Source organism: Oryx dammah, unplaced genomic scaffold (assembly GCF_014754425.2).
Source record: "Oryx dammah isolate SB20612 unplaced genomic scaffold, SCBI_Odam_1.1 HiC_scaffold_2, whole genome shotgun sequence".
Classification (NCBI taxonomy): domain Eukaryota; kingdom Metazoa; phylum Chordata; class Mammalia; order Artiodactyla; family Bovidae; genus Oryx; species Oryx dammah.
Genome location: NW_024070186.1, coordinates 120685182 through 120829360, shown reverse-complemented (window position 1 = coordinate 120829360; position 144179 = coordinate 120685182).

Sequence of the window (144179 nt, the reverse complement as noted above, 5' to 3'; positions counted from 1 at the left end):
ACCTACAAAGAGTTAACAGAAATTCTGTAGAACAGCCACTCTGCATCACATGTTTTTAATTTTAGGAATATCCGTAACCATTTAGGTCAATTTCAAATTATGGCAAAAGAGAATCCAAATGCATGACTGCTAGACTGAACTCTAATGATTAAATTTTGAAGACTTTTTTTGTTATTTTTATGCTTTAAAACAACTGTTTAGTATAAGTATTCCAGTGATTCTTTCTTTTGCAATTTGAATAAAGATCATCATATGATTTAGAAACAAAGGCAAATTAATAATATTTCCATTTTCTCTGATAAGTGGTGTGAGCATAAAACACAAAGCATACAGATACATTATACTTTCATAAGGAACTTTTTATAGGTATGAAACTTTATCCAAATGTCTAACCCAACAAAATTGATGTCATAATAGGCTTTCCTCTAATATTTTTGAAATTACATGTTGCAAGGTATTTTTCTATCCAACATAGCCCAGTTTTAAAAAGTAAAATACCCATTGAAAAAACAAATGAACAAAGGAAAAGTAAGACAATTGGGTCTACAAATCATGAATGACTATGGAGTATGAAGACAAGAGTGGCTCCAGTAATGACTGTCAAATTGAAGACTGAGTAAAAGATTGGGCACTTTAAAGAATGAAATAGTTCAAGGCAAAAGGAGAAAATGGTTCAGAATTATCTACAAGTTTAAGATGGGTGTAGGAATTATAATCATATAAGGGTGTCATTATTCCCCTTACCTAGCCTTATTTTAGATGTCATTTTTCTCCTCACAGCACTAAGGATATAGTATATTCTCAACAAATGTTGACCAAATTGGATTTAATTAAAAACAGGCAGTTTTACAAATGTCACTAGGAATGAAATCTTCAAGTGGAAAAGTAAGTCTGCAATTTGCAAAAGATTTCAATCTATGGGTCATTATTGTTTGAATTTCTCTTATCACAAACTTGGCTTGTATTTCACTCAAAGGGTGTGAAGCTGAAGAAAATTCACAAAGGGAACTTGGACAAGATAATTCTTCAATACCTAAAAATGCTTGATATGTCATTTATCTACCCAAGTTGCATTTCAGTAGAAATACTAACATTAAAATCATAAACTGCTCTAGATCAATATTGTTCACCCCCAAATTTAAAAGTAAACCAAATCACTAAATTATTACTTAAAATTGAAATCTTATTCAATTCAGTTCAGTTCAGTTACTCAGTCGTGTCCAGCTCTTTGCAACCCCATGAATCACAGCATGCCAGGCCTCACTGTCCATCACCATCTCCCAGAGTTCACTCAAACTCACGTCCATCGAGTCGGTGATGCCATCTAGCCATCTCATCCTCTGTTGTCCCCTTTTCCTCCTGCCCCCAATCCCTCCCAGCATCAGAGTCTTTTCCAATGAGTCAACTCTTCACATGAGGTGGCCAAAGTATTGGAGTTTCAGCTTTAGCATCAGTCCTTCCAAAGAACACTCAGCACTGATCTCCTTTAGAATGGACTGGTTGGATCTCCTTGCAGTCCAAGGGACTAGCAAGAGTCTTCTCCAACACCACAGTTCAAAAGCATCAATTCTTTGGCATGCAGCTTTCTTCACAGTCCAACTCTTGCATCCATACATGACTTGACTAGATGGACCTTTGTTGGCAAAGTAATGTCTCTGCTTTTGAATATGCTATCTAGGTTGGTCGTAACTTTTCTTCCAAGGAGTAAGCGTCTTTTAATTTCATGGCTGCAGTCACCATCTGCAGTGATTTTGGAGCCCAAAAAGATAAAGTCTGACACACTATTTCCACTGTTTTCCCATCTATTTCCCATGAAGTGATGGAACCGGATGCCGTGATCTTCATTTTCTGAATGTTGAGTTTTAAGCCAACTTTTTCACTCCTCTCTTTCACTTTCATCAAGGGGCTTTTTAGTTCCTCTTCACTTTCTGCCATAATGGTGGTGTCATCTGCGTATCTGAGGTTATTGATATTTCTCCTGGCAATCTTGATTCCAGCTTGTGCTTCTTCCAGTCCAGCATTTCTCACGATGTACTCTGCATATAAATTAAATAAGCAGGGTGACAGTATACAGCCTTGACGTACTCCTTTTCCTATTTGGAACCAATCTGTTGTTCCATGTCCAGTTCTAACTGTTGCTTCCTAACCTGCATACAGGTTTCTCAAATCTTATTATGATTTATTAAATAATGTTCATATAACCTATCTTGTTAACATCCTTTCCAAAATACTATCTTTAAAGAACCAACAAGTCTGCATACAGTCTCTTCTCTCTTTAGGTAAATTTTGAACGTATATAACCAGAAGGGTTGTGAATTCATCATATAAGAAGTTACTGCTTATAGGATGCAGTGTATATGACAATTTCAAGGGAGACCATGCCCTACTACATGTATCTGTGGAAACAGATAACAGGACTTTGTGATAGAAATTTTACTTTTGGCTATTAACTAGTTAAATATAATTTTCTAATACTAATGTTAAAATATTAAGCTTTAAGAGTCATGATTTTAGTTTGAGTCATTTTGTCTAAGCTTCAGTGTAATTCCATGGCTGAATTTATTCCAAATGATATAATGTAGCACAGAACTATACCCTAAATATGCTAGGGAATTAAATAGATTTCTTGACTATTACGTTTACTTTGTAAATTTAAAAAAAAAAAACTTTTGTGCAAATTAGCAGAATGTTTGTCGAAAGAGCCAACACTAGGGCTGGATAACTAAGAATAGTATCCTAGACTTTTCTTTTATAGAAGATTCATGGGGCATTAGAAATTCAAAATATTTAGTTTGTAATTGATTCTATAGGAGACAGAAAGCAAGTTTAGAGTCCTAACTAAATTTTAGAAGTAGCTTATATCTTTAAATGATCATGCTTTCTCATTAAAAAAAAAGCTGATTAATGTATTATTAGAAATTTAAAATATTCATATCCAGAGCTTATTTAAATATATATGCCAAATTTAAATTACCTTATGACATGAATATTATTATTTTATTAAAATATAAATTATACAAAACACTTCAGAGTAAAACCCTGTTCCATATACTCTTTTCACTTAAAAAATATGTATCCATAGAAAATTAATTCAGCTAATTCTGTATGATAAATTATTAACTGATTTTTTATATTAAAATTTAAAATTAACCACAATATTCAAGATATTTGAGGTTATAATCACTAAGATACTCCTTTTCCTACATTATTACTTTACTTTACATTAATAGAACACTGTAACTCCCAAGTGACTTTCATACCTGTAGCCCATTTGAAGATAAACACTGAGTTTATTCCTTCTTATTATTTCTATTGCCGAGTCCATAACCTGGCAAATTATTCAGAAAATAATTATTGGATTCATGTAAAAGAAAAAATGTGAAAACAACCAGCAATTTTTTGGCATAATATCTTGTGAGAAGGGAATTATTGGGTTGGCCAAAAAGTTCATTTGGATTTTCCTAAAACATCATCTTATGGAAAACCCAAAAGAACTTTTTTGGCCTATCCCATACTTGAATTCCTGTTTTACAGAAGGGAAATGGAGATACTGAGAAGCTGACTGATCTATCAAGTGTTTTAGTTTGAGGATGTAAATTGATTCCTTTCCAAAGTTCTATTGTCCAGTGAAAAAGATATCTGGTGATCTATTTGCATAAAAAACAAGGAGGAGTCTTGGAAGGAAGCTATCCTAGGGAAATGGAGAATACATTTCCATAAGTTGTGTACAAGAAAAATACTACCACCAACAACCACATAGCAATAGTGTATAAATCTTTATTATATACCAGGCACAAGAATAATTAAGAATTTCTCTTCATTCATTATGTACTTGGCACAAAATGATTTCTAAAGTGTATCCCCATCTGTCAGCTAGATCCCTACTGTACTTTGGGATGAAGTTAAAGAGGTGTTTAGGACTAAAATCTGCCTTTCATTTCTGCCTCTACTAAAAGAATTTCAATTCTCTAAGATTTTCTCTCTCAATTTGGAGTTCAAATAGGTCTACTAGGCTGAAGTAACATATGTAGATAATAGATGTGATCAAAATAACTTGAAGGAATATAATGTGACATAAAGTCTTAACATTGTTGAGTTAAAATCCATTCTCCAATAGAGGATAAGGAAGAAAAGAAGTTTTGAAAAATTACCATTAAATCTTACAAGTAAAATGAGAGATATTTTTGATGAAGTCTCCAGAAATGATCATGTTTTTACTTACGGTAAAAATCTATAAATTCTTATTTTATTATAATACACTATTTTATGACAAGAACTGAATAGTACACACTACACAAATAAATATGTATATAGATAGATAGATAGATTTATATATATATATATATAGATGTAGAGATACAGATTTTCAAAAATGTTGATTGCTATCCAAGAGCTTTAATATTATAATAATTAGAAAATTTTTATTGTACTTGGTAACTTTATGACATTAGCCACTTCCAAAGTGGACCTTCTCAATGGCACTAGTAGTAAAAAAAAAAAGAAAAAAACCCCACCTGCCAATGCAAGAGACATAAGAGACAGGGTTTCAATCACTGGGTCAGGAAGATCTCCTGGAGGAGGGCATGCAATCCACACCAGTATTCTTGCCTGGAGAATCCCATGGACAGAGGAACCTGGCAGGCTACAGTCTATGGTGTCACACAGAGTCACGACTAAAGCAACTTAGTTCAACACGGCACAATGTGGCTGATAAAATGAGGGGCACTATTAGATAATGACAAATTTTGCTGGAAGACTCCAGGACCAAAAGAGTATTTTGTGGGGAAAAAAAAAAACCTTGTTTGATCTCTGTAGGGCAGAGAGTTTTATGGAGGTGAACTGGCACTCTTTTTCTTCAAAGTGGGAAACTCTCAGTTGGATTCCCGTTAGTTTTTATCTTCTTCAATATAAAATCTATGGTGTAGCCAAATGACAATGATGTTTTCTTTATAGTTCAGTGCCAAAATAATGACATGCGTATTTACAAACTAAGATTAATCAGCTAATTAAATGACACAAAGAAAGCTTATAATTTGAGAACAAAAAGACACTACAGGTGATGTAACACTATAAAGTGATGGTCACAATAATTAAATCATTTGTGCTGTGTTCATCTTCAATGAAAGAATGCATAATCCTCTCTCCCAACTCATATAACATTGCATGGAACACTTAAGCCGGCTATGGATTGGTGGTAACACTGAACTCCTACAGTGAGGAATAATTAAACTTTAGTAAATCACTCTAAAAGCTTATAAAAGCAAACACCAAAGGCTTACAACTTAGGACTGTGAACTACAAAAAGAGGGAAGTTGCTGGGGTTGATTTAAGAGCTGCTGTTGTTCAATTAGAACACTTATGATGGAAATTTTATCTACTTTCTTAGTCAGTATTATTTTATCATGTAATTCCTTTAATCATTTTCAATTAATGTAAGTGTGTGGTGCTCCTCAAAGCAAACTTACTCACATAGGTTAATGCCTTTTTTAATGTGCACTAAAAACCTAAAAGCTTGCCTAAAATACACCTTAAAATACCCAGAAAGTATGTTACTGGCACGTCCAGAACTTTCTCAAAGTCTTCATTCTTACTTCAGTATCTTCTGAGACATGTCTTTCCCCACCTAAAATCCTAAACAAATTTTAGGAAATGAAATTACAGAGCAGGAGGCTATGGGGTATTATATTCAGCTCAATCTGATCATTGACTTGAATATTCTTTGCTTGTTTTCAGCTTTGTAAGAATCATTTGTTAAGTAAATTGAGAGTATTTATTTTTGGTAGCGAAACCTAGTTGAGGGGAACTGGAAAATTAATCATTTACATCTTAAAAGGTATTATTTCACAATTGTCAATTTCAATAAAAAGGAAAATGAAAATAAGAAAGCAAAAGATAGATTAAATTTTGCTTTACATTAGTTACTAGCAGGAGAGTGGGATGAACAGATGCTGAAGGATCTCCTCAGTGGTGAAGCAGATGCAGCTGAAATGGTACTTCACTCATCAGCGTAACATATTCAAGTAGCTTTTCAGGTTAGTGTCAGAGCTTCAATGTGAGTGGCACATGGAGGCATGACTATCATCGATACTCACTACCTGTGTTAGAAATCAAAAGATTAACTCCGAAGAGCAAATCATCCATCATAAACTTTTGTATAGGTCAATTGAGCCTTGGTTTGGGGTCATGTCCTTATGTCTTCCTGAATTACAATGCTCAACAACTGAATATAACATTAAAACATCTCACAGCAGAAGACAGTTTTGTAACTCTAAGAAATTTAGTATACCATGAGATTATGCCATTGCCTTAGAGGCAAAATCGGCTGTAGTCAATTAGGTGTTAAAGAGCATTTTCTATCATCTGATGACTGGATTAAGTGTTACACAAGAAAGAAGGATTTTGGATGAAAATCTGCCATATACCTATTATAATGTGTCCACATCCTCACATTCCAAAGACCCTACAGAAAGCCAGGAAAATATAGCTATTGGAAAGGTGATAGAAATTAAAATTAAAAATACATTAAACCAGTTTCCAAAACTCTGAAATCTTTTTGGATCTATTTTTTTTTTAAGTGTAATGTCACATTTTTTCATGAGTAAAAATAAAAACAAAATATAATCAAAATCTGTACATTGCATGTCATGAAGAGAACTACCACAATAACAACAAATAGTGATACCTCTGAACCTCAAAATATTGTGTATTCAAACATTAATGGGCAAACATTTAAAGAATATAAAATCCATTCCACCTTGGTGATGCAGAAGCACAGATCCCTAACCCTCTCTCTGCTCCTCCCTGCTAGAAGCAAAGTGATGAAGGTTTAACAATAAGGATAAATAAATACACACACCTAAAACTATTTTCTTTAGCAATAGCCTTTCTTGCCTTATCTAACCTCCTTCCTCCACATACAGTCCATTTTTGTTAAACAGAAATTGTGATGAAACATAAAGTGTGATATTAGAGATCCAAAACACATTTTTAAATGACAATCGATGCTCCCTGGAGAAGTGATAATTGATGATTCCTGAGTGGGGCAAGGATCCTAAAAGCATATGACTTAACTGAGTATAGAATGTAAGGGGAGAGCAAATCAGAAAGACTGAGGACCAGAGAAATGATTTTAGACTGGGAGTGAGAGAAAGAAAGGAGGCATGAGGTGGTTGGTGAACTTGGGACAAAAATCCGTGATCCTGAGAGACCCTATTAAGTTTTGATATTGACACTATTTCCAGTAACCAACCTAGATGTTCATTGACAGATGAATGGATAAAGAAGCTGTGATACATATACACAATGGAATATTACTCAGCCATAAAAAGGAATGAATTTGAGTCCGTTCTAGTGATGTGGATGAACCTATGCCTGTTATACAGAGTGAAGTAAGCCAGAAAGAGAAAAACAAATATTGTATATTAACACATATAAATATGGAATCTAGAGAAATGATACTGATGAATCTATTTGTGGGGCAGCAATTAAAAGACGCTTACTCCTTGGAAGAAAAGTTATGACCAACCTAGATAGCATATTCAAAAGCAGAGACATTACTTTGCAAAGGTCCATCTAGTCAAGGCTATGGTTTTTCCAGTAGTCATGTATAGATGTTAGAGTTGGACTGTGAAGAAAGTTGAGCACCGAAGAATTGGTGCTTTTGAACTGTGGTGTTGGAGAAGACTCTTGAGAGTCCCTTGGACTGCAAGGAGATCCAGCCAGTCCATTCTAAAGGAGATCAGTCCTGGGTATTCTTTGGAAGGAATGATGCTAAAGCTGAAACTCCAGTGATTTGGCCACCTCATGAAGAGTTGACTCATTGGAGAAGACTCTGATGCTGGGAGGGATTGGGGGCAGGAGGAGAAGGGGACGACAGAGGATGAGATCTGGATGGCATCACTGACTCCATGGACGTGAGTTTGAGTGAACTCGGGAGTTGGCGACGGACAAGGAGGCCTGGCGTGCTGCGATTCATGGGGTCGCAAAGAGTCGGACACGACTGAGCGACTGAACTGAACTGAACTGAACTGAATAGAGATGCAGACATAGAGAACAACCGTGTGGACACAACAGGGAAAGGAGAGGGAGGGACGAATTGGGAGAGTAGCATGGAAATATATATATTGCCATACGTAAAATAGATAACCATTGGGAATTTGCTGTGTCAGACAATAGGAGCTCAACCCAGTGCTCTGTGACAACCTAGACCGGTGGAAGGGAGGTTCAAGAGAGAGGGAACATATATATACCTATGGCTAACTCACCCTGTTGTATGGCAGAAACAAACACAACAATGTAAAACAATTATCCAGTTAAAAATGAAAAAAAATTGCTCTTGCAACTCTTGCTATTGCATTAAGGTATCATCATTTGCTAATGCATCATAGTGTTAAATCTGTTATTAGGGTGCTGAGTAGAGTCCCTTGTGGTGTGAGGAGACCATAAGCAAGAATGATACCCAGTTTAGTTACTCAAACATCTAGATGACGCTTCCGTGTTCCTTCTCTTCCCTGACAGAAAGTGGTCTTTCTCTCTTCCTCCTCTTTCTGTCAAAGCTGCTCTAAAAAATAGACCTGATATTGAGCTGCTATAATAAATTAGATATTAGACATAGTGTGTTCCTTTAAGGTAGAGTCATCTAAAATGTTACCTGAATCATGAAATAAGAGGTAATTCTACCCATCTAACATGATTCTAGGTATCAGTGAGACAAGCAACTCTTTGGATAGAATCACCCATTTAGGGTCAGAGATTAGCAAACTATTCTAAATCTTTCTATTTATTAGAAAATTATTTTTGACAGCTTTTTTATTCAGCTTATACTAACTCATTATAATCTATCAGTAGCTTGATGATGACGGGTGGAACAGTTGACACTGTTTGGGGAAAAGGGTTTGGACTTCCATAGTGTTCCAGGATCTGAGAATTCTGTGTGTTATTTATCAGAATCCACGCCAAGAGGCAATCCCCATTAGTGGGGGTAGATTTTCTGTAGAATCACCAGTCCCCCGGCAACCTTCTAACACACTTCAAGCCCATAAAATGCCCTTCCCAACAAGGCAAGTTATGTTGGAATATTGAAATTCAAATCCCCAACTCACCCTCAACCACATATCTCAATGGCTCAAGTCTATGTGGTCCTGACTATTTTGAAAGGAAAGTCTAGTTTTTTAATCACCCCTTGGGAAATTCTTACCTTTTAGAAGAGAAAATAACAACTAGCAATTCTCTTTGAGACAGATGACTATTTCCTAAATGAATCATTAAGAGTTCACTGTAAAAAACCTTAGGTTTGCATTAATTTTCTGTCTGATTTTGAAATAGAAAGAAGGTAAAAGTATATTTAATTTTCATAATCCAAATGTTCATGTTCCAAATATGCCCAAGAAAATGGAACTTTTAACCATTGGAGCACCACCAAGATTCTTCCAATTTTTATCTGTAAATTAATTAAATCCAAAAGAAACTTCTAATTATATTTTGATAAAGTAAAATCTTATTATTAAAAGTGTATCAATGGGGTGAAACAAACAGCAAAAATGACATTAGGAATAGAATGACTTTTAGTTAAACAGATGACAAAAGTATTTACAAACACCACTTAAGGTGATTATTTTTGAAAGAGTCAAGTAAATTATTTTGATCATCCATCATATGTTTTTGAAAAACCTTAATCTTGATTTTTCAGATCTTTAATTGTCTCCATTATGAGAACACCTAGGCTCACCTGCATACCTAATTTTTGTGAGGATGGTAATTGTTATTAAATTTTTACTAAAAACCAGACATCAGAAATAGTCAACTAAATGAAATGATCAGTACTTAAATTTCTGAAACTCTGTAGAGCTTCTTGAGAAAAATAAATCAAAATTGGAACTGGATCAAAGACTGGTGAATAAAATGAAAGCCCTAATGGAGTTCTGAGATCACAAAGAACTAGAAAACTCTTGAATTGTATAACTTAGAATAATCCACCAGAAGTTATACATAAATTTTGAAGGAGTCTGGCTATAAAAGATACAATATAATGTGAAATTTTTTTTTTTAAATCACTAATTATATTGATTGATTTTGTAAATATTCTAATATTTTAGACTAGTAGTTAATTTTAACAGCTGCTATTCCTCATGTTTCAAAAGTGAAAGTGCTAGTTGGTTAGTCATGTCTGATTCTATGCGACCCCATAGACTGTAGCCTGCCAGGCTCCTCTGTCCATGCAATTCTCCAGGCAAGAATACTAGAGTGGGGTGCCATTCCCTTCTCTAGGGGATCCTTTCAACACAGGGATAGAACTCAGATCTCCTGAATTGCAGACAGACTTTCTAACGTCTCTATTTTAGGAGATATCTAATAGTTAATAAGAATTACATATTGCATCATGTCTTTAAAGTAGCCCTTGAAAAAATAATGTGTGCTATTAACTCACCAAATTCCTGTTAACTTTTGTTGAGACTTTTGAAACAACCCTATCATTTATGTACACTTATGATTGCTGAGTTAATATAGAGACATATGTTGTGATAACTCATGTCATATATTTAGCTAAAATTACCTAGGATTTATTTTATTCCCAAGACATGTGTATATTGAATATTATAATTGTGCATTAAAGCATCTTGTCATTCAGTTTTATTATGACTCCTTCAATTAACACTGTGCTATGTGTATCTTTTATAATTCCTATTTCTAACATTTGAGATAGTTTCACATTGAACAAATTGTAATAATCATTGCCAAAAGACAATTACAGGAATAACTTCTTCTTGGTTGTCTTCTTCAGAACCATGGAGCATCAGGGATAATTCAAGACAATCCTAATAAGGGTGAATTTTTGCCTCTTAGCTTAACATATTTGATATTCTTGGATTTTTTTCTGAATGTGTAGCGTTTCCTTTTCTAAGCGGGGAAAAACATGTTCGTAGCACTATTTGAAAATTATATTGGATTTATTTTGGCTTTTATATTTAGAAGGATATTCTTTTTTTATTTATTTTAATTGATTAATGATTGGTTTACAATATTGGTTGGATTTCTCATACATCAACATGAATTAACCATAGGTGTGAATTTGTCCCCTCCCTCTTGAGTCTCCCTCCCCCCTGTGAAGTAGAATTTAGCCTCAATTCATTGTCAGACTAATCCTGAAAAATCATGTAATTACATGATTTCAGTCTGAGTTTTCTCTTAATGGCTGAAACAAAGAATATGTATGTATATATATGTATATATATATATATGTGTGTACATATATACACACATATGGTTGTATGTATATAGATATAAAGAGAGAATTAATTTCTCACAGACTTTGAAAATTATGTGCAAGATATTTCCATCACAGAAAATGTTGACACCTTTATACACTAAAATTAAACTCTGACTTAATATTTACTTCAGAAGCTCAAGAATAAAAATACATCATGTATATAAATTTCATGGTTCTTTAAAATACACTTATTCTAAAAACATGATAAGAGTCAGTTTCCTTTTCATTAGAAACTCAGTGTTTTCAAGGACATTGGGCTGAAACATGAGGTTGATTATGTCAAGTATATATTCAAATCAAAGGAAAGCTTTCTTTTAACAGAAACTGACAGCACCAAATGTCTGTGATTTGCATTCTATATTTATTTTAATTACTTTAAATGAGCTTATCAAAAAATGCTTTATAAGATCGAAACTTAAAATTTCAAAATCAGAGAGGCTGGTGCAGTCCACCCACTGTCATTCTGAAACTAAGAAACATTAAATGTCTTCCACAAGGTCACACAGAAAGAATGGAAATGCTGAGAACAAAAACTAAGTTTTCTGGTTTATAATCAGCTGTCTTTTTTTTTTACCACATAAATTATCATATTAACATTTTTCCTGATGAGACAACTAATAATAAGCAATGTGGTACAAATGTAGTACACATCATAGCATCAGAACTGAAGTTAATTAGCACACTGTGGTGAGGGGTTTCAAGAGGTAGAGAAAATCTGAGTGTTCTCTCGAATCCAAAGGCAAGAGAGATTTAACTTTGAGATAAAGAAAATAGGGAAGATTCATGCTCAAATGTTTGCTTTTTTAAAAGGAAAAGAATTAGGGCTGGCTCTAGGCAATATTCTAAAGTATAATTCACCACTTAAGATCATTTCTTATCTCACGTAATTTGTTCTCACATTCTGTGATCTCTCTTATCAACACTTTTGCCAGCATCTTCTTTTAATGTCTCCTTGCCCCTCTTTATTAAACCTCCCATTTTTCAGAGTGGGAATTTTTTTTTTCATAAAAATCAACATTTATTTCATAAAAAGTCAACATAGTTATGATATGACTGGTATCACTAGTTATAGTAATACCAACTTCTCCTAAAACTTTTGGGACTTTTTTGTCCCAATGAATCTCTATATTATGGTTTCTAAAGCAGTACTGGAGACAAAGAATAGGACATAATTCCTTTACTCAAATCATAATACCTGGTGTGTAAATACATGTAAATGTGTATAAAATGTATCCAAGGCAAATAGAAAAATATGAAGATGATAAGTCCTCTTCCTGAAGATAAACATATTGGTTACAAATATTTAAAGAACTATTTATAATATATGATTGCCATGAAGAATAAACTTCTAAGTATATTACTCTTTTTCTCATTCATTCATTTAGAAAATGTTTATGGAGTACTCAAAATGGCAGAAACTCAGCTAAATGCTCAAACAAATAGACGTCTGAGAGGAAGACTGAGAGACTAACTTAAATGATTAACATTAAATCAAAATAATTATATATTTTAAATACAAAATTAAACTGTGTTCATATATGTATCTGGTGTCTACTGATTTTTCTTCTCTAATGTCCTATGGTCATATTTATATAAATAAAAATATAAACCATATTTCACATATTGTCTCTATCATGACTTTAAGGACTTTTAATTTTTCAAATATTCTCCAAAAATAATTGATTAAAACTTTTGTGTTGAAACTCATTAGGAAATATTTGATTCAAATGTGTGGGTTGGGGGACTCTTTAGTCACCTAAGGCCCTGCTCTTTAAAGTGTGGTTTTTCAACCAGTAACAACATCATCTGGGAACTTATTAGAAATTCAGAAATCCATCCTAGACTTAGTGAATCAGAAACAAGATTTTATCCAAATTCCCCAGGTGACTAGTATCACATTTAAGTTGGAGAAGCACTCACTGATCTAAGACCAGATCTGGAATGGCCATGACTAGTTTTATCCCGTATTTGCAAACATTTCCATGCAAGGTGCAAAACACACAAAATCAAGATTTATACATTATTTATAACTTTATTAAAGAGTTATACTTTATTTTAATGTTAATAAAAATGTACCCTGAATTTCTACTAATTCAGTATAGTACATCCACAAATACTAAGACAGCATTTCAAGGGGCATGCAGGATATTCTGGGAATTTAGAATTTATGACAGCCATCCATATATGACTCAACACATTCATAAATTTCCACATTTATCTTTGAATTCAAGACAACTGACCAGCCATTAAATTTACCACTTGTAGGTTTCAATTTCAAAAGTAAACCCTGATCTAGCCTAGATATATTCCTCAGAATTTCCTTACAAATATCCCTTATCATTTTTTTCTTTTTTTCTTATTTCAATGAAGGTCAATGTATCATTTCTACACCTACTCCTATGTTTTTGGTATAATTTTGTTTTTTAATCACCATGAACTCAAAGAGAACAAAGAAAGTTTTGGTAATGTTCTTCCCACTCATCTTCTCTATAAGATCTGAGTTTAAATATATAGATTCCTATATGCACTTCCCCAGATCACTTTTTGCCCCATCTAAACTACTGAATATGACTTTTCAGGGAAAGACCTTTCTTTCATTCCCCAACCTTCTATCCTCTTTCCATGTTGATCTTTTACTTTATTGCTGGCCAGGAAAAAAAAATGTAATAATATTGCTCTTTTCTGGCCACACTTAAGCCAGCAGTCACTAATCCTTGGAGGAAGAGGATGAGGTCATAGCATTAACACAATAAATGATCTTAATGAAGAACATTCAAACCAGCATGTAATTCTGTCATTTCTGCTTTTCTTAGACAGCATCCTTCTCCATCTGTTCTGAGTTTAGAGACAAAATGTGCTCTAGATAAATTTAGAATCTGTGGGAATGGATGTGTAGGAGTTCAAAGACCAGCCTCCTGGATAGGTTGTCAGAAACTAGGAAATATGAAAAGCTCCTTCTTTTACACACCATAAGGGAAAACAAAGCAGAATCAAAAACTCTCATCTCCGGGAACCCCGTATGTGGCATCACAGAGTATATCACTCCAGAAGTCCCTCTTCTTATCTTCTCTGAATCTAAGAGTGAGCCCACAAGTTTTACATCTTATTTTACTTCTTCTCAAGAGCTTAGGTCTCTCATTTCCCATAAAACATAACTGGGGAAATAGTTGCACTTTCCAAAGCACTCTTTCCATCACATTCCAACTCTTAATTGCTATTCCCAAAGACACAGACTTTTTTCAAATTAATGATTTTGCTATAAGTCTCTATAGGGAAATAGGAAATTCCAAATAAAAAAACATAAGAATGCTGCACATTTTTTTGTGGTTCCTGGTCTATAACTTCCTATTGTTGTTGTTGCTATTGTTGTTCAGTTGCTATGTCTGACTCTGAAACCCCATGGACTACAGCACATCAGGCTTCCTTGTCCTTCACTATCTTCCAGAGTTTGCTCAAATTCATGTCCATTGAGTTGATGATGTCATCTAACTAGCTCATCCTCTGCCACCCTCTTCTTTTGCCTTCAGTCTTTCCTAGCATTGGGTTCTTTTCCAATGAGTCACCACTTTGCAGTAGTTGGTCAAAGTACTGGAACTTCAGCTTCAGCATTAGTCCCTCCAATGAATATTCAGGGTTGATTTCTTATAGGATTGACTGGTTTGATCTCCTTGCAGTCCAAGGGGCTCTCAAGAGTCTTCTCCAACACCACAGTTCAAAAGCATCAATTCTTCAGCACTCAGCCTTCCTTATGATCCAACTCTCACATCTGTACATGACTACTGGAAAAACCATAGCTTTGATTATATGGACCTTTGTCGGCAAAGTGCTATCTTTGCTTTTTAATGCACTCTCCAGGTTTATCACAGCTTTCCTACCAAAGAGCAAGCATCTTTCAATTCCATGGCTGCAGTTACCATCCGCAGTGATTTTGGAGCCCAAGAAAAGAAAATCTGTCACTACTTCCACTTTTTTCCCCTTCTATTTGCCATGAAGGATGGGACCAAATGCCATGATCTGAGTTGTTTAAAGGTTAAGTATAAATTTGGCTCAGAGGGTAAAGCGTCTGCCTATAATGCAGGAGACCCAGGTTCGATCCCTGGGTCAGGAAGATACCCTGGAGAAGGAAATGGCACCCCACTCCTGTATTCTTGCCTGGAAAATCCCATGGACTGAGGATCCTGGTAGGCTACAGCCCATGGGGTCACAAAGAATCAGACACGACTGAGCGACTTCACTTTCTTTCACTTTTCCTAAACAGAAAATAAAGTCCTGCAGTATTTTACCCACCACTTTTATTCTCCTAATGTAGATCCTTGATAAAAGTTCCATTTCCTTGGGTGTTTACTCCATATTACGTATATTACACATCTATAGTACACTCTACCCATTCTAAGAATGCCATCGAAACAGGAAAATTATCTTTATATTATTTCCAATAAATAATCATTTGTGTTCTCTATAAACTAATTAGATTGAGTTTGTTAATCTCTGTCTTCACTGCTGTTTTTGTCTGTCTACCAATCATGTCAAAGATGCATGAAATATGCTAAACAAGGCAGTCATTACAATTGCACCATGAGTTTTGAAGGATTTTTGTGGTAAATCCTCCTTGAATAAAGTTGAAAATATTAGGAAAATGCTAACAGATTAGAGTAAAAAATATAACCAATTTTTTTACATCATTAAGTCTTAAACAGTCAACAAAGCATATTTAGTATTCACCATACACAAGACATTGCATATGTAGTGCAGGGATTTCAAAACAAATAAGACTGAGTTCTATGAAATATAATATGAAAAAAAGAAATAAGGCATATATCAATTTTGATAGAAGATGTCATTTGATAAAAGTACTAACAGGGTGTGACAAAAAAAAGACAAATGGAGGCCAAGGGCAGAGATCACTTCTAGCCAGATGGATTAAAAATGTCCCCAAAAGACACAGTGAAGTCTTGAAGGATGAGTAAAATTATGACAGAGAAAGAGAGAGAGAATATATTTTATGAGTGACAAGTCAATAAAACATTGGCTTGTTCATGAAAAGAGAAGTTATATAGTGTTCATAGTATGTCTGGGTGATGATTACATTTCAAGTAAAGGGATCACCATGGGCTTGACTGTGTCCCTCTAAAATTCTGTGAAGTCCAAACCCCAATACCTCAGAGTGTGACTATGTGCTCTTGGAGATAAGACCTTAAAACAATAAGTTAAAACCAGCCCATTTAGACTTGATTTTAAGATCTAACTCAACCTTGCTGTGCTGTGCTGTGCTTAGTCACTCAGTTGTGTCCGACACTTTTTGACCCCATGGACTATAGCCTGCCAAGTTCCTCTGTACATGGAATCTTCCAGGCAAGAATACTGGAGTGGTTGCCACTTCCTACTCCAGGAGATCTTCTCTACCCAGGAACTGAACCCCCATCTCTCATGTCTTAATAAGTAAATGAAATACAAGCAGACAGAAGAGACTAGGGGTGCATGAGCACAGAGAAAAGGCTGAGTGAGGAAGTAAGAAGAAGGCACCATCCTCAAGCCAAGGAAGGGGCCTCAGGAGAAAACAAACTTGCTGACATCTTATCTTGGACTTCCAGCTTCTAAAACTGGAAAAAATAAATTTCTGTTGTTTAATCCACACAATCTGGGGAATTTTGTTATGGCAGCCCTAGAAGACTAATGTAGGAATGTAATAGAAAAATTAAAAAATGATGCTTGTTTACCTTTGATTCACCTTTGAAAACCATCACATATGTATATACTTTCTTTTAATGCATTTGCCATTACTGTGTGTCTCAGCTGGTTATTACCATGAAAACCCCCAACACTGGCTCCTTGTCCTATCTGTAATTCACCACTCAATTTTCACCAAAAACAACACTCCAAATATTAAAACCATCTAAACCAAGCATCATTCCAACCTCATCAGATCTCCCATAAAAAGAGAAAAATAAATACCATGTAGTAACACATATAAAAGAATCTGCCTGCAGTGTGGGAGACCTGGGTTTTATCCCTGGGTTGGGAAGACTACCTGGAGAAGGGAATGGCTATCCGCTCCAGTGTTCTTGCCTGGAGAATTCCATGGACAGAGGAGCCTGACAAGCTACAGTCCATGGGTCGCAAAGAGTTGAACATGATGGAGCAACTTTCACTTTCATGGAATCTAGGAGGATACTGTAGATGTGAGAGTTGGATCATAAATAAGGCAGAACAAGAAGAACTGATGCTTCTGAACTGTGGTGTTGGAGAAGACTCTTGAGAGTCCCTTGGAGTGCAAGAAGATCAAATCAGTCAACACTAAAGGAAATCAACCCTGAATGTGCATTGGAAAGACTGGTGCTGAAGCTGAAGTCCCAAGCCAACTCATTAGAAAAGACTCTGATGCTAGGAAAGAAAGAAGGCAGGAGAAGAAGGGGATGACAGAGGACGAGATGGTTAGATGGCAGCACCAACTTAATGGACATGAGTTTGAGCAAGCTCCGGGAGTTGGTGATGGACAGGGAAGCCTGGTGTGCTGCAGTCCATGGGGTCGCAAAGAGTCAGACACAGCAACAAGAAAGATGGTACTGAAGAATTTGTCCACAGAGCAGCAATGGAGACACAGACATAGAGAACAGATTTATGGACAAGGGTGGGGAAGAAGAGGGAGAATGGGAGATAAACGGAGAGAGTAGCATGAATGTATATACATTTAATGTTTGTAAATAGATAGCCAGTGGGAATTTGCTGCATGATTCAGGAAACTCAAACTGGTGCTCTGTAATGATCTAGAGGGGTGGGAATGGGCAGAAGGTGGGAGGGAGACTCCAGAGGGAGGGGATACATGTACACCTATGGTTGATTCATGTTGATGTATGATAGAAATCAAACCAATATTGTAAAACAATCATTAAAAAATCTTCTAGTTCAAGAAAAGCTCACAATTATTTATATATACATATATGAAAATAAGAATAGACAATATATTTATAGAATTATAACACAATGCTTAATCCTGGAAGGGAAGTATGAGGTCATAAGAATTCTTTATAATGTAGTTGTTTGAAGGAGATTTATTAATAGCTTTGTTCTTGTTCTAGCTCCCCTACCTGCTATAGCAGTTAACGTTTCTAAAGAATGATCTGTACCTTTAGCATACCTGGGGATAAGTGAGCAGCAGGGTATTCATCTATTAATACTATTCTTCTGTTGGCTTGAATTTATGTGCCATCTATTAAGAGCACATCATGCTAAAATACAAAGAGTAGAGCATCCATGACTTATACAATTTAGTTTAGCCTTGGTTTCCAAAAACTCATCTGCTAATTTAATGTTCTTCTAACCTTCCAGTAGTTCTAATTTGCAAAAGCAATAACTGTATCAGAATTGCTATGCTGACAAGTATTCTTTATAAGAAATTTTTCTTTAATGGTGAGTGTCTCCTTTCCCTGTAAAAGACTCCAAGTCACTTACTAAAGCTAGACCTCCTGTTTTGGTTTCATCTCCCATAGTAGCTTGGTATTCTACAAAGAGTGCATATTGTATAAATATGAAAAATTTATATAACACTATAGCCAGAAAGTATCAGAGATGTTCATTAGACCATTATAAAAGCAAATGAAGAAGGAATAATTTAAAAAGGTCAAACCTGGATCAATGATGAGAATGTGTCGGGGGATGTTTCAAGCACACTTATAAACTGATGAGACTTAAACTCCTTATGATTCTAATAAAACAGCAAAGGAACTATTTCAAGCTGTTGGATACCAAGATGAGTGATGTTTTAAATTAAATATTGATTCTATCATATCATCTTATCATATCATTCTTATATGTTATAGAATATAGAAAAGTTTAAACAGTAAATATTTTTAAATGTAGATATATAAGACTGAAGACAAAGAACACTTGGAGCACTGAATTGATAAAAGAACATTTTTATACTTCATATTATTCAATTTTCTTTCTTTTTACTGTGCAATGATTTGGTGAAATCCATAAATTTTGCCTTTTATAGAGAAGAAACTGACAGATATATTTGGCTGCAGAAATGTTTCTGAACTAGTTCCAAAAGAGATACAGAAAAGAAAGATTTGGCTTATATATATGTATTTATCCTTACAGGGGTTTCAGAAACCAAATTTCTTGGCAAAGTTAAGTTTTCAAGTTAGAATTTTAAAATATCCCTCATGATGCATGAATCTTCTTTTTACTAACAATATAGATATCTACTGTATTTAAGTACAGAGTATTTACATTCTTACAGAAAAAAATAAAAAATGTAGACACAAATTTTAAGCAATAAGTCTCATTAAGTCATATTTTGGCAAATGCTGTTATCATCATCAACAAACGTTTTTCAAAGAGTCACTATAAGTGAAGTTAAGTATAAGTTTCTGGGTATATGAAGGCATCAGATTTAATATTTTAGAATAAGACACATGAAGGAATTCCCTGTCAATCCAGTGGTTAGGACTCAGATTTCACTGCTGAGGGCGCAGGTTCTATCCTGGTCAGGGAACTAGGATCCCCCAAGCCTCACAGCACAGCCAAAACAGAAGAGGAAAAAAAATTGATAAAATAAGACATATGTCCCCTATTTGCAGACAAGAGAATAATTAATTCTATCTAATTTGGGTACCAATGAATTTATTAAAGACTGTTTAAAACCTCACAGTACTGCAGGAAGACTAATAGGAGAAATTTCAGAAATAATTTCCCAAACATCATTGCATAAACGGCCTGCTAAGAGAGAGAGTGCTGCTGCAGAGCATAGAGGTACCCAGCTCCTGCCTCCACCCATGCCAGCAGCAAGAAACAAGTCTCACTAATGCCCCATGAAGCTCAACTTCAATTCCAACTCTTGTATGCTTATGTCTATTTTGTGAGACCTTAAGTTATGCATCTTTCATTTTATGTTATTATCTTGGGAAGGGTAATTAACTGTGAGAATATGAGGAACAATCAAAATATGAAAAAAAAAATGATTCAATAAATTCTGAGTAGCCATAAATGGCAAGTGTCTACTTCTGTACAACCAACTTCCATTTCATCAGCATTGCTAGATTTTCTAAATATTTTCACTATGGTTTTATATATACATACACATATATGTATGTATACACACATACCTATCTAAAATTCTATAATAATTATCCACTCTGGTTTTAAGAAAATATGGGGATTTTGAAACAGTTTCAAAAACTGAGGTACTAGGGAATGGTAGTAGAAGCCCTCATTTAGGAAAGGTCATAATGTACTTTTTCTATTGTTAACTCTAGCTACAGTACATTTTACAACCTTCCTCTCACCAACCAGTCTTAATAGTGATTCCAAATATCTTAAGCTAAATAAGAGAATCATTTACTGAGTATTTTTTTAAGTAATCACTTGTATAATTTCCAATCCAGTAATAAAATATCTATGTAAAAATGGCCAGTATTTGCTTTCTTACGAGGAAAGTGGCCATAATCTTTTCTTATACATTTAAAAATGCCTTTACCACCCACTTCTCTTGTCTGCTTGTAATGATATTTACTCTGAGTCAGCTGAGATACAAATATTAATTGATTTCAGTGGAGGAATCATTTGGAACGTACTAGGAAACAAGATATGCTGGGAAATGAAAGACAAATTTCAACTCTTCTCCCTCTGAGTCATTCTGGATGTTGCTCTCTTAACAAAACTGGTAGAGAATTGTGGGAAAGTTTAAAACATAACCACCTGCGGAAGTAGAGGATCAGCATCCAGGAAATGCTCCCTAACTGCTTCTCCCTTAACTTTTCTCCTACTCAGTCCAGTTCAGAAAATGTTTATTGCCAGCTTTTTCCTGTCAGTTGTTTGCTGGTGGTTGTGATGAGGAACCTCAGATCACTGCTCAAAAGCCATTTATGGAGGTAGAGTAAATATTTCCAAAACAGACGCTATTAGCCATGAGAGGATATATAAGCACAGAAGTCCACTTACTGAAGAAGGAAGCAATCTTCCGCCTTCATGGAGGAGAGGGTGCCTCAGCAATGGCTTAAAGGTTGAGTAAGAGCTCAACAATTCAGAAACACATATTATATCAGGAAAATGTAATCTGCTAATGTATTGTCCCTTCTAGGTAATAAAACATAGAGAGCTTAGTAAAACAGCCTGTCAACTACTGTCAACTATATAAATGCAAATCATTTCACATAGATTTTAGCATTTTCAGCTCCTTTCCAAACACATCACATAGACTGAGATATTAGTTGAGAAGCAGAAGCGTAATTCTCTTAAACTACCATCAATGGGGAAAAAAGTAGTTCTGATTTTATCATTGATTAATAATGTGGTGGTGGTGTTTTAGTTCCTAAGTCAGGTTCAACTCTTGCGACCCCATGGATGGTAGCCAGCCAGGCTCCTCTATCCACAGGATTGCTCAGGCAAGGATACTGAATGAGCTGCCATTTCCTTCTCCAGGGGATCTTCCTGACCCAGGGATCTTCTAGACCCCAGTTGCCTGCATTGCAGGCAGTATCCTGCATCGCAGGTGGATTCTTTACCAATGAGCTACCAGAGAAGCCCATTTAATGTGGAAGAGAGTAAAATTCACATCGAAGAGATAACCACTCAGGGAAGAGTGATTTCCTAGTGGTAAGTGGATAATAAGTGGATATTAAAAGTATATATCTCTTTATGCATTTTTATGATAATATATTTTCTATATTTAATGTGATTAAAGTATAGGATTGAGTACAACTCTGACTTGAAGGAGGCTCAGCCATGAGGGTATAAAAAGGGAAAGGTGAGAATTATTTCAAGGGAACAGTAAAAGAAATATAGCACAGAAATCCCGAGACAGCAGGAAAAGTAAAACTACCAGATTTTTTCATTAAGGGAATGAGAAATATAGATCGTTTCTGGATGCAAAATCACAAGGTAAGCATACAGGGAAAAACACTTAGTTGCTAGGATAAGAGCAAAGTTGGGATTCCCTGGTGTCTCAGTGGTAAATAATCTGCCTGCCAATGCAGGAGACATGGGTTTGAGCCCTGGGGTCAGGAAGATCCCCTGGAAAAGGGAAGGGCTACCCACTCCAGTAGTTTTGCCTGGGAAACCCCATGGACCAGGGAACCTGGCGGACGCAGTCCATGGGGTCACAAAAGAATCATCATGACTGAGCAAATAACAAGTTCTTACTTTTTTTAAAACTAAGTTGTCTCATCACTCTGAAATTTCTAGCGTTCTGTGGTCATCCTTCCTTTTACTACCCAAACTGACTATTTCAGACCCTTATCACACATGAAGTCATGTAATCCTCAAAAAATATTTTTTTAGGATTTTCTTGAGTTGCTTTTTGTTACTTGCCGCATCCAGTCCGGCCATATGTCATCCAGGGGATCCTATACTGTACAGGCCACAGGGCAGTACACACAAAGACCAGATGCTGGGCCACACTGGGAATAAACGCACACAATGGCTCTGCATCTCCCTTCTGGAACCTCCTCTGCCTGCTCCACTGTGACTCCGTGTGTGTGTTGCCATGCAGCATCCCCGCACCTTTGGGTTTCTCTGGCCTACTCCCCTGCCAGACGTGGACATTCTACCTCCCCTCGATCGTCTGGGTTCCACTAACCATTGTTGCGATCTTTAAAAATCTTGAATTTCATAGTATCCAGAGATCCCTCCTCCCTCCCTCCCCCACCACCCCACACACCCTCACACAACACAAATACACAAAACTTAAAGCTCCATATTGATAGCATGTCCAACCCCCAATGTTCCTGTTAATTTTTTGTTTGCTTTCCAAATAAGATTATGAAAATAACATTACAAATAAGCAAACAAAAATTACAAATAAGCAAACTAAACAATTACAACATTATCCATAATAATGTAATAAAGAATTCATGGCAGACATCGTTCCCAGGAAAGTACCTGGGCAACTCCAAAGCTACAAATTCAAGGGTTAGAATTATGTGCTATGAGTCTGTCACGATTCCATAAGGTGCCAACAATATTTATTTATCCAGAATACTAAGCACACTGTCATGTCCAGGTTGACATGTCAGATGATGAAACTGAGTTTCTGGGAGAAACCCAGCAATCCTGGCTAATCTCACCTTACCTTGGAGAAAACTCCAATTGGAGAAACAAGGGCATGTGCATACCAGCAGCCCCAATTGTCTGGGTGCGCTTAACCATGAGTTTAGACTTCTGAAAAAATAAATATTAGGTGAACTCTGCCAGCTTTTCTCCTTGAACTGAAGAAGACAAAGTCAAGGACATAGCCATAGTTGAGCTGGAGTGGCACAGCTGTGAGGGTGTGAATATTACGTTTGCATCTCCAGCTTGCCTGTGGCTAAGGTCAGATTTGGAGGATGCCTGCCAAGTAGTCTGTGGCTCTAGATTCCAAACTCAATAGGAGTAGATATCCTTAATTGATGCTTGATAAGACTGCACTGGAATAATTTATCAGTGTATAAAATACATAATGTACATTCATATGCTGTTCCTAAAATATTTACTGCCTCCATCAGATTTAACTAAAGAAATGCAAGTTGAAGGAATAAATGCCTATGAAAGAGGGAAAACTAAAACGATGGGTAATGATGATCCTGGGATGCTTTCCAGTCGCAAATGGACACCCTTATCGGCCACCCTCACTGTGAAGGGGTCTGCTGCCCCCTGCTGGAAGCATCCAACAGCTGCACTTGCTCCAGAAATTGCTCTTCAATCATATCACCAAGGACAGTAACAGAAAACATTTATTGAGTGCTTGCCCCATAAATCAACTTGGTATATGAAAGTGATAATAAGACGTCACTTCCTTCATGAGCATGACTAAATCTTGCTTATGACCCCTGCAGATGTGGCTTCAGTTCTCCCTGGGCTTTTCTTTGATCACAGTACATGTAATAACACACTCAAGCCAATGGAATAATATGATTAGATATTTAAAAAGAACTCTGTTGGCCTCTGGCCTATCTTAAATATGTGTCCACATGTTCACTTACTCTCAAAACTTGCAATCATATACAGAATCTCTACTTTATCAAAGGAGAAATTCTTACATTTTTTCCTTTAAATATCATATCATTTTTCTTCTTCCCATACCAATGCTTCAATAATTATTTTCTTCCATACAGAAAAGCCTTCAGGGTCCTATGGAGACCTCTTTCTTAACCAATCATATAATTACATCCTTATAATACTGCCTATAATAATTGAAACATTGTAGCCTGATTCCTTCCATATCTCTATGTATATATGTTTTATGTATAGATTAATTATTCACACAGATTAGAAGCCAATAATAAAACTTTTTTCCAAAACAAAATAATCTTATGAAGCCATCAAAATCAATTCATCGAATTTCATATATGTATGATATACTATATTATATGGGCCAGATTAGGTAAATGTCACAATTTGAAACACAAGTTAATAAACATTCAGTGACCATGAACAGTTTCTAAAGCTTCTGAATAAGTAACATATCGTAATTAAGGCTGGTAGTCATTTGGGTGTCTTCCACTTGTCATCAGGAAGTGAGGTGTATCCTCAGGAAGATAATTAAAAGGAAATTGTAACACAAATTTCTAGGACAGTAATAAACACAGATAATGAATATCCAAGACAAATTGGTGCTTTGCAATTAATTTTGTTTTCCAAATAGAGATTGTGTATCACTGAAAGCGGGTTGAAGAGTGAAATTTTTAAGATGGAACCGATATCTGGTAATTCACAGCAGATGGGAAAAACATGACCTTCTCAGTTTTAAGATTTTCAAAGATTAATATCACATGGGGAACAGTTGATTAAAAACACAATGGTTTCAAATTTGAGAGGCCTGCCTGAGATAAATATGTGTGTGTTTATACTCAGCTGTGTCCGCCTCTTTGTGACCCTATGGACTGTAGCCCGCCAGACTCCTCGGAATTTCCAGGCAAGAGTACTGGAGTGGGTTGTCATTTCCTTCTACAAAAATAAATGTAGACAATCTTAATAAAACTGTGCTCCAACTTACAGAAAATTTATGAGAGTAATGTTTTAACTATTCCTTGGTCAGAACAAACTATTACTATTTTCTGTAAGTAACATTGCCTATTGGTGACCTTGAACTTGACTTCATTATTTTCACATTGGAACATATCAAATTTCATAGTCCGCCAGGATTCAAAACAGACAAGGATTGAACCCTGGGAGATCGAAATTCAAAATTAAAAGATATCTAAAATTACTCTGACAGTCCCATCCAGGAGGCATGTGTTCTCCCTGTGAGATTTTCAGTTCTGCTATTATCTTAAGAAAGAACTATTACAACTGTAATCAAATCTTGATGTAAATAAGCATAGGTCATTTATAGGCTTTATACTGGCATAATTTGGCTGTTAAAATTGGCCCATGTATGCTGATACAAATAATTCTTAGAGAATCTAAGGTTAAATTCCGTGAAGGAAGTTCTTTTTATTCATGATGGTGGTGGTGGTGGTTTAGTCACTAAGTCATGTCCGATTCTTGCGACCCCATGGACTGTAGCCCGTCAGATTCCTCTGCCCATGGGATTCGCCAGGCAAGAATACTGGAGTGGGTTGCCATTTCCTTCTCCAATTTATAATGGTAGTATGTTATTGTTTTTCTTCTGAGACCGTGAACTCAAGGACTATGATCTCAATATCTGGGAAATATTTAGAAAAGTTTTTTCATTTTTGACAAATCTTTTAAACTTTTAATAAACTAGGTTATGGCAATTAAGGATGGTTTTAAAACAGCTAATAGGAAATGGAGGTTTAATATATGCAGCATAGATAAATAAAGAAAAATGTATTTGGTGTCTCTATTTGGAAAAATACATAACTCTTTTCTTCAACTATTTAAAGTAAAAATAGAAATGCTATGAGAGAGTACATTTCTCCACTAAGTCAGTATTATTTATTTTTAAACTCAGGCTTTATTTGACTATTCCATGAAGTTAAATGATGAAACCTCTTTATAAAAAGAAGTTATATATCTAGCACATTATGCACATTATTAATGAGAAAGGAATGTCTGTGTTCATAGTTAAGTATCATTGTTAAAGAAAAACAGTAAGCAGAAGACTCAAATTAATACACAGTGTCTCATTTTCCAATTTGAAGTATTTTTAATAGGCTGAGATTAGCTATGACTGTAACCACATATGCCAGCTTATTTGGTAAAGATGACCACAAATTGTGGCTGAATGAAAACTGTATAATTGTATTCTCCTTATATTTGAAAATTGATTGAATTTTGGCTAATATGACCTTTTATGAAACAATCTCAAATATTTGCTGCTTCTATTGCTTACTCCTCACACTAAGTTAAGTGTGGGTTTCTTAAATATCCAGAAAACTTGACCCCTACTAAAATTTGACTATATTTCTTATCTGTGCATGTTGCATAAATGCAGTACAAGTCTAATTGTTTTAGAAAATTTAGAAATATTTCAAACATACGAAGAATTTAAACAATAAGTCTCCCTTATCATCAAGAGTTAATGTGTGCTTCTATTTTGTCATTCTTTGCTTTAGATCACTTTTCTTTTTTTTTTTTTTTTTTTTGGTTAAAGAAAGTAAAATTTTACCAATGTGGTTAAAGTGAAAGTGAAGTCACTCAGTCGTGTCCGACTCTTCGCGACCCCATGGACTGTAGCCCAGGCAAGAATACTGGAGTGGGTTGCCATTTCCTTCTCCAGGGGATGTTCCCAACCCAGGGATCGAACCCAGGTCTCCCACATTGTGGGCAGACGCTTTACCATCTGACCCACCAGTGGTTAAAAGTCATACCTAATACACCCATTACTGTCACCCTCTCTGTAAAAAGACCCAATCCCTTGAAGTTATGTGTAATCTACTGGTCTTTTTATCAACTTCCTGTATATATGTATGTGTATATCTGTGGTTATAACAGCATGCAATATTAATTACATATTTTATATTATAACAATTCACATGAATAACACCTTACTATACATGTCACTTTTTTGCTTTCAATATTTCTATATTTCCAACTTGATATATGAAGGCCACATATTACAAGTTTCATTATATTCTATTTAATGTAAGTGCCATAATTTTTTTATTTCCTAAAAATGATTTCACAACATGATCTTGTTGTAGCCTCTTACACGTCTCTCAATCTTATCTGCTTTACTTTCTGCATCTTGAGATAGTGTTAATTAATTTCTCTTTCTTGAAACACTTTTAATTTTCTGTATACCACTAGCTCCTGGGTTTCACCAGTCCCCACTGCTTTTTGTCTTAGCGCAAAGCGTTCTCCTGAACTTCAAACCTATAACTCAACGTCCCACCTAGCTAACCCAATGAAAGTCCATGTTTATCTTGCTGAAGACTGGATGTTCCTTGTCCAGACTCGACCCTTGTGTTGTGTTACTTGTGCCATGAACCTTGACTCTTCCAGCATCCCTACAACTATTCTATCACGAAATCTGTGTAATTACTTCCTATGTAAAACTTTCTATACAAAATCACTTTTTCAGCCTTTAGTCATCAAACTTTATCACCTATTTTCCACAATGAATTCGAAATGATCTTTCCAGATATCAATATGCAATTGCCTTGCCTAACTTAAGTGTTTCCATGTGACTCTTTGAATCAAGTAATCAAATCTTAACATAACTCACCAGGCCTACTAGCACTTCAATTTCTTTACATATCTCATATTCATATTGACACAGTTCTTCTCCCTCCATCAAAATATTTAAAGAGGAAGAAAGTTGAAAATCGTAATTAATTCTATTTCTCTTGATCTCTTAAATGTCTTTATTGAGGCCTTGGCATTCTATCACGCATACAATAAAAAGAAAAAAATCTTAAAATGAGATAACCAAGTTGGATCTCATAATCATTTAAAATAATAATGAAAGAAGATACTGAGAAATTTAAGTAAATATAGCTTTTATTTTTAAATTACAGAGTAAAAATCTTACTTAGAAACAAAATGGACAGGAAACACAGTAGTTTCTTAAAACTTGTAAAGCATCACATGATTAACATCTTTATGTATAACTTGTATTTACAAAAATCCTGCTTATTAAGTAGGTTCCTATTATATACCTAAGAGGAACAGTGATTTTATATCACTAGAGAAAGAATTAGTGAACTGGCAGATAAAACTAAGAAAAAATATAGAGAAAAGAAGCCAAAAGAAAAAAAAAAAAAGAAAGAATGAGTGAAAGAGCTAGTGAGACACTTGGAAGATAGAATTCCAAAGTACATTTTATTGATGTTCTAGAAGAAGAATAAAGAAAAGTATGTAGAAGATAATACTTAGAGAGTTTTCAAGAATTAAAAAAAAAAAATTTAGCTTGCAAAAGAACAAGTCCTAGGCAGAAAAATAAAAACAAATCCATATTACATGAATGTAGTTGAAATGCAGGATCAAAGATACAAGAAAACCTTACAATCTATGTGCGGAGAAGAGAGAAATCACCAAAACAGAAACAGCAGCAACAGACAGAAATCACCAAAACAGAAACAACAGACAACTGGTAAAGACTCTGCCTGCAATGCCAGTGATGTGGGTTCAGTCCCTGGGTCCAGAAGATCCCCTGGAGAAGGAACTGGCAACCCACTCCAGTATTCTTACCTGGAGAATTCCTTGGACAGAGGAGCCTGGCGGGCTACAGTCCATGGGGTTGCAAAGAGTCAGACACAACTGAGTGACTAACACACACACACACAGAAGATAATGAAATAATACCTTCAAAGTCTATAGGAAAAATAATTCAGCAAAATAGTCTATATTAGCTTAAATATGATTAAAGAATAATGGAAAGAATGTAAATATTAACGAAGTTTAAATGCACTAATCTCTATTAAAGGAACTATGAAGTGAACTGAAGTGAACGGAAGTGAAGTCGCTCAGTTGTGTACAACTCTTTACAACCCTGTGGACTTTAGCCTACCAGGCTCCCCTGTCCGTGGGATTTTACAAGCAAGAGTACTGGAGTGGGTTGCCATTTCCTTCTCCAGAGGATCTTCCCAACCCAGGTCTCCCGCATTGTAGGCAGATGCTTTACTGTCATCATGGATTAATTTCCTGAAGAAAACAGTGATAGTTAAGAAATGATGATGATAAAGAAACGAATAAAATTTGTGTACACCTAAATAAGCATTGACAATAAAAATAATAACAATAATTTAAAATGGTAATGATAATAACAATACTAATGATGATTTGGAGAAGGAAATGGCAACCCACTCCAGTGTTCTTGCCTAGAGAATCCCAGGGACAGGGGAGCCTGGTGGGCTGCCATCTCTGGGGTCACACAGAGTCGGACACGACTGAAGCAACTTAGCAGCAATGATGATTTACCTAGCTAATTAAATATCAAGGTGAAAGAAAAATATTGAAAATGATAAGGAATATGAAATAATAATAAAATATGAAAGCATCACAAGAGAGGGTTTTAAAACACTTGGGGAGGAATATAAAGACTGATAAATTTGACCTTATTTAAATTTAAAATTGCTCCAAACTCAACTCATCTATAAACAAATATATATATTAAGCACAACAGATATAGTTTTGACATCATTTAAATGACATTGCTCAATAGATATTAAGCAGCATGAAATTTTACTTAGATGAATTTAAAATAAATCACAATTTTCTGAAATACGATTAGAACACTGTCTTGTTCATTGCAGCTAGTAAATATTTTTTAAGTGAATGAATATTTCAGAATGCCTGAAACAATTCATTTAATAGCAAAAGTAATGAATAAAAAACATATCTTAAAATATTGATAATATTATCATTTAATTTTTTGTTTTGTCCTTAATCCTTTTACTAACATTAAATATAAATTATATTACTTTTTGGCACTTACATTTTATACCAAATTTGTACATGCCATATTTTTTATTAAAAACTGAGATATCAGCCCTGGGTGTTCTTTGGAAGGAATGATGCTAAAGCTGAAACTCCAATACTTTGGCCACCTCATGCGAAGAGTTGACTCATTGGCAAAGACTCTGATGCTGGGAGGGATTGGGGGCAGGAGGAGAAGGGGACGACAGAGGATGAGATGGCCGGATGGCATCACCGACTCGAAGGACATGAGTGTGAGTGAACTCTGGGAGTTGGTGATGGACAGGGAGGCCTGGCGTGCTGCGGTTCATGGGGTCGCAAAGAGTCGGACACGACTGAGCAACTGAACTGAACTGAAATATCTAAGGTTCACATTAAGGAACTCTAGCTATTTTCAATTCCAGTGATAATTTCCGGCACTGGTTAAAACCAAAAATATTAATAAAAGAGATTCTGGTGATATTAGAGTAATGAATTATATTATGATTTTTAAAAGCAGTAGAATAAATCTGATGATACAATTGAAAAATTTCAGGACACAAAGCATACTAAAATGAAAAATGTGTGAATAAAATAAACAACAATATTATTAGTCATTGATGCTCAGTTTTCTAATAATGCTAAGCTAGATACCAAGTAATGAAACTTTACCTTTTTGGGAATCTAATAACTCTTACTGATCAAAGGCACAGATTTTTAAATGAGCTCCATCATTTTTTATTGGCATGATGAATTATGAAATAACTTTATTATAATAAGTTATTCTACCTCATCAGCATTTCTATCTTGAAGATAAAATTAAATATCTGCTTCTAGTGTAGAGACATGGATTTATCAATCCTTTGCTTTTCAAATTAGTAAAGTTTTCTCTAAGTTAAATTTATTACTATATTTTTCATTTATTTCTTAATTTTTTATTTTTAAAGAGAAAATATGAATAAAATACTGTTAAAATGTTTGTGAATTACTAAATCCTATAAAATAACATGGGAATTGACTTGATAAGGATGCATTCTTTCTTGTTCCTGTTTTATGGGCTGGAAAATGTTAGATATCCCTCCAGAAATCATATATACCTCACTAAATATTTTATTTAAAACTTTATAGTTTAAAAACTTGAATGATTTTGAAAACTTTGTTTGAACTTAGTAACAATTTCTTTGCTGAAAAACAGTCTCTCCTATAATGCTGAATTCTTTAAATGTATAGCTGTTCCTAAATTGTATCGGGGCTTCCCAGGTGGGCTAGTGGTAAAGAACCTGCCTGCCAGTGCAGGAGGCACTACAGATGGGGGTTCGAACCTGGCTCAGGAGGACCCTCTGTAGGAGGAGATGGCAATCCACTCCAGTATTCTTTCCTGGAGAATTCCATGGTCAGAGGAGACTGGCGGGTTACAATCCATAGAGTCGCAGAGTTGGACACCACTGAAGCGATTTCAGTTCAGTTCACTCTCTCAGTCGTGTCCGACTCTTTGCGACCCCATGAATCGCAGCACGCCAGGCCTCCCTGTCCATCACCAACTCCCGGAGTTCACCAAACTCACGTCCATCGAGTCGGTGAAACCATCCAGCCATCTCATCCTCTGTCACCCCTTCTCCTCCTGCCCCCAATCCCTCCCAGCATCAGAATCTTTTCCAATGAGTCAACTCCGCATGAGGTGGCCAAAGTATTGGAGTTTCAGCCTCAGCATCATTTCTTCCAAAGAACACCCAGGACTGATCTCCTTTAGAATGGACTGCTTGGATCTCCTTGCAGTCCAAGGGACTCTCAGGAGTCTTCTCCAACACCACAGTTCAAAACCATCAATTCTTTGGTGCTCAGCCTTCTTCACAGTCCAACTCTCACATCCATACATGACCACAGAAAAAACCATAGCCTTGACTAGACAGACCTTTGTTGGCAAAGTAATGTCTCTGCTTTTGAATATGCTATCTAGGTTGGTCATAACTTTTCTTCCAAGGAGTAAGCGTCTTTTAATTTCATGGCTGCAGTCACCATCTGCAGTGATTTTGGAGCCCCCCCAAAATAAAGTCTGACACTGTTTCCACTGTTTCCCCATCTATTTCCCATGAAGTGATGGGACCAGATGCCATGATCTTCATTTTCTGAATGTTGAGCTTTAGGCCAACTTTTTTCACTCTCCTCTTTCACTTTCATCAGGAGGCTTTTTAGTTCCTCTTCACTTTCTGCCATAAGGGTGGTGTCATCTGCATATCTGAGGTTATTGAGATTTCTCCTGGCAATCTTGATTCCAGCTTGTGCTTCTTCCAGCCCAGCGTTTCTCATGATATGCTTTGCATAGAATTTAAATTCAGTTCAGTTCAGTCGTTCAGCCATGTCCGACTGAATTAACATGCATGCAAATTGTATCAGAACTGGATTTCTGGCAAAACTAAGAAGTGTCTCTATAGATTTATTTTCACTTTTCAAAGAAAATGCAAACTGTTAGTCACTCACAAAGCAAATTATGTTAAAATGTATAACTATCAAAAAATATGGATGCAAATTCATCTGAACTGGCATTCAAATCATATTAGCAGCAGTGCTTGATTCCTTTTATTGCTTTGGTTATTGTTTTATTGGTCTAAAAAACTATTTATTAATATGTCAAAACTTATGGAGTCTTAAAACCTCAAATAACTTTAAATCTTTTTAAATAGGCAGAAAGTTATGACCAGCCTAGACAGCATATTAAAAAGCAAAGACATTACTTGGCCAACAAAGGTCTGTCTGGTCAAGGCTATGGTTTTTCCAGTGGTCATGTATGGATGTGAGAGTTGGACTATAAAGAAAGCTGAGTGCTGACGAATGGATGCTTTTGAACTGTGGTGTTGGAGACGACTCTTGAGAGTCCCTTGGCCTGCAAGGAGATCCAACCAGTCCATCCTAAAGGAGATAAGTCCTGGGTGTTCATTGGAAGGACTGATGTTGAAGCTGAAACTCCAATACTTTGGCCACCTGATGTAAAGAGTTGACTCATTGGAAAAGACCCTTATGCTGGGAAAGATTGAGGGCATTAAGAGAAGGAGACGACAGAGGATGAGATTGTTGGATGGCATCACCGACTCAATGGACATGGGTTTGGATGGACTCTGGGAGTTGGTGATGGACAGAGAGGCCTGGTGTGCTGCAGTTCATGGGGTTGCAAAGAGTTGGACACGACTGAGCGACTGAATTGAACTGAACATAACTGAAATAGGTAGATTCTTTACTGTCTGAACCACTAGGCAAGACCAAAATTAACCTTAACGGTCAAAATCAGTTTTAAGTAAGTGATGCTTATTTTTTCCTTAATTGTTAACTCAATAACCAGAAAGTTAATAAAAGAAAAATTACTTACTAAATGAAATTTCTCTGATCTCTTTTAGCAAACATTTACAAAGAAAATGTGGCTGAAGCTTTCAGTGTATTAGCTGATTAAGTCGGTGTCTTGGCTTCCTCTATTAAGGCTTAAGCTTCTTTCATAAAAACCATGTTTTATCTCATGAAAGATGAGTCAAATAAACTTTCTGAAGTTGATAGTATCAGAAACTTCACATAGAGAAGCCAAAACGTTAAAGGAAATCAAAAAACATCAGTTCAACTGTATTTATCTAAGACATATAAGAATATTTTACAGTCATATATCACAGATTAAATCAGGATGATACTTTGCCAATTATCTCTTAATTTTAAGTGTCTTTAAGCAGAAGAACCAATTTTTATTTGAAATCTCAATCTATAAAGTAGTTACAAGTTCTGGAGCCCAATTGTGTCATCCCATTTCATCCTTCACCCCTCCCGAAAGAACTGCCAAATTCTATGGCTTTCATGAATGCAGTTTGAAAACCATAGAATCCCATCATTTTATGAAGACATTAAAGGCACAGAATTAAATAATAGTAGGCTTAAGACTTGTACACCATCCTAAAACTTCATTCTCATTATTTCCAGTCATGAGACTGCCTCAGCTCAAGGAAGAAGTACATACAATATAAATGGCTGTAAGTATGGGCTTCAGAGGGGCTTCCCAATGGCTCAGCAGTAAAGAATCCACCTGCAATCCAGAAGCTGCAGGATGCATAGATTCGATCCCTGAGTCGGGAAGATCCTCTGGAGGAGGGCATGGCAACCCACTCCAGTGTTCTTGCCTGGAGAATTTCATGGACAGAGGAGCCTGGTGGGCTAAACCCGTAGGGTTGCAAAGAGTCTGACATGACTGAAGTGACTTAACATGCATTCACATATGTGTTTCAGAATTGAACAAATCTTAGTTCTCGTTCTACCACTAATATTGTTAAAAGCAAGTTCTTAAACACTCTGTTTATCTTCTCCATTTTGATGAGAATTAAATGAGATGGCTTATATGAAGGACTCACCACAGTAATTCTGCATACCAAATACAATAAATATTATCTCTTACAACCATTAATTAAAAGTTTAATACACTGTACATAGGTGCTCATAATTTTAAAAGTTACACAAATATTTAAACAATTAAAAGGAAATAAGCCAGTGTATTATATAGACTAAATCAAAATGAAATGACTTCCTTACTCAAAAAAAAAAAAAAAATCTAAGTAATGGAAGGCTTCCTAAGTTGTGCAATGGTAAGGGATCTGCCTGCCAGTGCAGGAGACACAAGAGGCGCGAGTTCAATCCCAGGGTCAGTAAGATCTCTGGGAGTAGGAAATAGCAATCTATTCCAATATTCTTGCCTGGAAAACTCTAGGGACAGAGGAACCTGGCAGGCTACAGTCCATGAGGTTCCAAAGAGTTGAACACGTTTGAAGTGACTGAGCAAGCGCCCACGCTAGTAGAAACACAGAGCAAAAGAAGACAACTAGAATTTACAAGTATTTAAACAAATCAGGGCTCTTGATAATTTAAGGGCAAAATACACATCTTGGTCAGATCTAGGGCTCTCACCCTCTGGTATTCCTGTAAGTCTTATCCAGCTTCACCAAAGTTCATTCCTAACATTCATTTTGTTAAAGCCATGTGTTAAAGCCATCTTGCCTTATTTCTTTACAGTTACCAATGATCAGGAGAGGGAGAAATGTCTACCTGATGTGGTTCTATTTCAGGGATGAGGCTGTTCTTTTTGCTGAAACCGTTCTTGACCCATTGCTCAAATGGTAATCCTGGTCTAAGGATAGCATACACTATGGTGTTGACAATTCTGCAAACAGGGGTAGGGGGTTGCTCATGTTGGTAAAAAGTGATCTTGGAAAGGAGACCAGGAAGGCCTGACCTCTCAAAGTCATTTTCTCAGTTCCTTTATCCAGATCCAGGTGTGATAGACATATCCTGCTAGATATCACAGCAATCCTCCAACGTGAAGGAGCCTCAGATATCACAACTTTAAGAGATGACTGCGGCGGCTGCTGCTGCTAAGTCGCTTCAGTCATGTCCGACTCTGTGCAACCACATAGACGGCAGTCCACCAGGCTCCGCCATCCCTGGGATTCTCCAGGCAAGAACACTGGAGTGGGTTGCCATTTCCTTTCAGAGATGACTAAATCACTACAAAATTCACAAACACTGCTATTTTCCAGGGCGTAAAACAAACTCAAGAGAGCTGAAGAATAATGTTAGGTATCTGCTCCTTCACAAACCCTAACCCACTGTTCAGCTCATTTTCTCTCTAGTTAAACACTATAGTTAGCAAACTGGTTTGGTTTTGTTTTACATTTGTGGTTACAGATGTTTAATGTTTCACAGCCTTTTCCTACCAGTGCACTTTGGAGGGGACCCTAGAGTTGAGGGGCCCTAGAGTTGAGGGATCCCAGCCAAAGCCCATTCAGGTAAATGAAGGGTCCTCATCACAGACCTGCCCCCTGCCCATCTCCCATATCTAAGAAGTGCCTGCCACAACTGCTGTGATGGGATCTTCTCACTCTTACAGAACCAAAAGCACTTGGCACCTTCTTACTAAAGCACTTCCAGCATCAGGCTGCTCATATACCTACATATCCATGTATAAAAATGGACATGTACAGATATAGGGAAATATAAGGAAGGAATAATTATGATGGAATGTTGTTAATGATTCCAAAAGGAATTGATCATTAACCTGAGTTTTGATAACTTAGCATGGTATCATCAAGTAAATGATGAAATTATCATGCAAATTATCATGCAAATAAAATAAAATAATTATTTTATTTTTTGGAAAGCAACAAAGGTTGTTAACTATTGCAGAAAATCATAACAAACTGTAATGCTACCCAGGGTATTTGAATCATTAATAACAAACAACAAAAACCTGTGCATGTTTCACTTCTGGTATAAACATCTGACTACTTCTCTACATCTTCTACTGAAGTCTTGCTAAGACATTTAAATATTGAAACATTTATTACTTTATAACAAGTTAATAAAATTATTATAAATTAATCTTACTGATTAGATGGTCCTAAAGACATGATATTATATAATTTTGGTACATAAAATATTGGAATAAAATAATGGTATTTTATGAAATTAGGTAGGTGGATTGTATTATCTATGAATTTTATTTCAGGATAGTAAAAGGGAGTGATGTTTGCTCTTGTAAAAGAATCTGATAAAGCTGAGAACTATTTTTCCAAAGCAAACTAGATACAATTACTGCTACACAAACCTGATTGTAAAAGTGATAAAGGTTTTGTATTAGTTTTCTAGGGTTGCTGTAAAAAAAGGCCCCACAAACTACTACTTACACAAAAGAAATTTATTCTCACACTTCTGGAGGTTAAAAGTCCTATTTCTATTCCCACCCAGACTAACACAGAAGGCTAGGCAGCAGAGAAGTCAGTGAGTGTCATACCACAAGAACAGTGCCGTTAAGACACTACTTTAAGTATCCTGAGCCCTAGAGGCATACTTCCTGACCCACTGCTGACACCGTATCAGCACTGGCCTGTGCCATCTTCATTCCTGTGTTGTGCCTCTGCCGTGGCCACAGTGAGTGATCCTCAGCCGTCAGGACATCTTTATTTTATTCACTCCAAATGCAAAGTCTCAGTGGAAGCATCCAGTTAACCAGTGCCAGCAGGTGGAGAGAGGAAATGCCCAACCCCTTTTGCTGTGAATAGAGGAAAGTCAGGCTCAGCATCCCACCAAAGATTGCACACAGGACATTCCCTCAAATTATCAGGGAATTCAAGTAATCAGCAGAATAAATGCCAATGTCAACTACCATGACATTCAGAGCACCTGCTTAAGTTTTTTCATACTTGTTCTATATGCATATATATGGGGCTTCCCTGGTAGCACTGATGGTAAAGAATCTACCTGCAATGTTGGAGACACAGGTTCAATCCCTGGGTCAGAAAGATCTCCTGGAAAAGGAATGGTAACCCATTCCATGCCACACACATTTACAGTTCAGTTCAGTCACTCAGTCGTGTCCAACTCTTTGGGACCCCATGAATCGCAGCACGCCAGGCCTCCCTGTCCATCACCAACTCCCGGAGTTCACTCAGACTCACGTCCATCGAGTCAGTGACGCCATCCAGCCATCTCATCCTCTGTCGTCCCCTTCTCCTCCTGCCCCCAATCCCTCCCAGCATCAGAGTCTTTTCCAATGAGTCAACTCTTCGCATGAGGTGGCCAAAGTACTGGAGTTTCAGCTTTAGTATCATTCCTTCCAAAGAAATCCCAGGGCTGATCTCCTTCAGAATGGACTGGTTGGATCTCCTTGCAGTCCAAGGGACTCTCAAGAGTCTTCTCCAACACCACAATTCAAAAGCATCAATTCTTCAGCGCTCAGCTTTCTTCACAGTCCAACTCTCACATCCATACATGACCACAGGAAAAACCATAGCCTTGACTAGACAGATCTTAGTCGGCAAAGTAATGTCTCTGCTTTTGAATATACTATCTAGGTTGGTCATAACTGTTCTTCCAAGGAGTAAGCATCTTTTAATTTCATGGCTGTAGTCACCATCTGCAGTGATTTTGGAGCCCAGAAAAATAAAGTCTGACACTGTTTGCACTGTTTCCCCATCTATTTCCCATGAAGTGATGGGACCGGATGATGATCTTCGTTTTCTGAATGTTGAGCTTTAAGCCAACTTTTTCACTCTCCTCTTTCACTTTCATCAGGAGGTTTTTTAGTTCCTTTTCACTTTCTGCCATAAGGGTGGTGTCATCTGCATATCTGAGGTTATTGAGATTTCTCCTGGCAATCTTGATTCCAGCTTGTGTTTCTTCCAGTCCAGTGTTTCTCATGATGTACTCTGCATAGAAGTTAAATAAGCAGGGTGACAATATACAGCCTTGACCTACTCCTTTTCCTATTTGGAACCAGTCTGTTGTTCCATGTCCAGCTCTAACTGTTGCATCCTGACCTGCATACAGATTTCTCAAGAGGCAGGTCAGGTGGTGTGGTATTCCCATCTCTTTCAGAATTTTCCACCGTTTATTGTGATCCACACAGTCAAAGGCTTTGGCATGGTCAATAAAGCAGAAATAGATGTTTTTCTGGAACTCTCTTGCTTTCTCCATGATCCAGCAGATGTTGGCAATTTGATCTCTGGTTCCTCTGCCTTTTCTAAAACCAGCTTGAACATCCGGGAGTTCACAGTTCACATATTGCTGAAGCCTGGCTTGGAGAATTTTGAGCATTACTTTACTAGCATGTGAGATGAGTGTAATTGTGCGATAGTCTGAGCATTCTTTGGCATTGCCTTTCTTTGGGATTGGAACGAAAACTGACCTTTTCCAGTCCTGTGGCCACTGCTGAGGCCAAACTTGCTGGCATATTGAGTGCAGCACTTTCACAGCATCATCTTTCAGGATTTGAAATGGCTCAACTGGAATTCTATCACCTCCACTAGCTTTGTTCGTAGTGATGCCTTCTAAGGCCCACTTGACTTCACATTCCAGGAGGTCTGGCTCTAGATGAGTGATCACACCATCGTGAATATCTTGGTCATGAATATCTTTTTTGTACAGTTCTGTGTATTTTTGCCACCTCTTCATAATATCTTCTGCTTTTGTTAGGTCCAGACCATTTCTGTCCTTTATCAAGCCCATCTTTGCATGAAATGTTCCCTTGGTATCTCTAATTTTCTTGAAGAGATCTCTAGTCTTTCCCATTCTGTTGTTTTCCTCTATTTCTTTGCATTGATCGCTGAAGAAGGCTTTCTTATCTCTTCTTGCTATTCTTTGGAACTCTGTATTCAGATGCTTATATCTTTCCTTTTCTCCTTTGTTTTTGCCTCTCTTCTTTTCACAGCTATCTGTAAGGTCTCCCCAGACAGCCATTTTGCTTTTTTGCGTTTCTTTTCCATGGGGATGGTCTTCATCCCTGTCTCCTGTACAATGTCACTAACCTCATTCCATAGTTCATCAAGCACTCTATCTATCAGATCTAGGCCCTTAAATCTATTTCTCACTTCCACTGTATAATCATAAGGGATTTGGTTGAGGTCATACCTGAATGGTCTAGCGGTTTTCCCTACTTTCTTCAATTTGAGTCTGAATTTAGCAATAAGGAGTTCATGATCTGAGCCACAGTCAGCTCCTGGTCTTGTTTTTGTTGACTATATAGAGCTTCTCCATCTTTGGCTGCAAAGAATATAATCAATCTGATTTCGGTGTTGACCATCTGGTGATGTCCATGTGTAGAGTCTTCTTTTGTGTTGTTTGAAGAGGGTGTTTGCTATGACCAGTGCATTTTCTTGGCAAAACTCTATTAGTTGTTGCCCTGTTTCATTCAGCATTCCAAGGCCAAATTTGCCTGTTACTCCAGGTGTTTCTTGACTTCCTACTTTTGCATTCCAGTCCCCTATAATGAAAAGGACATCTTTTTTGGGTGTTAGTTCTAAAAGGTCTTGTAGGTCTTCATAGAACCGTTCAAATTCAGCTTCTTCAGCATTACTCGTTGGGGCATAGACTTGGATTACCATGATATTGAATGGTTTGCCTTGGAAACGAACAGAGATCATTCTGTCGTTTTTGAGATTGCATCCAAGTACTGCATTTCGGACTCTTGTTGACCATGATGGCTACTCCATTTCTTTTGAGGGATTCCTGCCCACAGTAGTAGATATAATGGTCATCTGAGTTAAATTCACCCATTCCAGTCCATTTTAGTTCGCTGATTCCTAGAATGTCAACGTTCACCCTTGCCATCTCTTGTTTGACCACTTCCAATTTGCCTTGATTCATGGACCTGACATTCCAGGTTCCTATGCAATATTGCTCTTACAGCATCGGATCTTGCTTCTATCACCAGTCACATCCACAGCTGGGTATTGTTTTTGCTTTGGCTCCGTCCCTTCATTCTTTCCCAAGTTATTTCTCCACTGATCTCCAGTAGCATATTGGGCACCTACTGACCTGGGGAGTTCCTCTTTCAGTATCCTATCATTTGGCTTTTCATACTGTTCATGGGGTTCTTAAGGCAAGAATACTGAAGTGGTTTGCCATTCCCTTCTCCAGTGGACCACATTCTGTCAGACCTCTCCACCATGACCCGCCCATCTTGGGTTGCCCCACGGGCATGGCTTAGTTTCATTGAGTTAGACAAGGCTGTGGTCCTAGTGTGATTAGATTGACTAGTTTTCTGTGAGTATGGTTTCAGTGTGTCTGCCCTCTGATGCCCTCTTGCAACACCTACCATATTATTTGGGTTTCTCTTACCTTGGGCATGGGGTATCTCTTCACAGCTGCTCCAGCAAAGCACAGCTGCTGCTCCTTACCTTGGACGAGGGGTATCTCCTCACTGCCACCCTTCCTGACCTTCAACATGGGATAGCTCCTCTAGGCCCTCCCACTGCTCCTTGGATGTCAGGTTGCTCCTCCCGGCCACCACCCCTGGCCTCGGGCGTGGGGTGACACACACTTACAGTATGTTTCAAATATGTGTTTAAAATATCTAGGTCACCAAGAAGCATCTGAAAGAATTCTTACACCAGCTTTGTTAAAAATAACATTTTAAGAACTAAAACTTAGTCTACCTCTGCTTCCCTTGTCTATTTTGACTTATATTCTATCTGGAAGACCATATATATTCTAAGGAAGTCATCATGAGTTTTATTTCCTACTAATTGAACTATATTGTGACTCTAGCATAAGCCCTTTTTCCTATTCTTTTGGAAAGACTAACAATGAAAAAATTTTTCCAATACTCAAGAGAAATCAGTTATGAACAAGTTTAAAAGAGAAAAGCAAGTAACCAAAGTCCTAGCAAAAATAATCAGTGTCACCAGTGGATAATATTGACACTTGTTATTTATAGGAGGTTGAATATTACAACAAAATGGAAAGTGACTCTGGGAAAATTCCAAGATTTAAAATAGTTTCTTCAATAAATGTCATAATAAACAAGGCAGGAAAAGTCAGATGTTTTTCATTCTCATACTCCTTTCAGATTGCTAAGAGAAAAGTGACCTTCTCTATTGCTAAATTCAGGAAGTTATCTATCTGTAATAATATTGATGCTTCAAAAATGTTAAGAACTAAAAACAGAATTTCGTGAAAAGTCAAGAAATACACCCTTCAAAATAATATGTTCTACCAATTAGCTTAAAATATTTTACATTGTTATAGTTTAATGCCTCCCAAGGTAAAAACAGAGGAGATATTTCCTTCTCTATGAAGAAATAATAATTGTGGAGCATTCTCTATGTGCCAGGAACCATGGGCGATGTCTGCATCTATGCTATTTCATGGAATCAGCATAAGCCTATGGTCCAAGTATGACAACTGATTAATTTTCTCCTAATCTTGTGTCATATTCTCCATCTCTTTCCTCTCCCAAGAAATTTATGTGTTGAAGAAAGAGGAATGTGCCCTTTGAAATTGCCCATAGTCTGATTTCGTTGACTGCATCAAATTTGCCTCAATTTTTATTTTCTTTATTTTTATGAGACTACTTAAAAGGTAATGTAATCGTCTTTCACCCTGAGACACATAATATCTAGTTTTCTCTCTTTGTGTGATGTTAGCAGCTGTTCAGACATATTTGATTCTCCTTGTGCCAGTTTTTAACATAATGGATTAGTTCACTGACATGGTCTAATTGTGTGCTATTAGTTAATATTTTAGTACCATTATAAACCCACAGATCTAAATATATTTGAAGTGATGCAGTCTTTTGTGGTTATAATTCTTTTTGATGATCTAATTGTCTGATTTTCAGTCAGTGAGAGCCTTTTCACATGATCGTTTTGAACAGTCCCTTGATATTTGGTGTGATGTATTACCATCTCATCTTCCATGTATCCTGCCCAGCCCGAAAATCAGCACTTTCTCTAAAGGAACGCTGGTTCCCCTTATTGAGATACTGTACGTAGGCTCAACATGGCCACTTGAGGGCATTGCTTTTTATGAATTGCAAAACAGCCAAAGCTTCTTTGATCAGGAATTTGACAAAGTGGAAAACGTTTGCTTGTCATCGACACTGTTGGATTATCAATCAAAGCTATTTTCAAATGGTTTCCTTGTTAGTTTGTTAGACAATACAAGACTAAGTAAGGAATGCAATAAAAAATCTTAGAAGCACTGTCAGCCAAGAAAGTGACCACTCCCATAGTCTTTTTTTCCTTCATATTTTATATCAGCTTCTAAATGTATATGAAAACAGGTATTTGAAAGCTTTGGAATAATTACACACCTTTTTCAAGTACTATTTACCTGCTGTATCTACATAGTGCTTTACTGGCATTCTGCCTCCCCTTCCAGTGCTTTTTGTCACAGGGCTGTGATGCCTACTGATGGCAAAAGAGATTTGCTTCAAACACATTCTACACTGGGTGAGAAGTCAGTCCTATAGCAGAAAAGCTTTCTTCTCAAGAAATAAAGCTTTTACATTGGAATTTCTCTTTTCAGATTTAACAAGAGGGGCTACTTCACACTTGATGTGTCGACTACTTTGATAGCAACATTGCCACAAAGTGTATTCTATTGCTAACATGGGATACATTTCTAAAATCTTTATGCAATTAAAATATTTCAGATCTTGTTTTTTTTTTTTTTTTTAAAAAAGACTTGGAATCTGAGGAGTGACTGCTACTGCTAAGTCACTTCAGTCGTGTCCGACTCTGTGCGACCCCAGAGATGGCAGCCCACCAGGCTCCCCCGTCCCTGGGATTCTCCAGGCAAGAACACTGGAGTGGGTTGCCATTTCCTTCTCCAATGCATGAAAGTGAAATGTGAAAGTGAAGTCACTCAGTCGTGTCCAACTGTTTGAAACCCCATGGACTGCAGCCTACCAGGCTCTCCCGTTCATGGGATTTTCCAGGCAAGAGTACTGGAGTGGGGTGCCATTGCCTAAAGCAATTAGAAAATTATGTTTTTAAAAACTTTAACAAAAATAAAACAATGACCATAGCACACTAAAAAAAGGAAACATCAGCATATCCTAAAGTAGCCAGTTCAATTCCTTTGAGGAATAGATGAGTTATAAATAAATAAGCACATTAATAAAAGATGTACTTTATAATAATGGAATTCTTATTTACTGAATACTTAAATTTTTCCACTTTTCATGAGATTTTTAGAGCATTTCTTGCTTTGTTGCTGATGGTAGAAATATTAAGAAGTATGTAATTATTTGTGTGTATGACAGAAAGTCAAGAGAGTGAAGTTGGAAAAGAGAGATACGGAGAAATCTGCCCACATTCTCAATGCTTTCCTAATACAATGATTTGAGATTTTTTTTTTTCCTAATACCCAACTCCAGCATTCAACCATCATCTCTAGAGGTAAATAATAATTGGAGTGCTTCAAAGGGCAAAAGCTCTGAGCAATCTTCATGGAAGCCAGTCAGATAGACATTATTACATACAGACTTTCAAAATTGCATTTCCATTCACATCACCCACAAGGACTTCATACCAACATGCTCCAAGCACTTGGGAACTTTGGCCTGACTCTGTCACTCTCTCCTACATGTTGTCCTGCTTCTCTCCTAATAGCTGTATGAGTGCAGTTCTAAGGAGCATGTTCATACATTTTTCAGCATCTTTCATTCTCTCGGGATTGTATCACTAGAAAATCCTGTAATTTTACTCATTCTTCAGCTTTGTTGGTTTTCTTAATTCCTGATTCTATTTTTCTCTTTTTGACTGCAACTACTTTCACTTTTCACTTGCATGCATTGGAGAAGGAAATGGCAACCCACTCCAGTGTTCTTGCCTGGAGAATCCCAGGGACGGAGGAGCCTGCTGGGCTGCCGTCTATGGGGTCGCACAGAGTCAGACACTACTGAAGCGACTTAGCAGCAGCAGCAGCGACTCATGCCTGTAAACTTGTTTGCTCTGCAATAAATACTTTCATAGTTGAGTAAAAGATACACCGAAGGGAAATTAGAATATACTATAATAAACCTGAAAAGTGAAGTCATTCAGTCATGTCCGACTCTTTGTGACCCCATGGACTGTAGCCTGCCAGGCTCCTCTTCCATGAAATTTTCCAGGCAAGAATACTGCAGTGGTTGCCATTCGCTGCTGCTGCTGCTGATGGGATTTTCCAGGCAAGAGTACTGGAGTGGGTTGTCATTGCCTTCTCCCTTACTTCTCCAGTAAACCTGAAAAGCTGAGGGAAATTCACTGTTAATGAGAAGTGTTATTGTAATTAAACACCAAGTTATTTTGATGGTTCAGAGTATATAGGACATTAAGATTCTTAATGAGAAGCCAGGAATTCTGACTCCTAATTAAATGTTTTTTACTGCCACAATTCTGTCTTTCTTAAGGTTCTAAAGGATTTAAATAGATGTCTTCTAAACTTGTCACTCTTAACGACATAAGATGTCTCCAAATGTTAAAAAAGAAAATGAGGGCAATAAGTTGGGAGAGATTAATGTAGTCAGTTTGCTACATTGTTGGGTTTTGTTAACTTTAATTCCATAACAATAAAATTTCTTAATGTTATTGTCACAAGTAATTTTTTTCTTTTCCATAATAATGTATTTTCCTTTATTTTGTCACATGAGGTTTTTGTTCCATGACCCACAAATTATTGTTATACATATGGAAGGTATTACTAGTTTTCTGAAATGCAAATAAAAAATGAAGATTATGAAGTCAAGATATACTTGCTTTCAGAAGTTTCATAACACTTCTTAAATATTTCTTCAAACTTTTCTCTAACTTAGTAGGAAAACAAACTCTTTGTCCTACTCTACTTTCCGGTCAGATTCTTTCTCTCACTTTCAAAGTGAAACAAAGCGTTAATTGCTCAGTCCTGTTGGACTCTTTGGGATCCCATGGACTGTAGCCCACCAGGCTCCTCTGTCTATGGAATTCTCCAGGCAAGAATATTAGAGTGGAATGTCATTTCCCTCTCTAGGGGATGTTCCTGACCCAGGGATTGAACCCAGGTCTCCTGCATTGCAGACAGATTCTTTACCAACTGAGCCAGCAGGGAAGCCTCCCTCATTTAATATAATGTAATTAGGCAGTATTATGATATATAGTGTTGTAGTTTTCTTTCTTGAGTCCAGCTAATATTTGGTTCTCTTTGAGATTTTGTAGTTGTTTCAAAGGGGGTAGTCGTGATTATAATATAGTTTGAACCAGTATTCTAAAAAGAACTTTTTTGTTTTTTTTTAAACTTGGTGAATGCTTATCCTCTACAGAGTCACTTATAAATGAGAATTTATTTAAAAACAAAAAGGAATAACTTAGCTTGAACTGTATTATCAATATTTTAGCAAAGAATTTATAAATTGAAGGTTGATTTGATGAGCTGGAATAAATTTTGAATTATAGTTCATCAAAATTGATGAAATTGTGATTCTCAATTTAATTTCTACTTTACAATGCTTTGATTTACTGAGACATGTGAGTTCCACTTTTGGAGATGAAGAGTGAGGATAAGGATGTGGGCTTACATGGTTGATTTCATAAGTTCACCATAAATACTTCATAAGAACATTGCAATGTCCATTATTTGAGTGATAATAGTCCCTTTTAAATGCACAGACTTAAATGAATGAGTTGATCTTATTTGGATTGCTTTAGAGAGTTAAACTAGGATTTAGTTCTACTCTAATCACAGAGGCTAAGGATGTAAGTGGGCTTGAGGAGACAAAAGAAAATTCAGCGTGAGCGGATAGGTCTAGATAGGGTTGGAGAAAATCAGCAAAACACCAAATGTTAGCGTGTTGAAATGCTGGTTGAGATTGAAGGTGGGTCAGTGAAAATGGAAAAAAGAAAAAAGTAGAAATGAGGGACAAATTCAGAAAGAGGTAGAAGAAAGATAATAAGGAAATATTTTAACTCAAGATCTTGAAAGCAATCAATGTGGCAATGAATGGCCTAGACAGATTCTAACTGAGGCTGGAGAGAGGACTTGCTGTGGGACGAATCTGCATTTTTGGTTGAAAGAAGAATAAGCAGATAAAACAGAATTGCATCTTCATTACTTTCATAATATCTCACTGTTTGACTTCTCTTTTAACTGACTGTTCACACTGCTTCCTTGAAGATTTTTTTAGCCACAGTTTAACTCTCAACAGTACATAATTTCTAACACTTTTTAAAGGGACCATAATTGAAGAACATGTTCAAGGAGGGCTATTCTGTCTATACTATGATCTGCTCCACACCTACATCCCACATGGTTCAGCCAAGTTTTTGTGCCAACTTTTAAGATAAGATATCAAAATTGAACTTGTTCCTTTCAAGTCCAGTGAAAGTGAAATTGCTCAGTCATATCTGACTCTCTGTGACCCCATGGACTGTAGCCTACCAGGTTCCACCATCCATGGGATTTGCCAGGCAAGAATACTGGAGTAGGTTGCCATTTCCTTCTCCGGGAGATCTTCCCAACCCAGGGATTGAACCCAGGTCACTCACATTGTAGGCAGATGCTTTACCATCTGAGCCACCAGGGAAGCCCCTTCAAGTCCAGGCTAAGATCCAAATTTCCCACTGCATCCTCAACTTTCCAGTGTTGGGAAGAAAAGAGCAAAAGAGAACAATTTCATCTGCTCAGCCTCTGTACCCTGCTTCTTAAACTCTAGCACCCTCCATTTGTCTCAGGATGGAACTAGCTGCTTTCCACCTTTTTATTTGTTCATAGGTAGCATTTTGGAGAGAATATGCAATACTTGAAAAATATATGAAAATTAATTATCCTATATATTAGAAGGATACCACCCTTATGGCAGAAAACAAGAACTAAAGAGCCTCTCGATGAAAGTGAAAAAAGAGAGTGAAAAAGCTGCCTTAAAGTTCAACATTCAGAAAATTAAGATCATGGCATCTAGTCCCATCACTTCATGGTAAATAGATGGGGAAACAATGGAAACAGTGACAGACTTTATTTTGGGGGGCTCCAAAATCACTGCAGATGGTGACTGCAGCCATGAAATTGAAAGATGCTTGCTCCTTGAAAGAAAAGCTATGACCAACCTAGACAGCGTATTAAAAAGCAGAGACGTCACTTTCCCAACAAAGGTCCATCTCCTCAAAGCTTTGGTTTTTCCAGTAGTCACATATGGATGTGCAAGTTGGACTATAAAGAAAGCTGAGCACTGAAGAATTGATGCTTTTGAACTGTGATGTTGGAAAAGACTCTGAGGAAAGACTGAAGACAGGAGTAGAAAGGGATGATAGAGGATGAGATGATTGGATGGCATCACCAACTCAATGGACATGAGTTTGAGCAAGCTCCAGGAGTTGGTGATGGACAGGGAAGCCTGGTGTGCTGCAGTCCATGGGGCCGCAAAGAGTCGGACAGTGACTGAACTGACTGACTGATATTAAAAGATGAACCACCAAACCTATCATCCCATCTCCAAAAAAATTGATATTTTTCTATCAATCAATCAAGATTGTTGATTCTAGATTTAGTTCCATCTCTCACAAAATAGAATATATCTTAAGATAGACAGCATTCATTTTGTTTTTTGCTCTCATAAGCTTTCAGCCTTTCATTTTAAAAATACACAATGCCATCATCTTAGTTCTGATGTGAGAGAAAAAAATCTAACATTGCTATAACTGATGATAAACCTGCCAAGTATCACTTTTAGGTGTTTTCATATTGAGGTTATTTCTGCCTGTCTCATGGGTATATTTTCATTGCAACCTAAGTGTCATGAACATTTTTGTTTTTTGTTAAAATATTTTTAAATATCTGTATGACTGTAAATAGCAACCATTTTTACCCTTTGAAAATAAATTTTTATAAAAAATACAATTGTTTAGTTAAAAGTCATATTTTTCTCACTTATAAAGGCAAATCTCACCTATGTCTAATTTTTATGCAACCATTCTTAATGCATATTGACAACTCTGAGTTTGAGAAATAGGTAGTCTCACTTGAGCACTGTTTTCTATAAAAGCATAATGTCTTCAAACACATTTACCAAATTTTCCTGGCTATCACCTGTCGTCTCTATGGGGAATCAGAAAATTCTCAGGAAGGTAAGGATAATACTCTTTTTTTTTTTTTTATTATTCCCTCATTCACTTATTCAATCACCTCTTTGCTTTTTTTAAATTAATTTAATTGGAGGCTAATTACTTTATAATATTGTGGTGGTTTTTGCCATACATTGACATTCTAACATTGGTTTTTGTGGACTTCCAATAAAGATTTAACTTTGCTTTGAGGATCTTATCTGTTTCAAAAGCAGAAGTTATGGATTAAACATTTTAAAGTGTGTGTGTGCACATACATGTGTGTTTTAGAACAAAGTACGTCACCATGAGTTTGAACAAACTCAGAGAGATAGTGAAGGAAGGGAAGCTGGCATGCTGCAGTCCAAGGAGTTGGACACAGCTGAGTGACAAACAACAATGTCATCGTGGGGAAGAAAAAGACAGAAAGGCAAAGCCAGAGGATAGCGAAGTAGGTAAATGGTCTCGAGGCAGGAGGAGACAGCGAGAGGTTCTCTTCTGAGTGGCCCTCTCCAAATATATTTTAAAAATATTGCAAGTACTCTCCAAAATGCTACCTATGGATAAATAAAAAGGTTGAAAAACAGCTCATTCCATCCTGAGATAAACTGAGGGCGCTAGAGTTTAAGAAGCAGCCTACAGTTCAAGGTGCTGGTCAGATATCCCTTCACTTAGTCCTCATAACAACTATGTGAGGCCATTACTTTTTATGCACATTTTTAGAAGAGAGAACAGTACACACAGCTGATAATTAACTTGCCTATGTTCTCAGGTTTAGTAAGTATAGGGATGGACTGAACACAGCAGTGTGGTGCCAGGGCCCAGCCTCTGCTCCCCTACACCATGGAGCCTTCCATGTTTGGTATTTTCTTGGTAAAAAGAAAACCCAAAAAAGGAAATCACAGAATGTTTGACATTAAATGACAATGAAAATAACAAACTTGAAGTTTTACTTAAAGCAAACTTGAACAGAACTAAAATTGTACTTAAAAATAAGTGGTATTCAGGGTATTAAAATGCAAGAAATGTTTGAAATAAAAGGACATATAATAGATTATAAATCAATAATGGAATAAATTCCATTTATTAGAGTAGAGAGGAGGAAATAATAAAAATAAAAGCAGAAATTATTGAGTGAGGAGTTAAGATCAGAGAATCTCAACAACACAGTTGAAGAAAAACTTTTTTATTTATTTTAATCGGAGGCTAATTACTTTACAATATTGTGGTGGTTATTGCCTTATACTAACATGAAACAGCCGTGGGTGTACATGTGCCGCCCCCCATCCTGAACTCCCCTCCCACCTCCCTCTCCACCCCATCCCTCTGGATTGTCCCAGAGCACTGGCTTTGAGTGCCCTGTTTCATGCATCAGACTTGCACTGGTCATCTATTTCACAATGGCAAATGGTTTTTAAAGAAGCTAATAATAGAATTAACTAATCTCTAAAAACCAAACAAGATTTTTTTAATTAATTAAAAAGACAAGAGACTCAACAGTACAATAAAAAAGGGACAGAGTTAAAAAATAAATATTTTAATCTTTTATGTAGTTAAAGTTTTATATCAATAAATTCAAACAATTATTTCAATAGAAAATTTTCTAAAAAAACAAATTGCTACCATTGACCCAAGGTAAAATTTTAAAAATAAAAAGAGCAAAAGAGAAATTTAATTGTTAGCTAAAAGCCATCTGTCTCCAAAGTCATGACAGTTTACTTTCTTACTGTAAAAAGCTTTTAATGAGCAAAAACTCACTATTTACACTGTGGAAGATCTTCTGGGGTGGCCACACATTTAAGGCAGAAAAAAGTGTGGAGACTGCAAAAACAGACCTCACTCATACTCTCACTTCCCTCCAGCTCTTCCAGTACCATAGTATTAAATATTCTCTCAGTTCAGTTCAGTCACTCAGTCGTGTCTGACTCTGTGACACCATGGACGGCAGCATGCCAGGTCTCCCGGTCCTTCACCAACTCCTGGGGTTTATTCAAACTCATGTCCATTGTGTCAATGATGCCATCCAACCATCTCATCCTCTGTCGTCCCCTTCTCCTGCCCTCAATCTTTCCCAGCATCAGGGTCTTTTCCAATGAGTCAGTTCTTTGCATCAGGTGGCCAAAGTGTTGGAGTTTCAGCTTCGGCATCAGTCCTTCCAATGAATGTTCTCTACATAGTGTTAAATGTTATTATTGAATTTCCCCATTCACTTATTAAAAGCTATAAAATAAATGCACCATCATGGTAAGGATTTTTTCACATTTTTCCTTATAAAAACATTTTAGACCAAAAGAGTAACAGAATCATTTTTGAAGGATTTTTAGTGTTATTATTTAAAAACATACATATATTTAACTTTTATTTACCTTGGCTTATTATTATAAATAAAATATATTTATTTATTTGTTATACTTTCAAATTAGCATGTCTATTAATTATATTTCTATGAATATGTAATTAAATAAATGTCTCAATGTATATAATGAATTGGAAGAAATACATAAGTCGGGATAAGGATGAAAAAGGAGCAAAGATGTTTCTTTTTTATTGTATAACAATATCATAAGGAACAGAATTTGCCTAGTTGCAGTAGGGAGAGCAAGAAAAGAATGAATGGTAGAAATGTGCTGATACAACTGATAAAATTATACAATGGATTCTCTGTGGTGAGATATGAAAGAAGAAAAGGGAGAAGTCAAAACATCCATTGTAGAGGAAGGAGCAGAGAATACGAAATAATAAACTGATTTTCCTAGTTTAGACATGTTGAGCCTGAAATGACACCTAGACTTCTTTAACTATCCATTTGGTTGAATACAATGGATATAAGACATTAGAACTCAGAGTATGAGCTAAATGTAGTCTCAACAATTATCCTTATAAAGTTGACCATCTACTTAAAAGTTATGTGTGAAAGGGCAAAGACAAAGAGCAGGGAGCCAATTTTGACCAGTAGAATATACATTAGTCATATAGTATCTAGACTATCCAGAATCATTGAAACATGCACACACACACGTCCACTACTTCTCCAGTTTTTCCTTACTTCATCAGGCACCTATTTAAAGAAGAGACCAGGTCAACAGAACCAGGAGATATTTGTGATGAAGTATATTTAAGCCCCAGAGATTCCAACTGTCTATCATGCTATTCCAGCTCAAAAGAGTGTGCATATGGCTTGAAGTATCTTTCATGGATCAATAAGATGGAATTCTTTACAAGATTCTTTATAGGCAGTGGCTTCATTGGTACTGTCCTTTAAGTGAAAAAAAAATTTTATTTGGAACTAGTATCCATTTAAATGGAAAAGTAAAATATTACTAACCCAGAATCTTACCAATACAGCCACGGGCTATGAGTTACTCTTCATTTTCTGTCTTTCTTGCTTATGTCTTATAATACAGTTTTCTCCAAAATGAAAAAAAGTAATCTTAAAAACTATACTACCAGCTTAAAATGATATATATTTATTCATTCCCTCAGGACTTTTGGAAAACTGTAAAGAAATTAAGATTAAATATAAGAAGTAGTTCATTTTAATTTTATGCTTTATTAAGTATTTACATATTAATTTGAATTTCTCATAATACTTTGATACAAGCATACAATTTACCTCTCATTTTCACTTTAGAACAGAGCTATGACAGTTGACCATAATAATGACTAATATGCCATAAAACGAGTCCTAGACTTAACCTCGCCGTTAACTAGACACACACTATTGAAGTTACCCCAAGTTCAATTTGCAATTTCATGTCTAATTTCCTTTCCTCGTGCTTTTCCATTGTTTCCTGACAGTCTCTTTCAATGTGTTTTTAAAATTCGTCTTTTAACTTTATGTCAGGAATATTTACTTTTTTTGTGCCTAATTCTCTGAGTTTTGATACATGGATATAATTGTGAGATGAACATTGAAGTCAAGATCTAGAACAGGCCTATCACTCCCAATTTTTTTTTCCCATGTTCTGTATTAATTTCCTAGGGATTTCAAATGACCATAAATTACAAAAAATTGCCATAAATTTGGTACCTTAGAAAACAGAAATTTCTTCTCCTACAGTCCTGGAGGCTAGAAGTCCAAAACAAAGTGTCAATAAAACTGGTTCTTCTGAAGAAATTGTTTCATGCTTCTCTACTAGCCTCTGTTTGCAATCCCTGGCACTCTAGCTTGTGGGTACATCACTATAATCTTTACCTTTATCTTCACATGTGATTCTCCCTGTGCATCTGTGTATTGAAAATGTCTCACTCTTTCATAAAGACACCAGTCATTGGAGTTAGGACCTACTGTAACCCAGAATGATCAAATCTGAAATAGATTACATCTGCAAAGACTGTGCTTCCAAACAAGGTCCCCTTCATAGACATCAGGGGGTAGAACTTGAACACATTTTGTTGGGAGAACACAGTTCAACCAACAGTAGTCTTCTTTCTGGTCCCCCCAAATTCTTTTCTTTCTCACATGCAAAATGCATTCACCCACTCCTAACATTCCCCCAAATCTAACATTCTAGCATCAACTCTAAATCCAAAATCTCATCTAAATATGATAAACTCAGTATGTCCCAAGTCTCATCTTCTAACTCATCTAAATCAAGTATAGATGAGACTCTGCATGTGGTCCAACCTGGGGCAAACTTCTCTCCGGGGCAAACTTCTCATCTTTAACAATATGGATAGGCTGAGAATTTTCCAAATCATCAATTGCTGGTTCCTTTTAGTTTAACAGTTCCTTCCTTACTTTACCTCCATTTCTCTTTAATTCTACCATAAGCAGCAAGGAAAAGTTGGGCCATGCCTTCGACCCTTTGCTTAGGTATCCTCTTACCTAAGTATCCAAATTCATCACTTTACAAATTCTAATTCTCAGTCAAAGTCAGAACACAATTTAGCTAAGTATTCTGTCACTTAAAAACAAAAATCATCTTTTTTCCCCCAAGTCTAATAACACATTTCTCATTTCCATCTGAGAAATTCACCAAAAGCACTTATAACATTAATATGTTTTCAATAACCTAGTATATGGTAAGCTGTTACAGCAGCCCTAGGAAATGAATTACTCACCCTTTTGAAATCCATTCTTCTCTCCAGCCCTTGCCAACCCAACCACAAATCTGATTTCTTCACAATAGTTTTGTCTCTTTCCCAAATGTCACACATAGAAGCCTATAGTATGTAGCCTTTTGAGTATTGTTGCTTTCACTACACAAAAACCTGTACCCAAATATCCCTCAACTGGTGAATATATAAACAATCTCTGATACATCTATACATTTGAATGCTAATAAGAAGGAATGAACTACTGATACACATAACAACATGAATGAATGAATCTTAAACGCATTGTCCAACCTGTGATTTCCTTTTTTTTTTTTTGCCACACCACAAGGCTTATGAGATCTTAGTTCCTCAACCAGGAATGATTGAACCTTAGCCCTCAGCTGGGAAAGACTGAAGGAAGGAGGAGAAAGGGACGACAGAGGATGAGAGGGTTAGATCGCATCACTGACTCTATGGCAGTGAGTTTGAGCAAGCTCTGGAGTTGGCGATGGACAAGAAAGCCTGGGGTGCTGCACTCTATGGTGTCGCAAAGAGTCAGACACGACTGAGTGACTGAACTGAACTGAGCCTTCAGCAGTGAAAGCCCAGAGTCCTACCCACTGGATTGCCAGAGAATTCCCAATGTCCAATCTGTTTCCAATGAATGATTTTTCAAGAAATGCAATATATGGACATTCTAATTTATACTGTTATATTTGATATCATTTCAGAATTTTTTGGTTTTCCCTAGTTTCAGTAATTATTTTATGAGAAATTTCAGAATATTATTTTATTTATTTAAATTTACCAACTCATTTCTACTATTCTGGATAAAAATAATAGAAATAAGAAATTAAGAAGTGTTCTCTTAGCTGAAATGAAAGATTATAGTGTGATGAAAATCCTCCATCAAATATTATTTTTCTTTTTGAAATTATATTACTAACAGCTAAACTTATTATTCATTCAACTGTATGTCTATGTTTATAGTTCATATTATCTATCTGCTGTCATATTGCTTTCCAAAAGATAGTGTTAACTATAATAGCATTACCATTATAAATTATAATCATTAATTGCAAACTGGACTTGTATTGGTAATAGGTTTCTTTTAAGAAAAGATTTCATGTAATTTAGTGAGATTAAAATTGTAATTAAACTCATTATTTAATTACTAAAGAGAATGAATATTTCCCATCTGTTTCTTTACTTCTTCTTCTACAAATCTTTTTTAGTGCAGAGCAGCAGCAGCATAAAAATTGGAAGTACATAAATAAACAAAACTGATTTGTTTTGTGTTTTCTTCTGTGTGTATTTCTTTTTACAACTTTGGCTCCCTCATTTATCAGAATCTTGCCTTTTTTCTTATAAACCTTATTTAGCTCTTTATTTGTTGGAGCCACTTAGCCATTATGTGTAAAAGGAATTGCAACTTTTTCTAAGCTATTAGAGTACTTCCATTTTTAGTGTTATATATGAATGTATATGTTTATGTCCATCATTTTTTTCTTGCCATTTCTACTTTCTTCAAATAAACAAAGATATTCATCAACTGGTGAAATAAAATGTTCTGTTCGACTTTTTATAGTTTTAAGATATCACATTTGTTCAACATATCTGGAATTTACTTCACTATACACTGTAAGAGATGTAGTAAAATAGTTTATGATAAACACTTCCATAACTGTTAAACATTTGTTCATGATCCTTTAATGTCACCTTGTTTTGAAGAGCTTGCTTTATAATGTTTTAGGTTAGTTTCTGTAGAAATCAGTGTTTCTTCATTTTTCTTTATTTGTTTATTCTATTTGTTTTTTTAATATAAATTTATTTATCTTCATTGAGGTTAATTCCTTTACAATATTGTATTGGTTTTGCCATACATCAACATGAATCCACCACAGGTATACACCTGTTTATTCTATTTGATCTTATTTGTTTTTATCATTACATAGTGTGGTATGAATCAGCACAAACAATTAAACCAGTGTCTTTGGAAATAATATATGTATTTAGCTTGGGTAACTGTTGATCTTTTTTCCTTAATTTTCTAACTTTCTTAGGCAAAGACAAAATAATTGTGTTGAGAATATCACTGCATATTTGTAGGTAGATAATGTGCTCTTGATGAAAGTGAAAGTGGAGAGTGAAAAAGTTGGCTTAAAGCTCAATATTCAGAAAACGAAGATCAGGGCATCTGGTCCCATCACTTCATGGGAAATAGATGGGGAAACAGTGGAAACAGTGTCAGACTTTATTTTTCTGGGCTCCAAAATCACTGCAGATGGTGATTGCAGTCATGAAATTAAAAGACGCTTACTCCTTAGAAGGAAAGTTATGACCAACCTAGATAGCATATTCAAAAGCAGAGACATTACTTTGCGGACTAAGGTCCGTCTAGTCAAGGCTGTGGTTTTTCCTATGGTCATGTATGGATGTGAGAGTTGGACTGTGAAGAAGGCTGAGTGCCGAAGAATTGATGGTTTTGAACTGTGGTGTTGGAAAAGACTCTTGAGAGTCCCTTGGACTGCAAGGAGATCCAACCAGTCCATTCTGAAGGAGATAAGCCCTGCGATTTCTTTGGAAGGAATGATGCTGAAGCTGAAACTCCAGTACTTTGGCCACCTCATGCGAAGAGTTGACTCATTGGCAAAGACTCTGATGCTGGGAGGGATTGGGGGCAGGAGGAGAAGGGGATGACAGAGGATGAGATGGCTGGATGGCATCACTGACTCGATGGATGTGAGTCTGAGTGAACTCTGGGAGTTGGTGATGGACAGGGAGGCCTGGCGTGCTGCGATTCATGGGGTCGCAAAGAGTTGGACACGACTGAGTAACTGAACTGAACTGAACTGAACTGAATGTGCTTCCCTAGTGGCTCAGGCAGTAAAAAATCCACCTGCAGTGCAGGAGATCCTGCTTCTATTCCTAGGCCAGGAAGATCCCCTGGAGAAGGGAATGGCTACCCACTCCAGTATGCTTTCCTGGAAAATTTCTTGAACAGAGGAACCTGGCAGGCTACAGTCCATAGCATCACAAAGAATCAGACATGAATGAATGACTTTCACTTTCAATACATAGAGAAATTAATTCTTAGTCACTTTGACAGAAACAAGTTTAATAGCCTTAATTAACCAACATGTTAATACATACAAGATTTTAGAAACTAATATTAAAATCAAGTAATCTAAACAAAGAAGAATGAACAGCTTCTCCCTCCCTGCCATTCACGCTTAGGGATTTGAGTTTAAGGCCTGACTGCCCAAAGGTCTACATACAGACCTTTCTTTTGTTCCTTCTACTACTCTTATTTAGGGGAACTCAAATTTCAGTGTGGTTTAGGATCATCAGAAGAGCTTGTTAAACGTGAATATCTGGCCCATCACAGACTTACCGAAATAGAATCTTAACAGATGGAGTCCTGTCATCTGTATTTTAACAAGTTTTCCCAAGCGATTCAGGCACATCCCAGGTCTGATTCTGATCTAGCTAATTATTTTAGGGCATTTCTGCAATTTTCCTCCCTTTTCCTTTTCTCCTGTATTACTTATATGTTATGGCTTTGGAAGGAAGATAGATTGTTGCATACATGACATCAGGTAATTTATGATTTTCAAAAAAAAAAATGCTGTCTTTGTTCCTAAAAGTATTAAACAATGAGAAAATATCCAGAGGTGCTCTTTACTATGGGTGCCACAAAAATGTAAGATGCCAAAATCCTCCTATATTGTTGAGCACTAATAAGAAAGGGCTCCTGTGGGCTATTCAAATACAGGTTGAGGTGTACTTTTACAATGACTTTGGGACCTTGGGGCTCTCTCCTATGAAAGTACCTGCTCTCATGAAAACATTTCTCTGAAAAAGATTTATGTTTATATTTTCTGCTTTCCCAGCACTTTCAGAGTCTACTTTTAAAGGATCACAGACCTTTTAAATGTATTTATTTATATTATATATACACAGAGAGATATGGGTATAGATATGGATATACATGCATACATATATATACATACATATATATGATTTAGGATTGTCTGGTAATTCTTAAAAGACAGAATCAAATTCTTACTTCACTTTATTTCTCAGCTCCTAGCACATTTTTCCTCCAAAACAAGGTGATCATCTTTGCCTTAATACTTTACCTCATTTGGATGGAATGGGACTAATTCTAGATTCTATGTGGTTGTTTCTGTGAGGACAGAGCTCACGTTTTGATCATCAGGATCATCTATAGTAAGCAGCCTTCTGTGATGGGCAATTGTATTAGCATGGTAAGTATAAAGAATAATTTGCTGATATATGGGTAATTTGAATATTTGTGGAAATAGGTTCAAGATGAGACAATTCCCATGTAATAATTGCAACATTAAGCATATTTTAAATTTAGAGATTTTTATGTCTATAATACATGAAATTAATAAAGTCACAATGTATTAAAACATTGATACCTTGTTCTGAGTTTATTTCATATATTCAGTTCAGTTCAGTTGCTCAGTCATGTCCGACTCTTTGCGATCCCATGAACCACAGCACGCCAGGCCACCCTGTCCATGACCAACTCCTGGAGTCCACCCAAACCCATGTCCATTGAGTCAGTGATGCCATACCACCATCTCATCCTCCGTGGTCCCCTTCTCTTCCTGCCCTAAATCTTTCCCAGCATCAGGGTCTTTTCAAATGAGTCATATATTTCATATATTAACTCATTTCATATATTTCATATATTCACATATATTGCATACATTCATATATTTCATATATTATATATTTTCATATATTAACTCACTTATTTTTCACAATAACTTTATTAAGGATCATTATCATATCCATTTTACAGATAAAGAAAGGAAATTACCAAAATTCATGTAATGTGCCCTAAGTTACATAGCTGGTAAGAAGTAGTTTCTGTATTCAACACGTCTAAACAAAACTTATATGTTATGAATGTTGACATTAATTTTGAGAGTATTATGGAAATGCAAGATGGAACTATCTATACAGTGTGGCTCAGGAGAACCATCAATATTCCTCTTTGAAGAGTAATGTTTCTTTAGTGGGGGTGTTAATGAATTGATGAGTGTCAGGCTAGTGAGTGACATGCTGAGGTTACTTGGTAGGGAAAGCCAAAAGAATAGAAAAGAAATAATTGGGATCTTTTACATGATGACATAAAAGAAATACTGGGTAATATTTTTCACCCTCTCATTTTTTTTTCTCTTAGAAAGTTTCATTGAGGAAAAAGGAAAGGAAAGAAATGATTGAAGAACAAGTGAAAAGTTAGAAAAATAATAGAAAGTTAGATTCTTCCAAAGATAATGGGCTGAATAAAAAATTCCAGCAACAAGTGGCTTGTGACTTTTAAAAGTATGAAAATTAAATATGCCATTTTTCTGTTTTACATTTGATCTGTTATTTTGCCTCTCTATATAACTTTTAAGTTTTTAGTAAAGACTCGACCCTGATGCTTGGATAGATTGAAGGCAGGAGGTGAAGGGAACAACAGAGGATAAGATGGTTGGTATCACCGACTTGATGGACATGGGTTTGGACATGGGACATGGACTCGGGAGTTGATGATGGACAAGGAGGCCTACTGTGCTACAGTCCATGGGGTTGCAAAGAGTTAGACATGACTGAGTGACTGAACTGGACTGATTATGCTTATAAATATTTGAATTTTTTAAAATGAGAAAATGGTAGTATGACAAAACAGAATGATACAGTATAAAGCAGAGGTTATTTGTGTGGAGACAGGTGATAGAATGAGGTTGATAACTAATTATCTGAACCAGGACAAAGTCTTCAGGGCCGGCATAGCCTCAAAAAAAGTGACCAAGTTACTACACTTTTATGTGCATTCATTTTCTTACTTGCACATAAATTACGTAGCAAACTTTACCAGTTTGTTTTACAGAGTAGATTAAAATTTTTTAATTAATTACTTTGTTTTCTAGAACAGTTTTATAATCAAGAAAAATTTATCAGAAAGAACAGAGAATTTCAAAGGAACATACAGCATTCCCACCAGCAATAAATGAGAGCAATTGTTGCTCTAGATTCTTGTCAGCATTTGGTGGTGTTGGTGTTTGGGATTTTTGCCACTCTAATAGGTAGTTTCAGTATCACATTGTTGCTTTTCTTAATGAAAGTGAAAGTGGAGAGTGAAAACGTTTGGCCTAAAGCTCAACATTCAGAAAACGAAGATCATGGCATCCGGTCCCATCACTTCATCAGAAATAGATGGAGAAACAGTGGAAACAGTGTCAGACTTTATTTTGGGGGGCTCCAAAATCACTGCAGATGGTGATTTCAGCCATGAAATTAAAAGATGCTTACTCCTTGGAAGAAAAGTTATGACTAACCTAGATAGCATATTCAAAAGCAGAGACACTACTTTGCCGACTAAGATCTGTCTAGTCAAGGCTATGGTTTTTCCAGTGGTCATGTATGGATGTGAGAGTTGGACTGTGAAGAAAGCTGAGCACCGAAGAATTGATGCTTTTGAATTGTGGTGTTGGAGAAGACTCTTGAGAGTCCCTTGGACTGCAAGGAGATCCAACCAGTCCATTCTGAAGGAGATCAGCCCTGGGATTTCTTTGGAAGGAATGATGCTAAAGCTGAAGCTCCAGTACTTTGGCCACCTCATGTGAAAAGTTGACTCATTGGAAAAGACTCTGATGCTGGGATGGATTGGGGGCAGGAGGAGAAGGGGACGACAGAGGATGAGATGGCTGGATGGCATCACTGACTCGATGGACGTGAGTCTGAGTGAACTCCGGGAGTTGGTGATGGACAGGGAGGCCTGGCGTGCTGCGATTCATGGGATCGCAAAGAGTCAGACACGACTCAGCGACTGAACTGAACTGACTGAATAACATATGATGTGGGCTATCTTTACATTTGCTCATCTTCCATCTATATATCTTCTCTGGCAAAGATTCAGATCTGTTGTCAATTTTAAATTGGGTTACTTATTTTCTTATTGTTCAGTTTTAAGAGTTCTTTGTATATTCTTGTCCTTCATCAAATATGTCTTTTGCAAGTATTTTCTCCCAGTCTGTGGCTTATCTTTTCATTCTCTGAGCAGTAACTTTTACAGATCAGAAGATTTTAATTTTGATGAAGTACATCCTTCAGTTTTTTCTTTCATAGACTGTGCTTTAAGTATATCTAAAAACTCATTGCCAAACTCAATACCACCTAGATTATTCCCTAAGTTATTGTCTGTAAGCTATGTAGTTTAGCGTTTTATGCTTAAGTCTATGATCCATTTTGAGTTAGTTTTTGTGAAGGGTTTGTATTTAGATTTATTTTTTATATAAGGGCATCTACTTCTTCTAACAGCATTTATTGAAACTATCCTTTCTCCATTGCATCACCTTTGCTTTTTTGTCAAAGATTAGTTGACTGTCTTCTTGTATGTCTATATCTGGAAGCTCTGTTCTCCTCTATTAATCCTTTTGTTTATTCTTTCAACAAGACCACGGTCTTAGTTGCAGTAGTTTATAGAAAATCGTGATAATAAGTAGTGGTGTCAATCCTCTGATATTTTTCTTCAATACGCTGTTGGCTAAAATTTATCTTTAGTATTTAATTTTGTGAAAATCAATAAAGGAAAACCTCATTTGAAATGAAATCAGGAAAGCCCTGAAGGGAAAGCACTCTCTTTCTCTCTCTCTCTCTCTCTCTCTCTCACACACACACACACACACACACACAGACACACACACACACACCATTCACTGCAGCTTATTTTACAATTCTGGGGAGGAAGAAGCTTACTATACTACCCTAGCAGGAGGAAGGAAGATTTTTCTCTTTACCCATCAACAGCCCAGCTAATTAGAAATTGCCAAAAGTGCCAAAGAGAAACTCTCACTTTCCTGCAATGGACTTTCCTTCAAAGTAGCCCTCCCAGCTCCTTCCTCATTCCTCTCCTGTGTTTTGCAGGTCAGTGACCTGCCATGTCCAAGTAATTCCTCTGCCATTCCCAAATAAACACATTTGCTTGTAAAAATAACTTTAATTATAAGGTCAGCTGTAAGACCCATTTCCTTATTTCCCTATTTCTAAGGCATAATGTTTTACCACTGGGGAAAATCCAAGAATTTTATAAGGCTTCAGTTATCCAAAACAAGAATCAGTCAGTGCCAATCACATCTTGGAAAGAAAATGGAACAATCTGGGCAGATTTGGCAGGCCAGTTGCTGCTCTGTTGTGGCTTTTGTTGCCGCAAGCTAAGTAGCTTCAGTCATGTCCAGCTCTTTGTGACCTTCTGGATTGTAGCCTGCCAGGCTCCAGTGTCCAGGGGATACTCCAGGCAAGAATACTGCAGTGGGTTGCCATGCCCTGCACCAGGGGATCTTCCTGACCCAGGGATTGAACCTGTGTCTCTTATGTCTCCTGCACCAGCAGGCAGGTTCTTTACCACTAGCACTACCTGGGAAGCCTGTTGATTCAATTCGACAGTCTCTATTGTCTACTATTGTGACATGCCTCCTTGTACTCAATCCGTGTGCCTGGTGAATTTCCCCTCTCATGGAGCTGGGTGGATGGAGTTGTGTTGAAACAGTCAGGGGTACATCAAATTATCATAATTGTTCCTGTTTCAGTAAATTTCAGAGGAAAATGAATAAAGGCTTTAATTTTGCACTTCTGACCTCCTAGATGTCCTCACATCTGTAAATTTGTTTCTTTTTCTCTCCAAAAAAAATTAAAACACAAAACAAGGAGAAACATGGAGAGAAGCAAACACTTGTCCTCTTATACATAACTTTTCCCCATTATAATGAATACACACTTGCCAGAAACCAACAATTTTCACCTTGCTCCAAACTTATCTAACAAACCTCTGTTCTATGAATGTCCTCAGTTTCTTACTAAAAGAAAAACATACTTTGAGCCTTTCATAGCAATTAATTTAATACTACTGCTAGAAAAATGAATACAAACTAAAGCTCAGAGCAGCTTAAACATCCCAAGGGAAAATTTACTATATATTTCAAAAGTAACCTGACTGAAGTATCACATTCTATTAGTATAACATTCTATAGCATTTGGAAATTCGGCAATTGATCACATAAATATTATACTAAATGTGGTTTTATAATATACTAACATGGCTTTTGGAGAAGGCAGCGGCACCCCACTCCAGTACTCTTGCCTGGAAAATCCCATGGGTAGAAGAGCCTGGTAGGCTGCAGTCCATGGGGTCACTAAGAGTCGGACACGATTGAGCGACTTCGCTTTCACTTTTCACTGTCATGCACTGGAGAAAGAAATGGCAACCCACTCTAGTGTTCTTGCCTGGAGAATCCCAGGGACAGGGGACCTGGTGGGCTGCCGTCTCTGGGGTCGCACAGAGTCGGACACCACTGAAGTGACTTAGCAGCAACATGGCTTTATAATATTTTGAAATAGTTTCCCTCCTATTTTCTTCCAGTTTGGGGGGCAGTGGTGTTATTATTACTTTTTGGGGGGTCTCACTCAAGCAAGCAGCCCAAACCTTATTTCAGTGCCTTGGGAAATTTGTAGGAGAATATAATGTAGAAGTAGTCTAAAGTGTTTGTTTTTACCTGCCCTAAACCCTAAGAAGAATTTAGGTGTAAAAAATAATAATAATAAATGAATGAAAGGGATCTCTGGGCAAAGATTGTGTTTCCTGGCAAAACAGGAAAGTAAGTGGGATTATTGCCCCAAAGATTAAAACAAAAACTTCCAAGTAGTGAAGCCAAGAGATGCCCCAATACTATCCCAGAGCAAGGGAATCTGTGCTCTGTTTGCCATTAACACCTCAAGGAAGATGAATAGACATATCAAAGAAAAATGTTTGCATTGTGTGTAGATGGGAACAAAGGTAGGAAACCTCACTGATCATCTCTGTTCTAAAAAATCAAAAGAAATATGTGAAGAGTCATGAGGACTGGAATCAGGCATTTTACCAACTTAAATGAACCTGATACTAAGATACACTTGATGCAATTGCATGTGTTATACAGAGGAAATACAATTTTACAGAGAACAGAGTGTCAGGAGTAATTGAAGGGAAGTTTTCTCCTGGCTGAGGAGGGTATTAGAGTTAGAAAGTAAATTGATTTATGGAAAAGGAAGTAAATTTTATTGTTTACATAAGTCTGTTAATGGAGACTTTTACAACTTGTATCTTATAAAAATAATCAATGACATATGAAGTTGACAACATCTAAAGTTGCACATGGCAAATTTGCAACCACCTAAAAATTGAAGAAAAATCTAATCTTTTGGCATACATTTGTCAGACTGAGCCAGGAATCTTGGACTTGGTGGAATAATGAGCTTAAAGAAAGTTTCCGATAACAGAAACATGAGCAATAAAATGTGATCAAGAGAGTTGATAGATTTCCAGTTTCCTTGAAACAATTACACAAAAATAATATATTTTATGAAAATAATTGTAGTTAAATTAAAATGGAAAAAATGGGGAGTAATTTAAATTGACCACACAGGAAATGAAGCAATTAAATTTGTTAAATATAGCCTATTTTAGAAAATACTTTCCAGCTGAAAAAGTATTAATATTAGCATAGTTCTGATATTAAAATGTTTATTTATTAACTCAATAAAATATCATTAGGATCAAAGCTAAATTTGAGATGAGATCATCCAAAGATATTTCGTTCTGAATTGCCTATATAAACTCTTCAAATTATTGTTTTAAAACGGAAGATACATCCCATGATGATTTTCTTTTTCTACTTTTGAAAACAAACTTATTATTGGTTGTTTTTAAACTCTGAAAAATAGGACAGAGAAAATAGGAAAAGAGAAGGTGGAGAGGAACTCTGGAGCTTCAAATTATGATTATTCAAATAATAAATTCTCCCCCATTTTTTTCCTCTTCTCTACCGTCATTTTCATTGATTTCAAGTATTTATATGTCAGTGTTTATAATATGCACTCTTAGTTGGGCTTTGCTGCATTTTTAATCAAGAATTGTCAGTCCCACTTTGTTTCATAAGTTGAGCTGCTGCTGCTGCTGTGTTGCTTCAATCGTGTCCGACTCTGTGCGACCCTGTAGACGGCAGCCCACCAGGGTCCACCGTCCCTGGGATTCTCCAGGCAAGGACACTGGAGTGGGTTGCCATTTCCTTCTCCAACACATGAAAGTGAAAAGTGAAAGTGAAGTCACCCAGTCATTTCCAACTCTTAGCGACCCCATGGACTGCAGCCTACCAGGCTCCTCCATCCATGGGATTTTCCAGGCAAGAATACTGGAGTGGGGTGCCACTGCCTTCTCTTGAGCTGCTAGTTTATTCTAAATAATCTTTAAGTGGAATTCTTGAGTTTAAAATAAAATTTCCTCTTAGGTGTCTTTCAATTTCTAGCATAATTTGAAAATTACTGATTAAACAAATTTGAGTCTGCACATCAAGAATAGTTTAGTTGCCAACAAAAGATGTGAAGGCAACCAGAAATGAAGGTACTTTATACTTATATTTCATTTTGTTTCCCTGGAAACAAATAAGATTTTAATGGGAATCAGTATAATATAATAATTAAGATCATAGACTCGGGAAACAGACTTTTTTTTTCAAAATCTGGGCTCAGTAATAATTAGATGTGTAATTCTGGACAATCACTTAATATCTTTCAGACTCAGTTTCCTGATATATAAAATAAAGATACCAGTACCTACCTGATATAGTATCTGTGAGAATTAAATGAGGTTAAATATATTTTAAATGCTTAGGTTGGTTCCTGTTATAAATATGTATTATATTAGTTTTTTAATTATTATTATTTCCCTTCTTAGGATGAACTATTGTGCTTTGGGGAAATCAGAAAAAGAGAAAACCACATGGTGCTGGGATTTGGGGTTTTCTTGTATCATATGTGATGCTGAATGTGACTGATACTGCTTTCTTCAAGTTTGGGCTGATTCCCAAAAGACTGAAAGCAATATACAGAATCCCAAATATCCTAAAATCTAAGACATTACAGAGATTATGAAGAAAATTCTGCCAGCGCACTACTCATTTCTAAGTTACATTAAGTGAAAGAACTGCAAGTCTGGGTTAAAGAGTCTATAGAGAATTTTCTTTGGGTAAAGTTGTTGGGATGGAATATTGGTTTCTCTTCACCACAGGTAAAATGAAAGGAACCAGCCAATAACTGGAGTAAAACAGTTGCCATGATAAATCTAAAGAAAAATAAAAAACTGACCCAAGTCTGGACACAAAGAAAAGGCTGCTCTGGGAATTCCTTACATGTTCATCAGCATCAAAATATGTGATGCTGTGAGGCTAGTCATGACCTCATCGAGAGACCCACTTTGAGTCATCTTAAAAAGCAGATGATCTAACATAACCACTTGGTAAAGCAAAGGGCCCCCAACAGTGGGTTGATTGGAGGAATCCCAGAGACTGGATTGGAGTAACAAGTAGCCAAGCAAAGACAGCATGGCCCTCATCAAAGAAGCTATACCCACAGATTCCCAGTAGGCAAATCTCCAGGGAAACCCACAAAAATATCCTATAAGTGAAAGATTGGCATTGTCACACTTAACAGATGCCAGCGAAAGAGTCAAATGGCACAACGAAGGTAAGATTTTCCTGGTCTTAGTCTTGCCTGTGTTTCTCTATCCCAGTTCTAGAATAACCAGATGCAATTAAGTGCTGATTAAAAAGGAGTAAAAAATAAAGTAGTGTGATTCCCAGAGCAGAGAAGTTCCTACCTATAGAAGAGACACCTTAAATTGAACGGTATGTTCAGTTGGTTATTAGACTCTATACTTGCATGCAGCTTAATGAAGTAAATACACATGATTCAAATGCAGAAAGAAAAACTGAACCTCATTCAGATTAACACCCATGCAAATTAAGGCCATAAAAGACTTTATTTTCACTTATTAAATTAGCAAAGACAAAAAAATTTGACACTATGATGGAAAGGATGTGTGAAAGAGATACAGCTACATATGAATGGTGGGTGGGTAACCAGAACAGGTATGTGTATAAAGAAATTAATATAGAAATATCTTCACTGCAACATGATCTGTTATATAAAGTATTGGAAATCACCTTAATGTCCAATTGGCTAAAGCCCTGGGTAAAGATATTTAATGTAACCTCATATAAGGGAACACTATGTCATCATTAAAAGTATTAAAGAAAATCTACAGGGATAAATATGAAAAATAATCCAAGATACATCATTAAATGAAGTAAGGCAAGGTGCAGAACAGCATATATACTACTCAATCACTGGTGAAAAAATATATCTATATCTATTTTATATGTATTAATCCATTTGTGTACAAGTGCTCTTTTTTTTTAATTTATTTTTTATTTTACTTTACAATTCTGTATTGGTTTTGCCATACATTGACATGAATCCACCACGGGTGTAATGCGGTCCCCAACCTTGACCCCCCCTCCCACCCCCCTCCCCACAACATCTCTCTGGGTCATCCCTGCGTACCAGCCCCAAGCGTGCCATATCCTGCATCGGACATAGACTGGCAATTCGATTCTTACATGATATTATACATGTTTCAATGCCATTCTCCCAAATCATCTCACCCTCTCCCTCTCCCACTGAGTCCAAAAGTCCATTATACACATCTGTGTCTTTTTTGCTGTCCTGCATACAGGGTCATCATTGCCATCTTTCTAAATTCCATATATATGTGTTAGTATACTGTATTGGTGTTTTTCTTTCTGGCTTACTTCACTCTGTATAATAGGCTCCAGTTTCATCCATCTCATCAGAAGTGATTCAAATGTATTCTTTTTAACCACTGAGTAATACTCCATTGTGTTAAATCTGCAAGCAATAAATGCTGGAGAGGGTGTGGAGAGAAGGGAACCCTCCTACACTGTTGGTGGGAATGCAAACTGGTACAGCCACTATGGAGAACAGTGTGGAGATTCCTTAAAAAATTGCAAATAGAACTGCCTTATGACCCAGCAATCCCACTGCTGGGCATACACACTGAGGAAACCAGAATTGAAAGAGACACATGTACCCCAATGTTCATCGCAGCACTGTTTATAATAGCCAGGACATGGAAACAACCTAGATGTCCATCAGCAGATGAATGGATAAGAAAGCTGTGGTACATATACACAATGTACAAGTGCTCTTAATGTCTTTAGAAATTACAGAAAAGTAGTGGTTATATCTGCTGAAAATTGAGGGTGAGGGACAGGGGAAAGAGAGAAGTTGTAATATTCAGTACATATACTTTAAAATTCTATACCTTGATTATTTGCTACCTATTTATATAATAATACTACAAAAACTACCAAAATAATACCAGATAATATCTGAATGGGAAAAAATTGGAAAATCCTTAAAATATTAAGTATCAACTGCAATACAAATCAGATTTCTGCGGTATTCTTAACAACTCACCAAATAAAAATAACATCAAAGACAATATTTTTTATTTGAAAGAGTATACCCACAATAAGGCATATTTGGAGACATCTGGGATTGCCAGCCTATACCCTTAGAATATCTAGAACTAAACAAATATAATCACAGTTCTGATATATTTTGTCCAAAAGAAAGATGACATAACAACAACAACAACAAATAAAAAATGGTGACATTCTTTCATTTCATACTATTTATAAATATTTTTATTTTATTGACAGCCTAATAGACCAACTCATTATAATAATCCCAGAGTGGATAAAGAACAAGTTCACCCACTTCGTTATGGGAGAAACACTTCATTGTAGGAGGGAAACCACTGCCTTTACATCTTCAGATCTCATGATGATCTGAGCTAGAGCTGGTCATGAACCACTTCAGGAATCACCAAGCTGAGAGCTTTAAATGAAGCAGAAATATAGACACAGTATATAGTGGATAAGAAAGGTCAATAAATAAAGCTGAAAAAATAGGGAAAGGGGGAGAAGTGCAGATTAGGAATATGGAATTAAGAAGTACAAACTACTGTGTATAAAATAAAGGATATACTGTATAGTGCAGAGAATTAAAGCTATTATATTGTAACTTTAATGGGCATAATCTATTAAAAAAGATTGAATTACAATGTTGTATACCTGAGACTAATATTTTTTAAAAGATAGGTAAAAATACATTGTCAATTCTGAATACAACATAACGGGCTTTACTAATAGTTGATATAAAAATCCTCCACATCTTCAAATTTGAAATTATCTGTGTATTTTGATATAATTTATAAATTGTCCAAGAATTTCTTTTAGGTATAATAGGAAGCAGTCAGAAATGGAATTGATGAAGGTGAAAGAGGAAAGTGAAAAAGCTGGCTTAAAACTCAACATTCAAAAAACTAAGACCATGACATACAGTCCTATCACTTTATGGTACACAGATTGGGGGAAAGTGGAAACAGTGGCAGATTTTATTTTCTTGGGTTCCAAAATCATTGAGGACAGTGACAGTAGCCATAAAGTTAAAAGACATTTTCTCCTCAGAAGAAAAGCTATGACAAACATAGATAGTGTATTAAAAAGCAGAGACATCACTTTGCCACAAAGGTTCATATAGTCAAAGCTATGGTTTTTCCAGTAGTCATGTATGGATGTGAGAGTTGGACCATAAGAAGGCTGAATGCTGAAGAACTGATGCTTGTGTACTGTAGTGTAGGGGAAGACTCTTGAGAGTCTCTTGGACTGCAAGGAAATCCAACCAGTCAACCCTAAAGGAAGCAATCTTGAATATTCATTGGAAGGACCGGAGTTCCTTCCAATGCTGGATGTTGAACTTGAAGCTCCAACATGGTGAAGCTGAAGCTCCGAGCATGCTGAAGTTGAAACTCCAATACTTTGGCCACCTGATGTGAAGAGCCAGCTCATTGGAAAAGACCCTGATGCTGGGAAAGATTGAGGGCAGGAGGAGAAGGGGGCAACACAGGATTAGACGTTTGGATGGCATCACTAACTCAATGGACATGAATTTGAGCAAGTTTCTGGTGATAGTGAAGGACAGGGAAGCCTGGCATGTTGTAGTCAGTCGATAAGGTGGCAATGAATCGGATGCAACTGAACAACAGGCTATTTCTTACTATTCAAGAATCACTTAAATATTCTTTGTAGAATCTGGATTTTTTTTAAAACCATCATTTCAAAAACTCCCACCTCTTATAAGATTTGATGAGAATGGACCCAGAGAGACGTTGTGGGGAGGGGGGTGGGAGGGGGTTTCATGTTTGGGAATGCATGTACACCCGTGGTGGATTCATGTCAATGTATGGCAAAACCAATACAGAATTGTAAAGTAAAATAAAAAATAAAAAATAAATAAATTAAAAAAAAATAAAAAATAAAATAAAATTACTTCCCTATCTGAAAAAAAAAAAAAGATTTGATGAGAATGGGTTTGTCTCAATACATTTTCTTCCACAATGAAGCTTATACTATTGAGAGGCTTGACACAGACTCCTTTGAAAAAATGGTTCTTACGTATTAAAAACAACTTTAATACTAACTGAAGAAAATTGGAAGTAGTTATCTATAGACAAATGGTGGGAAGCAAGATGAAAATCCTCTATCACCAAGAAATACCATAAACAAATATAAAATTATCACCAATGTTCTGGCTTGTTCACTTCGTAACAACACGTTGCACTGAGGCATCTCCCTGACTGTCTCTCACAGATGGGCAGTAGGGACTCCGCTCTAGAAAACACATGCCCTTCACTTGCACCCACCTGAAGGACTTCTCTCAAGCACCATAGGGTTGAAAACTACCATGCTTAGGAGCATGAGACATTTTATCTTTGCTGAAACTATATTCTCTCTTTGCTTCACAGATTGTTGTTGATGTTTTATTTTTAACCACTTTGATGTCAGGGAAGGTTGGCAAATTTAGTACCACTTTCCAATGATTAAAGAACATAAAATCACTTTCTTACTGATATTTTTAAAAGACTCTGTTTAGATTCAAATAATTGGAACAGGTCACGTTGGTATTTTAAAATAACTTGTCACACAAAATAGTAGATTTTTCAACCTGTCTAGTGTGGAGATTTGAACAAGCCAGCCTAATTATTATGAAAGCTAATACTAAGCTATATTACAGTTAAAATAGACTATTCAATTTCAAAATTTATATAACTAAGGGCCAAGAATGGCCGACAATCTTGAATAATAAAATTGAGGGCTTATCCTATCGTGGCTCGGTAGTAAAAAATCTGTCTGCAAAGCAGGAGACCTGGGTTTGAACCCTGGGTTGGGAAGATCCCCTGGAGAAGGGAATGGCTACCTACTCCAGTATTTTTGCCTGGAAAATTTCATGGACAGAGGAGCCTGGCAGGCACAGTCCATGGGGTTGCAAAGAGTTGGACATGACTGTTGCAACTAACACTTTATCTTATCAGATGTCAAAGGTTTTATATAAGCTGTAATTAAAACAAGGATAAAAAAATAGAAAACTGAAACAAAACTGAGAGTCCAGAATGATTCACAGAGATATGTTTACCTAATTAATGACAAATGTGCAACTACACACAAGTGAGAAAAAGAGGGCTTAATAAATTATTTTTGTACTAATGGATATCCATATGGAGGAAAAAATGAATGTTGATGCTTAAATGATACAGAAAGCAACTGTACATAGATTGTACACATAAATGTAAAAGTAAATGATAAAGCTTCAGAAAAATAAAGGGACATACTCTTAACTTTAGGTTGGGCAGAGATTTCTAAACAGATCACAAAAGGTACTAAACACAAAGACAAGTGATAAACTGAACTTTACTAAAATGAGGAACTCACTCATCAAAAGACATCATTAAAATAGTGAAAAATCAACAGAGAGTTAAATATTTTCATATGTTCACTGAAAGATTTATATTCACAATATATAAAGAATTTCTACAAAGTAATAAGAGATGAAGAATGAAAACACAAAATGGAATAAGCACTTTCAAAAAGAAGATATCCACACAAATATGGTCAATTTATTTCCATAAAAGTGCCTAGGTAATTGAAGGAAAAGGATAGTCTTTCCAAAAACAGTCCTAAAACAAATGAACATTTATATTTTACAAACTCATATATTTTATTTCTTCATAATTCAACTGAGGTCAATTCAGCTAATAATAAAAACAATTTTGAATCCTCACTACATGCCCATGATTGCTTATGAGGTGCAACTATGACAGAAAAATTTTAAATGACTTCTGAAAGATACTAAGTGAAAAAAATTTTCAGTAAACCTTAGTTTTGTGCAATCATCTTAACAAGGTGCACTATTCAAATATACAAGTCAATTGAGATATGCAATGAAAATCTCATGGAAGGTATTGAGAGGAAATGAAGACTGGAGAGCTATAAAGTGCTGTTCTTCAAAGGGAGAGGATTCTAACAAGCCTTCTGAAAGAATGGCATTCTATTCAAAAGCAATATAAAGCCTCTCCCAGAAGAACCTAAAACAAGGACTCTGATATTAGTATCATAATATATAGCCCAAGCATCAGCTTTTAATCAAATGAGCATGACATAATCTGGCAAAAACTATTTCCCTCTCGTTTAAAAAAGGAAAAAAAAAAAAACACACCTATTTCAAAATAAGAACTGCAATAACAGACAGAGTCACCATGATTTAAAGAAAAAAAAAAAAGGAAAACCATACATAAAATGAGTACATACATTTTTAGAGCTTTAAGACCTTTGAGCTTCAGTTAGTGTAAATCTCTTATTTTACAGTTAAAAAAATGAGATCTGCAATGATCTCTCAGCTTCAGATGTAAGCTGGGAATCTATAGTTTCTGACTGCCAGTCTACTTTGACAAGATGCCTTTTAAAACTTAAAATACATCAAATAAGTTAAACCATTTTTCTAGCCTCAATGATGTGATGCTTATATATTTTCATAGATGATTATAAAGAAACAATCCAAATAGTATATACTGTCAGTATTGGTGTACCTAAGCTTAAAAAAAGAAAAACAGTAGATTTCCTGGTCTAGAATTGTTTCTACCGACCAAGTGAACATTCTAGCAAGACAAAGCAATTTAGTATAATAACAGGAAGAAATTTCCTCTAAAAGCTTCATTATTCTTTCAAAGATACTACACAGCATGCTTAAAATCACAGAGCACCAGACTATAGAGCAATTCTGATTTCTCCAATATATTTTATTGACAACCAAATTAGAATAAAAATACATGCGAAAAACCCTTTTGGCTCAAAAATACCATTTTAAAAAACTTATTCTCATAATAAGATGCTAGTTTTACTATGAACCAATTCAGTGCGTTTCAAACAATGAATTCTGGAATATAATACTAAATTTATGCAAGGATTTTATTTTACAGCTATATTCTAAATTATATAAAAACATTTAATATACTCTAATAAATATGATTTACTTAAATCCTAAAATTACTATTCTGCTTTGAAAATAATAGAATTCATGCTTTAAATATATGCTTACTCTTTATAGAGAGACAAGAGAACTTTGGATCTGTAGCTAGAAAAGATAGATTTAAGTTCCACATATGTTATTAAATTGCTATGAACTTTAGCAACATAAATCTCTATAAAATCTGGGGTTTTGTTTCCTTTTCTAGCAAAAGAAAATAATATCACCTTCAGGGGTGTTGTTAAGTTTAAATTAAATATGTATATAAAATTTATCAAAAATTTTTATTTGTTTAAATCCCTATTCTATTAACGTATACATTATTAGTTTATATTGTCTATAAAGAGAGAGGATTAATGAATGAGGCTCTCTAGGCCATTTTAATAAAACAGTCCAGTTTGGCATATGTACCAAGATAAGAGTCACAAACTATTATATCACCATATCACTGAAAATTTTCATAAAAGAGATTCAGTGATTATTATTACAGATGCACAAAGAGAAACTAGCACAATTTAAATATGGTAAAATATTTAATTATTTAATGCTTCTGCTTTGTTGATTACACCAAAGCCTTTAACTGTGTGGATCACAACAAACTGGAAAATTCTGAAAGAGATGGGAATATCAGACCACCTGACCTGCCTCCTGAGAAATCTGTATGCATGTCAAGAAGCAACAGTTAGAATTGGACATGGAACAACAGACTGGTTCCAAATCGGGAAAGAAGTATTTCAAGGCTATATATTGTCACTCTGCTTATTTAACTTATATGCAGAGTACATCACGAGAAATGCTGGGCTGGATGAAGCACAAGCTGGAATCAAGATTGCCGGGAGAATATCAGTAACCTCAGATATGAAGATGACAGCACCCTTATGGCAGAAAATGAGGAAGAACTAAAGAGCCACTTGATAAAAGTGAAAGAGGAGAGTGAAAAAGTTGGATTAAAACTCAGCATTCAGAAAACTAAGATCATGGCATCCGGTCCCATCACTTCATCACAAATAGATGGGGAAACAGTAGAAAGAGTGAGAGACTTCATTTTGGGGGGCTACAAAATCAGTGCAGATGGTGACTGCAGCCATGAAATTAAAAGACACTTGCTCCCTGAAAGCAAAGCTATGACAGACCTAGACAGCATATTAAAAAGCAGAGACATTACTTTGCTAACAAAGGTCCATCTAGTCAAAGCTATGGCTTTTCCAGTAGTCATGGATGTGAGAGTTGAACTATAAAGAAAGCTGAGCACAGAAGAACTGATGCTTTTAAACTATGGTGTTGGAGAAGACTCTTGAGAGTCCCTTGGACTGCAAGGAGATCCAACCACTCCATCCTAAAGGAAATCAATCCTTAATATTCATTGGAAGGACTGATGCTGAAGCTGAAACTCCAATACTATGACCACCTGATGCAAGGAACTGACTCATTTGAAAAGACCCTGATGCTGGAAAAGATTGAAGGCAGGAGAAGGGGACAACGGAGGACAAGATGGTTAGATGGCATCACCTACTCAATGAACATGAATTTAAGCAAACTCTGGGAGATGGTGAAGGACACAGAAGCCGGGCATGCTGCAGTCCATGGGGTCACAAAGAGTCAGAAATGAATGAGTGACTGAACAACAGCAAGTATATCTCTGAGAGAAATAAGGACAAAATTTTGCCAAAAGTAAGTCAAAAAGTCTTCATAGAAATTATAACAGCCTCAAGCTAAAAACACACTAAATGTTCATCATAAAAATGAGTAATTGAGGTTATATAGTAAGATACTACAGTGTAATAAAAGAGGGAAAATAAGTATACATGTGAAAAAATTGGGTGACTCTCAGAAATACTACATTGAGCAAAAGAAGCCAGTCACTATAGCATTCATACTACATCATCACATTTATATGTAGTTTCAAAAAAAAAAAACAAAAAACAGGCAAAACTCTATTTAGTGATTAAGCTAAAATCACTACTGCAAGCATAATTCTGATATGTAAGAAAACTAAGACATGTCATGGTTTTTGACACTGGGTAGCAGACAGAAGCAGAAAGGTTTAGAAGACAGAATTAGTGAAGGCTGGAAAGAAAGAGGAAAATTTTATTGGAACTGGGAGAAAAGATGATTTAATGTAATATACTTGGAAAGGACATGAAAAGCTCTCTAGGATGAACATTCTGTATCTTTGTAGAGCCATGGTTACTTTGGTATAAACATTTGTTAAAACTGCACTCTTATAGTCAGTACTTTCTGTTGCAAATTAGACCTAAATCTTTTTAAACTAAAAAAAGATACTTTAAAAATTTATTAAAGAATACATTTTAAAAGATTTTTAAAATTATTTTCTAATATAAAATACTGTTATGTGTTGTCATTTACAAATTGTGGAAAACACAAATCACTATGGATTTACCATATGTTATGGTTTTTCAAATACCATGAGGCCCTCACAGCTCTAGTTTATAAAAATCACACTGAGATTTTTCACTTATCTCAGTGCTGGCCATCAACCTCCTTGAATCATCCATGTTTTTCTATAGTTTCTAATGTCAGAATTCTTAAGAAAGCTCATGCACACATCTGTAACAAACGTACATGAATCATGTTAGTAAAGCATAATTCTAAAAAACTTCTCAAATTGTGTTGCTTTGTTTTAAGCTGTGTATTTAATTTTTTAGTTTATTTTTAATTGGAAGATAATTTATTTACAACATTGTGTTGATTTCCACCATACGACAGCATGAATCAGCTATATGTATACATATATCTCTTCCCTCTTGAACCTCGCTCCCACCCCCTACCCCAGCCCACCCCTCTCGGTTGTCACAGAGCACCAGGTTGAGCTCCCTGTGTAATACAATGACTTCCCACCAGCTATCTGTTTTCCACATAGTAATGTACATGTTTTGATGCTATTCTCTTAATTCTTCCCCACCTTTTCCTTCCCCAACTGTATCCACAAGTCTGTTCCCTATGTTGGCATCCTTATTCCTTCCCTGCAAATAGGTTCATTGATACTTTGTGTCTTTTAGTTTGGGCTATTGAATTAAAACTGTTGAGTTTTCACATAGAATGAAGAGGCTGGTTAGTCAAAAACATCCAAAGAAAAACTTTCAAGTGTCAGGATATATAGTGAATTGACAGACAATTATCTAGACTTGGAAACCCATTTTGATACACATTTGTGTGAGTACTACTTTTCAAGCAGAAAGAGGACACAATTAAACTACGTTAATGATGCCAATCTCCTTGAAGTTTTATTTTTTTTTATCTTTCTGTGATCCAAATGTGCATTCCAGATGTAGCTAATAGCAGTGTTCTGTGTTTTAAACTGCAGACATTTGAGTGTGCTTGAATAGTGTTCTTTCTACGTATTATGGACTGAACTGTGTCCTCCTCAAATTCATATGTTGAAGTACTAACTCCTTGTACCTCAGAATAGGACTGTGCTTAGACAGGGTCTTTAAAGAGGTAGTTAAAATGAGGTCCTTAGGGTGGGACATAGCCCAATCTCACTGGTGTCCTTGTAAGAAATTAGGACACAGATGTGTACATGTACAGAAGACCCTATGAAGATACAGGGAGAAGGTGGCAAACCAGAAGCCAAGAGAGAGACCTCAACACCTTGACAACATCTTGACCTCAGATTTCTAGCCTCCCTAGGATTGTGAGAAAATCAGTTTCTCTTGTTTAAGTCACCATTTTGTTGTACCTTGTTACACCAGCCCTACAAAACTAATACACGTAAAAGACTGACTCTCTCTCTCTCTCAGTAAATCTGTCATTTCATGTATTATATAATTTGGGATGAACCACACTGATGTGATGGAAATGTTAGATGACTGAACCAACAGATGACTCTCCACAGTGCAATGTTTAGACAAGGCCCCAGAGACCTCCTCTTCCTATGCTGCTAAGTCACTTCAATCGTGTCCGACTCTGTGCGACCCTGTAGATGGCAGCCCACCAGGCTCTGCCATCCTTGGGATTCTCCAGGTAAGAACACTGGAGTGGGTTGCCATTTCCTTCTCCAATGCATGAAAGTGAAAAGTGAAAGTGAAGTTGCTCAGTCGTGTCAGACTCTTAGCAACCCCATGGACTGCAGCCCACCAGGCTCCTCCATTCATAGGATTTTCCAGGCAAGAGTACTGGAGTGGGGTGCCATTGCCTTCTCCGACTTCTTCCTATAGGTACACTCAAAATTCCACTCATTTGGCAAGTACTTGAACACCCTCACATGCTCACCTCAAAAATATTTTTAACTTTGTCAAAGGTTTAGTAAATAATCTCATGTCTTCTACTTTAATGGTCTATTCTTGCCTGGAGAATCTCATGGACTGAGGAGCTTGTCCATGGAAGTCTCCAGGCAGGAATACTAGAGTGGGTGGCCATTCCCTTCTCCAGGGGATATTCCTGACCCAAGAATGGAACCCGGGTCTCCTGAATTGGCAGGCAGATTCTTTACCACTGTGCCACCTGGGAAGACCCCTAAAAATATTGGCAAAATATATTTTATAATATTGGTAGAATTTAGAAATTGTGTAAGGTAGGTGGAATGGGAAAGACATTGGACTCAGAAATCAGACTTCCTAACCCTCTTTAAGACTATCTAAGTGCCTCAGGTTAGACAATTTGCTTGTTTGGGACAGTTATTCTTTTTCTTATTCATTTTTTGTTTTATGCCACTGAATCTTAGTTTCCTGACCAAGAATCAAACCCTGGCCCCCTGGAATAGAAGCATGAAGTCTTAAGCACTGGACCACCAGGGAAATCCTGGGATAGTTCTTCACATCAATGATTCACAAGATGATCTGAATTCAGTATGTCCTGGAGGGCTTGGTAAACAGCCCAACTGGCAATGCAGGAGATGTAAAAGATGCAGGTTTGATTCCTGGGATGGGAAGATCCCCTAGAGAAGGAAATGGCAACTGACTCCAGTATTCTTGCCTGGAGAATCCCATGGACGTAGGACCCTGGTGGGCTATAGTCGATGGGGTTGCAAAGAGTCAGACATGACTGAAGCAACCTAGTACATAGCATAGAGGTCTTTTTAAATAGTCAAATATATGGGACCTACACATTCTCAGACTTGTCTAGACATTGGAATTATCTGGAAGACTAAAAATTATGATATCTAAATTCCATCCTTCAGAGATTCTGATTTAATTGGTTTAACTGGTTTGAAATGTGGCTCTGGCACTGGGATTTTTAAAAGCTCCCTCCTTCAAACATGACATCCACTGCTCTGGACAGTGTGACTTAATCGGTCTGGAGAAGAGCCTGGGAACTGGTATGTTTTAATTCACCAGGTGATTACAGTGCACATGAACTCCTTTGATGATTTCCAATCACAAGCATATGAAGCAAAGACAAAATAACACTTCTTCCACTTTAAATTTAGCAATTTTTTTGACTTTTTATGAGATGCATGGTAGTAATGAGACATTTCAAAGCGAACTTTTAAAAAATATATATTTAAGCATGGTTGTTTACTCAGAGGCTCATTAACAAAGTACATAATTAGAGAGTATGAAATTTTAGATCTCCTATGAGTCAAACACCTTTTGAGTGTTTCTGAAATGTGCCTATGTCAGGAAGGAGTCTCTGTAAGAAACCAGGATGGAAACTGTGTTACCATCCAATCCCAGCTGTGTAATGGATGCAATTATTTCAGGAAGGAACACGTGCAAAGATGAAGGCACAGAACATTATTGCTTCTATGACAGTAGCGATTCAAACCAGCATCTCCCATTAGTCTGAAAATGATTATATAGTTTTCCTTTTCTTTTGTTTCTTTTAGGCTTTTCCTGTATTTGAAGCTTTCCAAAGGGTATTTGAATGATCTAACATTAACCACCCTCATACTGTATTTACTATTATTATTGGCACAGCAGATGATCTTTACAACTTAGCAAAACTCCAAGAAGCATTATTACTGATTTTCTTTAAAAGTGCTTCTAAATCATTTGCCATTTCTTTGATTTATGTTCCAGTCAGAATTATTTTCAAGTGACTTTTTGGGGTCTTCAAACTTAAGTTTAAAAATGACTACAACTAATGACATGATGAAAGCAAATCCTGAACTTTTGAAGTGTTACATTTCAGTTTACACAATAGAAAGGTTAAAAGACAGATTAATCAGAAAGATTAAAATACTGTGACAAGGCCAAATATAACAGTGGAATAAGAGCACACTTTGAGGTCCCACAAACAACTATGTAAGTATCGGAAGGGAATTAGGTGGAGGAAGAGGAAGGGCCTGGTTTATAAATATTAATGAGAAAAGTTGTTAGCTTTTGATTGAATGAAAGATATGTAAATGTCCATATATAACCTCTATAAGGGTTAATTCAGTTTTAGCCTGTCGTAACAGAAATGTCTAGAATTGAGGCAGCAATTATTCTGCTCAATATATTACTTAAAAAGACTTCACCATGTTATTAAACACATACCATTATGTTAGATAACAGTAACCAAACAAAACAAATCAAGAGAGGAGTAACCAACCACACCACATGTGGAAAAGTTGAAAGAAAAATGGACAGAGAATTATGCTGTGTGATCAAAATGACAAAAAAAGACCTAAATGTAATTAGTAGAAGGCATACTGTGAACCAAAATAAAGGAACACTTCTAAGAGTCTGCATTTGAGAATTCAAGAAGGCCGCAGCAGTAGTCACTGGAGTTATTTATGTACAGGCTGAAAGACATCTGATAGGGAAAACACAGAAGAGGTTTATGTAGAGACAGGGTTAGGCTAGTGACAAGATATATAAACATTGTCACACTTCTGCAATTTTACAATCTAATGAAAGAGCAATTGTGATTTTTAAATTATCAGGATAAAAAAAACCACATGTTACCCTAGTATCTGAGTGCCCAGAATGCTCAAAATATAAAAATTTAAGTTTCCTTATAACATTAAAATAGCTGCTCTTACTTTTTTTCTTTAAGGCCCTTGAAATGTTACTGACCAAGTGAGTTTTGTGAGAAAGGCATCATTTTAATATCAACCCTTCTATTAGCAGTAGCTGCTGCTGCTGCTAAGTCCCTTCAGTAGCAGTAGAGTGCTGTTAAAATAACTTGTTCTTAGTTTAACGTATCACCTCGTTTTAAAGACAAAGGGTTTCTCCTCCTAAACTTCAAAGAACCATTATTCAGAAGGTGAAAAAATACTGTTTACCATGACAGATCTTCTAGAACATACAATGGGGAAATATTGAATTTTCCTGTACCAATTCATTTGATTTATTTTAGCACCCTTAAGTATGCAGAAGACTGGAAGCCTTCCTACTTTCCCTAAATCTCCAGATCTGGAGAGAGAAAATTAAAACAATACAGATTTCTAAAGAATTAGTCCTAAGCTTTATTCCTCTTTTACTTTAGAAAAATCATGGCTTTTTTTTTTTTTTAACAGCTTCTGGTTTTCCATGTACTGATAGCAGTTCCTTCATATTTTATTCTTTCCTCTATAGGAAAATACTTCATCTCTTCAGAAGAATTCTGCAATCTTCCTGTGCCAATCTAGGTGTCTGGAGAAAAAGATCAGAAGAAATTAAAACAGCCTGTTCTCACCCTTCCTTCCTCAAACAATCCATTTTTCTCAGGTTTCTTGACATGTCTAGACAAACTGGATGAAAAAATAAGAGTTTGGGGGACAAATTTCCCTCTATGATTAAAACCTAGGTAAACAGGGGAAAGAGAAAAATAATGAAAATATTTTAATAAAGTAATATGCTACCTCTCCTCATTCCTACTTAATTCAGTGGTTATATATTTAAATTATGTTTTAAAGATTTTAACTGAGATTATGTTAATATGTGGAAATTAAACACTCCATGGCTTAACCTTTTAGAATATGACAGAAGTTCTGTAGACTATTTTTAAAAATATGATCAACTTAGGACCATTTTTATGTATGTGCTCATTTGCTTTTCATTGACCAGCCCTGTCTAACTCATTCCCTACAACACCCCTTTCACATCCCCTAAGTCTCTTTGTCATTCTTGCTTTTGTTTTCCCATTTACAGAACCATTGCTGCCACAGTAATTTTTCTAAAACATTTATTATAATGAGAGTGGGAGAAAAACAGGCTGGTACAAATGAAGTCAGATTTCTTTGTCATCAAAATCTGTTCCACATGTCTATCATATATTTCTACTCTTTTCAATGTGTACCCTAGCCAAAGAAGTTTTGTTATTTTTGGAGTATACATCATTTATATCAATCTCACTGTCCAAAATTACTTTCTCAATGTCTTTGTCTAGAGAATTCTTCTTCGAAGGCACAGAATAGTTTAAATACTTCTAATCTTTCTCATTTTATTCACTGAAGACAAAAAGTTACATTTCTCCCTTCTGTTCTCACAGCACTTTCTACATGTCTCTAAAACTTGTCTTACTTTGTGATAGTATCAATACATTGCATCTTAATCCCAGGCAATAGGATAATTATTAATATTTTATAACCTATCACCACCTTTCCTTAATTCTGCCCATCCTCTTAACCCCAACAGTATTATCACCCAGGCCCTTTTATTCCCAGGACTTTGTTGAGTGTCTATTACATATTAGCTATTTGCTGAATGTTAATGTAAGTTCATAATTTATTTTGATATTGATAAGATCATGAGTGACAGAATTCCCATATTTTTATTAAAACTAATTGTCATAAAGTGTTAGAAAAGTCCTGAGAGATTATTTTATCCAATTTCTATATTATATAGAGAGGACTAGAAAAGTTCAACTAATTTAATAAAAATTTATTGCATAGATCATAGATAGTATTCCAAGCCTATTTTATGTGCCAGAGATAAGTTATTTGTTTTAACAAGTATTTAAATGAACTGTATTTGTGCAGCCTACATTTTGTGAGGGCTTTCCTGGTGGCTAAGCTGGTAAAGAATCCGTCTGCAATGTGGGAGACCTGCATTTGATCCCTGGGTTGGGAAGATCCCCTGGAGAAGGGAATGGCTACCCACTCCAGTATTCTGGCCCGGAAGAATGCCATGGACTGTAGACAATAAACAAATAAGTAAATGCTTCATATATTATTATGTAATATTTGATAGTGATAATTATCATAAGTAAGATTAGCTAAGTAATTTGCTCAAGTTCACACTGGTTGCAAACCTGAGCTTAAGCCATGGTCTCCTGTGTCTCAGTCTAGTGTTGTGTTAACCAACAATTACATTCTATCTCTAAATTAAGCACAGTTTTTACAGGACTAAATTGAAGTTGTTATCCAAAGTGGCAATTGAGCAACAGTCTGTATGCGTGTGTGTTCAGTTGTTTCAGTCCTGCTGGACTCTTTGCGACCTTATGGATTATAGGCTGCCAGGCTCCTCTGTCCGTGGGATTCTGCAGGCAAGAATACTGGAGTTGACTGCCATGTGCTCCTCAAGGGGATCTTCCTGACCCAGGGATTGAACCTGTGTCTCTTGTGTTTACTGCATTGGCAGACAGGTTCTTTACCACTAGCACCATCTGGGAAGTGTATGCAGTCTATATAGGTGAAGGTAAATTGTTTGTGGCTATAACAAAGATATCCCCAAATAATAATAACTTGAGATAGAAATTTATTTCTCACAAATAGTCTCAAAGTTAAGAGTCTATGTTTCTGGGGAGGCTTATATGTGCCTATATGTGCTCTTCCACCTCTTTCCTTGATATCTTGAGACCAAGAACTGGAAACGGTCACAGTGGCTTCTGCTCACTTTCCATTGCCTTTCAACCTGATAAAGCACACCAGGATGCAGGACAGCCTGGAAAACAAGAGTCTTCAGCTGGACAATTCAGCTCAAGCTCTGGAGAGATCAGTGGTAGTTCTAGCAGTTCAGGAAGAAAAGAAACAGTCACCTTTGTCTCACTGGGCTACTATTATTTACTTCTGCTTGGTCTTAGAAAGGAAACCAAGAACATAGGTAAATAATGAGGTCAGAGCTGTTACCTCAAGGACAAAGTTATCAAAAACAATGAAGCATTTGATGTAAAGAACCTGGTGACATTATTTTGGTGAGTAGCGGCCCAGCTCCTACTGCCTGAGAAACTAAATGCTAAGTTTAAAGAATATCTTTACTTAACTCCCCAAGAAAGATGTACGAAAAAGGCAAAAAGAAAACAAACATACACATTATAAATAGCATTTGTTTGTGCAGCCAAATTGATTTAAGTGAGTAATATAGCCCAAAGATGAACTATAACTATAATTTAAACTGGCTGTTCCATGCAGCACTCTAACTCACTTTATAGACCCAGAAGATTGCTTGCAATAACTGAGGTTAGATATTATCTTGCCACGGAATCGCCAGGGAGGGCAGCTGCATAAAACTGATAATTTAACACTCCTCTAGCCATTCAAACCAAGTTGCTGAATCACAGAGATGTGAATGGTAATTGCCTGGGGTCAACTGATTCAACTTCCTTTGTTTGTGAGAAAGAAGTGCATTTAGTGCTTTTAACAGACACTTCTGAGTGTTATAAAGAACTTCCTGACACAGCTGTCCATCTTTGAGCCACATCTGAGAAGACACTTAACTCAGGTAGTAACTATTCAAGTAGACAATGATGTTCGTAACATCACATCTTTTTATTTCTCTTCCCATTTTCTCCTCTAGTAAATTCACTCTTAGATGAAGGGAATGAATTAGTCAAATTCTGCCTCCTCTAATGGGAAAAGATCATTATAAGCCTAATGACAGATCTGATGATATTAGAGCTGAGGCCAGAAGTTCAACCAGATCATGAACTATCTTAGGAAAGAATAGAGTTCTCTCATCTTAGCCAAAAAAAAAAAAAAAAAATTGCAATGCAGGGAATGTTCAAGGTTAGTAAAGATATTTGAAGGCTACAAGGAAAGCATATAGCTGGAAAACAGCCTGAATACTTTATAATAGAATTAGTTAATAGGTGAAGCACTCAGAATTCAGAGAAGCATGATCAAGACTCAACAAATACTGCCTAGAATTAGATATTTAGAGCTAGGAAGAAGAACAAGAAAAATCTAATGAGAAAGTTAAATTCTATTGACAAAAATAAATTTTCATGCCAAGGAGGTCAAACATTATATTTGTATTGAGTGTTGATTAAGTACTTGTAATATGCCCCAGGAACTGCTGTCAACATCTTTTCAAGCTGAATAAGATATAGCTCATGCACCCCAGTTTACAAGGTAGTTTATTTCAATATAGGCATTTCTCCCATAATGCAATAAATTAGAGGATACAATATTTTTATTCATGGACTTCTATTGGAGGTCTTGTAACAGAGCAGCTTTGTGAAGATTAATAATCTATCATAACAGGAAATAGAAACAATAAGGATGTCTAAGATACAAGAGAGCTGGAGAAGACTTGAAAGATAGGTCATTTATTTGAAATAGTAGCTACAAATAAACACGTGAGTTTTTCTCATGCAAGTAGGTTTTAGGGATATGTATCTATGAAAGAAAGTGAAAGTCGCTCATTCATGTCCAAATCTTTGTGACCCCATGGACTGTAGCTTGCCAGGCTCCTGTGTCCATTCTCCAGGCCAAAATACTGGAGTGGGTAGCCATTCCTTTCTCCAGGGGGATCTTCCCAACCCAGGGATCAAACCCAGGTCTCCCACATTGCAGACAAATTCTTTACCCTCTGAGCCACCAGGAAAGCCCAATGCATTTATATCTAATAGCCTGCCTTTCATACAGAAATACCATTGAATGAAACAGTACTAAACTTTGTTTCTATTAGTCTATAATTCTAATTGATTCTCTACTCATTTAACTCATATAATAACTTTATGAGGTAGGGTCCATTAACATTCACAGTCTCAGATAAGAAAAATATGTCACAGAGATGTGAGGTGACTTGCCAAGTGTCAAAGTAATATAGATGAAATAGTCCAGAAATCTCTTCTAGTTGCTCTGATAAAATCACATAATCTTCCAAGATCAATAAAACAACTGTACTATTTCTTTGGAATCTAAAAATCTTTTAAGTTTTAAGCTTTTAAAAAAGTTTTAGCTTTTTTAAATGAAATAGTATAGCTAAAAATGTTTTTTAAAAACTTTCCAAGTGAAAGTTGCTCTGAAAGTGAAAATGAAGTCTCTCAGTCATGTCCGACTTTTTGTGACCCCATGGACACCAGGCTCCTCCGTCCATGGGATTTTCTAGGCAAGAGTACTAGGGTGGGTTGCTATTTCCTTCTCCAAGGAATCTTCTCGACCCAGAGATCAAACCCAGGTCTCCCACATTGTAGACAGACGCTTTACCATCTGAACCACCTAGCTATCTTGAAATAAAGCATAATTCTTCTTGGAAAATAATAATTTTTTTCTTCACTTCAAAATCCTCTTTTTAAAATTTCATATGATCAATAGTATACATTATAGATAGTAATTTTATATAGACAAATATTGAGGATTGTCTTTCCTCTCTTTTGTGTTACTCTTTACTTCTTTGTTCACCAGTCTGTTAAAAAACAAAATTCAACTGAGTGAATTTAAGATCAAATGGCTTTATTAAATAAGTCATGAATTGGACAGCACCCCATCTAGCAAGCATAAAGGAGTTCTGAGGAGCTGTACAAAATGGGAGACTTTTGTAGACAATGGGGCAGTAACAGGAAGGAGCGAAGTGTCTATATTCGGGAGATGGAAGGGGAAATCAGATGGATTACATCACTGGTGCGTTCCAGATAATTCCAGATGGACTGATTTAAGATTACATTCCTGAGAGTGGTTGAAACTACAAGCAGGTTATGTATTATTAAGTCTTGGTTTGCTGACCTCAGGCTTAGCACAAGTGACTTCAATTTGGTCCTCTGTCCTTCTTCAACAAGTTTAACAACCTGTTTTTTTTTTTTTTTTAACAAAATTTCCTGTTGCTGTCATAACAAATTTCCACATATTTAGGTTTAAGCCAACTCCTGTATCTCACAATTCTGTTCATCAGCAATCTAAGTACAATGTGATTTAACTGTGTCTTCTGTTTAAAGTATCACAAAGCCCAAGAATTGATCCTTTCAAATTGTGGTGTTGGAAAAGACTTTTGAGCATCCCTTGGACAGCAAGGAGATTCAATCAGTCAGTCCTAAAGGAAATGAACCTTGAATATTCACTGGAAGGACTGATGCTGAAGCTCCAATACTTTGGCCACCTGATGCAAAGCACCAATATTTTGGAAAAGACCCTGATGCTGGAAAAGACTGAAGACAAAATGAGAAGAGGGCAGCAGAGGATGAGATGGTTAGATAGTGCCACCAATTCAATGCACATGAATCTGAGCAAACTCTGGGAGATAGTGGAGGACAGAAAAGCCTGGCATGCTAAAATCCATGGGGCCACAGAGTAGTACACCACTCAGCAATTCACTACCACCAACAATAAAGGCAAAAGGAAGATGTCAGCAAGATTGCCGAGGGCTCTAGGAATACATCTACCTCCAAGTTCATTCAAGTTGTTCCCTAGATTTAGTTACTTGTGTTTATGTCACTGAGGCCCTGCTTCCTGGCTGGTTGTCTGCTGGATACAGGGGTGCAGAGGATGGCAGTCTTCTCTCCTAGAGTTTGCCTGAAGTCCTCTCTTGTGTTCCATGTGGCCACCCTTCTAACAATGGTGAGTTCAGTCCCTTCCATACTTCAAATCCCTCTGACTCCAGCCAAAAGAAATACAGTACTTTATAGTTTCTGCCTTTTTGTATACTGGCTTTCTATTTAAATTTAGGAAAACTCCATTTGTTTGTTTTATTGGGGAAGAAAGGCTATATTTGATTTTTTCAATTATGAGAAATCTCATAAAGATGTGATAAAACATCATTGAATAGCAGGCTGACAGATTTTATAATAATCTTTTAAAAAAATTCAACACTAAAGTTATATTTCTACTTCACATTCCTATTTCTCACTACACTTTAAACAATTTTTCACATGTTACACAAATAACTAAGGCAAACATTTCCTGAGCAGTATAGATCAACCAAAAATATCCTTCATCGCCTTCATTTTCCAGGGAGATGGGAATGCAGTCTAGAATGCCAATAAATGAAGATGCATTTCCTGGAGAAAGTCACTCAAAATATTAAGAAGATATCAAACCAAACATTTCAGGGCTTTCTTAGAATGTAGTGTTTCTACATTAAAATGTTAAACTCATAATAACTTGGTTGGTTCCTTCTTGGTTTGAAGTTGTTTTTCTCTGTCTGCACATTACTATTAATATATCCTTACTTATAATCTAAATAATCTATTCTAATTAGTCAAGAAAGAAAATATGAGTCCACTTCTTCGTTTGCTTAGACAGACAAACTCTAATGTCATTATTGTTTATCTTTTTTGTTCGTACCTTCCATCCAATTCATCCTGTTGCCTCTAACTGAAAAATATATTCCAAATCTCACCTTTTTAGTAAGCTCAGTGCAAAATCGTAGCTCAAGTTAACCTCATTCCCCATAGAAGTATCAACGACTACTTCAATCACCTCCTGACTGCTCTGCTAGCTTTAATTCTTGCTGCCCTAAATCCATCCCCCTCTGAGTCATGAAGACATTTCTAAAATGTGATCTGGGTCATGTCACTTTCTTGCTTAAAATCTTTCTGTGACAAAATCAACAAGTTTACTGATTTCTTAATCAGTAATTCCTCAACAATTCTTTAATGATGATGGTTCCCAAAATTTTCTATGACACATCCCCACCTACTGATCATTATGTACCTTTCATGACTCCCTCACCTTCCATATTACTCTGCTCCAGGTAACTGGCCTTTACAGCTCTTAAAGTGATGACAAGCTCACAAGCATCTTACTTTGTACTCACTGTCCCTTCTCCTTGAGGTCACATGATACCTCTTAAGTATCAAGTCACACTATACCTCTTAAAACAGTATTAGCACTCTAGTCGCTTTCTATTTCTTTATCCATGTTTTTCATAATGTAAATTGTTTTACTTCATTTCATACTAGTTTACTGTCTTTTTCTATACCCACCTCTTTACATCCACTAACATCGAAACTCCTTGAAGACAAGGATCCTATCTGTCTTACTTATCACTTTCTCCCGAGCACCTGTAACAATGCCTGACCCATAACAAATATTTATGGAATAAATTGTAAAGGACTTTTATATCTTTCAGTTCAGTTCAGTTCAGTTCAGTTCAGTTCAGTTCAGTTGCTCAGTCATGTCCGACTCTTTGCAACCCCATGAATCACTGCACGCCAGGCCTCCCTGTCATTCACCAACTCCCAGAGTTCACTCAAACTCACATCCATTGAGTCAGTGATGCCATCCAGCCATCTCATCCTCTGTTGTCCCCTTCTCCTCCTGCCCCCAATCCCTCCCAGCATCAGAGACTTTTCCAATAAGTCAACTCTTTGCATGAGGTGGCCAAAGTACTGGAGTTTCAACTTTAGCATCTTTCCTTCCAAAGAACACCCAGGACTGATCTCCTTCAGAATGGACTGCTTGGATCTCCTTGCAGTCCAAGGGACTCTCAAGAGTCTTCTCCAACACCACAGTTCAAAGGCATCAATTCTTTGGTGCACAGCTTTCTTCACAGTCCAACTCTCACATCCATACATGACTACTGGAAAAACCATAGCCTTGACTAGTAATATTCTATTTTGAACTTCTTTGCCCAAAGTCAAAATTTCATCAAGTGCATTTTCTGCCTTCCAAACTGGGATAGGGAAGACTCATACTTTATTATAGTGAAAGTGTTAGCCACTTCAGTTCAGTTCAGTTCAGTCGCTCAGTCATGTCCAACTCTTTGTGACCCCATGAATCGCAACATGCTAGGCCTCCCTGTCCATCACCAACTCCCGGAGTTCACTCAGACTCACGTCCATCGAGTCAGTGATGCCATCCAGCCATCTCATCCTCTGTCGTCCCCTTCTCCTCCTGCCCCCAATCCCTCCCAGCATCAGGATCTTTTCCAATGAGTCAACTCTTCTCATGAGGTGGCCAAAGTACTGGAGTTTCAGCTTCAGCATCATTCCTTCCAAAGAAATCCCAGGACTGATCTCCTTCAGAATGGGCTGGTTGGATCTCCTTGCAGTCCAAGGGACTCTCCAACACCACAGTTCAAAAGCATCTTAGCTTAAGCTAACTCTTTTTCCACTTTAGGGTTAGTAATAATAAAGCTAATTAGTTGAATGTTTAGTATGTGCCAGCCACTGGGCTAAATAATCCACATAATAATATAATAATCTAAGTAGTCTATTTTACTTTATTTGAATGTAACAAATGTCTTAAGGCAAATATAGATATTATTCTTATTTTAAAGATGATGAAATTGAGATTTAGGAAGGTTGAGTAACTTGTCCAAGAACACAGAACAAGTGACAAAGACTGAATTGTAGCTCAGTTCAAAAAACTAAGACTAGACCGTATCTCAAAGAACTGTACTCTTTTCCACCTCAGTCAACTGATCTGACCTAAAAGTTCTAACTAACATTAGCATCATAAGATCAAATTTCTAGTTATATATAATAACCAAGTTTGTAATAAAATGTGTCTCCATGATTTTAGCGCTTACTACTTCAAGCAACTAAATCCTTAGGGAAATATATAAGGCTTTCTATTTCACTAATTCCTCATTATTTCTCTCTTTTTTTGGGGGTGTGTGTAATATAGTTCAATTTCAATATAAAACTATAACTAATTATAAGCACAAGTCACAATCTTCTAACCTCCAACATTTTCCATTCTCAGCAAAAGTGCACCTACTTGTTTGGAAAGTCTTCATTAGCAAGCATTGGAAACTGCACTATCTGAAACTTGGAGAGTAGCTCAGTGAGTGACTTCACTACATGTAATATTGCATAATAGCAACACTTAGGCTTGATGCCTCCAATTTCTCCTCTAGACAATACAGAATCAGAAACCTCAGGTGGAACTCTTTTCTAATCAAAGGGGCAGCATTTCAAATGTCTTTAAACCATTTATGCAGGTAATTTTTATTTTTTCAAGAAAGTACCCTTCAAGGGAAGGAGTTCATTATTTCTCTGAGTTTATCCCATATTGTTTCAGTCACGCAGCTGATTTTTGTTCTTCCCTTTCTCTTAAAAGTGATGTCAAAACTGTGTTAGTGGCTTGGATACTGAAACAGTTGTTATCCTGACCTGCTGTAGAAAAGCATTTATGAACGATTTGGTCTTCATCTAAGATATTGCAACATCTTAAGCATAGAGAAAAATAGCATTTTAAAAAAAGATGTAGGTTCTCTTGTCAAACCAGAATCTAAAGCAATGACATTTAATATTCAAAAGCCAAAACTATTTATATGCTTGCCCTTTAACAGATTTATGACAAAACATATGTAGAGCTGATAGCAGAGGATGGTATGAAAGGGGGGAAAAACTAAATTAAGTAAGATTTATCAGCAGGTAATTGCTTATTAGGACAACACAGGATAATAAAACTATGAAAAGGATTATTCAAGAACATCTAGCTTTTTTCCTCAAGAAAATGGCATTTCATTTTTTGAATATTAAAACTTTGTTTTATCTCCTATACATTCTAAGAAATCTCCCTACAAAGTAGTTTTAAAAGAAACAACAGGCCCAAAATGGAGTCACTTATGCTAAATTCATATCATCAGACTCAAAGCAATACCTAACCTAACTGCCCTGTTAACTTCCCCCAGGAATGCAATCTTAACTTGTCAGTCTGGAATTTTCTGGTCAGCATCAATGAAGTAATATACTGATATATCCTTTTTGTCCCCTAAAGGAAGGTGACCTTGCCTGAAACAATGCACTTTTTCCTTGTCCTTCACCCATTTCTGCCTATCAAAGTCTTTCACTTGTACAGTTCTTTGGAGCTCCTTTCTATTTGCTAGAAAGGATAATACTCAATTTATGAATCATTGAATAAAGCCAATTACATCTTTAAATTTATTCAACTGAATTTTGCATTTTCACAGTAGCATTCATAAAGCATACACTTGATATATTTTAATGGATATCTATATTAAGCTGAATGAAAACACGAAATTCCTACATCAAGGCATATTTTTTTTAACTTACTTATAGCAATAACAACACAACATTCCTCATACCCCAGTTATTCCCCTTCTGGAATAAAGCTACTTAAGGCATATATTTTTTTTTTTTACTTACTTATAGCAATAACAACACAACATTCCTCATACCCCAGTTATTCTCCTTCTGGAATAAAACTACTTAAGTACATACACAATAGTGGGGTTCTTGTATCACAAGGTTAATAATTGGAACTGTGTTCCCCAAACTCATACATTGTAGTTATAAACTTCAGTGTTTTAAAATGTGACCCTATTTGAAAATACCATCATTGCAGATGTAATTAGTTAGGTGAAGATGAAGTCTTCACTGGAAGAGAGTAGGTCTCTAGTCCAATCTAACAAGTGAAGTGAAAGTCACTTCAGTTCAGTTCAGTTGCTCACTCGTGTTCGACTCTTTGCGTCCCCATGAATCGCAGTACACCAGGCCTCCTTGTCCATCACCAACTCCCGGAGTTCACTCAGACTCACGTCCATCGAGTCAGTGATGCCATCCAGCCATCTCATCCTCAGTCGCCCCCTTCTCCTCCTGCCCCCAACCCCTCCCAGCATCAGGATCTTTTCCAATGAGTCAACTCTTCGCATGAGGTGGCCAAAGTACTGGAGTTTCAGCTTTAGCATCATACCTTCCAAAGAAATCCCAGTGTTGATCTCCTTCAGATTGGACTGGTTGGATCTCCTTGCACTCCAAGGGACTCTCAAGAGTCTTTTCCAACACCAGAGTTCAAAAGCTTCATTTCTTCGGCACTCAGCCTTCTTCACAGTCCAACTCTCACATCCATACATGACCACAGGAAAAACCATAGCCTTGACTAGACGGATCTTAGTCGGCAAAGTAATGTCTCTGCTTTTGAATATACTATCTAGGTTGGTCATAACTTTTCTTCCAAGGAGTAAGCGTCTTTTAATTTCATGGCTGCAATCACCATCTGCAGTGATTCTAGAGCCCCCCAAAATAAAGTCTGACACTGTTTCCCCATCTATTTCCCATGAAGTGATGGGACCAGATGCCATGATCTTCGTTTTCTGAATGGTGAGCTTTAAGCCAACTTTTTCACTCTCCTCTTTCACTTTCATCAGGAGGCTTTTTAGTTCCTCTTCACTTTCTGCCATAAGGGTGGTGTCATCTGCATATCTGAGGTTATTGAGATTTCTTCCAGCAATCTTGATTCCAGCTTGTGTTTCTTCCAGTCCAGTGTTTCTCATGATGTACTCTGCATAGAAGTTAAATAAGCAGGGTGACAATATACAGCCTGACGGACTCCTTTTCCTATTTGGAACCAGTCTGTTGTTCCATGTCCAGTTCTAACTGTTGCTTCCTGACCTGCATACAGCCACTTTGTTGTGTCCAATATTTGTGAGCCCATGGACTGTAGCCTGCCAGGCTTCTCTGTTCATGGAATTCTCCAGGCAAGAATACAAGAGTGGGTATCCATTTCCTTCTCCAGGGGATCTTTCCAACCCAGATCTCCTGCATTGCAGGCAGATTCTTTACCATCTGAGCCACCAGGGAAGTCCAATCTAACAAAATTCCTTACAAAAATGGGAAAATTTGGAGACACATCCATAGAGGGAAGACTCTGTGTGCTAAGTCACTCAGTCATCTCCAACTCTTTGTGGCCCATAGACTGTAGCCCATCAGGCTCCTCTGTCCATGAAATTTCCCAAACAAGAATACTGGAGCAGGTTACCATCTCCTGTTCCAGGGGGTCTTCCCAACCACTGCAATGACAAGTTGGGTTCTTTACCACTAGCACCACCTGAAAAGCCCCAGGGGCAAGACTAGGTGAAGAGAAACAGGGAGATGGCCAATTATAAGCCAAAGAAAGAGGCCTGAAACAGATCCTTCACTCAGAGAGTCTATCAGAAGGAATCAACCCCGCCAACACCTTCATTTTGGACTTCTAAGTTCTGGAAATGTGAGACAATAAGTTTCTGTTGTTTAAGCCACCCAGTCTGTGGTACTTTGATAATGCAGCCCTAGAAAACAAATGCAACAATTATCTATAATAGAAATCAATGATGAGCACACTATAAATAAAACCTTAAAAGAATATTGCCAAAGTAGCACTAAGAGTCCTTAGTCTAGAGTTCATGTATATGAAGATATGGATTTTGTGGTTACTGCATTTATTAGAAAGATTGAGGGGAAAGGAATCAAGTTTTTAAAATCCAGAGAAAAGAGCAAAAATAAAAAATTTTTTAAGAAATATAAAGGAATTTTTTCAGCTGAAAATAAAAAAGCAATTTAAAAAGTAAATTTTCATAAAACTTTTAAAAATATTTATCTATTTATTTAGCTGCACTAGGTCTTAGCTGTGGCATGTAGGATCTTTAGTTGCAGCATTCCAGATATTTCAGTTGTAGAGAGATACTACAAAGTCTAGAGATAGACTACAAAGTCTCAGTGGTGACTTGTGGGATCTAGTTCTCTGACCAGGGATGGAGCCCAGACCCCCTGCAATGGGAACTTGGAGTCTAAGCCACTGGACCATTAGGAAAATCCTAAAAAGTAAATTTTAAAATCTGGATCTTTACCAGTATCCCAAGGCAAAAGAAATAAAAGCAAAAAATTTTAAAATGGGACTTAATCAAACTTAAAAGCTTAAACACAGCAAAGAAAACCATAAAGAAAATTAAAAGACAACTACAGACTGAGGGGAAATATTTGCAACTGATAAGGGATTAATTTCTAAAATATACAAGCAGCTCATACAACTCAATATTAAAAAAAAACCTGATCAAAAAATGGGTATATATAGATGTCTTCCCTGGTGGCTCAGACGGTAAAGCGTCTGTCTGCAATGCGGGAGAAACTGGGTTTGATCCCTGGGTCAGGAAGATCTCCTGGAGAAGGAAATGGCAACCCACTCCAGTACTCTTGACTGGAAAATTCCATGGATGGAGGAACCTGGTGGGCTACAGTCCATGGGGTTGCAAAGAGTCGGACACAACTGAACGACTTCACTTTCACTTTATTTCAACAGGTAAATGAAAAGATGTTCAACATCACTAGTTATTAGAGAAATGCAAATCAAAACTAAAATGAGTCATCACCTCACACCAGTCAGAATGTCCATCATCAAAATGTCTACAAAAAGAAAATACTGGAAAGGGTGTGGAGAAAAGGGAACCCTCCTACACTGACAGTGGGGATGTAAATTGATGCAGCCACTATGGAAAACAATATAGAGGCTCCTTCAAAAATTTAAACTAGAGTTACCATATGATTGTTACCAGCAATCCCACTCCTGGGTGTATATCTGGAAAACTTTCTTCTAAAAGAAAAATTATATATATATATACAAAAAGTCCTGGCTCAGGAACCTTCCTTAACTCCTTCTACAAATGCCCTCATATTATGAACATTATAAAACTCAATAAGGTGCCTGGGTGGGAAAGAACATTTTTGTTTAGATTCATTTGCATCCGTCACTTAAAGATTATTTTTAAGTCTTTGGATAAATTATAATAAGTAGTGCTTTCCTAAGAATAAATCCAATACTATTATAACAACTTTTCTGAGAAACATTAGAGAAATATGAGAGAGACTAAATGGGTGATGTATACTGAAACTTAAAGATTGATGGTAATTTTTTAAGCCTATTTATTTTTAAAGGGCCATAAGAAAAATTCATCAATGGAAAATAGAATAAAAAGCACTGAGTTGTGCAGTAAACTCTGAAAAGAAAGGATGAAGAGATAGATAATTAGTTTTCTGGTCTAGTCATATAAGCTAGAGTTTACTCATGGCTCTATAATACAAGAAGCATCTCCAGTAATCTTCTTTAGCCCCTGAGTTAGGAAATCACAAGCCCCATGGTTCAGAAATCCACTCAGATCATCATGGTTATTGTGTGTCTTGCGTCCTTATGTGGCATTATAAGCTTCTTATCCTGTATGATAATAATGGAACTGTGCATACTTCATGGTCACGGTGCTACTTACTGAGCATGAGTCACCAGGAGCTCACTGCCAAAAGTAACTTGAGACTATGACAGCAATGTAATTTTTCATTTAATCTTGATTTGTAGGATATTATAAAACTGGCAAAAAAAAAAAAAAGAGAGAGAGAGAGAGAATAGAAATCTGTTCTAGAACTGTCACTTCTCAAGGGTATGGTAGGGCAGGGGCAATAAAAATATCAATCAAGATAATAAGGAATTATTAGAAAATCATACTGAGAAGCTCCCATATGAGAAATGGTTGAAAAATTAGGACATAAGGAATATTCCAAAGCTAATAACATAAATAGGGAATGGGAAATACTGGAAGTGGCTTGAGAAGACAGTGTGGAATTATCACTTCATCTGAAGTTTCAGAGCACAGAGTTGGCTCTTCTTAATAAGAGGTTAGATGTGAAAACTGTAGCTGTTAAATATGATTCCATGTATGCTTGATGTAAATTATTTAATAAAATTACTGGGCTGCTGTGGGCAATCTAAATTAGAGATAAGTAGAAGTGTATACAATTTAACATAATTAGAAAATCACTTCATGTAATTCTATCAATAACTCACATTCCTGTGCCTTTTTAAAGGTGAGAGAAATCAAAAGCGGAACTAGGACAGTAGAGCACCACAATCTATATTCACTCAGACCCCAAGCCCTAGCACATCAGAAATGGGTGCTATTACAGAACATGTTTCTATCACATAAATATAATGCAATAAATTCTGGGAGTAGACCTAAAGTCCGCTAATGGAGAAGACTCTTTGGGTTGAGAGGAAACATGGTGGTATTCTCTGACTAAGCTCTCCTCAGTGAAATTTGGGTGAGCATACTTGTTAAGAGTTTATAACAGAGAACTGACATCCTACAAGCAAGCCTCTTTCCCATACATACCTCACTTGGCCAAGTGTCACACTGATGAGTTCACTTCTTCTGGGCTAGGATGTAAGGGTGTTTCAAATCAAGATCCCCCTCTCTCAGGAGAGACTGAATGAGAGAGAAGTGATTCAGTATTAAGTGTTCAGCAAGGTGTTCAGCTATGGAGAGTTTAGTGCTTGCTACTCATTAAGTGTTCCTAGGACCAGACGAGGAGTATCAGCACTACCCGAATGATTATTAGAAATACAGATGGCTCAGGATGTATCTCAGAAGTATTGAATCAGAATCAGCATTTTAACAAGATCTCCAGGTGATTCATAAGCATATGAAGGAAGCCTTACTCTAAATTTCTTGAGAAAAATTTTCTTAGCTATTCAATGTTTTTATCCTAGATTCCAGCACTTAGAGAGAACTCAGTATCATTTGCTATAAGAATGAATGAATAAATTAATTAGTGATTCTCCTCAATGTTTACTTTAATTCTCTGCGAAGATACTAATCATTATGAAAAACTGTAAGTTGTAAGTATAATTCAGGCTTAAGAAAATTTGCTGAGAACTTGAAATGAGCAATGCATGATGCCAGGATTTAGGGGCTATAATGATATACAATTCTTTTAAAAATATTAAGATATACCACAAAATATGTATTCTAATTAAGGATTATATGTCTAATTATATGATAAATATATTGAAATTTAGACAGAAATAAATATTAAATCATATATGTGTTAGTTGCTCAGCTGTGTTGAATTCTTTGCAACCCCATGGACTGTAGCCCATCAGGCTCCTCTGTCCATGGAATTCTCCAGGCAAGAATACTGGAGGGAGTTGCCATTCCCCTCTGCATGGGATCTTCTCAACCCAGAGATGGAACAGGAGTATCCTACTTCTTTTGCACTGCAGGCAGACTTTTTTTTACTGAGCCAACAGGGTGAGCCCAAAGGGTGTGTTGCCTCCCTGTCTGGAAATCAAATCCCAATCTCCAGTGTGACAGGTGGGAATAGTCACCACTATACTAACAAGGATGGCTTAAATAGTATAGCACAACAACAAAAAAGAAGGCACCAAGTACAAAACAGATTACAAGGAACACAAACTCTGATGGAGTTTAGAAGAAGAAATCATTTACTTCTACACAAGCAGACAACGGTGCTGTTGTTGTTCAGTCACCGAGTCGTGCCTGACCCTTTGTGATCCCATGGACTTCAGGCAGTATGCCAGACTTCCCTGTCCTTCACTGTCTCCCAGAGTTTGCTCAAATTCATGTCCATTGAGTCAGTGATGCCATCCAACCATCTCAACCTCTGCTGCCCTCCTCTCTTCTTGCCTTCAATCTTTCCCAGAATCAAGGTCTTTTCCAATGTGTAGACTCTTCCATCTTGGGTGGCCCTGCATGGCATGGCTCATAGTTTCACTGAGTTAGACAAGGCTGTGGCCCATGTGATCAGTTTGGTTAGTTTTCTGTGATTGTGGTTTTCATTCTGTCTGCCCTCTGATGGATAAGTATAAGAGGCTAATGGAAGCTTCCTGATGGGAGAGATTACAGGGGAAACTGGGTCTTATTCTGATGGTTGGGGCCATGCTCAGTAATCTTTAATCTAATTTTCTGTTGATGGGCAGGGCTGTGTTCCCTCCCTGTTGTTTGGCCTGAGGCCAAACTCTCCATCCTTGCCTCCCCCTAGATTTCTGCACACTCACTGGCAAGTCTGGGTCAGTCTCTTGTGGGATCACTGCTCTTTTCTCCTGGCTCCTGGTGTGCACAAGGTTTTGTTTGTGCCCTCCAAGAGTCTGTTTCCCCAGTCCTTTGAAAATTCTGGGACAAGGGCTTTCCTTGAGGCTCATCTGGTAAAGAATCCACCAGCAATGCGGAAGACCTGGGTTCAATCCCTCGGTTGGGAAGATCCCTTGGAGAAGGGAAAGGCTACCCACTCCAGTATTCTGGCCTGGAGAACTCCATGGACTATATAGTCCATGGGGTCACAAAGAGTCATACATGACTGAGTGACTTACAATTTCACTTTAACTTGGAAGTTCTGTAATTAAATCCCACTGGCCTCCAAAATCAAATTCCCTGGGGGGTTTTTCAGTCCCTTTGCTGGATCCTCAAGTTAGGAAATCTGTTGTGGGTCCTAGAACTTTCTTAACAGTGCAAGAATCTCTTTGGTATAATTGTTCTGCAGTTTGTGGATCTTCTGCATGGCAGCTCTATGGTGGGGCTAATGATGACCTCCTCAAAGAGGGCTTATGCCACACACCGGGTGACCCAGGTCTGCTGTGGTCAGAGTCCCTGTCCCCACGGCAGGTCACTGATGATCCATGACTCCACAAGGAGACACGCACACACTCAAAGGCAGGTCTGGCTCAGGTGTGAATACACCAAAGCCTTTGACTGTGTGGATCACAACAAACTGTTCAGTTCAATAGCTCAGTTGTGTCCAACTCTCTGTGACCCCATGGACTGCAGCACGCCAGGCTTTCCTGTCCATTACCAACCCCCAGACCTTGTTCAAACTCATGTACATCAAGTTAGTGATGCCATCCATCATCTCATCCACTGTTGTCCCCTTCTCCTCCCGCCTTCAATCTTTCCCAGCATCAGTGTCTTTTCTAATGAGTCAGCTCTTCACATAAGGTGGCCAAAATATTGGAGCTTCAGCTTCTGCATCAGTCTTTCCAATGAATACCCAGGACTGATCTCCTTTAGGATGGATTGGCTTGATCTCCTTGCAGTCCAAGGGACTCTCAAAAGTCTTCTCCAACACCACAGGTCAAAAGCACCAATTCTTCAGCACTCAGCTTTCATTATAGTCCAACTCTCACATACATACATGACTACTGGAAAAACCATAGCTTTGATTAGATGTACCTTTGCTGACAAAGTAATGTCTCTACTTTTTAATATGCTGTGTAGATTGGTCATAGCTTTTCTTCCAAGGAACAGTTCAGTTCAGTTCAGTTCAGTCGCTCAGTCGTATCCGACTCTTTGCGACCCCATGAATCGCAGCACGCCAGGCCTCCCTGTTCATCACCAACTCCCAGAGTTCACTCAGAATCACGTCCATCGAGCCAGTGATGCCATCCAGCCACCTCATCCTCAGTCGTCCCCTTCTCCTCCTGCCCCCAATCTCTCCCAGTATCAGAGTCTTTTCCAATGAGTCAACTCTTCACATGAGGTGGCCAAAGTACTGGAGCTTCAGCTTTAACATCATTCCTTCCAAAGAAATCCCAGGGTTGATCTCCTTCAGAATGGACTGGTTAAATCTCCTTGCAAGTCCAAGGGACTCTCAAGAGTCTTCTCCAACACCACAGTTCAAAAGCATCAATTCTTTGGCGCTCAGCCTTCTTCACAGTCCAACTCTCACATTCATACATGACCACAGGAAAAACCATAGCCTTGAATAGACGGACCTTAGTAGGCAAAGTAATGTCTCTGTTTTTGAATATGCTATCTAGGTTGGTCATAACTTTTCTTCCAAGGAGCAAGCGTCTTTTAATTTCATGGCTGCAGTCACCATCTGCAGTGATTCTAGAGCCCCCCAAAATAAAGTCTGACACTGTTTCCACTATTTCCCCATCTATTTCCCATGAAGTAATGAGACCAGATGCCATGATCTTCGTTTTCTGAATGATGAGCTTTAAGCCAAATTTTTCGCTCTCCACTTTCGCTTTCATCAAGAGGCTTTTTAGCTCTTCTTCACTTTCTGCCATAAGGGTGGTGTCATCTGCATATCTGAGGTTATTGAGATTTCTCCCAGCAATCTTGATTCCAGCTTGTGCTTCCTCCAGTCCAGCGTTTCTCATGATGTACTCTGCATAGAATTTAAATAAGCAGGATGACAATATACAGCCTTGATGGACTCCTTTTCCTATTTGGAACCAGTCTGTTGTTCCATGTCCAGTTCTAACTGTTGCTTCCTGACCTGCATACAGATTTCTCAAGAGGCAGGTTAGGTGGTCTGGTATTCCCATCTCTCTCAGAATTTTCCACAGTTTATTGTGGTCCACACAGTCAAAGGCTTTGGCATAGTCAATAAAGCAGAAATAGATGTTTTTCTGGAACTCTCTTGCTTTTTCCATGATCCAGCAGATGTTGGCAATTTGATCTCTGGTTCCTCTGCCTTTTCTAAAACCAGCTTGAATGTCAGGGAGTTCACGGTTCACATATTGCTGAAGCCTGGCTTGGAGAATTTTGAGCATTACTTTACTAGCATGTGAGATGAGTGCAATTGTGTGGTAGTTTGAGCATTCTTTGGCATTGCCTTTCTTTGCAATTGGAATGAAAACTGACCTTTTTCAGTCCTGTGGCCACTGCTGAGTTTTCCAAATTTGCTGGCATATTGAGTGCAGCACTTTCACAGCATCATCTTTCAGGATTTGAAACAGCTCAACTGGAATTCCATCACCTCCACTAGCTTTGTTCATAGTGATGCTTTCTAAGGCCCACTTGACTTTACATTCCAAGATGTCTGGCTCTAGATTAGTGATCACATTATCATGATTATCTGGGTCATGAAGATTTTTTTTGTACAGTTCTTCCATGTATTCTTGCCACCTCTTCTTAATATCTTCTGCTTCTGTTAGGTCCAGACCATTTCTGTTCTTTATTGAGCCCATCTTTGCATGAAATGTTCCCTTGGTATCTCTAATTTTCTTGAAGAGAGCTCTAGTCTTTCCCATTCTGTTGTTTTCCTCGATTTCTTTGCATTGATTGCTGAAGAAGGCTTTCTTATCTCTTCTTGCTATTCTCTGGAACTCTGCATTCAGATGCTTATATCTTTTCTTTTCTCCTTTGCTTTTCACCTCTCTTTTTTTCACAGCTATTTGTAAGGCCTCCCAAGACAACCATTTTGCTTTTTTTGCATTTCTTTTCCATGGGGATAGTCTTGATCTCTGTTTCCTGTACAGTGTCACGAACCTCATTCCATAGTTCATCAGGCACTCTGTCTATCAGATCTAGGCCCTTAAATCTATTTCTCACTTCCACTGTATAATCTTTTAATTTTTTCAGATTTATTTTAAACAATAGGAGTTTGCTCTATGTCTCAGGGAATTCAAACCAGGGCTCTGTAACAACCTAGAAGAGTGGGAATTGGTGAGAGGTAGGAAAGAGGCTCAAGAGGCTGGGACATATGTACACCTATTACTGATTCATGTTGAAGTATGGCAAAACCAATGCAATATTTTAAAGCAATTATCTTTCAATTAAAAATAAATAAAATTTTAAAAATAATAAAAGTATAAAAAGATTAGAGCTATTTTATAACTATATCAGTAGTCACAGAGCTTACACTTAATCAACAAAATCCCAAATTAGACCCAATTTTATGACTCCAGTGTATTTCATTTCTGACAAGAGACACTCAAGGAATTGAATGTGTTGTCCTAACTAGATCATATCTGACTATGTCAAAACTCTATAATCAGTTTTCTGTATAGGTTTTCTCTTTCTACCTTTACCTAAAGGACATTTCATTTGGCCTTTTTCCTTTCAGGTATCTTAACAAATATTGGTAAAAAGCAATGCTCTTACAGAAAGCCAAATAACACTAAGATTTTTCCACCCTTCACATAAATCTCTGTGCAACATTATGTATGGAGGTACAACAAGCATGGGATAATTGTAAGTTGTGCATACAATGTCAGAAGACTATTATTGTCACATTCTGAAGCCAGTGTTTTCAAAGCATTTTTTAAATAAAGTCAGTACAAGTTAAAATAGAACTCCAGCTTGGTTCCACATAAATTATGGAGTTGGTCAGTCATGGAGATAAAATTACATTTAGAGTTCCCACTGGTATTGTAAGAAGTGAAACTGAAAAGGTATTTTCATATTGAATAACAGGTGTTTCAGATTCTTAATGTTGTTTTCTGAATTCAACCCAAGTCATGAGTTTAAAATAAGCCCTCTCAGAAGCCTGAGAGTTACTGCAGTTGGTTAATAAGCTTCATATTTTCTACTAGGGAGCAACCATGGTATGACAGAATCTGGCTCATTAAGGAATAATTATATTTTCTGTGATCTAATTTGAGTTCTAAACTCATGTCTGCATTTGGTTCCAATATTTTTAATCTTAATTTAATACATCTTGTATCCATACTGGCTGTGAGGTGAATTTGCATCATATTTGGCATTTTCTTTAACTTTCTCTCGAGATATATATACCTTCAACCAGAAATCATACACATGCTGAAAATAATGTCTTTTTAACAATGAAGCTTCTAATTTTTTCTAGCTAGGTTCAGATCTCACTCAGGCATTACCAATTTTTAAGAAAATTAAAGAATTATTCAATTATTACTGGAGATGCTGACATCAGCCCTTGACTTACAGTGTGGAGATCAGTTTTTTCTTATGATCAAAACAAATTACAACAAAATTAGAGGGCAACATTTATCCACACTGCAAAGAGAAATTACCAGAAAAGTAATTAAGTTCAAACCAGAACCAAGAAGAATCATGTGGTTATGGTCTAAACTGTATCTTAAGAAATATTAATTTTATACTATTTCTGCTCTCATTATGTCACTTTATCAAAAGGAAATACTTAAAAATGGAAAATTAAAGTGTACCTCCAAAGCATTACAAATCTATAACTCTTTCTCACAGGAAAGAGCAGATAACATTCATTGACCTATTCCAAGAATAAAAGAAGAAAGGAGTAAGAATTAGAAAAGGAATTTCTGATTCTCAACTAACAAGTGTAAAATCTTCCATTTGTTTCTAAAGTTATTTTTTTCTTGTTAGAATAAGCAATCACATCAAAAATAGACAGGAAGAAGAGAGTATAGAAAGTATAAAGAATAAGATTGTAGGGCAGGTAAAGTGCCATTTTAATGACTAACACAAAAGTCAGTTCATCTACTTCAAGAGGTAATGGGTGATCAGAATGTTTTTCATTCAAAATCTTATTAAGCAGGCAACACATTTATTCATTTTCCTAGGCAAAGGCTTTTAACACAACTGAATTTATTATAGGTATACATTTAATTTATCTATCTTCTTAATTAACCTTCAGAGCAGAGATGTTTCCAAACAAAACATTAAACATTCAGTTCAGTTCAGTTCAGTTCTGTTGCTCAGTCGTGTCTGGCTCTTTGCGACCCCATGAATTGCAGCACGCCAAGCCTCCCTGTCTATCACCAACTCCCAGAGTTCACCCAAACTCTTGTCCATTGAGTCAGTGATGCTATCCAGCCATCTCATCCTCTGATGTCCCCTTCTCTTCCTGCCCCCAATCCTTCCCAGAATCAGAGTTTTTTCCAGTGAGTCAACTCTGCATGAGGTGGCCAAAGTACTGGAGTATCAGCCTCAGCATCAGTCTTTCCAAAGAACACCCAGAGCTGATCTCCTTTAGAACGGACTGGTTGGATCTTCTTGCAGTCCAAGGGACTTTCAAGAGTCTTCTCCAACACCATAGTTCAAAAGCATCAATTTGTTGGCACTCAGCTTTCTTCACAGTCCAACTTTCACATCCGTGCATGACCACTGGAAAAACCACAGCCTTCACTAGACGGACCTTTGTTTGCAAAGTAATGTCTCTGCTTTTGAACGTGCTATCTAGGTTGGTCATAACTTTCCTTCCAAGGAGTAAGTATCTTTTAATTTCATGGCTGCAATCACCATCTGCAGTGATTTTGGAGCCCAAAAATTAAAGTCTGACACTGTTTCCACTATTTCCCATAAAGTGATGGCACCAGATGCCACGATCTTAGTTTTCTGAATGTTGAGCTTTAAGCCAACTTTTTCACTCTCCACTTTCACTTTCATCAAGAGGCTTTTTAGCTTCTCTTCACTTTCTGCCATAAGGGTAGTGTCATCTGCATATCTGAGGTTATTGATATTTCTCCCGGAAATCTTGATTCCAGCGTGTGCTTCTTCCAGCTCAGAGTTTCTCATGATGTACTCTGCATATAAGTTAAATAAGCAGGGTGACAATATACAGCCTTGATGTACTCCTTTTCCTATTTGGAACCAGTCTGTTGTTCCATGTCTGGTTCTAACTGTTGCTTCTTGATCTGCATACAGGTTTCTCAAGAGGCAGGACAGGTGGTCTGGTGTTCCCATCTCTTTCAGAATTTTCCACAGTTTATTGTGATCCACACAGTCAAAGGCTTTGGTATAGTCAATAAAGCAGACATAGATTTTTTCTGGAACTCTCTTGCTTTTTCCATGATCCGGCGGATGTTGGCAATTTGATCTCTGGTTCCTCTGCCTTTTCTAACCAGCTTGAACGTCAGGGAGTTCACGGTTCACGTATTGCTGAAGTCTGGTTTGGAGAATTTTGAGCATTACTTTACTAGTATGTGAGATGAGTGCAATTGTGCGGTAGTTTGAACATTCTTAGACATGTTAAACTTATCAGTCCCTAAAATAAAATCCAGAAAACGCCAATTCTTCAAATGGAATTGAAGCAATACTAACTAGGAGGAGAAAGGAACAATAAAATTTGCAGAGACGGTTGAACTTCCTTGATGCCTAATAACTAGAAAGCAAGTGCAAGTATATCCTCTTTCCTGTACATATTTGCACAGTCTAGAGAATTATCTTCACATCATCCAGAAGAGTTTTACTTTGTGTTACAATACCAAGATCACATATTATAACATGCATATGGCCATTAGATACAGCAGCAGTACAAAATTTTATTTATTTCACAGATCCTTTAGAGTTATTATTAGAATATTATATTCTCTCCCCATTTTTTTCTTGTTCCAGAAAGACTATACCTGGGTTTACCTCTGGTTTTTTGGGGTTTATTTTTAAGTACCTGACAACTGCAGAAGAAAAAAAAAGAGAGAGAGACAAATTCTCTAATCATTCTCCCTTATGAGACAAACAATCTACCTAGGCTCTGGAAGCCAATAAATTTGCTTGTAAAGTTGTTTTTCTACTCTCAATCTTAAAAAGGGTGGTTATGAAATAGTACCTAGGTCTTTGTCATGCTTAATCTACCTAAAATACTTAGCACAAAGATACCTAAAGTATTTCAACCTGTAACTTACAAATCTGATTGGCCCACGTCCCACTCAATATATTAATCTCTCTAGCATTCCTATTTGGAGACCTATGAAAACATTTCTCATGACACAGAAAGATTAACATGATGGAGTAAGATTACACTACTGTTTCCAAATATCATACCCCATCTTGTATTTGCATAAATTTCCCCTACCCACTGCCAAACTGTTTTGACCAATAAAATGTGATCAAGAAATATATGATGTATCCTTTTGAATAGAGGTTTTGCAAATAATTTCATGTTCAGTTCAATCTCTTTTGCTTTTGTCTTCTTCCACGACAACAGCTTAACCAAAATAGGGGGTTGCTGGCTGTAGCATGGACTTTTGAATGAGAAGATATGTGGAGCTGACCTCAGTCCTCATATAGGGAAAGCAAGAAATAAATGTTCATGTTTAAAAGACCTTGAGATTTTGGAGTTGCTTTTCACCACAGCAAAAACCATAGAACTAATACCTAACATTGGAATTTTGCTATTAAATACACACATACACACACACCTGGTACTGGGTTGCAGGCTGTATTTGGAGTGTACAGGAAAAGTGGCTTCCCTGGTGGCTCAGATTAAGAATCTGTCTGTAATGCAGGAGACCTGGGTTTGAACCCTGGGTCAGGAAGATCCCCTGGAGAAGAGAATGGCTACCTACTCCAGTATTCTTGCCTGGAGAATCCTATGGACAGAGGAGCCTGGCAGACTATAGTCCATAGGGTCAACACAGAGTTAGACATGACTGAAGTGACTAACACTTTCACTATAATAAAGTATGAGTCTTCCCTATCCCAGTTTGGAAGGCAGAAAATGCACTTGATGAAATTTTGACTTTGGGCAAAGAAGTTCAAAATAGAATATTACTAGTATGGATTGCTATTTTCACAATTGACAAACACAGAACAGAATCACCCATTATCAAGTAGATGTGAAAGAAAAAATAACAAGTCCAGATACTCTGAGTATTTGGACTTGAAAGTGGGACAGTTTCTCATCTACTGTCAGAGAAAAATGTAAAACAGAGAAATGCTTTTGGCTGTTAAAACTGGTTCAGACTTATCCCAAGTAAAACACAGGCTCAGGGGAAAAAAAATTTTTGTCAGCAATATCTGATTGCTTTAAGATGGCCCCAGGGAAGTTTTCAGTTGGATAAAATATTTCAGGGAGAAAGATGAAGGGCCTGGTCCCCCAGAAATCCAGAGTTAAAAGCTGGATAAGTTCAAAGTATAGCTCAAAAAGAAAATAATAAAATCGAATTATTCTTGGGTTTTGGTTGCCTTGTACACATACAACTTTATATGTCATATTGTACTTTTGTATACCATCCCCTTTTACATTTTTACCATTCTTATGGATAAACTTTTGCCTATTCACATCATTATAGTTAGTTAATTTTAATTTACTTCACAAATTTTTCCCTTCTGGTGTTGATATATATGATATGCAATATAATTAATGAAGAAAATAACATGTTAGCTTTTACATTCCATACATCTAATTTAAATATTAAAATTAATATTTGATTTTAATAGAAAATCCAAAATACAGTAAACATTTTTGTATATAAACTCCTCAATTGAGACCCAATCAGATGTTAGAAAATTTAAATTGTGTAGAAAGATGTCTTGAGCCTTGCAAACAAGGAACTAGAGAACAAAGTTTTTAACTGAACTCTTTGTAAGCTCTTGCCTCCAGGTCTAGTAAACTGTGAGGGTTTAGCTTAATAGGCACAGTATAATGAGGTGCCTTAATCTTTAGTGAAAATGATTGCTCAGTCATGTCTCACTCTTTGAGACCCAGGCCAGAATACTGGAGTAGGTAGCCTTTCCCTTCTCCAGGGGATCTTCCCAACTAAGGCATTGAACCCAGGTCTCCCGCATTGTAGGCAGATTCTTTACCAGCTGAGCCACCAGGGAAGCCCAATACTGGAGTGGGTAGCCTATCCCTTCTCCAGCAGTCCTTCCTGACCCAGGAATGGAACCGGGGTCTCCTGCATTGCAGGTGGATTCTTTACCAACTGAGCTATCAGGGAATCATTAGGTTTAGCTGTATAAAAGATTTTTTTCTTATAAAGTTTATAATTATAAATAAAATACTTACGGAATAGTCACTATACACCATGCACTGTGCCATGAAGAACACATAAATTTTTTATTCCTCCATCTTATTATAATATAGCTACTATGATTACACCATTTTACAACATATATGGGGAAAATGTGAATTTTTAAAGATTCAGCATCTTGCCCAACTGCAGAGACTAGATGAGGCAAAACTGAGAGCACAGTAATCTCTTCAGCATAATAATTTTGATTCAAATATTCAAAAATAAAATTTCAAGAAATGACCAGATATTTCTAAAATCACACCAAGTATGAAGGCACCTATAGTCCACGTGGAGGTTTTCTCCTCCACTGTTTAGTCTGATTCTATTAATAGTTCTCTTTAGGGACCACTTTAGGGCACCCTAATGTTTCTGTGAAAACTTCCTGTTTATTTGCCAGCAGTTTTCAAACCCTCTCTTCCTAGAAGCAGTCATCCCCATTTTTCTCTTGGAAGCTATTTCTCACCCTCACTCTTCAGGAAGTCAGTTTCTGGTGTGCTTTTATTTGTTAATGCCTTTCAATGAGGCAATAAGAGTTAAAAGTGGGAAACATTAATGGCATCAAGATAAAGAACAGTCCTTGGGAAGGAGTGGGTGTCAAAAATGAGTTAAAGAAAGAGACTGACAGACTGATAGAGGACAGAAAGCAATCACAGACAAAATCATACTTTAAGTATTGGTTTAGTGTTGGTTAGTTTAAGTTAGTTTAGTGTTGGTTAGTTTAAGCCAATGATGCTTAAAATTAGTTTTATGCTTTCATCTGTTGATCCCCGAGTCATGCACAGAATATAATTCTTATGTGGCTGGATCTGAAGTTACCAGAGTCTTTTAAAACTGAAGTTCAAACGAGCTTTCTTTCCCTCAGGCTTACTGCCTGGAAGATTGTCTTTGCTTGTTTAGCTTAACATTCTTTAATGTTTTACAATATTTTACTAATTTATTTATATCTTTTGTGTTTAATGTAAAATTATGAGAGCATTTGAAGCTCATTACATGAAAATGCAAGCCCTTGCAGAAGACTTCTATAACTAACTACACATTGATTTTCCTATTTTAAAAGAACAGGTAAATATTACAAAAATCTTTTTTTTTGTCATTTCAATTTAACTTCACTCATTTCATCAAGGATGGAGTCTCAATTGTTTCTTAATATTTTATATTTCACTTTGTTTATTGTCTTAATTAGGCTTCCAGGTGGTGCTAGTGGTAAACAGCCTGACTGCCAATGCAGGAGACTTAAGAGATGTGGCTTCAAACTTTGGGTCAGGAGGATCCCCTGGGGGAAGAAACGGCAACCCACTCCAGTGTTCTTGCCTGGAAAATTCCATGGACAGAGGAGCCTGGCAGGCTACAGTCCATGGGGTTGCAAAGAGTCAGACAGGACTGAACATGCACACATGCACGCATATGGTATTCAGAGATATCTTGCTAGCTAAAGGTTAGATAATGCTAATAGTTCATAAAAAATGTTTATGATTGATATTCTCTAAGAAATCATTTTTATGAGAAAATCTCATTAAAAATTGTATAATGAGTATTATAAGTTAAAAGAATAAATATTAGACTGCTTCACGTGACTAGAGATGGTAAAGTTCCTAGAGGAGGCATCAGAATTTTAGTGATTTTTAGAATATCAGGTAACTGAGCAGTAACTTGGAGAAGGCAATGGCACCCCACTCCAGCACTCTTGCCTGGAAAATCCCATGGATGGAGGAGCCGGGTAGGCTGCAGTCCATGGGGTCGCTAAGAGTCAGACACGACTGAGCGACTTCACTTTCACTTTCATGCATTGAAGAAGGAAACGGCAACCCACTCCAGTGTTCTTGCCTGGAGAATCCCAGGGACGAGGGAGCCTGGTGGGCTGCCATCTATGGGGTTGCACAGAGTCGGACACGACTGAAGCGACTTAGCAGCAACAGTAGCAGAGCAGTAACTATGAGCTGTTAAACATATGGGATCATTCTTTCAATTAAAAATTTAAGGAACCCTTTATTTTAGATGCTGAACTATGCAGAGGAGAAATAGAGATGAGTAAGAAATTATTCTTATTCACAACGTCTAAGGTAGAAGACATCAACAAGTTTAGTCCAATTTGGTAAGCACATTGAGTACATTCCAAGATGCCTTGAGATCAAGGACAAAAGATCCCTAATCCAGTATGCATGTTTTAGGGGGAGGTGACGTTGGACAGGGTCCACTGTGAGTAATACATGTGTACCCGACACTACAAGTAACTTTGATTGTAAGCTTCATCTGTATAATACATAGTAATTTTTTTGGGGGGGTCTGTTTTGTTTGCTACTTCATCAGCAGTACATGTACAGTGCCTATTTGTAATAGTACTTAGCATGTATCAGTTGCTCAAAAATATATTTGGTGGAAAAAATTACTTTTCTCCTTGATACTACACTAGTTATTCATTTATATAACTTGTAAACTTTGGGATCTAATATAGTTGTTTATTTTGATGGGGGAAATAAATATTTACACTAAACTAAGCAACTATAACTTTTAGAAACATTATCTCATCAAGGAGAAAATATACTCGAGCTATTATTACTTTAGTCCCATACAAGAACAGACTGCTGCTGCTGCTAAGTTGCTTCAGTTGTGTCCGACTCTGTGTGATCCCATAGATGGCAGACCACCAGGCTCCACTGTCCCTGGGATTCTCCAGGCAAGAACACTGGAGTGGGCTGCCATTTCCTTCTCCAATGCATGAAAGTAAAAGTGAAAGTGAAGTCGTTCAGTCGCGACCCCATGGACTGCAGCCCACCAGGCTCCTCCGTCCATGGGATTTTCCAAACAAGAGTGCTGGAGTGGGGTGCCATTGCCTTCTCCAAGAATGGACTAATAAATTATTAATACAAAGCTAGAACTGCATAGGTTCATTGGTATTTATAGATAAAATTAACTAGAATTAGGACAAAAACAACCAAGAGCTCCCTTTGCAACTAAGAGGATCCCCTTGCAGCTAAGTGACTGCTGGTCACTTCAGTTGTGTCTAACTCTTTGAGACCCCATGGACTGTATGCCTTTCAGGCTCCTCTGTCCATGGGATTTTCTCAGCAAGAATACTGGAGTCAGCTGACATACCTTCCTCCAAGGGATCTACCTGCCCCAGGGATCAAACCTGGATTGTCTGCATCTCCTGCATTCAGGCAGATTCTTTGCCTCTGAGCCACTGGGGAAGCCTTATAGAGGATCAGAGAGGTTTTGAAAGCAAAGGAAAGGAATAGGCTTTAGCCACTCAGTTTCCTGCATAGTAGTTGTTGTTGATTTGTTTAATTGGTTGTTTCTTTGTTAGGTGTTAGTATAAATTACAATAGAAAAGGTACTTTTGAAAATTTGCAAGAACTTTTCCCTTAATGCTGCCAAACTCACGTCTGGCTGCTCAAAATCAATACATGAGATGTATTATTGGGAGAAAGGAAAGTTTCTTTTCATCAGAATGCTGGAAATCTGGGGAGATTGTGAACTCAGAGTCTACAAAAATAACAATTCCCAAGATTCTGCTCAGTCATGAAATCTTTTAAAGGAAAAAATGATAAATAATTTCAGTTAATCATTGAGATAATTCAGAGTCACCACCATCCCCTCACCGTGTGCAGGCTTGTGGGCTTCTTGCGGTCTTCCTTTGCATGCCATCTTGTTCACACAGTTGCTTCAGGAGATTATTAAAATGGAAGCTTTAGTAAAAGAGGTATGGTTATCTGTAAATTACTTATTCTTCATTTCTGCTTCTTTGACCTATGGAAAGAACAAACAAGTCAAGCAAGGTATTGTGTGATCAAAAGATGTGAAAGGTGTGCTAGATCCATGAGTAGGGCATGAGAGTGCCTGGTTTAAGCTTAGTTGCAATATAGCTCTCTGCTAAAGGAACCAGAGATCAAATTGCCACCATCCGTGGGATGATAGAAAAAGCAAGAGAGTTTCAGAAAAACATCTACTTTTGCTTTATTGACTACACCACAGCCTTTGACTGTGTGGATCACAATAAACTGGGGAAAATTCTGAAAGAGATGGGAATACCAGACCACCTGACCTGCCTCTTGAGAAATCTGTATGCAGGTCAGGAAGCAACAGTTAGAACTGGACATGGAACAACAGACTGGTTCCAAATCAGGAAAGGAGTACGTCAAGGATGTATATTGTCACCCTGCTTATTTAACTTATATGCAGAGTACATCATGAGAAATGCCAGGCTGGATGAAGTACATGCTGCAGTCAAGATTGCCAGGAGAAATATCAATAACCTCAGATATGTAGATGACAACACCCTTATGGCAGAAACTGAAGAAGAACTAAAGAGCTTCTTGATGAAAGTGAAAGAGGAGAGTGGAAAAGTTGGCTTAAAATTCAACATTCAGAAAACTAAAATCAAGGCATCCAGTCCCATCACTTCATCACAAATAGATGGGGAAACAGTGAGAGACTTTATTTTTCTGGGCTCCAAAATCACTGCAGATGGTGAAATTAAAAAGATGAAATTAAAAGACACTTGCTCTTGGAAGAAAAGCTATGACCAACTTAGACAGCATATTAAAAAGCAGAAACATTACTTTGCCAACAAAGATCTGTCTAGTCAAAGCTATGGTTTTTCCAGCAGTCATGTACGGATGTGAGAGTTGGACTATAAAGAAAGCTTAGCCCTGAAGAACTGATGCTTTTGAACTGTGGTGTTGGAGAAGACTCTTGACAGTCCCTTGGACTGCAAGGAAATCAAGCCAGTTCATCCTAAAGGAAATCAGTCTTGAATATTCACTGGAAGGACTGATGCTGATGCTCCAATACTTTGGTCACCTTATGTGAAGAGCTGACAAATTCGAGAAGACCCTGATGTTGGGAAAGATTGAAGGCGGGAGGAGAAAGGGACGACAGAGGATGAGATGGTTGGATGATATCACTGACTCAATGTACATGAGTTTGAGCAAGGTCTGGGAGTTGGTGATGAGCAGGGAATCTTGGTGTGCTGCAATCCATGGGGTCACAGAGTCAGACACAACTGAGCAACTGAACTGAACTGAACTGAAAGTGCCAAGACAAAGGGGTTTCCTGCTGAGGGCAGCTTCCTGCAAACAGCTGCTTATGCTAAATGATAGGACAATAAATGATTACTGGATATTCTTCTGGTCCTTACTGAAACTAAGCTTTCCTAACTGAAACACAGGAGCCCTCAGTCAAGCTGATGTTGCAGAAATAAAAAGAAATGTGAAACTGTTGGAAAGCAGGAAAAAGCAACATGGTCAAATAGCCTTTTCCCTGATAGCTTCCTTGTACTTAGTTTAAGTGGAAAATATGTTTTAAGACTCCATTCCTGTCTGAGCTATGTCATCATGGCCTTATAAAAACTGATTTTTTTTTTTTTTGAGTTTAGAAATTTCTAGAATTCCTCCTTGGCTACTTATGAATTCACCTATCATTTTCCCTGACTACACCATTTTTATTCAAGACTTAAACATTTACTTTAGAAAGTATCACACAAAACTGATAGCTGCCTTTTAGATAATATTTTCTAATCAAATGTTGAAATAGAACCTAAGGTAAAAGATATTCATCCAACTTGCTTAGATACTGTGTATGCTCTTGGCACTTGTAAAACCAAAGCTAAAATAACTGCAGTAGCTTATCAGTCGTGTGCTTAGTAGCACTGTCTAGTATGCTAATTTAAAGAAAATGAGCATAATAAATCTCTTTAACATGTACATATATTGCTCTCCATGTAGAGGAATAACTTTCATATTCACATATGTTACACTAAACCACTGGTTCATTACATGACATCCTAAGGGGTATAAAAGGCATGATGAATGAAATTTGGGTTCACATTTTATTACATTAAAATTCAGCTTTCCTGATTGCAAAGATATGAATAATTATTGCTTTAAAAGAAAATCCTGGAGTTAAAGAATCTTATACACTTCATCTAAATCAAAAGAACAAAAATTACACTATATATGTTATGACCTTGGTCAACCTGTAATTCTGTCCTAAAAATTCTTCAGTGAGTCATTTAAATCCTTTCCTCTCAGATTCCATTTACCATCTAATTAGGGAAGTCCTAATAGGGGATCCTGCCCAGGACAACAGAAATGCTTTTCAGCCTTCTACGGTTAGCAAAGACATTTTTCAGTCCTTTATTAAACCACATTTTCTAAGCAAGCAAACAATTTGTGTTGATTCTAAGATTGCTAATGAGTTTCCATTTGTATCAAAAGTTATAAGTGTAGAGGAGGAACTTTCTCTTAAAGCATGCAAACTTTCAAATCAAGAATACAGCTCGTCTTGATCTTATAGCTCACAGAAAAAGCTCTCTGTTGGGTTTCAGGTTAGGCCAGAGTAACCTCAAAATAAATGAGGTGGTCAAAAGCTAAATCCTTGAACCAGCTCCTGGCCTTTGATTTGTCTTTGATTCTCTTATACCCAAAGAACACATTTTTTTTTTAATAACTAAGTCAGCTGAGAATTAGATTGATGAAGGGTTACTTTTATTGTTACCTGCCTCTAAGTTTCTATGCATTTCTCCTATGCATCTCTCTGACTCACTGGGTCAGGGTTTCCCTATTTCTGTCACCCCTGACAACTCTAGCTAAAGCAAGGTTTTTTGCTCTGAGTACTGTCTTCTTACATGATTGGATACTTCATACTTAGATAAGTATATTATTAAAAGTACAAGTTAATAAAAATATTCATTTTCTCCACAAATTTTACATTTGTTTTTGTCTTATATGTGGAAACTGACAAAGTTATAACTTTACGGCAAAAGCAGACACATGAATCACTGTTAAACTTACTAAATCCATTTAACTTACTAGTATATGGCAATATTTGTTCTGGAAAAAAGTTTGTTTAGAAATAAAATACTTTATTGGATCACTAATTTTATTAAAGAAAAATAGAATTTGGAGTCAGAGCACCCTATCCCAGTTCAGTTGAGTTGCTCAGTCGTGTCTGACTCTTTCTGTCCCTTAGACTGCAGTACGCCAGGCTTCCCTGTCCATCACCAACTCCCAGACCTTGCTCAAATTCATGTCCATCGAGTCGGTGATACCATCCAACCATATCATCTTCTGTCATCCCCTTCTCTTCTTGTTTTCAATCTTTCCCAACACCAGGGTCTTTTCGAATGAGTCAGCTCTTTGCGTCAGGTGGCCAAAAGTATTGGAGCTTCAGCTTCAGCATCAGTCCTTCCAATGACTATTCAGGACTGATTTCCTTTAGGATTGACTGGTTTGATCTCATTGTAGGCCAAGGGACTCTCAAGAGTCTTCTCCAACACCACAGTTCAAAGGCATCAATTCTTTGGCACTAAGCAGATGGTGATTGAGACCCAGAGAGATGATATGGGGAGAGAGCTGGGAGGGGGGTTCAGGATTGGGAACTCATGTACACCCATGGCAGATTCATGTCAATGTATGGCAAAACCAATACAGTATTATAAAGTAAAATAAAAATAATTTTTATAAAAGATGCTTACTCCTTGGGAGCAAAGTTATGACCAACCTAGACAGCACATTCAAAAGCAGAGACATTACTTTGCCAACAAAGGTCAGTCTAGTCAAGGCTATGGTTTTTCCAGTAGCCACGTATGGATGTGAGAGTTGGACTGTGAAGAAAGCTGAATGCCGAAGAATTGATGCTTTTGAACTGTGGTGTTGGAGAAGACTCTTGAGAGTCCCTTGGACTGCAAGGAGATCCAACCAGTCCATTCTAAAGAGAGATCAGTCCTGGGTGTTCTTTGGAAGGACTGATGCTGAGGCTGAAACCAGTACTTTGGCCACCTCAAGTGAAGAGTTGACTCATTGGAAAAGACTCTGATGCTGGGAGGGATTGGGGGTAGGAGGAGAAGGGGACGACAGGATGAGATGGCTGGATGGTGTCACTGACTCAATGGACGTGAGTTTGAGTGAACTCCAGGAGTTGGTGATGGACAGGGAGACATGGCGTGCTGCAGTTCATGAGGTCACAAAGAGTCGAACACGACTGAGCAACTGAACTGAACTGACCTGAAGCTTTCTTTATAGTCCAAATCTCACATCCATACATGACTACTGGAAAAACCATAGCCTTGAATAGACGGACCTTTGTTAGCAAAGTAAAGTCTCTGCTTTTTAACATGCTCTCTATGTTGGTCATAGCTTTTCTTCCAAGGAGCAAGCATTTTTTAATTTCATGGCTGCAGTGATTTTGGAGCCCCGAAAAATAAAGTCTATCACTGTTTCCACTGTTTCCCCATCTATTTGCCATGAAATGATGGGACCAGATGCCATGATCTTCGTTTTCTGAATGTTGAGTTTTAAGCCAACTTTTCCACTCTCCTCTTTCACTTTCCTCAAGATCCTCGTCAGTTATTCACTTTCTGCCATAAGGCTGGTGTCGTCTACATATCTGATGTTATTGATATTTCTCCCAGCAATCTTGACTTCAGCTTGTGTTTCATCCAGCCTAGAATTTCACGTGATATACTCTGCATAGAAGTTAAATAAGCAGGGTGACAATATACATCCTTGTGGTACTCCTTTCCTGGTTTGGTACCAGTCTGTTGTTCCATGTCCGATTCTACCTGTTGCTTCTTGACCTGCATAGAGATTTCTCAGTGGGTAGGTCAGGTGTTCTAGTATTCCTATCTCTTTAAGAATTTTCCACACTTTGTTGTGACCCACACAGTCAAATGCTTTGGCGTAGGCAATAAAGCAGAAGTAGATGTTTTTCTGGAACTCTTGCTTTTTCAATGATCCAGTGGATGTTGGCAGTTTGATCTCTGGTTCCTCTACCTTTTCTAAAACCAGCTTGAACATCCAGAAGTTCTCGATTCATGTAGTTTTGAAACCTGGATTGGAGAATTTTGAGCATTACTTTGCTAGCATGTGAGATGAGTGCAATTGTGCAACAGTTTGAACATTCTTTGGCATTTCCTTTCTTTGGGATTGGAATGAAAACGGACCTTTTCCAGTCCTGTGGCCAGTGCTGAAAACTGTGGTATAATATGCATAGGCATTTAACACAGAGAAAGTGTCTTGACCTCCGGAAATACTGACATGGAAAATTTAACCTACAAGGAACAAGTATACTAGAATCATCATTTAGGAGATTAAGCTGATATAAATTTTAAAGAACTAATAACTCATGTATTTCTCTCCATAGCAGGAGTTAAAAGCTGATTCCATAGTCTTCCTACAGTAGAGACTGTAGTCTACACTTTTCTGTTCATCATACCTTCAACACATATATATCAGAACAACAACCTATAACAACTTGATTTCCTTCTATTCATCTACTACAAGGAGAGAGGAGTTCATATAATTTGCTCACCTAGTGACTTTATTTTGTTAGGAAGCTTTCCTTGTAAGACTATTTAATAAATAGAAATTTAAAAATATAGGGAAAATATTAAAGTTCATTTGAACTTACCCAAATTCCGATTTTCCCTTATTTGACTCTTAATTATAGTGTTAGTAACTCACTGCCTCTCATATTTATTTTAAAATCTAATAAGAAATTCATGTAAAGACCATAGTGCTTTATTACCATGATTCTTTTATCTACTGTGGTATGCCACTTGATATTATAGTGCCCAGCAAATTTTTGTCTATTTATTGAATTTAATAATTTATCAGATTTGACAGACATTCCTTTAGAGGAATCCAATGATTATACCGTAAGTTCACATTATTCTTATAACAAGTTATACTTGTTCATTTTATCATGCTATATTTAAAAAGCACTATTGTCCGTGTCTTAGATATAGAAATGTGAAATCTGAGTGGAACCATTTTAAGCAGCTAAAGAAATGACACATATAAAGCAAGTTTTCCAGCAAGAAGGGACATAAGCGTATTTTAGAAGAAAATATATATTTTTATAACATTCAAACAGACCTTGAGGAAAAGATCAGAACATTTTGCACAGGGTGGGCATTTTGAGGTAATTCTCTGATGTTTGTGGAGGCAGCCTATGCTGTGAGCACCACTGACTAAGATGGATGAGGCCTGGGAGACTCTGCTTCATCTACTTAATCTTTCATCCAAACTTAGTTAAATCTCAAAAGTGATACTATTGTATTTCAGAAACAGAAACTAAAATTGAAAAACTTATAAAGGATTTTAAACTTTAAACTTACATTTAAAATACTTTCAAGGCTCTATGATCAATAAGGGCTTAACCCAGTGGTTTTACATGGATTTAAAAGCTGAAATCAAATTTATTTTATAAATAGAAAGTAGACTTTGTGTAAGTAAAAGTCACTCAGTCTTGTCTGACACTTTGTGACCCCCCTGGACTATACAGTCCGTGGAATTCTCCAGGTCAGAATACTGGAGTAGGTAGTCTTTCCTTTCTCCAGGGGATCTTCCCAATTCAGGGCTCAAACTCAGGTCTCCTACATTGCAGGCAGATTCTTTACCAGCTGAGCTATCAGGGAAGCCCAACTTTATATAAGTACATGGGCTTTCAATTCAAAAGTTCAAATAAAGCTCACTATCTGAAAAACAGATATGAATTTCACAAGAACTCCTTTAGTAAAAACATTTGCCCTCTTCTGTTTATAAATGTGCATTCATTTGCCCTCTGTTCTTAAAGATTTTTCCTTGAGATTTATATGTTTTTATCTCTTCGAAAGTCACTTCCTTCCTAATCAGTCTTAGTTCTATTTACTAATCTAAATTGCAGTTTTGGAGATCTAAATGCTAAATATTCTGTTCTGCTTTTTCCATTTGACTCCTCATTATCTCAAATGCAGGATATCTAAAATTGTCATCTACTCCCTTTTCTAATGTTTTTCTCCATAGAAGCCTCATAAGCACTCTCTCGTAATGTTAGGCCCATTTGTAAATCAAATCACCTCTCAGTATCCCGTCAATAAACCATTTCTGGTGATTCCTCTTTCAGAAGTTCTCTCAATCAGTTCTTCCAACTTCATGACTTAGGCTGATGTTCCTAGAAGTAGAAGCTGAGAGAGATTTGGGCCCACGTGATTTATGGTGGCAGTGCTCTCAGCAGAAAGGGAACAAAGGAAGAAGACACAGCTGGGAAAGGAGCTAAGCAAGGATGAATTTCAGCTGGTGTCCAGCTTCAGGCTGATCCCCTATAGCCTCTGGCACATAAATTCTGACACAGAATTGACTCCACCTTGAGGCAAGGGAACTACCATCTAGATCTCCATGCCAGTCACTGGTTGTGTATGAAAGGGCACATAACCTTCTGGGCAAGTAAGCTCCCATTCTGCCAAGAGAAATTCTCTAGAGAAGGCAGCAGCTATGAGTCATTAGCAACCAACACTACTCCTAACAAGCTGGTGGATGGGTGTTCCCTGGATAGGGCACCAACACAGGCCCCTACCATACTACAGGAAAATTTGGGGGAATAATAAACTTGATGTGAAACTTTGTCATTTATCAACATTGAAGAAATTCTAAAAATAGTCATCATTTTAGAGTCCTAATATTCTTCCATATTCAAAGTCTATTTCAACGAATACTTATAAAATCTAATTTCCCACTATGCTATATGTGTCTCCTTGTAACTCTTCTAAGAAAGTGCTGTGGACCAACCATATCCCTTCAGCGCTCCTTGTGAACAGTGCCAAATGGCCTGATATATCATGGTTACATTGCTTACATTGCTTCTTTCTTTGCCTCACTTCCCCTTTACCCTATCCTCACTGCCCTGGATGTCCTTTTCCCAAACAAAGTATGAAAATTTTATCCTTTCTGCAACTTCTGCTTCTTTTTTTCCTACTAATCCAAGTTAAGTCCATTTCAGTATCAGAATGGAAGTAAATGCACTGCTTCCTTCTTTGAGAAACTCATACTATATTTTTTAAATAACTGAAATAAATAATGTCTATGATATGATTGATTTACACTGATACAAGTGCCTTATCCCACTGCAGACTGGTAACACATACCAAGTGGTTAAGTCTGTGGGTTACCTTTGGGGAAGCACTGATTCAGAGCATGAAGGCTGACACACACAGAGTATGAGATGACCCCAAACATGCCAAAATCTTGTCAAACTTGCAAAGCAGAAATAGCTTTATTGGAAAACTCACATATATATGTACCTTTCAAACAGAATCCAAAGAGGTTAACATATTTCATGCTTCTAATAACTAAAGAATCACAACTAAAGAATACAAGCTGCTGCTTAGGATCCCATGTAATCTTTCTTTATTTTCCTGATTCATTTTTCTTATCTGTGTCTACCATGATGCTTCAGAGACAAGTTTATTATATGCCTTTTATTGTAGAACTGTGAAGTACAGAGCTTTGATATACAGTTACACAGAAATTCTTTAGATAACAAATTAAGAAAACAAAGTGGTGCTAGTTTACCTATTTTCTAATATTTTAAAAAATAGACACAAAACAGTAATTTAAAAATCATCAATACTGTTAAAAAAGGACTGAAATTTATCATATCAAAAGAAAATTCTCCAGCTGGAGTTAGAATCATAAGGATCCCTAAGATATCAGTGATTGTAGCATAATTTTCCGCCTGAGTCAACACCACTTTTCACTTTTAAAACAGAAAATTATAATAGATAATATAACAATATTGGTGTGCTGGCCAGACAAAATAAAGACTACCTTTTGTCTGACTAATCAAAATGTTTTTACAATTACAGGTGCACTTGTAACCTCGATTTTTTCTCTATAGTCTATTCCTTCTCTTTCTCCTATATGAACATTAACAAAATTTAGATTTCCATGCAAAGAGGTTTGTACATCTGTGTTACATGTTTACTTCCATAGTAACAAATACTGTTGTATCATATATAAAGCAAAAATTAGGTAATTAAATTTACTGTAAATATTTTTCTACAAATAGCCTTTTATATTCAATCTGTTTTAAATTCTCAATGCATATTTATCAAATGTATTTATTTTAAAATGTAGGTTAACATCTCATCAAATGAAGAGACTAATTTTTTAATATACTCCTTCACCGATAAGACATTGAATTATTTTCATTTTTTTCTATTATAAACAAATACAGTATAAAGCATCCCTACATGTGTTCCTTGCAAGATTTATTTAAGATATATCTTGATTCATTTTAAAACTAATCAAATGTTGCCAAATAGCTTTATGAAGTCAACCTCCATTTAAAATTTATTCTAGTCAAAGGTCAATTCATTAATTCACAATATTTAAGCTTTTATTTGTGTAATCTAGTAATATAAATTATTTTAAGTCATTAATCTTAGTTCTTTCAATCAGTTCATACATTTAACATTAATTTTTATAAATATTGTACCATTTTATTTTTAGTGTTCTCATGTGAAAAAGACCTGATCACTATCAAAGGAACAAATAAATGATTAATTTGAGAGCCCCCTTCATTTTACATGTTATGTCCACAAATTCCACGTTAAGTTTATTAAAGTTTTTCTAGTGGTCAAACTGCCACATGTTGCTTTTGGAACTTCCCTTGTCAAAATGTGAAGCTGCTCTAATAATTGTAGAGATTATCAGTCAGTCAGTTCAGTCATTCAGTCATGTCTGACTCATTGCGACCCCTTGGACTGCAGCACGCCAGGCCTCCCTGTCCATCACCAACTCCCAGAGTTTACTCAAACTCATGTCCATTGAGTCCATGATGCCATCCAACCATCTCATCCTCTGTCATCCCTTTCTCCTCCCACCTTCAATCTTTCCCAGCATCGGGGTATTTTCAAATGACTCAGCTGTTTGCACCAGGTGGCCAAAGTATTGGAGTTTCAGCTTCAACATCAGTCCTTCCAATGAATATTCAGGACTGATTTCCTTTAGGATGGACTGGTTGGATCTCCTTGCAGTCCATGGGATTCTCAAGAGTCTCTCCAACACCACAGTTCAAAAGCATCAATTCTTTAGCATTCAGCTTTCTTTATAGTCCAACTCTCGTATCCATACATGACTACTGGAAAAAATATAGCCTTGACTAGACAGACCTTTGTTGGCAAAGTAATGTCTCTGCTTTTGAATATGCTATCTAGGTTGGTCATAACTTTCCTTCCAATGAGTAATCGTCTTAATTTCATGGCTGCAATCACCATTTGCAGTGATTTTAGAGCCCCCCAAAATAAATTCAGCAACTGTTTCCACATCTATTTCCCATGAAGTGATGGGACCAGATGCCATGATCTTCGTTTTCTGAATGTTGAGCTTTAAGCCAACTTTTTCACTCTCCTCTTTCACTGTCATCAAGAGGCTCTTTAGTTCTTCACTTCCTGCCATAAAGATGGTGTCATTGCATATCTGAGGTTATTGATATTTCTCCTATTAATCTTGATTCCAGCTTGTGCTTCATCCATAACTGTCTAATTATTACATTTCAATAAATGATTAAATTTTCTCACCAATTAAAAACACAATTTAAATTTCCTTCTGGAATCTGAGGTTTTTTTTTTACATGAAAAGCTCTTATTATAACAATTGACATGAATAATTAAAAAGCTCAAGTTGGACTATAGTCCAAAATATACTAAAGAATATTTTATAACTACTATTATCTTGAAATACTAATGATAATTATCAGTGAGTGTTTCTTACATATTAAAAACCCTGTGCTAAATATTCTATATGTTGTATCAGATTGCCTTTTCTTCAGATAGCGATCATGTTATCTCCCTTCCCATATGCCCTTATGCCCTTTTACAGTACACTGTAAATCCCCTACCAACTGTTAGTGTCTACTTGCCTTCCCCTTGAATCCGGAAAGATTTATAATGGCGTAGACAAATATAGTTGGGAAGAGGCGATGCTGTGCAGCTTTCCAAGTCTGGTTCATATAAGCTCTTGCCTTGCTTGGAAGTCATATGCTCTGGATTATCAAAACAATGTCATAGTGAGCATCCTTATATGTGAATTCTTCAAAAAATTATTCAAGATACAGTTGAAATGGGATCCCTATGTCATAGGATATACGCATTTTTAACTTAAATATTGCCTAGACTTCCAGTCTAGACAATAGTCCTAGATGACCAGTCACCCAGCTCAGGTGCTAATTTTGTAATTGAACAAGTCTTAGGATGATTTCACCTTTTGTCATAGATTCATCCCCAGACTTTGCATCTCTCCAGCCCCAGTCATTGTGAAGCAAATACCAGTCTTTCCGGCAATACCCTGTTCAAATTTCTGACCACAGAATCTGTGAGCATAACAACAATGTTGTTTTAAGCTATTAAATCGTAGTTTGTTGTATTACAATGATAACTGAAACACATGTGAGAACTTTTCAAAGTTCTAACCATTTTTTTACTGAGATTACTAATCCTGTTATATCAATGCATAAAGAAAGGTTATTAATGGTCTCTATTAACAAGTAAACTAAAAATTATACAAGTTAATAGTCTCAAGTAAACATGGCTACAAACGTTTCCATTATATTCATGGCCCTCTACTACGGGTTGGCTGGTGGGAGGGATGGGAGAAAGATTTACTTACTCAAAAATATTAATGAAAAGTATCCCACAGCTAATTTTATATTCTACTGAGAAATTCATAATTCTATCAGTTTCTCTCAGAGAAAACTGACAAACACACACACACACACACACACACACACACACACACACAAAAAGGACATTTGGGAAAGGTTAACATTTTCTGAACTAATTAACACCTTCACATCCCAAACAATTTACAACCAACTTACTGGACCATGTCTTGGATTAGATGATTCTTGTTCAAACTGACACTTAAGATAAAACCATTATTCTAAGTCTGTCCTTTAGGGTAAATTACACATTTTATTACTTTTTTTTTTCTATTAGAAAAACAGATAAAATATACTTTTAGTCAAACCTAAAATATTGGTAAATGACATTTAATCTTCAGACACTGATATGCAAATGATCAGCCCCAGCCTCAGGTATACTTTTATCTTGTCAATAGGTGAAGCAGTCTATAAATGGTACTGCCGAAAGACTTACAGTTGACATATCATTAAGTGCATAGAGGGTTCACTGTGGGAAAAAGACCTACCTTCACCTACCCTTGGACTGAGTCCCTTGGACTGCAAGGAGATCCAACCAGTCCATCCTAAAGGAAATCAGCCCTGAATATTCATTGGAAGGACTGATGCTGAGGCTGAAACTCCAATACTTTGGCCACCTGATGTGAAGAATTGACTCATTTGAAAAGACCCTGATGCTGGGAAAGATTGAAGGCGGGAGGAGAAGGGGACAACAGAGGATGAGATGGTTGGATGGATCTTGATCTCAGACTTCTCCCCTTCTCTCACTAAGTTCCAGCCACACTTGCTGTTCTTCTGTCTCTTGTGCTCACTAAGCTAATTCTGTCTTCAGGACTTTTCCAGTTGTTGGTCCTTCTATCCAAAGATTCTGTCCCAAACATTCAGGTCAGTGGTTCCTTCCTGTCAAATCATTTATCAATTGAAATGTCAGTCTTCATTTTAGAGAAGCTTTCCCAGGTATCACAATCTAATATTGCTGTACACACTCCCACCTCAATTCATTCTCTATCAACCCACACTTTTTATTCTTCCCTGGTTCTAAATTGCTATCTCCAACAACATTATCAATTTGTTTATTTCCTGTTTATTTTTATCATGAGAGCAAGGCCCATGTATGCCTTTCCTTTCCCCAGTAACAAATAATCATTAGTTCAATGAATGAAAATACAAAATAAATAAATAAATAAAACCCTGATCACAAATAAAAGCAGTGTGGATATCACTATGGAGAAAATGACTGAATTATAAGCCAACAGGGTTATAATGATGACATAGACATAGCAAGAGAATATTTTCTTCCCATGCAAAGAACTAAAACTTGATTGCACATCAGTCTAAAATAATCAGAACATTTAAACTGTCTTCTGTAAATTCAGGACTTTTACACATGGTTTAGTCTTATTCCTATATTTCCAACTATAAAGAAGGAGCAGTATTATACAAAAAAGAAAATATTTAAGAAAGTTATTAAATTACATATATATGTACAAAAGTATTATGGGTTGAATTATGGCCCCGAAAAAGATATAGGCAAGTCACAACTCTTGGTACTATGAATATGCCCTTGCTTTAACAGTTAATTTTATATGGCAACTTCACTAGATGACAGCCTTAGATATGCAGTTAAACATTATTCTGGATATTCCTTGAGAGAGTATTTTTGGATGAGGGTATCATTTAAATTAGTAGAGTTTAAGTAGATACCCTTGAGATTTAGGGTGGGCCTCATCTAATCAGTTGACAGCTAGAATTTTTTTTTTTTTTTAAGAGTCTGAACTCTCCCCAAATAAGAGGAAACTCTGTCAACAAACAACTTCAACTTTATAACTACAGCATCAGCTCTTCCCTGGTCTGCAACCTGCTGACTCACCCTGTACCTTTTGGACTTGCCAGGCATAATCATGTGGGCCAACTCTTTAAAATAAATATACACACATAAGTCCCATTGGCTCTGCTTCTCTGGAGAATGCTGATCAATATATTTATAAATAGAGTCTGCAGATATAATCAAGTTAATAAGAAGTCATATTGGATTAAGGTAAACCTTAATCTAAGAACCCATGTCTTGATTTAAAAAACAAAAAAAAGAGGGAAATCTGAACATAGAGACACAGGGAAAATGTCATGCAACAATGGAGGCAGAGTATGCAGAGATGCATGTACATACCAGTAACACAAAGGATCGCTGGCAACCACCAGAAACTAAGAGAGAGATGGATAATTTCTCCATCAGAACTTTCAGAAAAACACAGCCCTGCCAACACCATAATTTCAGATCTGTAGCTCCCAGACTGTGGAAGAACACATTTCTGTTGTTTTAAGCCAATCATTTTGTGGTCATTTGTTATAGCAGCCCTAGGAAACTAATACAATATTTTTAAAAATGTCTCAAAAGAAAGATTTATGAGATACTGTCTGAACAGTATCCAAAAAATAAACAAATCATACTGAATTTAGAACTGAAAAGATCAAGTCCAATAGTAACAACTCATTAGGCTCAATTCTCTGTGTTATTGCTTGGCAAGGATGATTTCACAAAAATGAAACCAAATGTGAAATGCATTTTATTTACTTTGAATGGTAGGCCTATTTTCATAACCTGACTATTCACGTGCTTTTTCATGCCAAACTTTCATAAATACTTCAGCATAATCTTTGTTTGTTTTAGAGAATTCCTGTTCCTGAAAATTCCCTCGTGACCCCTCAGCCCATCTCTCAGCAACACAGGAACCACACTGTTAGGACATAAAAGGAAAACCCCCAGTAGCAGAAACTGTCTTTCATTCACAGCCAGCTTAAGTGAGATCATAAGACAATTACACATGTGTCATAGTAATTCTTTAGATAATATGTGAATGATCCTTATTTGTTCAAATCGCTCTGGTTTCTCTACTGCCCATGTGATACTTTTTCAACTGCTATCTTGGCCACAGATATTTAAACATTTATCTAAAAAGCTTAGTGCATTACTTTTTATGGCTGCTATAATGAATTACTACAACTTGGTCTTTAAGTGACCACAAACTTATTCTCTCATAGCTGTGGAAGCCAAAGTGTGAAATAAAGGTGTTGGCAGGGCTGCACTCCCTCGGGGGATATAAAGGGAATTCTCTCCTTGCCTCTCTTTCAGTTTCTATTGGCGGTTCATATTCCTTGATTTGCAGCCACAGCATTTCAATATTTGTCTCTGAGATCACATGGCCTCCTCCTCGGAGTACATCTCTTAGAAGAATCCATATCATTGGATTGAGGGCATCTGCATAACACAGGATCTCCTTACACCCTCAACTCAAAATCCTTAAACATATGTACAAAGATCTCTTTTTCTCTCACAGGTTCCAGGAAACAGAACACAGATATGGGCTTCCCTGGTGGCCCAGATGGCAAAGAATCCACTTGCCAATGCAGGAGACTAAGGTTCAATCCCTAGGTCAGAAAGATCCCCTGGAGAAGGAAATGGCTACCCACTCCAGTTTTCTTGCCTGGACAATTCCATGTACAGAGGAGACTGGCAGGCTACAGTCCATGGGGCTGCAAAGAGTAGGACATGACCTAGCGACAAACATTTTCTTTTACTTTTCATGGTTGTGGGAAGGTCACCATTCAGCCCAAAAGTTTTATTCATTAATTTCTCTTTAATTTGTCAGCCAGACCTGGTAATATTTATTCATTTTACCAATATGTTATTTCTTGAACAAAAATATTTTGCACCTGTATCATTTTTGTATGCTCAATTAGCAACAACTGTTTTAATTTTCAACTCTAATTAGGAAATGGTCAGAAACAGATATTATCAATTAAATCAGTAGTGGAGACCACACCCAAAATAAAATACCTTCAGCATAGCAGTTACTATCTCAATGTTATTTTACACAGAGAGTCTGTGAGCAACTGAGATTCCCAATATAAAAATTTACATAGGAACACACACCTCCATTACAGTTGACCATTGAACAATTCTGGGGTTAGGGGTGTCCACCTTCTGCACAGTGGGAAACCCATATGTAACTTATACCTGGCCCTCCATATCTACAGTTCTACATCCACAGATACAACAAACTCCAAATTATGAAGTATTGTAGTATTTAATATTGAAAAAAAACTCTGCTTTACTGAACATTTTTCAAAACACAAATCCACCCATTTCATCCTGACTTCGTTTAAAATTCCTAGAGTTCCATACTCATAGGTGGAAGTCCAAATTATTCTTTACTACATGTCCATCTGTCTAAAATGTCTTCCAATAATTTCCAGCAGTCTCTGATTCCCATTGTTTCCACGTAAACAGAAGTTTACACTGTTTCTCAAGAATCACAGACTCTTACTCATGGGTTTTCAACTGGAATAAAACACAGCACCATCTGCTATTCTTTTTCCTTGCTTAATGGTCAAGTCCTATTCATCTTTCAATAAACCAAATATCTCTCATACCTCTATGTCTGCCTCCATCAGTTCTTAGTGAATTTTTACATAACAAAAATAGAATTGAGGACAACTTGAAAGTGCAATGGAGTAATAAAAGTTCAGACAAACAAAAATGGAGTTGAGTGGCCATTAAGGGTCTGGTCTCAGACACACCCTTGGGCCATTGAAAACTTGAACTTTATATAAACCATACCAGACCCAAGGACACCACCAGTTATATTCAGAAAAACACCTGCCAGCTGCTACCTTATGGTATCAAGGTCTTATAGGTCTTATAACCTGTAACTATGCAACCATCTTGGACCCCAAACAATACTTTCTTAACAACCACCCTTATTTCTTGCCGGCTCCAAACAATTCTTCACAAACAACCCTTGTAACTAACTGTGGTTTACCACTTTTCTGCCATCATAAGCCTCTTCATTTTGTAGTCCATCAGAAAACAAATTCAAGTGCTTCTTGAATTTGTGTCTCCTGGGTTGCAGCCCTCACAAACCCCAAATACGCTCTATTTCTGAAGTCTGGGTTAACAAGCCTAACATTCCCACATTAGTAACCTGTTGTTGGTTCAAAATGCCGAGAGTTCCATGAGTGAAATCCCAAACAGGTCCGCTGTACGGAGGGCAAAAAGAGACAGAAGGTAGATATCAATCAATCCAGATTTGTGGGTGGCAGTTTTAACAAGCGAACTTTCTTACTTGGGCGCCTCAAAACAGTGACTCTCTGCATCCACTCCCAGAATCTTAGGAGTTTATAAAGACGACTTAATGGGCTCAGTCACATCCAGTACAGCCCAGACAGTCTCAGTAACACTTTATTTCCTCTCTCAAGCCTTGCAGTGTTGTTTGAAATGGTTCCCTCTAGGGAAGCCAGGCGGAGAAGGCAATGGCACCCCACTCCAGTGTTCTTGCCTGGAAAATCCCAGGGATTGGGGAGCCTGGTGGGCTGCCCTCTATGGGGTTGCACAGAGTCGGACACGACTGAAGTGACATAGCAGCAGCAGCAGCAGGGAAGCCAGGAGCAGAAAGAAGCACGGACGACAAAGACTGGGAGGCAGGAGGAACCACTGATTCCCGCGTCAGGGTTAACCTGCAGTAACGCCCTCCATCACCTGCATGGCCTATTGTTAAAATGTTGAAATAGTTTCATTCTGGCTTTTTAATTATGTAATCAGTGTGGTAAGTCCTCAAGTATCTTCCTAAAGACCACAATCACCAAGGTTCTTCCTTGCAGCATCTGATCTCTCCATAATCAAGCAACTAAACGAGAAACATCTGATACTTCAGGAGAGCTGGAACCATTTTCCCCAGCACTTGTGTGTTTGAGCTTCCCTGGTGGCTCAGATGGAACACCACTTTAACAAGTGGTGCTGGGAAAACCGGTCAACCACTTGTAAAAGAACGAAACTAGAACACTTTCTAACACCATACACAAAAATAAACTCAAAATGGATTAAAGATCTAAATGTAAGGCCAGAAACTATCAAACTCCTAGAGGAGAACATAGGCAAAACACTCTCCGACATAAATCACAGAAGGATCCTCTATGATCCACCTCCCAGAATACTGGAAATAAAAGCAAAAATAAACAAATGGGATCTAATGAAAATTAAAAGCTTCTTCTGCACAACAAAGGAACCTATAAGCAAGGTGAAAAGACAGCCTTCAGAATGGGAGAAAATAATAGCAAATGAAGCAACTGACAAACAACTAATCTCAAAAATATACAAGCAACTCCTACAGCTCAATTCCAGAAAAATAAATGACTGAATCAAAAAATGGGCCAAAGAACTAAATAGACATTTCTCCAGAGAAGACATACAGATGGCTAACAAACACATGAAAAGGTGCTCAACATCACTCATTATCAGAGAAATGCAAATCAAAACCACAATGAGGTACAATTTCACGCCAGTCAGAAGGGCTGCAATCCAAAAGTCTACAAGCAATAAATGCTGGAGAGGGTGTGGAGAAAAGGGAACCCTCCTACACTGTTGGTGGGAATGCAAACTAGTACAACCACTATGGAGAACAGTGTGGAGATTCCTTAAAAAACTGGAAATAGAACTGCCTTATAACCCAGCAATCCCACTGCTGGGCATACACACCAAGGAAACCAGAATTGAAAGAGACACATGTACCCCAATGTTCATCGCAGCACTGTTTATAATAGCCAGGACATGGAAGCAACCTAGATGTCCATCAGCAGATGAATGGATAAGAAAGCTGTGGTACATATACACAATGGAGTATTACTCAGCCATTAAAAAGAATACATTTGAATCAGTTCTAATGAGGTGGATGAAACTGGAGCCTATTATACAGAGTGAAGTAAGCCAGAAAGAAAAACACCAATACAGTATACTAACACATATATATGGAATTTAGAAAGATGGTAATGATAACCCTGTATGCGAGACAGCAAAAGAGACACAGATGTATAGAACAGTCTTTTTGGACTCTGGGAGAGGGAGAGGGTGGGATGATTTGGGAGAATGGCATTGAAACATATATAATATCATATAAGAAACAAATCGCCAGCCTAGGCTCGATGCATGATACAGGATGCTTGGGGCTGGTGCACTGGGATGACCCAGGGGGATGGTACAGAGAGGGAGGTGGGTGGGGGGTTCAGGATGGGGAACATGTGTATACCCATGGCAGATTTGTGTTGATATATGGCAAAACCAGTACAATATTGTAAAGTAATTAGCCTCCAATTAAAATAAATAAATTTAAATTAAAAAAAAAAAAGAGTCTGCCTGCAATGCGGCAGACCGGGGTGGATCCCTAGGTCAGGAGGATGCCCTGGAGTAGGATAATGACAATCCACTCCAGTGTTCTTGCCTGGAAAATTCCGTGGTCAGAGGAGCCTGGTGGGATACAGTCCATGGGGTCGCAAAGAGTCAAACATGACCGAGCCAGTGACACTTTAATAGTCAGCCCTCAATTCTGATTTGTTGATACCTGTGGGTTGTTCACTTTCTAAGAATGTTACACTGCTACTGACTAAGAAAGAAATCTAGGAATCATTACTCTCAAGTTTTTATTATTTAGAGTGTCTCCCATGATTAGGAAAATATGCAATTATGCTAGAAACTCAAGGAATAATTGGAAGTCTTTCAAGTGTCTGTAGCTAGGAAAAAAATATAATACATTTACACACTTAAACTAACACAAAATATCTTACATAACTGAGCCATGCATGGTAACTATGTGTTACAGAAGAGGAAGCAATCGCTGCTGGTCGAAAGAGAGGCAGAATTTGACAAATGCACAAGATTAAGTAAATGAAGAAATGAATGTGAGGCCATCCCAGATCAATGTGAGCATTTGGTGCAAGCAATGAACTGAGAGTGTAGAATGTGAACAATTATTCTGTGATTAAATCAGTGTACCTAGATCATTTGGTGTGTATAAGTGAACAGGGAAACAAGCTGGTAAAGATATGAGGGCTAGCATGAGACATTTTGAGTGGGAGACCGAGAAATGTGCGTTTATTCCAACAGGAGAATATTCATTGCACTATTTCTTAATTGTGGCAGAAAAGAAAGTTGCTCGTTGACTATTAATAAATTAATGGTTAAAACACATTATGGAAGTTTGACACAAATGAGAGCAGATCCACCTGTATCAACAAGAAGAAATTCACTAAGACGGGAAATTATAATTGCAGATACATAGCATCTTCCTTTTACTGTTTCTGTCTCTCTCCTTATCTCTCTTTTCTCAATCTCTTTTTACCACAAAAGTACCCATAACTTGTTTGAGAAATTTTGGAAGCTAATAAGACAATTGTATCTACTATATACTAGGTTTTTATAAATGTTATGTTCTATAAGATAGAAAAAAGAAAGATTAAATTAAGCATTATTCTTCATCTCCTTGCCTAAAAGACCAAAAGAAGGCATTGAAGATATTTAACCATAGAAACCATATAATAGGACATGTTTTTGTGCAGAGAAAAAAATTTAATCCCTAAAAAATTGAATGTTTCAAGATTTGAGAAGTATCTGTTTTTTAATAATATTATTGTATTAGAGTATAATTTATTTAATTTTTATCAAGAAAGTTTGTGTTCTCCCCACTGATACTGCTTTTGGAGGAGATAAACCAAATTTGTATATATGAAAGTACATTTCCTGTTTACTCCAAAATAATTTAGTGGCTTCTCTTAAACTTTTCTAGAAACATAGAAGATCACTCACTTCTATAATTACTTGCTTCCTAGGGAAGAGTTCTTCAAAACCATAATACACAGGATGTAATAAATAAGTCTCCTGTTCTCAAATATGGCATCTACATAAGAAATAATTGAAAATAAAATCATTCTTTGTGGAATTCATGCCATAAATTGAACTGTTTCTTCAACACATAACTATGGACCCCACTTAAAAGACCATTTGATGTCACAAAAAAAGATGTGAGGGAGAGAATAAAGAGAAAGATTAAATTCTTTTATTCCCCACATCCCAAGAATATTTATGGAAACAAAAGAAAGAGAAAGAGCTATCGTTTGATGTCAAGATCTACACTACAGAATTACTTAGTGCATTTTATTGTTTTATTTGGCTATTTAAATATAAAAGTTCTTTTCTTCTTCTTTTCCTCAAAGCTTTTGCCAACCTGCTGTTACCTGTTAAAGATAAATGCAAACAACTGCTGTGTTATAACTAGTAGTCTGCAGACCTGGAGAGGACTTCAAAAGCATACCAAGTACACTGAAAAAATTCTTTACAAAAATATTTCATTTTTCAACTTAGAATTTAAACAAGAAGCCAGAGGACTCTTAAGTTTGGTAAGATCCTAGAAAACTGGAAATTTAATATTGTATCACTTAAAATAAAAAGCCAGTTTTTTTCTTATGTGGTCACACAAGAAATAATGAAACTAGTATATTGAAAAAGATATGTTCATGTTTTCAAAAGCCAACAGGTTTTTATGTTTAATGAATTTTCTCTGTATAATCTTACATATATTCAAAAGAATAATTAACACTTGATATAACTAAAAATGAAAGAATAAAATACTTTTGGCTTAAAAATTATATATATTATTATCTGTCTTTACTTGTATAATTTTATGAAATATATTGATATACATATATTCACTTCCTGAATTTTAAAACTAAGGTTGGTTTATAAAAGCTAAAATGTTCTAAAGAGACCAAATTTCTAAACTGATTACAAAATTATTCCCACAGTAATCTAAAGTGCAAAGTCTTAACATATTAATGATGTAATGCTCCTTTATAGATGTTATAATAAAGTGGTACATATAAAAGCACAAGATCTCTATGTTGTTGTTGTTGTTTAGTCACAGTGTCCCACTCTTTTGCTATCCAGACTATAGGCCTCCTGGCTCTTCTGTTCATGGAATTTCTCAGGCAAGAATAAAGAATACTAGAGTGGAGAAGGCAATGGCACCCCACTCCAGTACTCTTGCCTGGAAAATCCCATGGACAGAGGAGCCTGGTAGGCTGCAGTCCACGGGGTCGCGAAGAGTCGGACACGACTGAGCGACTTCACTTTCACTTTTCACTTTCATGCATTGGAGAAGGAAATGGCAACCCACTCCAGGGTTCTTGCCTGGAGAATCCCAGGGACAGCAGAACCTGGTGGGCTGCCGTCTATGGGGTTGCACAGAGTCGGACACGACTGAAGTGACTTAGCAGCAGCAGCAGCAGAGTGGACTACCATTTCCTTCTCCATGGGATCTTCCTGACCCAGGGGCCAAACCGGCATCTCCTGCATTGGCAGGCAGACTCTTTACCACTGAGCCACTAGGGAAGCCCTTGATTCCTTTTTTTATGGTATGAAATTGTTGCCAACCCTCCCAAGTCAGTCTGCAACAAGTATCTTTCTCCCTGGTGTTACTTATATCTATAAAAGGAGACTGAGTTGGGTTCAGAAGCAAAGGACAGATTTAATCTCTAATCAGAGAGTCAAGAGGTGCAAGCTCACACTCTAGAGCACACACAGCACACATTCTCCCATAGGCCATGGTCAGGGATGCTTTATAAGGATCTCATCAGTGGGAGTGCGGGGGTTCTCGCTGAGCCCATGCAGCTATGCTGTTCATGCTCCAGATCACTGCGCCGGGTGCCGCGTCTCTGCACACAGCCCAGCCCGTCACTACCAACTTGAATTGCTCTGTTGTGCTTGTAGCTTCTGCACATGGTCTCAGCTATGGTGTCAGGTTAGCTGTTTCTTTCACAGAGGAACTCTGGCTTGAAAAGTCCAATGTGAGTGAAACTAGACTAAGCACACAGGAGAAGAAAAAGTTTAGACTTTATTTTATTGTTATTGTTGTTCAATCACTAAGTTGTGTGCAACTCTTTGTGACCACATGGACTGAAGCATACCAGGCTTCCCTGTCCTTCACTGTCTCCTGGTGTTTGCTCAGACTCATGTTCATTGAATCGTGATATCATCCAACCATCTCATCCTCGGTTGCCCCCTTCTTCTCTTGCCCTCAATCTTTCCCAACATCAGGGTCTTTTCCAATAAGTCAACTCTTCACATCAGGTGGTCAGAGTATTGGAGCTTATTACCCAGATTCTGTTTTAATTTTCCAAGAATTGTTAATGGATTTTCCTGGTGATGAAATGGTACAATATTTCTAGAAATATGTGACTAGATGTAAAGTCTTCATCCTCAGAACCATTTTGAAAGAAATAAACAAGTAAGCAACATCTTTTGGAGATTTAGTTCAATTTAGTTTGCTTTTTTAAAAAGAAGATAATAGTTGTATACTAATAGGAAAAGGAGTACATCAAGGCTATATATTGTCACCCTGCATATTTAACTTATATGCAGAGTACATCATGAGAAACACTGAACTGGAAGAAGCACAAGCTGGAATCAAGATTGCCAGGAGAAATATCAATAACCTCAAATATGCAGATGACACCACCCTTATGGCAAAAAGTGAAGAAGAACTAAAAAGGCTGTTGATGAAAATGAAAGAGGAGAGTGAGAAAGTTGGCTTAAAGCTCAACATTCAGAAAACTAAGATCATGGCATCTGGTCACATGACTTCATGGGAAATAGATGGGGAAACTGTGGAAACAGTGTCAGACTTTATTTTTTGGGGCTCCAAAATCACTGCAGATGGTGACTGCAGCCATGAAATTAAAAGATGCTTACTCCTTGGAAGGAAAGTTATGACCAACCTAGATAGCACATTCAAAAGCAGAGACATTACTTTGCCAACAAAGGTCTGTCTAGTCAAGGCTATGGTTTTTCCAGTGGTCATATATGGATGTGAGAATTGGACTGTGAAGAAAGCTGAGTGCTGAAGAATTGACGCTTTTGAACTGTGGTGTTGGAGAAGACTCTTGAGAGTCCCTTGGACTGCAAGGAGATCCAACCAGTTCCTCCTAAAAGAGATCAGTTCTGGATGTTCATTGGAAGAACTGATGCTGAGGCTGAAACTTCAATACTTTGGCCACCTCTTGTGAAGAGTTGACTCACTGGAAAAGATCCTGATGCTGGGATGAGTTGGGGGCAGGAGGAGAAGGGGCAACAGAGGATGAGATGGCTGGATGGCATCACTGACTCGATGGACGTGAGTTTGGGTGAAATCTGGGAGTTGGTGACGGACAGGGAAGCCTGGTTTGCTGCAATTAATTCATGGGGGGTTGCAAAGACTGAGAGACTGAACTGAATTGGACTGAACTGGATATCAGATATTAGTAAATATTAGGTAGTATTTATGTAAATTAAGAGGAATTTCCTTCTTCTCTTGTTATTCATGGAACAATTGATTATGTGGCAGTAAATGGGCAATACTGAACTGATTATAAAACAATAACCATAGCAAAGAGTTATTTCAGAGTTAAGTTGAGAAAACAGGGGAAAAAAATGCACTTTAAGGTCATGGAAATTGTCAAGATTTTCTTTTCAAAGAAAAATTCTACCTTGAATACTTTCATTCAAGTTGCAGTATGAATAGACGTGGATATGTAGTTCATTTTGGCTTTCATAACTGATATCAGTCAGTTCAGTTCAGTCAATCGGTCGTGTCCAACTCTTTGCGACCCCATGAACCACAGCACGCCAGGCCTCCCTGTCCATCACCAACTCCCAGAGTTTACCCAAACTCATGTCCATTGAGTTGGTGATGCCATCTAACCATCTCATCCTCTGTCGTCCCCTTCTCCTTCTGCCTTCAATCTTTCCCAACATCAGGTTCTTTTCAAATGAGTCAGCTCTTCATATCAGGTGGCCAACATATTGGAGCTTCAGCTTCAACATTAGTCCTTCCAATGAACACCCAGGACTGATTTCCTTTAGGATGTACTGGTTGGATCTCCTTGCATACATACACACTCACACAAAGACACACATATACACATACACTGTTTGATTAATTTAAATGGAAAAAGAAGACTCTTTTTTGATTTAACTGTATGTGACAAAGCCTCCTCAAAACTCACTTAAACATCTCTCTAAAACATTAACTTAATTTTTGATGATCAAATAACATATGCAGTATTGTGGAATATTTCTCTTCTCCATGTCGAAGACAAAGTGGTAGCTGTTCAGTCGTGTCCAACTCTTTGCGACCCTGTGGACCTTAGGCCATCAGGCTCCTCTGTCCATGAAATTCTCCAGGCAAGAATACCGGACTGGGTAGCCATTCCCTTCTCCAGGGAATCTTCCCAACTCAGGGATTGAACACTGGTCTCCTACACGGTAGGCAGATTCTTTACCATCTTGTAAGACTGCTTTTATAGTCTATCCCATATGAGTTCTCTAGCTTCATATTGTCTCAGTTGCCCAAACTTGGCCAAACAGGCCTATTGAACTACTTGCAAACCTCACACATACCACCGCTTTGCACCTCCATATCATTGTATTCTCTACCTAAAAATACCTCTCCCTGATAAAAAACCCTCAATGACTATCAACCACCTCTGTGAAGATAATCTCCTAAATTCTGCTTTCTCAGCTCCTCAATCATTTTGCTCACCTGCCTTTTTACACCTATTATTTGTAAGTGCTCATATTATTAACATATTGGTATTCCTCTCCTGTCAGTGAATCCCTTGGAATAGGAAATATAGTTGGGCCTTGGCTTTATTGATGTTTGTTGAATTAATAACAATGGAATACATGTAAACTGGAATGTTTAAATGCTTGCTAAAAACTGGAACCATTTTCTTTTTCTAAAATGAGATATTATACTATCAGAATTTGAGTTAAAAAAAAAAAGCTGAAAAACTTCCAAGTTTACTCCTACATGGTGCAGAACTGATATCTAAAAATGGGAAAATCGTACATGTGATGGGAGGGTAAGAACTGTGGTGGTGAGGATGTCAGAGAAATTGGGCTGAGCCTAAAGCCTCAACAAATACTTTCTGCACACAATCCTGTAGCCGCTTTCACATGTGGAATCCAGAACCATATACTCCATTGCCATCATTAAAAGATAGCGCTATTTAAAACCGAAATAGTTTAATTTTTTAGTAAAGGCATGATAAACTAAACAACATCTATCCTCATGTGATGAATATTAAACAAGCCTATCTCTCAATGTGCGTATTTTTGTTGTCTTAATTATACAGTTTACGATTTATCAGGAACCATGTTCTGGGTTACAAATAGCACCTCATCAACTGCACATTTCATCTGCCATTCACCCATTATTTTTTGGTGACAGCACAGTATCTACCTGTGGTAATTGTAGGCTGATAATTTATTTTTAATATCTCTCAGCTAGTTTGGCTGTAATTTTAAAATAGATAATAACAGCACTGGGTCTTACAACAATGTGATTTTCCCCTTTATTAGATACAAAATGACTACCTTTTGTGAAACAGAGAAATAGCAAAAAGAATTTTCTAAGAGACCTAAGCATATTTTTTTAAAAAGACATTTAACAAATCATTAGATTTTGAGTGCTGAATCTGTCATCTAATTGTTTCATGAATGCATATCTTATTATTTCTTCCAAGTTCAGTATTATTTTTCCCTATCTTGTCAAATAAGTGAAATTTTAAATAATGCTAATTTTCTATAAACTAAAATCAACCCATTTTAACTTCTACTGGGCTTTTAATTATTTTGGTTATCTTTATAATACATAATGGCTAGTGCTAATCAATTGGAGAAGGAAATGGCAACCCACTCCAATGTTCTTGCCTGGAGAATCCCAGGGACGTGGGAGCCTGGTGGGCTGCTGTCTGTGGGGTCACACAGAGTTGGACACGACTGAAGTGACTTAACAGCAGCAGCAGTGCTAATCAGGAGGACAAGGTAAAAATAAAGAGAAATGATCAGGTTAAACTGTTAAGTGTGTTTGTAAGAGGCATCAGCATGTGATACTCTATTTTAAGGATGTTTTATGGGTACCATTAACAAAAACAAAACATATTAAATAAATCAGAGTTAGATGGATTAGCTAGATGTATGAGAACTAGACAAAATATAAAAAATATTCCAGCACTTTGCTGACTACATAGTACAATGAACATAACAGAGACTGAATTGACCAGGCATCATCTTGAACATCTTCCTCTTAACCAATTTTTTTCTTGATCAGTACATTTATGTCTTTAGTCAAGACCTCTCTCTCTACATCTCCAGAACATTTGTGTAAATGCCTGCTGACATCCTCACTTAGGTTTCAAAAGCATCTCCACTTACACAAACACATCTAAATCAGTTATCCTTCTTCTCCTCTCTTACTTAGTAGATGATAACCCCATCCACAGAACAGCTTGCACCAAAAGCCAGACACTGTATTGACATCTTCCTCTAAACCAATCATTGTATTATCAATTCTATTTTATAAACAATTTGCTCACTCTATTCTCTTATCTCTCTTCTAGCAACACTTTTATCCAAAACATGATATTCTCTCTACTTCAGTAACATTCTAATCATTTTTAGTTCTTAACTCTTACCCCTTTTCAATACATAAGTTTTAGTATAAATTTTTAAAATTCAAATCTAATCATTTATTCCAAAATATACTTTGGCAACTTCCAAACATCTTTAATATGGTTTCTAAAATCCCTACCAGAACTCACAAGATATTCAATTTAAAACCTACTTACACTCTAACCTTTACAATCTATCCATGTCTTTTTTTCTATCCCTTGAGTAACTCAAGTTTAATGTCTTCTGTCACCCTCTCCCCTTCACCTAGATAAATTTCTACTAAATTTTTAAGTTCCAGTTTTCATATTACTCTTTCAGGAAGAACTTCCTTAAATATTCCAAACTATCTCTTTATTTTAATTTCCTCCTTTTCAGTGCTAAATACCTACCTCTTCTACTAGGTTGCCATTTTCATAATGACAGAGAAATGTTTTAGTCAACAATAAAACAAAGCCTTGATATTAAGCTATCATGGCTCATTCAATTTCTACTTCTTCCACTCTGTGAGAATCTCTGGTCAGTGAACTTACTAATGAGAATTTCAAACAGCTGACTGGCTAGAAAGATGGTTTAGTCCAATAACCATTTGCATGTGGACAACTCCTAATTCTTTTCAATTCCAGATCCATATGTTTACCGAGCTGATTCCTGGATATTCCAACTGGACATTTTCAGTGACTCAAAATCATATATATTAAACAAGTACAACTCTTAGAACTTGTATGAAGGGCCACTTCTCTGTACCCTTGAAATTTAATGGGTTCCATGTACTAAAAATACACTAGAAATAAATTTGCTGAAAAACATGAATGACTCTAACTCAGGACTGGCACTCCACACCAGCGCAGAGAGCTGCTTCCCTGGTTGCTCAGATGGTAAAGAATCTGCCTGCAGTGCAGGAGACCTGGGTTCAATACCTGGGTCAGGAAGACCCCCTGGAGAAGGGAATGGCAATCCACTCCAGTATTCTTGCTGGAGAATCCCATGGACAGAGGAAACTGGTGAGCTACAGTCCATGGGGTCACAAAGAGTCAGATTTAACTGAGTGGCTAACACACACACACCAACACAGAACACCCCATACAACTTAAACATTTACTCTCATACTAACTAACTCTGCTTAGGCCCCAGGGAAATTGTTTTTCACATCATTCACCCTGTGTCCTTGAAACTAGATGTGACTGTGACCAAAGGCAATGGCAGTTTGAGGATTTTGCTGCTGCTGACATCTGAATGGAAACTACTTCAAAGGGTGAGTCCAGTTTTGAACAGTAGCAAAGAAAGAGCAATAAACTAATTTGTCAGATTCTTCCTCTCAGCAAGATTTCAGAGCATTCTTTTATAAGAAAGTACTATTCACCAGTGGTATCAATTCTCTGTTACTTTTTTTCCTTCATCTTTCAATCTGTGATTCTGGAAGTACACAAAGTTTACCATGGTATTCACAAGGGTTTGCACATGTAAGATGAAGAAAACTGACAGTGTTAAGAAATTCACATTATCCATTAATACATTAATTCCATAACTTAAGCCTTCTTACATAGGGTACCAGAAGACTGAAATCTTATTTCCTAGTTCTGTGATTATGATTTCTGAGATTTTCTTCAAAGCAGCACTTCTGATGAGTAGTAGAGTCGGTGAAACATCAAGCCTATGCAACTACAGAATTTATTTCCGAAGTCCACAGGATCAGAAAACTTGTCAGAGAATCAGCACTGTAGGCCCCAGGAGGGGTGTGTGTGTGTGTGTGTGTGTGAAAAGCTGAACATGATTCATTTTTGTATAATTTACCATGCTTTCTAACTGTGAGCATATTCTTTGAAGCTATTTGTCTGTATTTCTCTTCTTTATTTCAGGAAGAGACTTACCATAGATATCAAAGTTACTGGTTACCCTTGTAGTATTTTCTGGCCAGGTCTTATAAATTGTAATATGCGTTATTGCACTTATTTATTTCCATTTTTTATATTTCTACACTTATTTGTTATCTTTTTGTTGTGTTACTCTATTATATATCTAGGGTCATATCTCTTTTCTCCTTCCTAATATTAAGATTTTTCCTTTACTCTTTGATCAAAATTTTCATGGATTTTCCTGTATGATATTCCTAAAAGAATCCATGTTTCTATCCACAAATTGCACTAGGGAGAGAGATAGTTATTGTGTTGCTGCACTGTATTTAAAATTCTATTTTATGAGTTCTTCTTCTAGATTATTTCTTTACATCTTACTATATTTGTTGTCTTTTCATAATCTTGAGTTGAAATCCTTTGGTTATTTTTAATTTTTTTGTTTAATTATAAAAAGAGATAAAAGCTATGATCTCTGATTATGGATTAAACTAAATAAAAGTTTTCTACATGTATTGTAGTTTTAGATTTGAGTTTCTGTTTAACAAGAAAGCTGTAAAATTTCTTATGCTCTTCAAAGTATTTTTTATATTTTGTTAAATTTCCTGAGAGACCTTTAAATTTTTAACACATGATTTTTTTCCAGTGCCACGTTTAACGAAGTAGAGTATAGAGAAGTCATTTTGCTAAAGGTCATACAGGCAGCTTATGCCAAGCCTTTGCATTCCCAGGTCTTTGTATCTTTCATTAAACTGTAGAGTGTCTATTTCTTTTAGCATTTATTCTTTGTAGTTATGTTTTGCCAGGTTTCAATTTTCCTAGTTAAATGACTATTTTATTAACAGTATCTCTTACAATGTCAATATTATAATTATCTCTTATGAGTTTAATGTTGAAATAATTGATACTTTACGAAGCTAATATCTTCCCCCAGAACCATAGACACACACTTACTTATCACATTTTCATCCTTAGACTACCAAGTCTTTGCCAAAATTATCTCTATTTTATTAAAAACAAACAGCAACACCCTCCCCACAGGTTTTATTTTCTCTTAGATGCTTCAATAGCACTGATTCTTAACAGAGATCCTCTATGAAATTCTAAGATAATTTGTTAGGTACTCAAGTGTGATAAGAATAAAACAATACCTAAAATATCAATCTTTAAGGTCTCCAAAAATAAGCCTTTTATCTAGTGGCACATACTTTGAAAATTCATTCCATACCCTACACATTGTAAACATTTTCTGGCTTTCTTTGACAAAAGGGAAAACATTTATATGGACAATAAGTATATTTCCATTCCGTATTTTTCCAAATCATAGTTGAATTGTTTCATTGTTGTTGTTATTTTTATATGCCTTCCTAATAAATCCAACTACAGAAGCTCCAACTGCACAGGAAACATGTCTGCTATTTCACAGCTATTAGTATCAGTATAAGCAATTGAGGCCTCTGAGAAAAATAAGCCCATTCACTCCCAGCTTTCAGAGACAGATTTTTGAACAGACAGAGAAGAAGCCAGTTATGATATAAGAATAGAGGAGCACTAGATAATTATTTTTGTCTCTAAGTTACTCAATTTTGATAGAGGCTTTTCACTTTAGGGTGAAGAGAAAAATATTCTATAATGCTACTCCTCATGTTAAATCCCAATTATCTATTCACCTCTTAGAAAACTTGGTTCAGCAAGCAGTTCCTGCCATTTACAAGAGCAGAGAGGCAAGTCCATGACATGAGAAAGCCTCCAAGAGAAAAGTGGCCAAACATAGAAAGAACGGAGTCAGGAGCCCTTGGCACTCGGAGACCCCAGAAGGCAGATTGCCACATGCTTAGAAAGGAGAGAATGAAAAGATAGGGGGAACAAAACACACTGGACTTTTTCAGTTATTTTGCCAAGGGTTCTTACATGTTTTCATTCCTAGTTGAATAATACATTCACCTTCAGTTCAGTTCAGTTCAGTTGCTCAATCGTGTCCGACTCTTTGAGACCCCATGAATTGCAGCACACCAGGCCTCCCTGTCCATCACCAACTCCCGGAGTTCACTCAGACTCATGTCCATCAAGTCGGTGATGCCATCCAGCCAACTCATCCTCTGTCGTCCCCTTCTCCTCCTGCCCCCAATCCCTCCCAGCATCAGAGTCTTTTCCAATGAGTCAACTCTTCGCATCAGGTGGCCAAAGTACTGGAGTTTCAGCTTTAGCATCATTCCTTCCAAAGAACACCCAGGACTGATCTCCTTTAGAATGGACTGGGTGGATCTCCTTGCAGTTCAAGGGACTCTCAAGAGTCTTCTCCAACACCATAGTTCAAAAGCATCAGTTCTTCAGTGCTCAGCTTTCTTCACAGTCCAACTCTCACATCCATACATGACTACTGGAAAAAATATAGCCTTGACTAGACAGACATTTGTTGGCAAAGTAATATCTCTGCTTTTGAATATGCTATCTAGGTTGGTCATAACTTTCCTTCCAAGGAGTAAGCATCTTTTAATTTCATGGCTGCAGTCACCATCTGCAGTGATTTTGGAGCCCCCCAAAATAAAGTCTGACACTGTTTCCACTGTTTCCCCATCTATTTCCCATGAAGTGATGGGACCGGATGCCATGATCTTAGTTTTCTGATGTTGAGCTTTAAGCCAACTTTTTCACTCTCCTCTTTCACTTTCATCAAGAGGTTTTTTTAGTTCCTCTTCACATTCCTTCCATAAGGGTGGTGTCATCTGCATATATGAGGTTATTGATATTACCCCATAAAGTGACAGTCACTCAGTCGTGTCGGACTCTTTGTGACCCTATGGACTATACAGTTCATGAATTTCTCCAGGCCAGAATACTGGAGTGGGTAGCTTTTCTCTTCCTTCTCCAGGGATCTTCCCAACCCAGGGATCAAACCCAAGTCTCCTGCATTGCAGGCAGATTCTTTACCAGCTGAACCACAAGGGAGGCCCAAGAATATTGAAGTGGGTAGCCTATCCCTTCTCCAAGGGAACTTTCCAACCCAGGAATCAAACCCAGCTTTCCTGCATTGCAGGCAGATTCTTTACCAATTGAGCTATCAGGGAAGTCCCACATTCACCTTAGAATCTTTTAAATAAAATACCAGTGTCTGTGTCTCATCTCAGATATATTAAATCAGGATTCTTTGGAAGTGAGGCCCAGCCATCAGTATTTTTAAAAGCTCTTAAGATGGAACAAAAGTGCAACTCTGCTTAAGAATGCTTGAGCTCAGTTCTGGTCCTGTCACACTCAGAGATTTGTTCTTGATGGATTAAGTGCAACAAACAACAGTCAGCACTAGAAACTGAATAATTTTGTCTCCACATCTCTTTAGTTTGCTATTGGTTTGTTTCTTAGAAAAGCAAACTTTGACTTGGAACTGCAGATCAGGGCTTTCTTAATTTTTCTAATATAAGTTTGGCTTTTTTCAATACTTTATCTGACTATAGAGTACTTACATTTCATCCCTTTAAAAATATGTAATAGATCCATTTGGGGCATAACCTTTCACCATTCAGCTTTCTTACTATACTTTCTAGTATTTTCTGAAATCAAAACTAGTAAGAAAGGATGCTGTTTTCTTGATTTCCAGTCACTCTGTGAACCCATCGACTGCAGCACACTGGGCTTTCCTGTCCTTCACCATCTTCCAGAGTTCGCTCAAACTCATATCCATTGAGTTGTTGATCTCATCCAACCAACTCATCCTCTGTCGTCCGCTTCTTCTCCTGCCTTCAATCTTTTCCAGCATCAGGGTATTTTCTAATGAATCAGCTGTTCCCATCAGGTGGCCAAAGTATTGGAGCTTCAGCTTCAGCATCAGTCCTTCCAGTAAATATCTAGGGGTGATTTGCTCTTACATCTGTAAATTCACTAGTTAGAAAAGTTATGGACAAAATAGTTGACACTGCAGGGCAGAGGACATATGTGTGAGATCTCAGGGTTGGTTTCAACTAAAAGTGGAAATCCAACGAGATAAGTATAAGTCAGTGTCCAAGGGGATTCGGTAAAGTCTAAAGATAAAAACTATCCAAGTAGACGTTTGGAGCAATGATCTAAGATAAAAGGATGAGGTACTGCAGCAGAAGAGCACAGAATGTAGAGAAAAATAATGGAGGAGTTAGGAGTATGATATCTGGAATCCAAATATAAAGTTTATAGTGGAAATAATGTGTATGTTTAGCAGATGCCAAGCTACCAGCGCTACACAAGACAAACACTGGGTCTGGGAATTATTTCTAGAAGACAAGTGTTATTAAAATAGGTCTTTAGAGTTGGCAAAGAGAGAGATGTGGGGGTACAGAAACCATGCCAATTAGAATAAAATCCAGAAGATTGAAAACTACCACTAAAAACATAGCTTTGACCTTTCAGTAGGTTTGGCCTTTTATACAGCACTTAGTGTAGAACTTGAAAGTGCAATCTCTAGAGCCCACACAGCTGAATTTGAACTCCAGAACTACTACTTAGTTAGGGTAACTTAACTCCTTTTTGGCATATTACTTATCAGCAAAATTAAGGAAATTGCAACTTATACCTTTTTATTCTTACATAAAATTGTTAAATTTAAGAATATCTGAGGATTAAAGTGGTAAAAAGACATAGTGCCCAATCTCCTGTTATCACCCTGAATGTGTCCTGTATCTGTTCTTTCTTTAGGGATAAAGACCAAAAATAAAAATGAGAAAACTTTTTAAAAGTGCTACCAAGTTTGACATTCTCTAAGCTAATGTCCAATTCAGGACTCTAAAAAAATTAAAGACACTTTCGGTTGCTGTGGGCCTTTTATCGGCAGGCAGGTCTCTAGGGAATACATCTTTAGGTTTTATTA